Consider the following 137,104-nt stretch of genomic DNA (forward strand, 5'->3'; position numbering starts at 1 on the left):
CAAAGAGAGAATCTTAAAAGCAGCAAGAGAAAAACAGTTAGTTACCTACAAGGAAGTACCCATATGATTGTCAGCTGATTTCTCAACAGAAACTATGCAGGCCAGAAAGGAGTGGCAAGAAATATTCAAAGTGATGAATAGCAAGAACCTACAACCGAGATTACTTTACCCAGCAAACCTATCATTCAGAATTGAAGGTCAGATAAAGAGCTTCACAGATAAGAAAAAGCTAAAGGAGTTCATCAGCACCAAATCAGTATTATATGAAATGCTGAAAGGTATTCTTTAAGAAGAGGAATAATAAGGAAAAGGTAAAGATAAAAATTATGAACAACAAATACATATCTATCAACGAGTGAATCTAAAAATCAAGTGAATAAAAAATCTGATGAACAGAATAAACTGGTGAATATAATAGAATCAGGAGCATATAAAGGGAGTGGACTGACAATTCTCGGGGGGAAAGGGGTGTGGGGGTGTGGGAAGAGATTGGACAAAAATCATACACCTATGGATGAGGACAGAGAGGGGACGGGGTAAGGGCAGAGGGTGGAGTGGGAACCGGGTGGAGGGGAGATATCGGGGGAAAAAAGAGGAACAACTGTAATAATCTGAACAGTAAAGATTAAAAAAAGAAGAAGAAGAAATGCAAGATCAGTAGTTGGAGAGTATCTGATTCAGCTCAGGCCCTAAAGGTCAAGTAGACCAGGAAACTCTGGTTATGGAGTCCTTATCCAAGTAACTTAAACACTAAGATGGAGCTAATTTAATGCTTTTGGAAAGAGAAAATATTCCTGCACTTCAGAAATTGATCTCAAAAAAATGCATCAAAAATTATATAATGACAAACAACTACAGCAATAATAATAGCTAACACTTCTATAAAACCTAAAAATGTGCCAGACACTCTATTCTAAGCACTTTATAGATTTTAATTTTTGTAGTGCTTATAACAACCCTATCATGAAACTTGAGACAGAGAGAAAGTTAAATAAAATCATGTAGCTAAGGATCTGAACTGAGGCAGTCTGGCTCCTGAGTCTGTACTCTTAACCAATGTTTCAATAAACCCTAAAATGTAGAAATAATGCAAATAGACATTTCCTGATCATAAAACAATAAAATCAGAAATTAAGAACAGAACCAAATAACGCCCCCCCCCTAAAATCACATCTATATAGAAATTTGTAACCCTCTTAAATAACTCTTGCTTTAAAGAAGAAAATAAAACCAAAAATACTGAATATCTGGAATGCAATAATAATGAAAATACTACATATCAAAATTTGAGATACAGCTAAAATGGTGTACATGGGAAATTTTGAAGTCTTAAATATTAACATTAGTCAAAATATGAAGTAAAAATTTAAGAGGAGATAAAAGGTGATAAAAATAAATTTTTAAAAAGAATAACCTATGGAAAATAAAATGAAAAAATTAATCTTAAACAAACTCAAAAAATTAAAGAACAAACTAAATAGAATGAAAACAGAAAGAAAAAATTAGTAAAATCAGAACTTAATTAAATGGAAAAGAGAAAATTATAGCACCTAAACTTTAAAAAAATCTAAAAGCTGATTATTTAGGGGAAAAAAAACTAGATAAACTATTATCTGACTCTTAACAGCAACAACAGAAAAAAAGAAGAGGGGGTTGGGGATTGGGGATGAGAGAAACTAGAATAAAAATGATAATGGGAAAATAAGAAAGATAAAAAGGAAACTCAAATAATTAAAAGATTGTTCTTGCTTCAATTTGCAAATGAACTTATTAAACCTGAGTAAAATGGATTATTTTCTAGGAAAATATCCAAGGAAACTGACCCCAGAAGAGATAAACTACATAAACAGATGAATTACTAACAAAGAAACAGAAAACATCAAGAGCTGTCACACAAGAACGCACCACACCCAGAGGGCTTCACAAGTGGGTTCACTAGTCCCTTGAAGGAATTCAGTTTCATTAGGCTGTCCTAGAGCACAGAGAGAAGAGAACACCTCACACAGACAAAAACGAAGCCAGCAGAACACTGATTTAACAACCCAAAAGAGTGCCCATGGGGGGAAAAATGTTTTTAACAGACCAATCTCTCTTACTTGCAAACATCGAGGCAAAAACCTAAGTGAGATATTAGCAATAGAATCTAGCAGTAAGTGCAGGAGCAAAAGAATGGTTCCATACTAAGAAGGGTATGAATATAATCATATACACCAGTGATCAATGACGGAAAAGCATATGGTTCTATCCCCAAGATTCTGCAAAAGAATTTGGCAAGAATTCAACATTCATATTTTCTTAAAGATGACTTTATCATTTAAACAATACTGGTAATAAAAGCACACACAGAAGTTGTGCCACAAGAGCTTCCACATAGAAAACAATTATGGAAGACGTATTCAAATAGTTCTATCTAGGGAGATATGGAAAATAAAAACCATTAAACAACTGTCTGAAGGACTAAGGAAAATAAAAATAGAAAGAATATCATAGAACTGAACCTATAATACCATAGAACTAAAGTTCTAGCCAATATCAGTATGGTGGGATGTGGAGAGGAAGACCAAAGGGACACATCAGCATAAAGTACTTATTTTATTAGAAAGAATCTCATTTCTTCTCACCAACTTTTCAGCAATTTTTCCTACTCTCTTTCTCTACTGGAGTTGAAGGGAGAGGTCGGAGTTGGAGTTACATCACATTAGGCAGAGAGAGGAGATGGAGCGAGTGCTGAATTGGATATATTGAAATGTTTATGGGGGTGGGCTAAAAGAGGTCAGTGGGAGGAAAGGGAGACATATGTAATTCTTTCAACAATAAAATTTTTTAAATAAATTAAATTTAAAAATTATGACTGGACTTGACTATATATGTGCTATTCCCAAGATATTATTAAGGGACCCAAAATGGTTGCTTCACAGAGCATTTTTAAGGCAGTGAGTTTAAAAATTAAAACCATTACATATGAACCCTATCTGATTCAGACTGTTCATTGCCTGTTGTTGGTTTCCTATGCAAAACCTATAGGCCCCTTTCTCTTTGCAAACTGATTTACTCCCGTGTCTGATCCTTGTAGCCATGTGTTTCAGGAAGGAGGCTCCATCCAGGGATGAATGGTAGTTTGCAAAGCCAATCAGAGCGGTCCCATTCTCCTTGCCAAAGACTGATTCGAGCACTGGCAAGTGTTGCAATTCTGGGTAATGAAACATAAGGAAAATCTTGCCATGGAGACTTCTGAGAAAAGTTTTTCTTGCTCTTAAAAAAATTAATGCACGAAGATAAAGGTCTTTTTCTGCCTCTGGATACTGCGAGGTTGTGCTAGTGGAGAAGCGGCAGCCATACTGCTTGCCTGAAGAGAAGTAGTCAGAAGCCAGGGCTCTTGGGCAGAGAATAGCAGTGCAGAGAAATGGAAAGAATCTAAGTCCTTGAAGACTTACTTGAACTGCGAATTAACGAAGACTAGCTCCAGTGTACTGTCACAAGTGATAACACCTTTCTCTTTGTCTTCGACAACTGAATTAGACTGTCCATTACTCAAAAGTGAAAGCCTCCTACCTGAGACCAGGAAAATGGAGTGCTCTGGGTTGCATTCAAAGCCAGTATATCCCTAATCAAGGGCCTCAGTGTCTAACCCTCCACCCACCCCTAGGAGGGAATTAATGAAAACAGAAGTGACCCTCACACAGATGCGACCATGTGTCCCAACCACTACCTGGTAGGGACTTTCCTCGCTTAGAATAGGTCCACAAGTCACATCTACTGTTTTTACAACTCACTGAGTTTTCCTTCTGTCTCACATTCAAAATTCACTGAGAGGGCTGTTGTTGATTGGTAAGGAACCATTCAGTATGTAGCATCAATAATGGACAGATCTCTCACCCAGACTTCCTCAGAAGCCACTGGTCCTCTGATGCTTAGCCTGTTGATGGATGCCTCTGGATAAGACCCAGACTTCCTCCCCAAATAGGAATGGCCAGAATAATAAGGTCATCTGATCCAAAGTCTGAAATTTGTGTGCAAAAACCACTGTGATCTCTCTTCTCAGAAGAGAACTACAGGTGTGGCCCTTGGACACCTCTTTGGTACATCTTTCTTCTACACAGGTGGGGAGTGAGCACACAGGTGGAGGCTAAGCTCTTGGAGGAACAGATGGCAGAGGGCGGAGGCTGATCTGGAGCTGGGGGTAGGATTACCTTATTTAGCAAACAACACACAGACCACCCCGTTAAATGTGAAATTCAGATAAACAATAAACAACCTTTTAATATAAGTATGTTACAGAAAAAACGGAGAAGAACCAAGCAATGCTTATAGAGATGGAGTTACATTTATTATTACGCTCGAGTCCAGAGGAAAACGTTTCTCAAATTCTGGGCGAAATCTCACAGGAAGTTTTCTGTATTTATACCATTTTACCTTCTTTGTCTCCCAAACATGGGGTTCTGTTCCGGTCCCCTTTGCAAGCTCTTAAAGAGCCCCTATGTGCTGGCGCTTTGAGACCTCGACCAAAGGCTTGGCCTGACGCCAGCACTGATAACTTCATTTAGAAGGTTTAATGGCCTCTCTGAAATGGGAGTAGTCTTATTTTCTTTATAATTTAAGCCAGCAAGCATTTACAGAAGCCAGAAACAGTAGGGTTAAAATTTCAAACAGCAGTTTTTATATAAGATGGATGCTTCAAGTATGTCCCCTGTTTGAGGCATACTGTACTTAAACAAAAAGCAATTATTTGCTGCTTCTCAGAAATTCACATTTAACTGGGAGACTTTATCTGACAACCCTGCCTGGAAGAGCAGGTACCAGGTCTGTCTTGCTCAGTGTTGAAGTTCCAGTCCCCATCTCCTGCCTCCCTCCCCACTGAGGGTAAACAAAGCTCCCAGGGGCCAGCTTTGAAAAGGCAAATTGAGTCATTCAACTTCCCAAACTGGAGCACTTAGCAAGTGTTAAGATCTGTGCTAAATAAGTTGGGATACAGAGATAAATAAATGTTGACTCTTGCTCCCAAAATGGTAATTGACCAGTAGGAGCAATAGATCTAAACAGAAAATTATAACAGAGTGTGACAAACACTAGACCATAAAGGTCACGAGGCCAGGGTCAGGCAATTTTGCTTACCACTATCTCCCCAAAACTTGCAAAATGGCAGACACTCAATAAGTAGCAGTGGGTGCTCGCTTTGGCAGCACATATACTAAAATTGGAACGATACAGAGAAGATTAGCATGGCCCCTGCACAAGGATGACACGAAAATTCGTGAAGCGTTCCATATTTTTTTAAAAAACTGTAGCACATCTACACAATGGAATACTATGCCGCTATAAAAAAAGAAGAAGGAACTTTTACCATTTGCAACAGCATGGATGGAACTGGAGAGCATATGCTAAGCGAAATAAGCTAGTCAGAGAAAGATAAATATCCTATGATCTCACTCATATGTGGGATATAATGATCAACATAATTTGATGAACAAGAATAGATACAGAGACAAATGGCAGGGGCGGGGGCGGTTAGAGAGCAACCAAAGTACTTGTTTGCATCCATATTAGCATAACTAATGGACACAGACACTGGGGTGGTGGGAGCTTGCCTGGGGTGGGAATGGCTTGGAGGACCGGGGGGGGGGGGGGGGGGGGGGGGGCGGGGTCAGTTGGGGAAAAAGGAGACATATGAAAAACTTCAGACAATAAATTAATTAATTTTTAAAAGTATCAGTGGAATGTAATAATGAAAAGATGAAGATGTAAACAATGTATTGCGGAACCACAAAGGTGAGGTGACTAACCAAGGGAGGAGTGATAGTGAGAACGTTGGATTCACTCCAGGGAGGAGGTAACACCTGATGTGGAATACGGTGGAGAGGGAAGCTCACCCCTGGCAGAGAAATAGCATGAATACAGATATAACCCCACAGCAAGCAGGGAATACTTCACAGAGGCCAGAGATGAGGTCTGAAAGATGAAGGGCCTTGAACACATGGCCAAGGAGTTTGCACTTTATCCGATGGATAATGGGTGGTCATTAAAGACCTTTGAGTAGAGACGTGGCATGGACTTCAGGGATTCCTTGGGCATTAGCCCAGAACATGGGCTGTAGTGGAGACAGACTGGAGGCCAGAGAGCCATGAGAAACTCCAAGGTAGCCTGGTCTGGAAATAATGGAGGCCTAAACTTGGGGTCTATTATGGGTCTTAGGAAATAAGCTTGGAGGCCTGAGGACTCACTGTGGGTGCCGTCCTCTGTCCCTGTCCTGTTCCTACATATCCCTCCCCTCCTACATGCCCTGACCTGTGGGAGGGGAGGGTGCTGCAGAGAGGGGAAATCAGGGAGGAAGGGGAGGTGGGAGGCAGCCCAATCTTCACTTCATGGCTGGCCTACAGAGGAAGAAGCACTGGAGCAATTGGAGGGTGACTGCCAGCCCCCCCACCTGCCCTCCCTCTTGCCCGTGGGTGGAGAGGGCCTCCCCTGTGCAGTGACCCAGAGCTCTCTGTGGATTACTAAATTATACAAGATTTTGCTAAATGGAAATCACATAACAATGCTGGTTCGTGGAGCAGAAGGACCTGAAGTATGAGTGATTTCCTTTGACTTATGCTAGATTCTGTTTTATCTTATAATGACAACAAAATATAATGCTTTTCAGTGTCTGGATTCCATGAGGCTAAGTTTCTGGTTGAATGGAAATGCTTTGAAGAGGCACTGTAAATGCCATTTTTAAGTTAATCGTGTTTATCTTGGGGGGGGGGGGGGGGCATGGAAGACTAAAATAAAGGTGATTTGGGTTAATTGTCATTTTATTTATTATACTGCAATAGCCAGTTCATAGTTATTTTGTCAATTGCTCTCTTGTCGTTTTATACCTGTTTGCTTCCTTATTTACATGACCACTTGATTCTCAAAAATTGTTCCAAACAAAATGACAAACTTGGATTTTGAACAGGTGCATTTAACCTGAAATGATTCAATTCAGTTCAAACTGTGATGCTTTGAAATTAGAGTTTTTCTACTGAACTCAAGTTCCATTAACTTCTATTAAAAAAAAAAAAAAAAAAAAAAAAAAAAAAAAACAAGCAAAAATGCACAGGGAATCTGAGAACATTGTAGAAAGGCAGATAAATACAAAGTAAAACATTCATTGTGTTTTGCTGTCTATCCTCTTAGACTTTCTCACTTTATGTTTGCGAAAACTTGCTCACCCTGATTACGCTCTTTATACATTTTTATTTTTCTTAGACGAAATTCAGAAATATGTAAAGTCAAATGATACATATTCATATCTTGCCAACAATACGATTGTCAGCAGTTTTTCATATTTTACATACTTACCACCACTGGCTATGTTCACTCTTCTCCTCTCTTTGTCATTGTGACAGGCAAAACCTGGTATATTTAAATGTTATTAACAGCACTGTGCAGTTTTATTAACCATTCAAGAACATTAGCATCTGGTAATATCAGGACAGAATTGGGATTTAAAAATGAACAGAACCTGGCCAGTGTTGTTCAGTGGTTGAGTGTTGACCTATGAACCAGGAGGTCACAGTTTGATTCCCAGTCAGGACACATGCCTGGGTTTCAGGCTCGATCCCCAGTAGGAGGCGTGCAGGAGGCATCAATGATTCTCTCTCATCGCTGATGTTTCTCTCTCTCTCTCCCTTCCTCTCTGAAATCTATGAAAACATATATTTTTAAGTGAACTGATATTCAACATCTTAACAATTTAAAAGAAGCCACGACATACTCTTTTCACAAACGTGTTCACAGAGCCAATACAGTACTAGCCATTGACCCAGCACACCAAGTGTACTGAAGTAGAAAAGATCAAGAAAAATAGCTACATTAGAAAGACCTCAACACTTTAGAAAACGAATGAAATGCTTTCTCCCCTTAATCCCCTAAAACAACATCATCTGGATCCACCTGTGGTCCCACATCAACTTCTAGATCAGTGGTTCTCAACCTTCCGAATGCCGCGACCCTTTAATACAGTTCCTCATGTTGTGGTGACCCCCAATTTCATTGTTACAAATTGTACATAATTAAAGCATAGTAATTAATCACAAACAATATGTAATTATATATGTGTTTTCCGATGGTCTTAGGCGACCCCTGTGAAAGGGTCGTTCGACCCCCAAAGGAATCGCGACCCACAGGCTGAGAACCGCTCTTCTAGACTATTTGTCAGGATGGCAAAAGTACAATGACACTGGCCAGTGCAGTCCTTGGATCTTTAGGAAGGGGAGGGGGAGAGGGTCAGTTTTCAGAACAAATGAGTGAGCTTCAGGCTCATCAGCAGGATCTTTGGATTCTTTCTTCTTCCGAACTTCTTCAATGTGCTTGCCCTTCTCTCACCAGCGCTCCGTTTCGGCAGCGTTGGTGCCTCTTTGTTGGCTTCCATTTTGTGGGTCAGTTTCCCTTCTGCCATTTTAGTCAAGTTCGTTCTCTTCTTTGCTTTCTGAAGCATTTCTTTCTCCCGTTCTCATTGCTCAGCAAGCTGCTTCAAGGCCTCCGCTTCATGGGACTTGCGTCTTTCTTCTGCAGCTTCTAATTTCTTCTGAATTTCCTCCCGGGAGAGCCTCCTTCCTTGGCAGGGAAGGGGGAGTTCTGGGGTGGATTCTTCCGAAGCCTGGCCTGCAGCACGCTTCCCCCGGTCCTCTAACCTGGTATCAGAGGAAGCCAGGTGACTAGAAGACAAGAGCCTGGCAATATATTCTACACAATCCACTGTCCGGCTCGAGCTGCCTGGCCACACTCTCACATTTTCTTTATTAATTTTGTGTTTTGTGACTTGAGATGCTTGTCTTGTTTCTTACCGATTTGTAAGAATTCTTAATAGGTTACTCTTAGTCGTGTATTTTACAGGTAAATTCCCCAGTTTGTAGTTTGCCTGTTAGAGGTACATTTTTTTACATAAATTTAAAAATATTTTTATGTGAGAAAAAAAAGAAAGAAAGAAAGACTCACAGGTGGAAAGCTGAGTTTTTCCAACCCAAGAGCTACCTCTGATCTACATTGTCCTACTCCCAGGACATATGAAATTATGTGTGCAGCCTGGCCGGAGTGCTCAGTTGGTTGAGCATCAGTCTGTGTGCAGAAGTGTTGCCGGTTTGATTCCCAGTCAGGACACATATCTGGGTTTCAGGTTCAATCCCCGGTTGAAGGCAACCAATCAATGTTTCTCTCTGATACCTCTCTCTCTCTCTCTCTCTCCTCCCCCCACCCCCCACTCAGGTGAGGATTAAAAAAATAAAAAATGTGTGCCCAGAAGATCAACAGAGTGATTGTCCTACTGGCAATGAAATCTGCAAATGTGTTCAGAGCTGGAAACGGGCGGGGGGGGGGGGGGGGGGGGGCACAGGGCTTGGAAGTTAATGTCATTCAGGAAGAAATTGGAGGGGGAGTTTCTGAGATTAGATTAGGGAAATTTCAATTTTCATCCTTTTGACCCTCCAGTTCAGATCAATATAAGAAATGACATGATACTCATTACCTAACGGAGATCAAAGCAAAATATCTGCCTTACTAATGGCTAGACAGATGTGCTATAAGCCCAAAGGCAGGGCTCCCTGTTAAAGCTGGATGGGAGACCTCGGGACAGAGGCGCCTTCTACTCTTGCCCTGTGCCCACCCCCACCTGCCTGAGCCAGGGACTGAACAAGGACAGGGCTGGGAAGCCACAGTCAGGCTGTCCAAGGTAAGATCATCTACTCTTCCCCCAGAGGAGAGTAAGCACAGAATGAAAAAGTAAGCTGAAAATATTCCCTCCAACCCCTGTGGGGAGGGGACATCTAAGAGGAAGAGCCCCCAAACAGAGAAGCTTTCTCTTTGCTCAGCGCTTTGGATTTCGAGGGTTGGCTTCTGATCTGTGATCAACCACAGGTGCAGCTGGAGGGATGGCTGAGAAGAGACCGTGCATCAGAGATGTCTCCCACTTTGCAGATATTCAGCCATTTGTGACCTACAAAAGTGGCCATGTCATATGGCCCATTGGTTTTTATTGCTCCTACTACGTGGCAGGAGCAAACAAGAAGTATATTTCCAAATAGCAAATGTGCAAATAGGTTTCCAAATGCTTTACACATATTTACTCATTCAATCCTTACAAAAGACCCCCCAAAAATTCAATTCTTATTTTCAGATAAAGAAAATGAAGTAGCAAGTCCTCACCACTAATCTTTTTACATTCTCCTGGAATCAGCGGGGTTATCAGTTTACTGTTGCCCCCCAAGTGCTCTGAATTAGATATAAATAGGATGAAAACTAGCTCCAACACTGAAACTCCTAAACACTATTTCTCCTCTCCAATCAGCTCAGTTCAGCTCACCTGCAAGTTACAAAATAAGTACAACCTGGCAGCATAAACTATCAAATCATTCAACACTAGCTGACCAAAAATGCCCTAAATTTAAACATAAACCCCCTCTTAATGACAAAAGTAATAAAGATTCCTACCCAGTTTGGCTCAATGGATAGAGCGTCAACTTTCCGAACAAAGGATCTCAGGTTTAATTCTGTTGCAGGCTCCTCACCAGGCTCAGCCCTGGTCAGGGCGCGTGCAGGAGGCAATTAATCAATATGTTTCTCTCACATTGATATTTCTCTCTGTCTTTTCATCTCTCTTTCACTCCCAAAAACCCTAGTTATGTCCATTTGCCTGGGAAACACTCTTCCTGAAGAATATCCATTCCCACAAGGTCAGTTCCCCACTTCCCCCAACTGGCTGCCAGGGCCCTGCTGGCCTTCCCACCTGAAAAAACACTGGCCTCTCAGGAGGGGCTCACAGAGTGTTCCTTCTGTTGATCCAGCTGGTTGGTAGAACAAGGTCTGGATGGGAAGGGGAAGGGAAGGTACTCACTCTCTCCCTATAACTTCAGCTTCCCAAGTGTGGCTAGGGGTTAGGACCCTGGGTCCCCATCCTCTCTCTGGCCTGGGGGAGCCTCATCTCCAGATCTCTGAGGTGGGACAGTAGAGGGAGGGACTGTGGGGAGACCTTCAAGCTCCTGAGGATGAGGAGGGTGGAGAGCCAGGAGCATGGGGAGTGTTCGCTGGGGTCACGAGAAAGGCTATTGTGCATGCAGGCAGGGGACTAGCAGAGATAACCTCAGAGCCAGGAAGAAAGGGCCCATGAGTGTGGAACGTGGGGGTTAGGAGTGAGGTTTCCAGCAGATATGCCTTCCATTGGCACAAACAGGTATCACTACGTGACACCTGCCTCAGTGTGGTGTCAGAGGAGGCAGGTGCAGTGTGTGTTGGGCGTTGAGGGGAAGGCCAACTGGTTAGGGGGTGTAGGGGCAGAGGAGAAGGATAAGGCCGTGCTAAGGAGCCAGAGGGAAAACGAGAGCTGGGCCTTGAGCCTGCTTTTCTCTAATCTTCAGAAATCTGTCTGCCAAGCCTGAAATTTTACCTGCAGTCTAACCCCAACCCCTCCTGCTGTGTTAGCCACGTGTGCAGGCAAAAAGCTCCAGGTTTGGCAGGAGCTCCTATCCCAGACTGACAAGGGAAGGCAAAAAACGCTCCGAAGATCTGCATTAGGGAGCACAAGATGGAGGTGGGGGGCTGCCCACAGCTACCAGGTCGTTGGCGTGACAGGTTTGAAGATAAATCAGAGGCAAAGGCACCAAGTGTCCTTGAGAGTTAAGATTGGGATGTGTGGAAGAAAGAAAAGAGCATAGTTCGGGTGTCTGGGAGGTGCTTCGGGAAGTCTGACTTTGTTCCCTCACCATTCTCAAGGACACTAAGTGCTTAGAAATCTTGTCCAAGGCAAGGAAATTGGCTAAGGAAGGGATCACAGAACCCTGCTGCCCTTTCAAAGTCTCCCTCTCAGGTTCCCAACTCCCATTAATCCGCACCCTGCCTCTCCCTGTCTCTTTCACAGCCAGCCCACTCTCGCAGAGCAAGAGAGAACTGGAGAGGAGTCCCCTTCTAGGAGGAGGATGGCCCCCACCCACATACAGGAAGCACACATGCCTGCCTGCTGGCACCCTGCACATTTGCACCAGGAATAGCTAGAGATGGACTCAGCTAATGTTTGTGCGGTGCACGCATATATGCGGTGTGCACACATATGGGACTGGTAGCGCCCTCAGGGGATGTCCGACTGACAGCTTAGGACCATTCTGCATGGAGAACGAGACTAAGCCATCAGTTGGACATCCTTAGTGCTGCCACAGAGGCGGAACAGGCTCCCACCACCACCACCCCTGCGCTTGCCAGCTGTGAGCCCAGCTTCTGGCTGAGCAGCACTCCCTCTATGGGAGTGCACTGACCACCAGGGGCAGCTCCTGCATCTGCACCATGGTGGTCAGTGTGTGTCATAGCGACCGGTTATTCCACTGTTCAGTCATTTTGCATATTAGCCTTTTATTATATAGAATATATATACACTAGTGGCCCAGTGCATGAAATTTGTGCACGAAGGCAGTGGGGGGGGGGGGGGCGGGGGGCGGGTGGTGCTTCCTCAGCCCAGCCTTCACCCTCTCCAATCGGGGACCTCTTGGGGGATGTCCTAAACCAGCAGTCGGACATCCCTTTCGCAATCTGAGACCACTGGCTCCTAACCGCTCACCTGCCTGCCTGGTCGACCCTAACTGCCTCTGCCTGCCTGCCTGATTTCCCCTAACCCCTCTGTCTGCTTTCCTGATCTCCTCTAACCTCTCTGCCTGCCTGCCTGATCGCCCCTAACTGCCTCTGCTTGCCTGCCTGATCGCCCCTAACTGCCCTCCCCTGCCAGCCTGATCTTGCCCCCAATATCCTCTGCCAGCCTGATCACCCCTAACTTCCTGCCCCTGCCGGCCTGATCTCACCCCCAATTGCCCTTCTCTGCAAGCCTGATTGCCCCTAACTGCCTCTACCTGCCTGATCACCCCTAACTGCCCTCCCCTGCTGGCCTTATCTGCCCCCAACTGCCTTCCCCTGCAAGCCTGACCTTGCCACAACTTCCCTCCTCTGCTGGCCAATTTGGTTCTTATTGGTTGGTTTCTATGCCAGTCAGCATCAAAAGCTCCGCCTCTGAGGCAGCCATTGGCTCCTCACAGTTCACCCAGATTTGGTGCTGATTGGTCAGTTTCTATGCCAGTCAGTGTCTCTGGGCCTATCAACAGAGCTTGATCAGAAAGGTAGGGCTGATCAGCAGACCTAGTGGAGTCCTGGAGAGAATAAGAGAGGCAAGTGCTAATCAACACTGCCACATAGGCTATGGATCAGACCCTGCTTCTCTTCAGGCCTCTCTCCAGGCCTGATTCGCAGCCCCCTCAGCAGTCAGTGTTGGTCACCACTCCTGCAGCCATAGCAGTCAGTGCTGGGTCACTGCTCCTGTAGCCATATCAGTCAGTGCTGGGTCACCACAGCAACCCAGTGCTGACTGCAGGACTGACTTCCAGTTGGTCGAGCCTCTGGTCATGACAGACCCAGGGTTTTTATGTATTAGAACTGGAGGTCGGTGCACAAAATTCATGCACTGGGGGGTGTCCCTCAGCCCAGTTTGCACCTTCTCCAATCTGGGACCTCTCAGGGGATGTCTGACTGCAGGTAGTTGGACATCCCTCTCACAATCTGGGACTGCTGGTTCCTAACTGCTCGCCTGCCTGCCTGCCATATTGCCCCTAAATGCTTCTGCCTGCCAACCTGATCACCCCTAACTGCTCCCCTGCTGGCCCAATCACCACCAACTGCCTTCCCCTGTAGGCCCAGTCACCCCAACTGCCCTCCCCAGCCCACCATCTTGTGGCAGCAATCTTATGACGGCATGGGGGTGGCCATATTGTGATGAGGTGGGGGTGGCCATCTTGTGACAACATGGGGCAACCATCTTTGTGGTGGCCATCTTGTGATGACATGGGGTGGCCATCTTGTAATGACATGGGGTGGCCATCTTGTGACGATGTGGGGGTGGCGATCTTATGATGTCACGAGGGTGAGAAGCCACCTAGGCTTTTACTAGTATAGATATAGACTAGAGGCCCGATGCATGAAATTCATGGAAGGGACATGGCCCTCACAGTCACAGCAGCTTGCCTCAGCCCTCACAGCTTTGGCTTCATCCAGAAGGTCATCCAGAAGGATGTCCGGTCTAATTAGCATATTATGCTTTTCTTATTATAGATGCTTTTTAAGCCCTGTTTAATCTAAAGATTTCCCTTCTATTCCTTGCTCTTCCGTTCTATATATCTATTGAAGGAGGAGATATATATTTGACCTGCAGATACACGTTTGACCTGTATAGTTTCTAGCAGTCTTGATTTTTGTTGATTCCATATTCATGATTCAGTTCAATATGTTTCTCTCCTCTATATTTTCAGCAAACTGACAGATGTATCCAGAGCATGGGTCAGACTGATATTTGACCCTTTAGTAAAACTACCTAGGTGGTGGTATGTTCTTTTAAGAAGAAGCAGATAATATCTGATTCTCTCTTTTTGGTGTGTGATGTTAGCAGTTATTGCTGTCCAGTGTCACAGACCATTAATTAATTGGGGTTTGCAAAGTGGTGACAGTCTAACATTTTTGTAAATTTATTAGTTGGAATGCTTTAAATGAGACACTTCCATCATCTACTATTTGGTTACCCAGTGGTATAGTTCATGTAGGAAAAATAAATGCTCAATTCTGTCATTTTATTTACCAGTGTTAAAGATAATAAATTAATTTCCTATCATCCTCCAAACATCCTATCTAATAATAGACAAAAAACATGGTAATTGACAGTACCTTCGCTAGGCCTCCCATTGGCTAATCAGCTAATTTGTTATATGCAAATTAACAGCCAACAAAGATGGCGGTTAATTTGCATACATAAGCTCCAAGCCATGGAGCAAAGCCTGATGGCCTGGGGCCAGCAGAGCAGTGAGGCCATATGGCCCCAGGGCCTGCAAAGCAGCAAGGCCTCACATCCCCGGGGCCAGCAGAGCAGCGAGGCCTGATGTTTCCGGGGCCTCCGGAGCAGCGAAGCTTGACATTTCCTGGGCCAGCAGAGCAGCGAGGCCTCACAGCTCTTTGGCTAGAGGAGCAGCGAAGCCAGCGTTTCCAGAGCCAGCTCTAGCCAGAACTCGGCCAGAGCGAAGGCCTGGACCCCGGGTGCTGGAGGCAAGCCGGCACCAGCAGCCAGGGAAAAGGAAGGCCTAGTGCATGAATCTCTTTGTGCAACAGGCCTCTAGTTAACAATAAGCCACACATAGAAAGATATATACTCTATGGTCTCACTTGTATATGGAATCTAAAATAATCAATCTTATAGAGGCACAGAGTAGAATGGTGGTTGCCAGGAGATTTTAGTCAAAGAGTATAGAGTATCTGTTATGCAGGATAAATAAATTACTTGAGATCTAAGGTACAGCTTAGTGACTGTACTTATCAACGCTATCCTATATACTTGAAATTTGCTAAGAGAGTAAATTTTCAGTGTTCTCACCACACAAAAAATTGTAACTATGTGAGGAGGTGGATATGTTAACTAGCTTGATTATGTTGATTGCTTCACAACATATACGTATATCAAAACATCACAGTATGAACCTTAAATATATTTAATTTCAGTTTGTCAATTATACCCCCAATAAAGCAGGACATTATTTAAATCAATTCATCCTATTAACAGAATAAATAGAAATTATATGATCATCTTAATAGATGCAGAAAAGCATCTGATAAAATTTCATATTCATAATAAAAGCTTTAGCAAACTAGGAATACAGAAGAGGTTTCATAATCTGGTGAGTATCTTTTTTAAAAGACCTACATCAAATATGATACTTATGATGAATTATTGAAAGTTTTCCACCTGAGAACAAGAATGAAAAAAGAAGACCTACTGTCACCAGGTCTGTTTATATTTTACTAGAGGTCCTAGCCATTGTAAAAGTATAAAAATTGGAAAACGAAAAGTAGAACTGTAATTTTCACACAACACAATTACAACATGATTGTATGTATAGAAAACGCAAAAAAAAAACTTGCAGTCAGACTTAGGTAATGTTAGCAAGGTCATTAGATATAAGATCAATTTCGAAAAATCTGTTGTATTTTTATATACAAATAGAGGCCCGGTGCACAAAAATTTGTGCACTCGGCTGGGAGGGGGGGTCCCTCAGCCCGACCTGTGCCCTCTCACAGTCTGGGACCCCTCGGGAGATAACGACCTGCTGGCTTAGGCCTGCTACCGGGTGGCAGAGGGCAGGCCCAATCCCTAGGTGCAGCCCCTCGTCGGGCTCAGAGCAGGGCCGATTGGGGAGTTGAGGTGCCACCCCCTGTCAGGCACAGAGCAGGGCGGATCGGGAGGTTGCGATGCCACCCTCATTCACACTCAGGGTAGGGCCGATTGGGGTGTTGGGGCACCGCCCCCTGTCACACTCAAGGCAGGGTCGATGGGGAGGTTGCGGCACCACCCCCTGTCATGCACAGAGCAGGGCCAATCAGGGGGTTGGGGCACTGCCCCTTGTCACTCACAGAGCAGGGCCCATCAGGGGGGTTGGGGCTCTGTACCCTGTCATGCACAGAGCAGGGCCCATCAGGGGGTTGGGGAGCTCTCCCCTGTCATGCACAGAACAGGGCAGATCAGGGGGTTGAGGAGCTCCCCCCTGTCACTCACAGAGTAGGGCCGATAGGGGAGTTGGGGCACCGCCCCCTGTCACACACAGAGCAGGGCGGATCAGGGGGTTGGGGTGCCGCATCCTGTCACACTCAGGGCAGGGCTGATGGAGAGGTTATGGCTCTACCCTGTCACACACAGAGCAGGGCCCGTGGGGGGCGGGGGTTGGAGCGCTGCACCCTGTCACACACAGAGCCACAGGGCGATGAGGGGGTTGGGGAGCTCTCCCCTATCAGGCACAGAGAAGGGCTGATCGGGGGGTTGGGGTGCCTTCCCCTGTCACAAACAGAGCAGGGCGGATAGGGAGGTTGTGGCCCCGCCCCCTGTCACAGAGCCACAGGGCGATCAGGGGGTTTGGGCGCTGCCCCCTATCACGCTGATCCTGGTGCCGGGAGGCATATTACCCTTTTACTATATAGGATAGAGGCCTGGTGCACGGGTGGGGGCTGGCTGGTTTGCCCTGAAGGGTGTCCTGGATCAGGGTGGGGGTCCCGCTTGGGTGCCTGGCCAGCCTGGGTGAGGGGCTGATGGCTGTTTGCAGCTGGTCACACCCCCTTCAGGGTGGGGGTCCCCACTGGGGTGCCTGGCCAGTCTGGGTGAGGGGCTGAGGGCTGTTTTCAGGCTGGTGGGTGACTGAAGCTCCCAACCGTTCCTTTTTTTCTTTTTTTTTTAATTCTTGGCCAGCTTTAGCTCTGAGGCTTGGCTCCAGCTCTGAGGCCTCGGCTGCTGAAAGCAGGTATCTTGTTTGTTTGGGTTCTATAATCGAAACACTGTTTCAACTCTAGCTCTGAGATCCCGGCTGGCTGAAAGCAGGTTTCTGAGGTTTTGTTTAGCTTCTATATTTGTAACAATGTTTCAAACTGCAAGCTCAGAGGCCGGCAAGGCAGGCAGGGAACATTGGCTTCCTCCGTCACTGAAGCAAGCAAGCCTCATGTTCGCTTCAAGCTGCCTGGCTGCTGGCCGCCATCTTAGCTGGCTGTTAATTTGCATATCGCCCTGATTAGCCAATGGGAAGGGTAGCGGAGGTACGGCTAATTACCATGTTTCTCTTTTATTAGATAGGATAAGTGAATAATTAGAAAATAAAATGTTTTTAATGTTTACTTTAAAAATAGCATCAAAAAGTGAAAATTGCAGGAATAAATCTAAAGAAATTTTTCTACACAGAAACCACAACATCTTTTTAAGTATTAGATTATTAGTCAATAATATTAATAAATGGGAAACCAAGATGGCGGCATAGGTAAACATCGGAGATTGCTGCCTTGCACAACCACTTCAAAAATACAACTAAAAGACGGAACAGACATCACCCAGAACCACAGGAAGGCTGGCTGAGTGGAAATTCCACAACTAGAAGGAAAGAGAAAAGCATACTGAGACTCAGAGGAGGTGCAGTGCGGAAGTGAAATACTAAGGTGCAGAGTGCACGCAGAGAGGGCTGGCAGCTGAGGGCGCGGTTGTCTGTTTCAATCGGGAGGGAGTCTCAGGCTCTGAGCTCCAGTTCCAAGCGAGTCTCTAGGGACCCAACTCGGACGGGAGAAACGGGACTGTCTGGCATCGGTCAGATCTCGAGGGCAGCTTTCTCTCTGACCTTTGCAGCGGTTGCTAGGACACTGAGAGGCAGAGCCTCTGGGGACAGGACTGAGAGCAGCCATAACTGCTCGCTCCGCCCACCCTGTTGATCCCCTGGGAGCCGCCCCGCCCAAGCCCTACACAGAGGTTCAGAAAATTCTAAATCTATGTTACAGCTGCCCCATTTTCTCAGAATCTCCTAAAAGGGGGCTAATTTTTTTACAGCTTTAATGCCATGCTAAGAGTTTAGCATTCATCCTGCAGGTAATGGGCTAACAAGGATTTTTAAAGTGAAAGCAGTCCTGACTTAATGTGTTTTTTTCAGAAGCTCATTGCGGGCAAAAAGATTGGAGGCAAGGATGCCAGCTAGAAGGCACAAATAAGAGTTATAGCAGCCTGGCCTTAGGAAGTAACAATGAGGGCATGGAATTTAGACAACCAATGTGTCAGTGTCCCTAACAACAGGACATGTATGTTTCTGAAATGCATTCGTTCTTAGAAGCCTGAGTCCTTCCCCCGAGGGACCAGACTGAAGAATTCAGGCCATTGTCCCACATTCCTCCACATCGGGCCTCACCCCAACATTGAGCCCAGAACTGCCTGGAGAGCGGGAGGACATGCTGCCCAGGACCCCACTCCTTCGAGGGCCTCAGTTTCCTGGTTACTCTCCCTTCTGAGACAGCAGGAGGGCATCCCCACCTTCTTTCCAATGCATGGTCCTGGTCGGAGGCTAATTACCCTTTGTCTATTAGTGTCCTTCTCAGGGATATTTTTGAAGTTGGATGGAGCTTCCTAAGTTTTAATGAAATAAAGAATAGAACCAGCACACAACCAGAGCAGTGAATCCAGAATGTTGGTCAAGACTCAACACCGCCTGTTCCCATGGTCTCCAACCACTTGGAAGCAACAGGCCTTAGAGTGAGACCTCAGTATGCCAATAAGGCTAGAGAGACATGTGTGACCAACTGGGGTCGGGGCATCTAGTTTTTGTCCATAGAAAGTAGGAACCGAGAAAAGATTTCTCTTTCTCCCCATTAGTCATTGTTTTGACAAACACACACCAGATATCTTCTATGTACAGTGCACTGTGGAATGACAATAATTTTTAAAAGGCAGAGGCTGCAATGGGCTGGATGCTGTAGAGCCTGGTTTGAAGGCAGGGGTGGCCTGAGATGACTTCTGAAGGAAAGGAAAAGCCTTGGGACCCATCAGGCTGCTCCCATAGCGCCCTCTGCTGTCCCAGATTGGCCAGTGGCTGTCAATATGCAGTTCCTGATCCAGCTGGCAGGTGCCTTCCCCAAAAGACTTGGATCCTCATTCACACAGAGGGCAGGTTCCACATCTTAAGAGTGGATCTTGGGACCTGGGAGAAGCGAAACACACAAAGATGGTAGAAAACTGTTCCTAATCCAGTGTTTCTCTCAGGCAAAAGTATCCTGAGGCTGGGGGCAAGGAGATGGTAGTGGGTGTCAGTCCAAAGCACGGACTTGGAATCTTCCCTGGGAAGGGAACTTTCCACCCAGGCAGGGCTCCAGGCCTGAGTCTCAGGCAGTGTTGTACCAGCCAGAGAGCCCTCGGAGACCTGGTGGGGGCCAGCCCACACACTGAGTGGTGGAACTGGCCAGGGCTTACCAGGGATCTAATGAAGCCCACTTGTTGGACAAAGGAGGGCACAGATATCAAGGGAGGGGTAGTGACTTTCCAAGGAGACCTAGTGAGCCATAGCAAAGCTATTAGAATTCCAGATTCTCCCAGCCACTTAGAGGTAATGCTCACAGGGAATGACCTTCACAGACCAAAGGTGAACCAGACACATGATAAGATGCTTCTCATGGATGTGATATAACCAGGGACCAGAAAGGCACAGCTCATACCCATTTAGCTATGGCCAAAGTGAAAAACATTCTAAGACAAAGGGAAGGGAGGGAATACCAGGTAATTCTGCTTCATGGGTATGGGAATCCAGGCTGGGGGCCGAAAGAAGCCCCCATCCAGACCCAAAATATGTCCACAAATTCTCTTCTCAAACAAAGCTAGTTTTCTTGCTCTTAGCCATACCTCTGACTTTCTTTGAAAACTGAACCTTCAAGCAAGCCGTGGATAGAGAAACTGTCTTCCTTTCTTAACTCTAAACTCAGAAACATTGTGTAAGAGACTTATGCTGGGCCCTAACTGATTTGGCTCAGTGGGTGGAGCGTCATCCTGTGGGCTAAAGGGTCCCGATTCAATTCTGGTCAAGGGCATGTACCTTGGTTGCAGGCACATCTCCAGTAGGGGTGTGCAGGAGGCGGCTGATCAATGTTTCTAACTCTCTATCCCTCTCCCTTACTCTCTGTAAAAAAGTCAATAAAATATGTATTTTTTTAAAAAGAGTTTTATGCTGGAGGAGAGAGAGCCAGGCCAGGCAGCCAGAATCTGCCCCCATAACTTGTTCTGGAGAATGTCACTGCCATTCCACCTCATTCTGGCCGGTGAAATCCTCCCTGGCTCATGCATGGAAAAATACACTTTGTTTAATTCATTTAGCACAGCACAAGTAGCCTGGAATGTTCGGCATGATTTTATGAACGGAGAATAAACAGGGAGCTTTAAAAAAAAAGCAGCATTCAAACAGTTTAACTACCAGAATCCTGACCCTACCAGGAGCACTCACTGCCAGGGCTCACAGGCTGTCCCTGCTCCCCGCTGCCTCACAAGACTGCTGCTGAAACAACTGGCAGAAGTCTGGGTTCTGACCCTCCTGGGTCCCTAGAGAACTCCAGAGAACCGTGTTTATTCCAAAGAACACTTTTCCACACCACGATCCAGAAAATTATCAATGACAGAACCAAGTGCTGCCTTCCATAAACTCATGAGAACTAGATCAGCTAGTCACTTCTAGTTTCTGTATGACAGTCAACTAGACAGCTGGGGAGGGGTGGTGGGCGACAGCGGTGGGATGGAGGAGAGGCAGAGAGTGTGCCAGACCCTGAGACTCAGTGTCAGAACCAGTAGGGTCCTGAGGATCAACCACTGCCCAGGGAATTGCCTCAGTCTTCAGGGAGACCCTGTTCCCTCTCCCAAGGCCCTCCTCATATATGCAAACCGAATTACATCATTCTTTCTTTTTTTTATTATTGTTTTATTGCTTAAAGTATTACAAAGAGTGTTACATATGTCTCCTTTTTTTCCCGCCCTTAACAATCCCCCGGCCTCCCCTACGCCCCAGTGTCTTATGTCCATTGGTTATGCTTATATGCATGCATACAAGTCCTTCAGTTGATCTCTTAACCCTCCCCTCACCCCCTCCCCCCGCCGCCCCTCAACCCTCCCCGGCCTTCCCGCTGTAGTTTGACAGTCTGTTCGAGGCAGCTCTGCCTCTGTATCTATTTTTGTTCATAAGTTTATATGGTCTTTATTATCCATGAGTGAGTGAAATCATGTGGTGTTTTTCCTTCATTGACTGGCTTATTTCACTTAGCATAATGCTCCCCAGTTCCATCCATGCCATTGCAAATGGTAAGAGTTCCTTCTTTTTTACAGCAGCATAGTATTCCATCCTGTAGATGTACCACAGTTTTCTAATCCATTCATCTACTGATGGGCACTTAGGCTGTTTCCAGATCTTAGCTATGGTGAATTGTGCTGCTATGAACGAAGGGGTGCATATATCCTTTCTGATTGGTGTTTCTGTTTTCTTGGGATATATTCCTGGAAGTGGGATCACAGGATCAAATGGAGTTCCAGTTTTAGTTTTTTGAGGAAACTCCATACTGTCTTCCATAGTGGCTGCACCAGTCTGCATTCCCACCAGCAGTGCACGAGTGTTCCTTTTTCTCCACATCCTTGCCATCACTTGTCATTTGTGGATTTGTTGATGATAGCCATTCTGACAGGTGTGAGATGGTACCTCATTGTTGTTTTGATTTGCATCTCTCAGATGATTAGTGACTTTGAGCAAGTTTCCATATGTCTGTTGGCTTTCTGAATGTCCTCTTTTGAAAGGTGTCTATTTAGGTCCTTTGCCCATTTTTTGATTGGGCTGTTTATCTTCCTTTTGTTAAGTTGTATGAGTTCCCTATAAATTTTGGAGATTAGGCCCTTATCAGATATAACATTGGCGAATATGTTTTCCCACACAGTGGGCTTTCTTGTTGTTTTGTTGATGGTTTCTTTTGCTGTGCAGAAGCTTTTTATTTTGATGTAGTCCCATTTGTTCATTTTCTCTTTAGTTTCCAATGCCCTAGAAACTGTATCAGTGAAGAAATTTCTTCGGCATATGTCTGATATTTTGTTGCCTTTGGATTCCTCTAGTACTTTTATGGTTTCCCGTCATACATTTAAGTCCTTTATCCATTTTGAGTTTATTTTTGTGTATGGTGTAAGTTGGTGGTCTAGATTCATTTTCTTGCATGTATCTGTCCAATTTTCCCAACACCATTTATTGAAGAGACTATCTTGACTCCATTGTATGTTCTTGCCTCCTTTGTCAAAAATTAGTTGAGCATATTGGTTCAGACCAATTGATCTATATGTCTGTTCTTGTGCCAATACCAGGCAGTTTGAGAACAGTGGCTTTGTAATACAGCTTGACATCTGATATTGAGATCCCACCTACTTGGTTCATTCTCAGGATCACTGCAGGTATTTGGGGTCGTTTCTTATTCCAGATGAATTTTTGGAAAGTTCGTTCTAGTCTGTGAAATATGCCATTGGTATTTTAATGGGAAGTGCATTGAATTTATAGATTGCTTTGGGTAGTATGAACATTTTAATGATGTTGATTCTACCAATCCAAGAACATGGCATGTTCTTCCATCTGTTTATGTCTTCCTCTATCTCTTTTTTCAAAGTCCTGTAGTTTCCCGTGTAGATATCTTTTACCTCCTTAGTTAAGTTTATTCCTAGGTATCTTAATTTTTTTGTGCGATGATAAATGGGATAGTTTTTTTAGTCTCTCTTTCTGTAAGTTCACTATTGGTGTATAGAAATGCCATAGATTTCTTGGCGTTAATTTTTTATCCTGATACATTGCCGAATTCATTTATTAAGTTTAATAGTTTTTTGAAGGAGTCTTTAGGGTTTTTTATGTATACTATCATGTCATCTGCAAATAAGGACAGTTTTACTTCTTCTTTTCCAATTTGGATGCCTTTTATTTCTTCTTCTTGTCTAATTGCAATGGCTAATATTTCCAGTACTATATTGAACAGGAGTGGTGAGAGTGGGCATCCCTATCTTGTTCCTGTTCTTAGGGGACATGGTGTTAGTTATTGTCCATTGAGTATGATGTTGGCTGTGGGTTTGTCATATATGGTTTTTATTATGTTGAGGTATGATCCATCTACTCCCACCTTGCTGAGAGTTTTTATCAGAAATGGGTATTGAATTTTGTCAAATGCTTTTTCTACATCAATTGATATGACTATGTGGTTTTTTCTCTTTCAATTTGTTTATGTGATTTATCACGTTTATTGATTTGCAGATATTGTACCATCCTTGCATCCCTGGGATAAATCCTACTTGGTCAGGGTGTATGATATTTCTGATGTACAGCTGGATCCAATTTGCTAAGATTTTGTTGAGGATTTTGGCATCTATGTTCATGAGGGATATTGGCCTGTAATTCTCTTTCATTGTGTTGTCTTTATCTGGTTTCAGTATTAGGGTGATGCTGGCTTCATAGAATGAGCTTGGAAGTGTTCTTTCCTCTTAGATTTTTTGTAGTAGTCTGAGGAGGATAGGTTTTAGTTCTTCCTTGAATGTTTGGTAAAACTCCCCTGTGAAGACGTCTGGTCCTGGGCTTTTGTTTCCTGGAAGCTTTTTGATGACTGCTTCAGTTTCTTCCATAGTTTCTGGCCTGTTGAGATTTTTAGATTCTTCCTGATTGAGTTTTGGAATGGTGTATTTTTCTAGGAATATGTCCATTTCCTCCAGGTTGTCTAATTTGTTGGAGTAGAGTTGTCCATAGTATTGCTTAACAATCATTTGTATTTCTGTGGGGTCTGTTGTTACTTCACCTCTTTCATTTCTGATTTTGTTTATTTGGTTCCTCTCTCTTTGCTTCTTGGTGAGCCTGGCTAGAGGTTCATCAATCTTGTTTACCTTTCAAAGAACCAGCTCTTGGTTTCATTGATTTTCTGTATTGTTTTTTTGGTCTCTATGTCATTTATTTCTGCTCTAATCTTTATTATCTCCTTCCCTCTGCTCACTCTGGGTTTTGCTTGTTGCTCTCTTTCTAATTCTTTGAGTTGTATAGTTAGATGATTTACTATCATTTTTTCTTGTTTTTTGAGATAGGCCTGTAGAGCTATAAACTTCCCTCTCAGGATTGCTTTCATTGTGTCCCATAGGTTATGGATTGTTGTGTTTTCATTGTCATTAGTTTCCAGGATGTTTTTAATTTCTTCTTTGATCTCATTGGTAACCCAATCAATATTTAATAACATGCTATTCAGCTTTCAAGTGCTTGAGTATTTGGGGTTGTTTTTATTGTAGTTTATTTCTAATATTATGCCATTGTGTTCTGAGAAGATGCTTGGTATGATTTCAATCTTCTTGAATTTGGGAAGACTTTGTTTGTGACCCAATATGTGGTCTATTTTTGAATATGTCCCATGAGCCCTTGAGAAGAATGTATATTCCATGGCCTTGGGGTGAAGTGTTCTGAAGATGACAATTAAGTCCATCTGATCTAGTGAGTCATTTCGGATTGCTGTTTCTTTGCTGATTGTTTGTCTAGAGGATTTATCCAGTGATTTCACTGGTGTATTAAAGTCCGCTACTATGATTATATTGTTGTCAATCTCTCCTTTGATATCTTCCAGGAGTTTTGTTATGTATTTGGGTGCTCCTGCTTTGGGTGCATATATGTTTATCAGGGTTATATCTTCTTGTTGTATTGATCCCTTTAGTATTATGAAGCGGACTTCCTTATCTCTTGTTATGGCCTTCACTTTGAGGTCTATTTTGTTCAATATAAGTACTGCTACCCCAGCTTTTTTTTCCTTTCCATTTGCCTGAAAGATATTTTTCCACCCCTCCACTTTCAGTCTGTGTGAGTCACTTCTTCTGAGGTGGGTCTCTTGTAGACAGCAAATGTATGAGTCATGTTTTTTTATCCATTCAGCCACTTGGTGTCTTTTGGTTGGAACATTTAGTCTGTTTATGTTTAAAGTTATTATTGTAAGGTACTTGTTTGTAGCCATTTCTTTTTTTGTGTGGCTGCTTTCTTTCTGAGATTTTTATTTCTTCTTTTTACACCAGTCCCTTTAGCATTTCTTGCATTGCTGGCTTGGTGGTGATAAACTCCCTTAGCCTTTTCTTGTCTGTGAAGCTTCTTATTTCCCCTTCGATTTTGAATGATAGCCTTGCTGGATATAATATTCTTGGATTCAGTCCTTTGATTTGCATCACTTTGTAAATTTCTGCCCATTCTTTTTTGGCCTGATGTGTTTCTGTTGAGAAATCATTTGATAATCTAATGGGAGTTCCCTTGAATATAACTTTCCGTCTCTCTCTTACAGCCTTCCAGATTCTCTGTTTGTCCTGAACATTTGCTATGGTAATTATGATGTGTCTTGGTGTGAGTCTTTTCGGGTTCACCTTGTTAGGGACTCTCTGTGCTCGTGTGATTTTTTTCGACCCACCTCTGGGAAGTTTTCTGATATTATTTCATCAAATAGGTTTTCTAAACCTTGTTCCTGTTTCTGTTGTTCTGGATCCCCTATTATTCATATGTTGTTTCATTTCATGTTGTCCCATAGCTCCCTTAGGCTCTCCTCCTGTCTTTTAATTTTTTTCTCCAACTGCAGTTCAGTTTGTGTGTGTTTTGTTTCCCTGTCTCTTAATTCGCTAATTTTGTCCTCCGCTTCTCCTAGTCTACTGTTGAAACTTTCAATGGTGTTTTTTATTGCAGCTATATCACTCTTCATTTCTTCTTGGTTCTTACATAATTTATTGATTTTTTTTCTTCTGTCTTCTTGCTTCTTGCATAAGTTGTTGATTTTTTCTTCCATCCGGCTTATGCACTCTAGGACCCTTAATCTGAATTCTTTTTCTGTCATATTGGATGCCACTGTATCACTTAGCTGCTTTTCTGGCACGTCCACCTTTTCTTTCCTTTGAAGGTTTCTTAATCTACCCATGTTTGATCATATCGCCATATCTAGATGTTGAGTCATTCATTGGCTGCTCCTTGGGTGGCAGTGCCTCCTCGGGGTGCACTTGCTCCTTGGGCAGTTGTGGTAGCAGCAGCTCCTCACTTGGAAGCAGCTCCTCTGCTGGGTGCTGTTCACAGTTGTGGTGGCTCCTCTGGCTGGTGGAGCGAGGCTTCACACACAGCTGCTGCAGAGGGTGTGGTGATCAGGTGGCTGCCGTTCCTTGGAGAGGGGCTCGCTACACAAGCAGCTGCTACTCCTTGGAATTGTTACCTTTAATCTCTTAAGCAGTGTCAGGGCAAGGTGTTTTCTAATAGGGTGTGTGAACTGTCTTTCCCCCTCCCCCCGCCCGCCCTCCCGCCCGGCAAGGCAGATGTCTATCCCCCCCAGGTAAGGCAGATGTCTATGTGGCTGTGTGAGGGAATGACTGGGCTGAGGAGACTTGGGATGTCTGCCTTCTGAGCTCTGTCCCCTGAGTCCCCAGTGCTGGCTTCTGCTCTCACAGCTCCAGTCCACTTCACCCTCCCTCTGCCAGAGTACAAGGTGGGTGGCTCCACAGGGAATGTTTGTGCATTGGCCCTTTAAGAGGGTGCCTGAACGTTCAGCTGCCACTCCCTGGCAGACAGCACCCCACTGCTTTTCACAGCTTGATGTTATGTGGATACCTTCCTCAGTTTGGTGCTCTCTGCTGGGGAGCCCAGCTCAGGGATTAGATCGCAGATTTCTCAGGGGCACCTCCCCCCACTCCACCACCGGCTGAGATATCTCACTGAGACTTCAGTTCCACTCTGTGGGACACGTCTCTGCCCCTCCTACCAGTCTCTATGCCAGCTCCACCTTCGGTTCTTGGATATCAGGGTTCTCTCCTGTGAGTTTTCCGTTGATTATTCAGGAAGCCTTCTTGTATTTCAATTGTAATTCCAGCTTGTTCCTGGGAGCATGACCATGCAGCATCCTCCTACTCTGCAACCATTTTTAATCTCCTGCATCATTCTTATGATAGAATAACTTATGACAAAAACAACGGCTCCAGACCTCCTGCCCTCCAAAGTAATGGCCTGATTTATCCAGGTATACATGGTTTTGTGCTGAAGACAATAGTTCAGTGAGTTTCAGGTAATGTCAAAGAAAGAACATTTGGGTGATATCAAAAGAAAACTCAGGGGCAAATTTGAACATTTGAAGGAAAATATTTTTATTTCCAGTGTCTGCAGGGAATGCTTTTAGAAGAATTGGGCTCTCTGAATAAGACACACAGAAGGTAAAGGGCAATAGAAAAATCACAGTTGGTCTGTTCCTTTTTTATTGGTAGAAAAAGAGCAGTTCCTCACATGACTGTCATATCAGCAAAGGTCGTTATATCATCTGTAGCCATTGGTATTGTAATGTCAATGGTGTTTCTTTTCACTGAGGAATCAGCAAATCACAGTACAAAGGGATGATGCTTGACCGAGCTGTGTTTTATCACAGGAGACAAAATTCTCTGGCTAAGGTGGTATGTGATGTGCACACTTGGTCAGAAATGGTTGTCAGGCCCTGGCAGGTGTGATCGGTTGAGCATCATCCCATGCACCAAAATGTTGCCGGTTTGATTCCCAGTAAGGGCACATGCCCAGGTTTCAGGTTCACTCCCTGGTCAAGGTTCTTGCAGGAGGCAACCATTCAATGTTTCCTTTCACCTCTCACATCGATATTTCTCTCACTCACTATCTCCCTCTCAATTCCTCTCTCTGTCTAAAACCAAAACATTTTTTAAGTAGTTGTCAGATTTTTTTCTCAGTAGAGGTAGAGAGGTTTCCCTGAGTGGTAGGAGTCAAAGAGAACTAAACTATTTAAACCAATCAGTGACCAGAGCAATGTCTGGCACATGGTATGCACTCAATAAACATTGATTGAGAACAAATGAAGAATACGGTTAGATAAATGGATAAGGGGTCCCAGGGTAAAGAGAATGGCAGAGGAGAGATAAGGCCTAAGGAGCCAGAGATGGTATGAAGGTTCCTTTGGTAGTAAGGGCCAATGATATTTGGGACATGAATGATTAGTATTCACTATTAACTTGTTTTGTTTTAGAAATTAATCCCAAATTTTCAGCAAAGACAAAAACCTTATGTCGGTGGTACTCGGAGAAATTCAGAGAAAGTGGCTGTGTCCCACATTTGAGTAGGTTCAGGGCACAGAGGAGAGCTCAAGGAATCAAAACATAAATTGATACTGACAGCTTTAGCAGGCAGAAGAAATCATAAGAAAAAAATGATCAAAAGGTAAGCACCTGGGAATCCACATACACAAAGGAGTTGGAGTTCTCCCAGAGGTAGGGGTGTCAAGTCAGTTTGGTGGGTATAAAAATAAGTATTTGAGAAAGCAGATAGAGCTAGAAACTTCTTTTCCTGTGCCCACATTGAGAAAGTTGAGCTACAAGTACATTAAACAGAGAACAGATGATACAACAAGAATTACACATTTGCAGTATATGGCAGAGTCTAAGGGAAGGAATGACTCTCACCCTCTCCTTTACACCCTCAATCTCGTTCACGTGCTTCCCTTCTCTCTGACAATCTGATAGATATACTAATACAGTGGGTCCTTGACTTACGAGTTTAATTAGTTTCGTGACGGAGCTGGTAATTCAAATTACTCGTATGTCAAATCATTAAAGTGAACGAGTGAGACACGTGATGCTGGGCTGATGTTGTAGCCTTCACTGTGACATTTGCTGCGCCAACTAGCGGTGCGGTATCTGAAGCTGGCTCGTAACCTGAATTTAAGCTCGCAACTCAAAGCCGAGAGACCGCTTGTATCTCAAAAAACTGGTTAGTCGGGACACTCCTAAGTCAAGGCCCCACTGTAGATGGAATGACTTCTCCCTAAGACCTTCCCCCTTCAGTGTCTCTAGGTCTCTAAGGAGGTTAAATGTTCCCACTTACCCAGCAGCCTCCTTCGTTGTCATTAACTCAGAACAGGAAGCAGGGAAGAGGTTGAAATTCTACCCAGGAGAGAACCAGAGGACCAGAGGGAGCCAGGACATGTGCCCAATTCGGGGTATTTTAGGACAGTGGCCTCCAAAATTTCTACGAATCTCAGCAAAGAACAGGACCAGTTGCCTCCTGAAACCCTCACTGGAAACTCCTTTCCTCAACCTCCAGATTCACATGAATTAGCAAGAACATAAAATTCTTTCTTGTCCCAGTACTCTCCATGAAGAAATTGGCTCGCCGTGCAGCCAGGCCTGGCCGCCAGCACCTCTGGAAATTAAGGGGTTGTTACAAGAGTTGGAGGTCAACTGGGATCTCTTCAGTACTTTAGAACTGGCTCTGATTATCCAGAATCAGGGACTGGCCCAGCAACCAAGAACACTAATCTTTCCTGGGGTTTAAAATGCCATTGTAACTTATCTTAGCTTTCTACCTATTGCCCCACTCACCTCTTTTATTCCCTTATTTTAAGGGTCCCCAAAGTCAATTCCACTCAATTCATATGCCCCAATTCTGCATTCAAACTTACACTAACAAGTCCCCAACACTGAAAGCCGCCACTTCCATCTCCTTACCACAGGCCTCTCGGTCTAAGAAGTCTCCCCAGACTAATTCCCTCCCCTGCAACTTCCTGGGGTCTGAAATTCCTCAACTCCCCAGCCCATCAGGATAAAGGGATTCAGAACGTACAGTACTGAGTGTTCCAAAGACCTGGCTAACACCCAGCTTGATGGTAATAAAGAGAGAACACATTTATCTCGAATAAACTAGAACTTCTCCATCAGAACAAGCACCACATTCTTCAAACTAGTCACCCTGTGAAGCCATAAATCATCCCAAATGGATGTACAATGCTCCATATTGTCTCCCCTTTCAAATTGATTTTTAGAACCAGTTCAGGAGCTGGATAAGAAAGTGAGCCTGTGAAGAAGTAACAAAGTGAGCTTTTCAGCCCTCGTCTCTCTCCACCTTATTCCTCACCTTTGGTTCTTAATGATAATTGACCACTTTCACCTTTCAGAGGTACATGGTGTTGCTTTGACATTATTTCAAGCCTGGGGCATTGACTCTGAGGACATCTTCCTGGCAAGAACAAATAAACTTCAGCTGCTTTACCTTCTGCCCATACCTAGTGCACTTGACCAAACTTCTACCAGCTCAGGGAAACAATTCACTACGACTGTGCCCATGGGTGCTTGCAGAAGACCAGTGAAGTCATACAGCACATACACCCCATACACACACATACCACACACCACTACATCACACACTTCTACACCACACACCACATACATGCACACAGAGACACACACACATACCATGCACCACAACGCCACACACCACATACACCCCCATGTACACACACACCACATAGCACATGCATCACACACAGAGAAACACTAGACACCACTACATCACACAGTACATAACTAGTACATCCACATACACACATCATACACACACAGAGAGACACACAGCACACAACAATTACAACCCCCACATGCACACACACAGACACAAACCATATACCACTACAACATATACCACATATACCTCCCATGCACACAACACACATACCACACAGCACACATATTATACACAGAGAGACACACACTACATATCACTCACCACATACTACTATACCAGATACCACACACACACACACACACACACACACCATACCATATACACACACACACACACATATACCCACACACACCACACACCAAACACCACACAAAAACATCATACACACACACACACACACACACACACACATACACACACACACCCCCTGTCATCCAGAGAAAGCCTTTGCCCAGTTCAAGCCCTCCCCATGTCAGACTCTCTCACTTCCTTGGTTTCACATCTTCAGGAACATAGGTAACACTTCCTCTCTCTACTATTCTGATCATAATACCTGAGTATTTCATCTAACATTTCCCCTCTTCTGCCCTCCCAATATCCCGGTACTACTTCAAACCTTCATTTTCTTCTTTTGTAGGTACTCCCCACTACAGGCCATATTTATAACAAATTCTTCAATTTAACTTGATTACCGAGCCTCAACTGTGAGCTCCATGAGGGCAGACACCCCATTACACTTCCCTCTGATGCCAGTGCCCAATATCTGCAGGACGGGTGCCCCAGCCTACCTTCCCCTGAATCCTCCATGCTTGTCCTACCAAAGGCCTCTACACCCACTTTTGATATGCAATTAATCCCCCACCCCGCCGCCACCCTCAACTCTTAGCCACTTTATTCCCACCCTGGACACTGGGAACTTCCTTACCTTCCTTCTGAAGACCCTCCGGGAAGCCACCAGTTAAACAGAGCAGCACCAAAATCTCACAAGCCAAACATTCCCCAAATCTTAACCTGTCCTCAAGGCCCTTCCTGCCATGGACTACTTAGGAATTTAAGGCCCAGTGCCAGCTGCCAGCCCTCTTCACCTTGGAACCCCAACAAGATTCTCTATGCCTTTAGGAACATGCAAGCTCTTTCCTGACTCAAGGAATCGCCAGGAAGGCATGTGTGCATGTGGAGGAACATATGTGATGAGACAAAGGCAAGAAAAAAACAAAATCTATGCAAGAAATGTGATGTGACCAAGGCAGAGTCCAGACGAGGGAATAAGGAGGGGTGGAAATGAAAGGGACACATAGGAGCCTGCTCCTGAGAAAACATGTCAGCTCTGGCTCAGAGTTTGTGCATTAGAAATCACTTGGACAGGGGCTAGATGAAAGCTGAGGCAGTCAGGGGGAAAGGCAGTGATGAGGCTGTTCTTTTCTATGGTTGATAGTATTACTGATGTTCCCAATTTTCTCTTTTGCCCCGCTCCACCCAGTCCCCACCCAACCCCAGCCCTCCCCCACACTACTGAGGCTGTTTCTTTAGTGGAGATAAGAAATGGCCAGGCCTCGAGCTGAGGCAGACGCCCTGGAAATGATAAAGGGGCAGGTCAAAGGGAGGATTGACAGACCCCATGTCCTTGTAACATAGGTGGTCAGGGAGGAGAAATATAAAATTACTTTCCCATCTCTTTGTAGATTACTGGGTGAATGCTGGTGTTTTTAGAACAGAAAACAGTGGAGGAGGATAAGCAGGTGATGAGAGAGGTGGGAAGCTGGATGAGACCGGTTTTCCACCTGTAGGGTTTGATACACTCAGTACATCCTATGATTGCCCAGCAGCTGGTGGATATTAATGTTCAGGGGAGGGGCTGGAATGAAGATGTGGGAGCCATAAGCATAACTCCAAGAATGAGTTACACAGTAGAGTAGGTAAGTGGAGGGGAGGAAAGGGCTAAGAATAGAACACTGGAGAATGTTTAAGGAGCAGGGAAATAGAGATAAAGAGAATAAGGGAAGGGAATGGGAAGGAGAGAGAGAAAGAATGCACCCAAACTTTCAAACGATGAGTGGTTAGCAGTGTCACACACCTACAGGCTGGAAAGTAGAGATTGCATTTGGGTGCCTTGGCAAGGATTATTTCTGTCCCAGAGATAGTGGTGGAAAATTATAGGATGGTAAGAACATAAAGTGGATTCATAGCTATCCCTTCACCCATGTCAACAGGGCTAATACCATTTTCTGTGCATCACTGTTGACTTTTTCCATGGCCCTGGCACTAGCACTGGAGTGCAAGGCCAGATACCACAGGCCGTGCACAAGTACCCCACATTCCACGGAGAACTTTGATACCTGGAACCTTATACCATCCTGACTTCCACCCTGAAACTGACAGAGTTTAAAAAGCCAGCCCTACCCCAATCACTCTCAGGACTACCATTCCCTGCCCTGTGGAGAAGGAGACTGGCTATGTGGGAATCCAAAGAGGATTCTCTTGATCGCCCCCATGGAGGAAGGGAAGGAGATGCTTCTCCCACCCTCCAAGTTGAGTGAGGGTTATCAGAATCCCTCATAGATTGGAGGTTCCAGTCCAAGAAGAGACTGGAGTCACCCACCCCAGAGGGATGTTTGCTCTCCAGCGGTTCTCAACCTGTGCGTCGTGACCCCTGAAAATGCATCCTGCATATCAGATATTTACATTACGATTCATAACAGTTGCAAAATTACAGTTATGAAGTAGCAACGAAAATAATTTTATGATTGGAGGTCACCACAACATGAGGAACTGTATTAAATGGTTACGGCATTAGGAAGGTTGAGAACCACTGCTAGACTGACCAAGACCTGCCCAGACTAAAGCCGATCTATGTCCACAGGCATCAGGAATATGTTAACTGGGAAAGACTAAACTACTATAAACAATAACCTGGAGTATAGTGGCTCTAAGACAGTAAAAGTTTCTATCTTTCTGATGTACCAGATTTGGAATAAGGGAAGAGTAGTCATCTTCTCCATGTAGTTGTTTAGGGATTCAGGCTGGAAATTGTTCTACATCTTCAATACATGGCATCAAAGTCATTGTATCACCTTCACCACCATTCCAACCACAAATGTGGGGAAGAAGCATGCAACAGATTGGAGGTGTGTCTGGACTACACTAGCAGGTGATGCATGCTGTTGGCAAGAACGCAGTCTCATGACCACACTTAACTCCGAGGGTTGTTTAAATGTCTCTCAGACAGATGATCAGAATGACTGTTGGTGTCCCTGTAGCAACTTCTGCCACAGGGCAGAAAGAATAAAGAAACTAGTGTGTGTTTGTCATCTGAAACTTCTGGAGGCAGGATGTTTTCCATGATAGTCCATGGAAGAGATACAAGAAGACCCACCTCAATCGCCTGAGGCCTTTGGAGGGAAAGGAAGAGAACTCTGAATTTCCCATTGCTTCCATGAATGCATGTGGAAGAGGGGTCAGAGGCCCAGAGGCTGCATGGGGTCTCCAGGCCAGATGAGGGGAGGGGGCACCTGGTGAGAAAGTTGAAGTGTGGATCCTTGACAGGGCTTAAGGGAACTACCACCTTTGAGGGGTTCCACAGCAATGGCTGGAGCTCAGGTAAAACTGAACACCAGCCACCTGAAGGTCAGCATACCATGCAGCAGTGGAGGCCTTCAGAGGAGCAGATGAATGGAAAACCGGACAGAAAGAGATCAGGACTTCTCCCCACATCGCAGTAACCAGTATCTCAGAATCTCTGCCAGCCATGTCTCACCTCCCCTTAAAGGTTTTAAACTAGATGGATTCTTTATAACCAAAAGAACTGTAAAAGTGTGGAATCTTCCCTAACTGGTTTGGCTCAATGGATAGAGTGCCGCCCTGCGGACTGAAGGGTCCCAGGTTCGATTCCAGTCAAGGGTATGTACCTTGGTTGCGGGCACATCCCCAGTAGGGGTGAGCAGGAGGGAGCTGATTGATGTTTCTCTCTCGTCAATGTTTCTAACTCTCTATCCCTCTCTCTTCCTCTCTGTAAAAAATCAATAAATTGTAATTTTTTTATAAAGTGTGGAATCTGCTTCATGTGTCATCAAAAATAGGAAAAGGAGATTAGACAGTGCATATTTGGAAGCACTATCTGAAAAAAAAAGTCCAGCACGTCTTGACTGGTCAAAAAACCATTGTTTCCAAAGATAATGTTAGCACACAAGGGCCAGGATTTGCCCTCATGGAGACAGTCAAGAGCGGCACACCCATTTCCAAAGGGGTTGTCTGTCATGTCTAGTAAAAATTCAGCTTCTATTCTCAAAAAAGTTTAGGAAAAAACAGAGAAAGAAACAAGGACAAAGATAGAAAATGATAACACAAGCATGAGTAAATGTTAGCATATGGGACTCCAGTTCCCAGTGGATCTAGAAAGATGGGGGGAGGGGGGAGATTGCAAATTCTCTGTAAGTATGAAGATATTTAAAAATAAAAAGTAAAAATATTACATAAAATGTATAAAAAGGATAAGAAAGAAAATCGGGAGATTTCACCTGGAAATCCAGATACCTAATTGTCCTTGAAGAACTGGAATGTCTGGCAGTAGGGAGGGACATTTATCATGTATCATTGCACCTGCACTGTTGTCAGCCTTACACCTGGCCTGCCTGGCTCACTGTTGTTACTTGCCTGACTCCTATAGGCATTGAAATCTGCATCCCCAAACTCTGGCCTCTGACTCCAAGTCCTTATCTAGACATTGCCAAGTGAAGTGGCAGAACCACATGGGGACCATGAGAATTGCTAAGACCACAGGCAGGAGGAGGGCTGGCTCTTGGTTCTTTGAGGACTTATTCTGTGGTTCCCTGGAGCTTACCACTTCACCTGTGAACCAGGAAGAGAAAATACGAGTTCTTCATGTTATGGTCTGGAAAAGCCTTTCTGAAGTTGCACATAATGTTTCTTTTTCTCTCTGGGCCCTACCTGATGCTCACTAGCCCTCCCAAATTAAATTATTAAAGGGTACTGTGATGGTTTTGGCGGAGGGGGTCTTGTTTTCTTTTGTTTTGTTAATCCTGAACCAAGGATATTTTTCCATTGATTTTTAGAGAGAGTGGAAGGGAGGGAGGAAAGGGAGAGAGGAAAAAAGAGATAAACATCCATATGGGAGAGTTGCATCAATTGGTTGCCTCTGACACGTGGCCCAATAAGGCCAGGGATCAAACCTGCAACACAGGTGCATGCCCTTGACTGGGAATTGAACTCAAAACCCTTTGGTGTGGGGCAAACAGTCTAACCATTGAATAACACTGGCCAGGGCTGTGATGGTTTATCTTATGTCTCAACTTGGCTGGGCCACAGTGCCCAGATATGTGGTCAAACATTATTTTGGATATTTCTTTAAGGGTGTTTTTGGGTGAGATTAATATTTAAATCACTGGGCTTTGAGTAAAGCTAATTGCCCTCCATAACATGAGTGGGTCTCATCCAATCAGTTGAAGGACTGAATAGAACAAAGGACTGACCTGATGATACTAACCTTGATGATAACTTCAAGAAGGGGGAATTCTGCCAGCAGGTGGCCTTTCAACTTGAACCACAACATCATCTCTTTCCTGGGTCTTCAACCTGACAGCCTTCAAACTGGAACTACAGGTTTTGGACTAGCCAGGCTCCATAAGCACATAAACCAATTCCTTCAACAAATAAATACAACAGGGGAGCATGGTAGAGCTTGGGCAAGCCCAACACAGATCAGCAGAGATCAGCCATGTGAACCATAGCAGTCAGGATAAGATGATCCTGTAGATACACTTATGACTGTGTCTTGGATATGTGAACTATCTACCCCAAGAACTCTGGGTCATTCTTCCATTTTTAATCCCTGCTATCCCTCTTACACCAGGATAGGGTTTCACAGGAGGGGAACAGGGAAGAGACATTCAGCACAGGTCAGATGAGGTGGGGTATATCAGTAAGAGTCCTAGAAGAAAGAGAATGGCACATTCGGAAGAGCTTATTAAAGATGTTCTTTAATGAAATATATATACATATATATATATATATATATATTCAAGTAAGGACTAACAACAGCAGGAAGCCATTACCATCTCTAAAACTGAAGTGGCACAGGGAGGAAATGGTTTTCCCTGAGACCAGTTAGGAGAAGGAGCTGTGGAACCAGGGCCACTAGATAGAAGCTGGAGTCATAAAGGAACACCGCCATTGCCAAACCATGTAGTATTAAATGTTTGTGGCTAAATAACCAATTATTCCAAAGCCTAGTGCTACTCCAACAGCGTCATTTCTTATCTCTCCATTGCTGTGGGCCAAGAGTCCAGGTGCAGCTTAGCTGGGTCCACTACCCAGAATCTCTGACAAGCCTGCAAGAAGTTATCATCAAGGTTAGTATTAAAGGATCCACTTCCAAGTTCACTCACACTTGTTGGCAGAATTCACTTCCTCAAAGATTGCTGGAATGGGGAGCCTCTATCCTTCCCTGGCTTCAGGGTAAGGCTGCCATCAGTTCCTTACTACATGGCCCTCTCCCTAGGGCAGCTCACACCACAGCATCTCACTTCACTGGGGAAAGAAAGCTGAGAAGAGAGGGAGGGAAAAAGAGAGGAGAGAGAGAGAGAGAGAATAAGCAAGATATGAGTCATAGTTCCTTTGAAATTTTTTTTAATTGAATTTGTTAGGGTTATAATAGTTAATGAAGTTATATAGGTTTCAAGTGTACAATTCGTTAATACATCATCTATATCTTGTATTGTACTTCACCACCCAAACTAAAGTGTCCTTCCGTCATCATTTATTCCCCCTCTTACCCTCTTCTACCTGCCTTACCCCCCTTTCCCTCTGGTAACTATCATACTATTGTTGCTTAATCTCTTCTCCTTTTTCACTCCACCTCCCAAAACCCCTCCCTTCTGACAGCTGTCAGTCTGTTCTCTCTATCTGAGAATCTGTTTCTAGGTTATTTGTTTTGTCCATTAGATTCAACATATAAGAGAAATCATATGGTGGTTGTCTTTCTCTGACTGGACTATTTCACTTAGCATAATACTCTCCAGGTCCATCCAACAGTCAGTGTTTTATAACCTAATCTCAAAAGTGACAGACATCCCATCACTTTTGCCATTTTATTTTTGTTAGAAGCAAATCACTAGATCCAGCCCAAGTTTAGACAATAGGGATTACTCAGGGTATGTTAGAAGTCTACCTACCACACATAACAAAGCAGGGAGGTAGCAGGAGGAACAAATGCCTTGATCAATCTCTCTTCCCATCCTCTGATCGCCCACCATTGTCTGCCATTGACCAAATTCAACCAGAGGCTAGAGGGCAAGGAAGCCCAGGTGAAACAGCCCACAAAGGTCATCCTTCCAGACCAGGGCAGAGATTGTCAGAGAATAGATCTGAGACAGAAAGGAGAGGGAAGTAGGATGGACAGAGAATTACCAGCACATGATAAAAGACAGATGGGCAAACTGACAGTCATCATGGAGGTCAAACACCCTAGAAGACAAGTCCCTCACCCAGATACAAGGGATGCATCTCTTTTCTTTAATATTCGAATCAATTCTTTCCCAAGCCCTACAATTTGGGTAACATTCGACTGGTCCTGTTATAAAGCTATGAAATTTTTCTATAGAACAAGTGTCCCTGCCTCACCCCCCCCACCCCATTTATGTCAATACCTGCCTTTTTAATGCCTGGAGCAAAGAGGATTAGGAAAGGAAAGGGAATGAGCTGTGACATTTGGAAAGACCTTGCTCTGTGACAGCGCTAATGTTGATGCCAGAGTTCTAATTTCCTCTTAGAAAAAACTTGTGCAAATATCATAGTTTGCTTCTGTTGGCTTTTTTAATGTGCTCAGGTAGACTGTTTGGGCTCTTGAGTCAGAGCTTCTCCTTCTCTAGTATATACATGGACACACACACATGCACACACACCCTAGAGCACTTTCTCCTGTCCCTCAGCCCTCCCCATCAGCTTCAAGCCTCCTCAGGTAGGCAGACAATTGCCAAGTCCTGTCCCTATGTTAATTTAATGCATTCCTCTTCTTCACCTACTGACCACCATTAGATACCGATAAATTTCAAATATCAAACCACAAGGGAGTTAGCGGGGGCACAATTACTTTAACCCAGGTCCCACACCCCATGTGTGGAGCAGATCAGCTGCCTGAATGTGATGGTTATCTTACTGGAGGTTAAGGATGGGTGAAATGGCCTGAAAGAACTCACTCCTCATGCCAGTAATGTCCCACCTCTATCTCCTGAGGAGATTAATGCTCTGAGCCCGGCAACCCCAAAGCCCTCATACCCCCTTGTCCACACGGGTCTGTAGAACAGCTGTGAGGCAGGAAAGCCTGCAGGAGCACCCAGGGCCTGGTGAGAACAAGCACCCAGCTAATGGAAAATCACAAGTTGGTATCCAGCACCTTATTCTCCACCTGTCAGTTCCTCAAGTGGCTCTTGTTTCTCCTCAGCCCTGTTCGATTTAGCACTTAGCACCAGCCTGAATCAAACCCACCCAGAGAGATGAACCCTCTCAAAGTTCAAGAATCCCACACATCTGCATAGAAATGTATTGTCTATAAAATGCTTTGCCATATGTTATCTCACCATTCTCCTGTACAGGAGCCATAACTCCTCGGTGACAAATGAAAATCCTAAAGTTTTTCAGCATATGACAGTTCACTGTCTCATGTATATGACAAAGCCAGAACTCAAAATCCAGGCTTCTTGGTTACCAACTCAGGGCAAGAAGAATTCCCAAGTCAAAGAGAATTATCTGCTTTTCTGACTGTGAGTCAGCTCCCTACTGGAAGGGAGAGCCAAAGTCCAACTTCAGTGAACGACCAGCTTCTTTAACCAGGAGATCTTCTCAGAAATGTGGGATCCCATTGCTTGGACCAGAGCACAGAGACTGACAGGGGCCCATGTGGGGCTGGGGGAGTTCTTCCTATGGGATTAAGGGCAAGAACAGAGGACAACTCCAGAGAAGGCACCAGTGCTTTCAAAGCCATGTTCTCAAGAGGATAAAGGAGCCATGAACTCAGTCCCCAAGTGAGTTCTGAGTGTGGCCTCCCCAGGGAACAGGGCTCACTTAGCCTGGAGAAACCTTCAAGCCCCTGCACTGAGTCCAGTGGAGATCTAGGCAAGAGGTGGGCAATGTGGTCTCCCAAGCCCCCAGCCTCCTCCAGGAGAGATGCCAGGACTAAGAGTCCTACCAGTACCCTCAACAGACACATTTTAAAATCTCCGCAAACCAAACCTGCTACTTCCAGTCCCTGAGATCCCAGAGATGTGAACCCAGAGGGCGGGTCGGGTGGAGAAGGAAAGAGAAGGTTGGTGCCAGGGATCTGCCAGCCCAAGGTCATCCTTGTTGATTTAGCAGGTAACAATCTGGGGAAGAAGGGGAGGAGGAGGAGGAAGTCACACCCCTCCCAGTTTGTTTCCCATTGGCTCTTGGTGTCCTTAAAAGGGCCCAGCAGTCCCAGCACTGTATTTGGGACCCTCTGAGGATTCTGTGGTGGTACTCATTCCTGAGCGTCAACCATGAGATTCACAGCTCTTCTCTTTCTGGCAGCTCTGGCTGGGGCCCTGGTCGTTGCCCGTGAGTATGGCCCTCCCCCTGCACCCACCAAAGCCCTCACAATCCAGGGAAGCCTTCGATCCTGCCTTTATTCCTCCCTTTCTCTCCCAGTGCTGTGCTGGCTTCTCTTCCCTCTGCAAGTGACTCCTGCCCGTCCCCCACCCCCAATTCTCCACATGTGGCCTATTTACCTCACTACTGGGGCTAGAGGGAGGGCAGGAAACCTCTGGCCATCTCCTCACACATCCTCCTTCACCCCCTATAATGGTCACACTGGCCTTATTGCAAGGCCTCTGGACCACTGAATATAGCTGAGCAGGTTGTCCCATGCACAAGGGTACCAGGCAGAGAAGGTGATGGAGCCAATGTTACACTTGCCGAGCAGCGTAACCTGCCCATGGCTATCTCTCAGGATGCCTTTTCCAATTGCACAAAAGCACTGTTTGGACCAGGACAACCCTGCCACCCCTCAAAATTTGGGAACTTCCTTTTTGCTCTTCCTTCTGCCTGTCCCCTTCCCCAGCCAACTCTGGATATCATCCAACCAGGTGTTTCCTCATCTGTGAAATCTCACTTTAGGTATGAATTCTTCAAGAAAGTCTTCCTCAAAAAAAAATGTTTGAAGGATCAATTAGACCTCTTTTGCCCATGTTGCACCATCTCACCTAGAACTAAATAATTACATTAGAATGTTAGCTCTGTCAGGGCAGAGTCTTATCCAACTTCTTCATCATAGAACCCCCTTCACTTAGCAGAGAGCTTTGCATAAACGTTGTGTTGAAAGAATACGTGGAATTAGAGCTGGAGTCCTATCCCATAAACCACCTGAGCATGACCCAGTGGCCTCTGCACCAACCTCCACCACCACAGGCCATGGCTGGCTCCCTGACACTAGCTTAGGGCACCTCACAAGCTAGAGGCACAGGATGAGGGCAGTTTTCAGAGGAATATCCACTTTTCTGAGGAGAACCTGCTTCAAAAAACTGCAGAAGGAGTTAAGCATCAGAAAGAATGCTCTGATAGACCCACTGGTGTGGCAGAAGGACCTGTTCAGCCAACAGTGAAATCTGCCCCCCTGTGTCCACAATCGTTCCTGAGAGCTCAGGATTGGGGATGCGAGGGAGGATGGCTCTGGTGTGGATCAGGTTCAGTCCTCATAGCTGTCTCTCTTCTCGGTTACAGAAGATGCCGACACTGGTCCTGCACAACCTACTGAGGACCCTGCGAGCTGTGAGTTCTCTCCCTCTGGTCCCTGCCCTGGGGAGGGTCGAACAGCTGGGATGTCAGTGGAGGCTGGGGGAGGAATTCAGGGAGAGGGGACTGGGTCCTGATCTTGGTGGTAATAGAAGAGCATGGATTGGGGTGGGACAGGTGCAGGGAAGAAGCAGGAGAACTCATACAGGCAAGGTTAATGGGAAAAGGCTTTTGTGAATAAAAGGGAGAAAACAATAAGGTAAAATAACAAGGACAATGTCCCAGGCAGTACGCAGACCTTTACCTGTAAACAGCATTCGTGACTCCCAGCTCCTTTGCAAGGTGCCCACTGTCTGGCCTCAGACCCCATTTCCAACCCTCTTTCCCATGCCTCTCCCTCATGTACCACCCATATCTGCTATATTTCACTTCTTTGCATTCCGCCCACCTGTCCCACACATGCCTTCCCCAGAGCTCTTGCTGACTCACTTCCTGCCCCCAAGGAAGCCCCTTTAGAACAACCTCCCTGCCAAAATCCTGCATTCAACACCCAGCTTCTCTCTCCCATGCTCCCTGATTGCCCCCACACTCCTCTCCCAATTCCTCCCCAACCTTGCCCAGAACAAGTGCCCAGCCTGCCCATCTCCCGAGAGGCTCTGTCTTAGTCCATTCGGGTGGGCTGCTACAAGTAACCATAGACTGGCTTACACAGCAGAAAGGTATTTCCCATGGTCCTGGAGGCTACACATCTGAGACCAGGGTGTCTGCATGGTCAGGTTCTGGTGAGGACCCTCTTCCAGGTTGAAGGCTGCCAACTTTTCATCATATACTAACATGGTGGAAAGAAGGGGAGAGAGCGCTCTGTGGTCCCTTCCACAAGGGCACTAACGTCATTCATGAGGGCTTCACCTCATGACCTAATTACCTCCCCAAGGCCCCACCTCCTGATACCATTCTGTTGGAAGTTAAGATTTCACCAGATGCATTGGGGCAGGGTCGGGGGTGGTGTAAGAGACAAACACACTCGTCTATAATGAGCACATAATGTGTAGAAATCCCATTTCTCTTAAAAGGGAGAGTTTATGCCATATCATTTCTGAATCCTGACACCCAGCACATATTAGGTATCTGAGGCCCTGCCACCCATTCCTAAGGAAAAAAAACACACTTGACTTTGCTAAAATCAACAAATCTGTGTGTTTGTAACTCCAGTGCAATCTGATGCACCCCAAGAGACAACCATAGCAGCCCAGACTTCCGGGGCAGCCCAGGAGACTTCTCCAGCAGCCCAGGAGACTTCTCCAGCAGCCCAGGAGACTTCAGCGGCAGCCAAGGAGACAACCACCAAGCAAAGAAAAAATCTCCTGGGTAAGTCTCTGTCTCTGTAACAGATACAACCCAAAGAAATCTCTGGCAGCAAGTCTACATGATGCCTCTGTGCACAAAGACAAGCCCAGAAGAAGCAGACATTCATTCATTCACCTGAACACAACGCACAAATGAGGTGAACACTGCACCCAAACACAGAGTCTCTGCAATAGTAGATTTTGCTGCCTGCACTATACATGGTTTCTCTCCTGGCCCACTCACTTCCTATGAGAGAGAAGCTGGGCCCCTCAGCAAAACTTCTGCACTTTAGGAATTTATACAAGGATACTGGGGGAAGAGAGGAAGAGGTGGGAACTCTCTTTAAATGACATGGCTTTTCTGCTGATGTGATTCTTCTGTTCCAAAATTAGAATCCGTGATAAAGAAAGGTATCTCGGACCTAAACAATGTCATTGAAGAAGTAAAAAAAAGGGTGGAGAAAAGAATTGAAAAGGGAAAAGAAGGACTTAAAGGTAAGTGCATCTTAAGGCAAACCTTGTGGGAACAGTAGTGCTCACCAGCCACCAGCAACCAGCCAAGTGGGAGGTGGGAAAGACCATGCCCTCACCCCGACCCTACACAGGAGATCTGGGACTACCTCAGCGTCTCTCCATTGAAATTTCCTTCATTTGTGCCTTCAAATGGCTCAAATTTCTCATCCACATTCAAAATGCATGGTTGTCTGATACCAGATGCCCTGGGGTCCTACCCCCAACCTTCCCACTGCAGAGCCTGCTTGCTCATTTCTCTTCCTCTCACTCATGCCCAGGTTGGGGGATAGGGCTCATCATTTGGCCTCCTGTGAATCTAACCTCCCTCCCTCTGACTTCTGGGTCAGGCCCTCAGGGGTGCAGTGAGGTTGGAAAGAAGATTGAGTTGAGGATGGAATGTGTGGGTGGTGCTTTCGGCCCTTCAAGCCTCATTCTCATCTCTGCTTTCTTCCAGACCTACTGGGAAGGAAATGAATCTAAGATTTCCCTTGAGAAGCTGTAAAGAATGGGATCTGGGAACTTAACGCCTTAATCATGTGTACGGCTCAGAGCAATTAAATTGAAAGCATTCAACTTGTTGTGTGGCTGTGTTCTGTAGGGTGGGCCTGAGCGGGAGGGAGGAAAGCCCTGCCTGGAGCCCATACCCTGAGCCGGGCACAGCCCACTTTCAGGACACTGCCTCTAACAAGCCCTTTTAGTCACACTGAGCCACAGCCACATGTGCTGGGCCTCCTGCTCCAAATGCCACTCGCTTCGGTCTGCCTCCTTCTTCTTCACACAGGGCTCCTAGTGACATTTGAGCAGTTCCAAAATTAAATCAACTTCCAAAGAGCCAGGATTTGTCATCCTGAAAATAGTCAAATCATGAGTTATTGCTACAAAAGCCACATCCTTGTGGCATTAGTAAAAAATGCATCCCTCCTGCCTTCCACTCACAATTTCCACACGGGGCCAATTAATTTACTGAGCCTGGCTGGTGTGGCTCAGTGTGTTGGGCATTGTCCTGTGCACTGATGCGGGTGTGCAGGAAGCAGCCAATTGATTGTTATGCCCAGATTTCAGGATCCCCAAGAGACCACACCAGGGAGCCAGCCGAGTCCGATGAAAAAGCAGAGAGTCTTTTATTCAAACCTGGGCTTGACTACCTTACCCTCCTTACTGGCACACCAGCAAGTGGCAGAAAGAGGGCCAGGCCTGTGGGGAGAGAGGTTTTATAGTAAGGGGAGGAGAGAGGACTGTGGGCCCTGCCAATTGGCCAGGCCCAAGTCAGTATCTCTTTACACAGGATGTGGTCATATCTATGGTGCGCACTTCCCTTGTTTGTCATTGGTTAGTTTAAAGAAATCCTGGGTGTGGCTAGCAGAAGCCTTGCTGAGCACATGTCTGCCCAAATATGGAGGACCCAGGGTAAGATGGAGAGGGTAGCCCTTGCCCTTTCATTCCCCCCTTTGTCTTGGAACTTCCAGCTCAATCATGAGACGGACTGCATTCCTATTTCACCGTTACTAGAGGCCCGTACTGGGCACATAGAACTATCAACTGAACTATCCCTATATGCTTAACAAATGGTCTGGTGGAAGGGAAAGAAACCATTTTAGCTTTAACAACTTCTATTGAAATAGGATTTTTCTTCTTAAAATTCCTCCATGGCTATCGAAAAGCCAAATCAAGATTAATTTATCTACTGTATTCAATTTGGCCTGATGTTTGCATAAACACAACAAGAATGGTAACCGACCACCTTTGCTGGAATCTCATGGTTGAATCTTAATGTGCCCCGTAGGGCTAGGAAGCCAAGCCATCCAGCTGCCATCAGACCTGCCTGCAGTATCTGCTGAGTTAGGTGAATCCTTCACCTGTAGCAACTCCACCTGAGCCCACGCTCCAGGCTTTAAGACCCATCTCAGTAGCCCTCCTACTCGTTGAGGCCCAGAGTGTGTGGGGGCTCCGCAGGGACGCAGAGGCATCTTTACTGCTCCCCTTCTACTCTTACCAACCGCCAGTGTTGGTAGGGCATGGGCCTGACGCTCCAGCGCCAGCCATCTTCAGGGTTCCCAAGAAGGATACCAGGCTTTCTTTGTGGCATTCTTACTAGCTTTAAGTCTTTAGAGCTCAGACAGGGCTCTTTAAAACATGATACTCCAGTCAAAGTTTTCCATTAATAAAACCACTATTAGGAACCAGTCTTATTGAATCTATGCAAAGAAATGTATTGCCATGACTTACTTAGCATTGCCAAATTTCAGAGGAAATACATAAGGAGAAAAACATACTGATCTGCTCTAAGATTTTCTTTCTTTCCTTGCCAATTCCTTTTCATGGATTTATAACAAAACAGTAACCATTGGCATAAAACCTTCTTTTTATGCATAATCATGCCTCAGACCTTTTATTCTACTACCCCTGACATGGGCATGGTTACGCAGGCCTGCAAGACAGTATACAGGCTGCCAACCGTTAACTGTCTCTCAACAGAGACCAAAACCTGATGGGCACCCTTCCCTGCCTAGTTGGGCACCTGCCCTCTTGGCAGCTAGACACCCTTTACTTTGGGGTTCACCCCACACAGTCCCCTTCCAGGACAGCCAACATACATTCAAACCTGCAAGATAATTAAAGGTCAATATAACATATCAATACAATGAAACATAATATTGGCATCATGGCCGCTTCAGGCAGCCAAATCTTATACTAAAGTCTATTCTTGACCTTCCTATGAATTGTCCTTGTCTTTTTGGAGCCATGTCTGTGAAGGTGCAGGCATCATCTAAGTCTATTACACAGTATTGTGGGGGCTCCCGGTGGCAGGAGTGATCGCAAGCAATGTTACCAGCATCAGGCGGTCGAGCACGCCGTAGCTTGAGCTTGAGTGGGTTAGGTTGATCTCGACTGATGCTCCATCTGGTGATGAAGTCTTTCCGGATCACGGATGGGTCTGCTGACCGGACGTGAGTGTGATGGACCCAGGTCGAGACGCCGTCTACCTTGAGAGTGGTGGGGGTTGTCAGCACCACAGTGTAGGGACCCTTCCAACGTGGCTCGAGGGTCTCCCAGCGATACCTTCTGACGTAGACCCAATCTCCTGGTCTGTGCTGATGAGGAGTTGGGGTTGGGCCAGTCTCATAGATGGCACGGAGGCATGGCCAAATGTTCTCCTGCGCCCTATGGAGCCCTCTCAAGGAAAGAGATAGTTCTTGCAGCAAGAAAGTCGGCTTTAAGGTTAGGAATGATAGGGGGTGGCCTGCCAAACATGATAGGAGAGCCACCCAGTCCCCACCAGTTTCCATGATTCCTTTCGACCTGCCCTGAACTCTGGGGCCTATAAGCACAATGTCCCCAATAGCCCTGGTTACTACCTGCATTACTTGTGAAATAAAGGCTGGTCCATTGTCGGACCCTATCATAGCCTCCAGTTCTCCCAACCCAATGAGGTTTTGGCCAGTTTCTGAGTCAGATTCCTCCTCTCTTGGAGAACTTCAAAGTAACCCTGTTTATTAGTTACAGCACTCTGCTTTCTTGCCTTTCTACCAGTTTCCTTTGTGGCAGAGCAGCAACCAGGCCTCTTTCAAGGGAGTGTGCTAGAAAGGGATATCAGCCCCTCCTTTGCTAGCAGCAACAGGTACCAAACCCTTTCAGTACATTTGACCAGCTTCATTCCCGCCAACCTTTACAGATTCCAAGGCCCATTGTCTTCCTTTAACCAGCAAGCCAAATGACACTGGCCTGTATTATTTAATTCAGCACAGGCAGGGGGGGCCCATAAAATCTCTCCCCTGAGGAACTGTGAGCCCCACCCTTAAATGTCCCAATAAGACTAGAAAAGCCACAAATACCTTTTAAATCTACCCCAGAATTCCAAAATCCCAACCCAGCACAAAATATCACATAGCAAATCAAAGTTCCCAGCAAACAAACAGACAGAGATGTTTACTAGTTAGGCAGGCTGATTCCACCTCTGACAGAGAGCAAGTGCCCTTGGGGAAAGATCCCAGCGGCCGCTCAGGGCACTTTGCTATCGGTCAGAGCACTCAGCCTCAAAGAAGTCAAGCGTGTTTTTTTTTCCGCAGACTTCCACACTTACATGAACAAATAATTATACCCAAGTAGACATATAAACTTCAAATAAACATTTACACTTACACCCTTTCAGTGAACAAGTACTTTTACAGTCTTGGGATCTTGAGCAAATAACAGGAATACCGCCCAAGTCCCCTGATGGGGGCCCGACAGGAACAGATGTGGGGGCCTCCCTTTCCCACATCCCCGGACAGGATTCTTGACCTATGTCTCATCCAGATAGAAACGGTACTCATCACAAACAAACAAACAAATCCAAAACCAAAAATAATTAACATTAAACAACAAAGATACATATTTAAGCAATCTAGAGTCCTTGGGTAACATAGGTTATACTTAGGCATGTCCTGGGTCTCCAGAACACTGAACTGGAGCCGCCCAACCCTGGGACAGCTGCGCTGTCCCTCCCAGGCAAAGGAAAAATGTGCCCTCTAAGATCAGTATGAAACCAGTTTCTACCTGAAATAATCGTACTGTACTTTAGAAATTGGATTACTGCTATCAGTCCCTTTTAATGACTTTGACATAACCTATAATTGTAAGGAAAGCAGGGTTTTCTAGATTTAAGAGATTAGCTTCAAAATAAATTCAAGAGGCAAGCACACTTCCTGCCCCATAAAACTCCACCTTAAAGCTCCACCCCTGAAATTCCATCCTGCCTCAGTGAGACATTGCTAAATCAGAGGGAGGGGCCTTTGCTGTTTCAAGATGGCGGCCCCCAGGGGAGCAGCAAGTCATGTAGCTGTATTGTAGACAAACAGAAATCTTAATAGCTGTTTATACCTTTTATAATCATTTTAAAGAATATCAATTAAATTTAAACTGGTCCTTGCATCAAAAATCTTCAGTTGAGGTCACAAAATGAATCCTCCCTTCTCAATCAGACCAATAAGCAAAGGCATTTAGTTACTACAATTACATAATTTTTCCCAATTCAATCCGAACCTTAAACTTTTAGCTGGCAAGTTAAATATTCAGCATTTCTCAATATTCAACCAATAGATTTAATTCTGTTCTTTAGATTTTTCATGAGGCAAATTAGAGTAAACTTTACTTTTTACTTTCAAGCAGCTCTGGAAAACCACATTTGAGCCTTGCAAAACAGGTTCTGGACTACCTGGTCTTTTAAGATGTAAATTGATGACATTCTTTAAGATTTTGCTACAGGTAGGAGGTGACTATCCCCTTCCTCCATTAAGAAAAGCTTTCTTAATTAACAAAGGACCAGTTTTTTTCCCTTGGAAAACCTGTTCTTTATTATGGAAATGCCAATCCTGCTGCTGGAATCTAGGTAGCATCTCTTTTTTTTTTTTCCTTTGGGTCAGAGTTTAAACAATCCATCCAATTCCTAACAATTTCCCAATTCCTGAGGGAGCTCTATAGCCTCCCAAATTTCTTTGAAATGATCAATCATAATACTTAGTTTGAGTCTGTCCCATAACATCCGTCCAGTATGTCCACAAAATAAAACCAAAAAAAAAAAAAAAACAAAAAAAAAAACACTACAGGGCCCGAAAATACAGTCTTCCAACTCCATGGAAACAAAACCAAAATGGTCTTCCAACTCCATGGAAGCCAAACCCTAAAGCTAGATGATGGCCTTATGCCAAACCGTCGGGAGCGTCCTGCCTCGTCTCAAATCTGTGAGGGGAAACCACATCCCTCGTGAGGTGAATGCACATCCCTCCTGGGGGATAGAACGTCTTCCAACTCTCCCCCGCGGTCAGTCAGACTCTCCAGATCAGGGGTCCCTCGATGGTCTTGGGAAAGCCGGACAAGCCCCGAAATGTTATGTCCAGATTTCAGGATCCCCAAGAGAACACACCAGAGAGCCAGCTGAGTCCGATACAAAAGCAGAGAGTCTTTTATTCAAACCCGGGCTTGGCTCCCCTACTCCCCTTACTGGTACAGCAGTAAGTGGCAGGGAGAGGGCCAGCCCTGTGGGGAGAGAGGTTTTATAGTAAGGGGAGGAGAGAGGACTGTGGGCCCTGCCAATTGGCCAGGCGCAAGTCGGTATCTCGTTACACAGGATGTGGTCGTATCTTTGGCACATACTTCCCTTGATTGTCATTGGTTAGTTTAAAGAAATCCTGGGTGTGGTAGCAGAGGCTTGGGCTTCCGGGAAAAAGCCTTGCTGAGCACATGGCTGCTCAAAAATGGAGGACCCAGGGTAAGATGGAGGGCGTAGTCCTCACACTTTCACTGATGTGTCACTTTCACATTAATGTTTCTCCCTCCCCCTTCCTCTCTCTTTATAAATCAATAAAAAAGTTGAGAGAGAGAGAGAAATTGGGACACAGACACACACAGAGGGAAGATTATGTAAAGACACACAAGGATAGATGGCCATGTGACCAAGGAGGCAGGGACTGGTGTGATGCCAACACCAGGAACAAGAAGAGGTAGAGAAGAGTTCTTCTCTGCAGGTTTCAGAGAGATCACGGCCCTTTTGACACCTTGATTTTGAACTTTTAGACTTCAAAGCTAAGCGACAATAAATTTATGTTGTTTTGAATCATCCAGTTTATGGTAGGAAACTAACACACACCCCTATGCCCATATTCAACATCTCAGCAGGCTACTGGTTCTTCTTATAACTGGAAGGTCACAGCCTTTGACAACCATCACCCATTTCCCCCACCTCCTAAGCCCTGGCAACCGCCAATCTACTATGTTTCCATGAGTTTGGGGGTTTTTTAGATTCACTCTCTCTCTCAACATATAAATGAGATCATAAAGTATTTGTCTTACTCTGGCGTATTTCTCTTAGCACAATATCCTCTAGCTCTACCCATGTTATTGCAAATAGCAGGATTTCCCTTTTTCTCATGGCTGAATAATAGTCCATTATATTGATATATACGTCTTTTAGTTTTTACTGCACAGATCTCTTTGGTTAAATTTATTTCTCAGTGTTTAATTCTTTTATTTCAGTATGTTTTTTAATTTATCTTTATTATTGAAAGTATTACACCACTTCCACCCACCTCTCCATTCTCAACCTGTGAAATTAATGTCTCCACTTGTGCTACCTCTTTACCAGATATATAACTCTTCAGAACCAAGTCTATGTGTGATCCATCTCAATATCCTGATACTCAATGGATAATAGATGCTTACTTCACAAATGGCTTGTGTATTTAAAGATGGAGATTCATGTAGGCACCGTCCACTCAGGCCCATACCTGTTCACAACACTTCTCCCATCCTCCCCACTGACAGTACCCACCCAGGCTCTGGTGATATCTGCCTTCCAGCACTTCAACACACCCCAAGTCCTCCCTCTTCAAAGGAGAAAAAACTTTAACCATCTCACACCCAAATCTCTGTACTTTGGAAGGTACATTGGCCATGAAAAAGCCTGATAAAAGGGAAGCAGTTTCCCAGATACTGTTTCAGAGAAGACCACAGGCCCAGTGAAATCTTTCATCCCCACAGACAACGGCAGCAGTCCAAAGGCCCTAGCAGACCAACAAGGAAACAAGGCATAGGCAGCTTCCCCTTGTGGATGTTACTTTAACACGTTACCTTTGTTGGGGTGTGGGGAGCAGAAGGTGGTCTCTCTGACACAAACCACTCAGGACACATACAAACGCATCTGTGTCCAGCTAAAAGGCCAAGCACAGCTTACCACACCCCTTCCCACCTGCAATTTCATGAAATGACAAGAAATAATAAACAATTTTAAAAGGATTATTTCTGGGTTTGCAATTGTTTTCCTAAGTTCTAAGTTTATGGAGGTTTGATGTTCAGCTATGAGTGATATTCTAAATCATTGATTTTCAACTGGCATGCCACAAGAATTTTTAAAACATGCGATACCTATTTAGTGAGGAGCAATGACCTCTTTTCCCTTAAATTGTCAAATAAAAAAAAATAACAATGGCCAACACAACAACAGCCATCCAGTGTGAATGAATCAAAATATATCTCTTTTTTTTGTCAGATTGACAAAAAATACATTTTTTGGTATGCTGCAGAATTTGAGTAATTAGTTTACATGTTCCATGAGCTGAAAAGCACTCTTCTAAATAAATTATATACAAGTTAATAAGAGAAACACTCAAGAACACAATTCCAAATATAATGAGAAGGAATAAAGATACATCCACCAACATCTTATCTCTGAAACCAATTGAATTGATTTACCACAAGAAAAATAAATATAGATTTATAAATTCCATTTTGAATGAAAATGGAGAGAACTTACAACCCCAAATAATACTTCCTTTTTTAAAAAATATTTTTTTATTGATTTCATAGGGGAAGGGAGAGGAAGGGAGAAATAGAAACATCAATGATGAGAGAGAATCATTGATTGGCCACCTCCTGCACACCCCAGACTGGGGATGAAGCCTGCAACCCTGGCATGTGCCCTGACTGGGAATCAGACCATGACCTCCTGGTTCATAGGTCAATGCTCAACCACTGAGCCACACCAGCTGGGCCCAAATAACACTTTCTATGAAGAACTTCTGCCAAGTCCAGTGAAACTGGAACCAAATTGAGGGAAGATGCTGACAGTGTCCCATGATGACAGCTCATGAGCAGAGCAGACAAATACAACTTTTCTAAAGTGCATGATATACTCAGAGGAACAAAATCAAAGATACCTTGTTTGTAACTAGATCCACCATATGTATGAGACTGCTCCTGAGAAAGAGAACTGCGCACCTAGAAAAGAAAAGCAGAATTAAGACATAGTTAAAGTGTTCCTGAAAAATAAAAGAAAATTTGAATCTGGCTGGGGCCAGGGGATAATTTCAGTTTTGCAAGTTGAAAAAAGTTCTGGAGATTGGTTGTGCAACAACATAAATGTACTTAACACTATTGAACTGTACCCTTAAAAATGGTTTAGATGGTAAATTCTATGATATATGTATTTTACCACAAAAATAACTAAAATTAATAATAAAAATGTGAGCCCTAGCCGGTTTGACTCAGTGGATAGAGCCTTGGCCTGGGAACTGAAGGGTCCCAGGTTTGATTCTGGTCAAGGGTACATGGCCAGTTGCAGCCTCAATCCCCAGTAGGGGGCATGCAGGAGGTAGCCAATCAATGATTCTCATCAATGATGTTTCTATCTCTCTCTCCCTCTCCCTTACTCTCTGAAATCAATAAAAATATTTTTAAATAAATAAATAAATATAAAATAAAATAAAAAATGGGAATCTACAGATTGAAAGGAAAAACAGATTCAAAAAGACAAATGCTGAGAACTGGCTTAATAAAATTTCTTATATTCAAATTAAAAAAAGAATCATTAGAAAGAGAGAAGGAGATTAAGTACAAAGTTGCAGATGTAAAATAGGTCACAGGATGTAAAGTACAGCCTAGGGAATACAGGGAATATAACTACGTAGGGTGACAGGTGGATATTAGACTTATTGTGGTGATCGTATTGTAAGGTATAAAAATGTTTAATCACTCTGTTGTACACCTGAAAGTATTATCATATTGCATTTCAACTATAATAAAAAATTAAAATTTATAAAAGAGAATCATTTTGCATTCAGGCCAAACTATCAGCCTACCTACTGAGGAACTGAGGGGGAAGAATCTACACTAGTAAAAGAGAAACATGGTAATTAGTGTACGACCGCTACCCTTCCCATTGGCTAATCAGCATATCCTTATGCAAATTAACTGTAAGCCAAGATGGTGGCCGGCAGCCATGCATTGAAGCGAACAGGGAGGCTTGTTTGCTCCAGTGATGGCAGACTCCAACGTTCCCCGCCTAACTTGCCGGCCTCTCAACTGCAACTCTCAGCAACTATGTTGCAAATATAGAAGCTAAACCAAACCCCAGAAACCGGCTTTCAGTCAGCCAGGCTTCAGCCAGCCAGACCGCAACATCGTATCAATGTTTTCAGCAGCGAGGCCTCAGAGCTAAAGCTGGCCCAGAATTTAAGAAAAAAAGGAGCAGTTGGGAGCTTTAGTCACCCGCCAGCAGGAAAATGGCCCTCAGTCCCTCAGCCAGCCTGGCCAGGCACCCCAGTGGGGACCCCCACCCTGATCAAGGACACCCTTCAGGGCAAACCAGCCAGCCCCCACCCATGCACCAGGCCTCTATTCTATATAGTAAAAGGGTAATATGCCTCCCAGCACCGGGATCAGCGGAGCAGCGAGGCTCCTGGCACCTGGATCAGCGTGACAGGGGGCAGCGCCCAAACCCCTGATCGCCCTGCGGCTCTGTGTGTGTGACTGGGGGCAGGGCCACAACCTCCCTATCCGCCCTGCTCTGTTTGTGACAGGGGAAGGCGCCCCAATCCCCATATCAGCCCTGCTCTGTGCCTGATAGAGGGGAGCTCCCCGATCCCCTGATCGCCCTGCGGCTCTGTGTGTGACAGGGTGCGGTGCTGCAAGCCCCCTGCCCCCACGGGCCCTGCTCTGTGTGTGACAGGGTAGAGCCATAACCTTTCCATTGGCCCTGCCCTGAGTGTGACAGTGGCGGTGCCCCAACCCCCTGATTGGCCCTGCTCTGTGGGTGATAGAGGGTGGCGCCCCAACCCCCTTCCACGGGCCTTGCTCTGTGTGTGACAGGGTAGAGCCATAACCTCTCCATCGGCCCTGCCCTGAGTGTGACAGGGTGCAACGCCCGAACCTCCTGATCCCCCCTGCTCTGTGTGTGACAGGGGCCGGTGCCCCAACTCCCCTATCGGCCCTACTCTGTGAGTGACAGGGGGGAGCTCCTCAACCCCCTGATTGGCCCTGCTCTGTGCATGACAGGGGGGAGCTCCTCAACCCCCCAGATGGGCCCTGCTCTGTGAGTGACAGGGGGGAGCTCCCCAACCCCCTGATCGACCCTGCTCTGTGAGTGACAGGGGGGAGCTCCTCAACCCCCCAGATGGGCCCTGCTCTGTGAGTGACAGGGGGCAGTGCCCCAACCCCCTGATCGGCCCTACCCTGAGCATGACTGAGGGTGGCATCGAAACCTCCCAATCCGCCCTGCTCTGTTCATGACAGGGGGCGGCGCCCCAACTCCCCAATCGGCCCTGCTCTGAGCCTGACCAGGGGCTGCACCTAGGGATTGGGTGTGCCCTCTGCCACCCGGGAGCAGGCCTAAGCCAGCACGTCGTTATCTCCTGAGGGGTCCCAGACTGTGAGAGGGCAAAGGCCAGGTTGGGAAACCCCCCTCCCACCCCCCCCAAGGCAAAAATTATTGTGCACCGGGCCTCTAGTCTTATATAATAAAAGCCTAATATGCTAAGTGTCTGGTCGACCAGTAGGCCATTCAACCAATCAAAGCGTAATATGCTAATTATATGCTAAGGCTGCTCAACCACTGGCTATGACATGCACTGACCACCAGGGGGCAGACACTCAGACCTGTAGGTTAGTTTGCTGCTGGGGTCCAGCCAATCCGAACTGTGAGAGATGGGCCAGACACACCCTGGAGCCCTCTCACAGTCTCTCCCCAGCTGGCCAACCTCCTGGGTCCCTCCCCAGCCCCGATCGTGCACAAGTGGGGTCCCTCTGCCTGGTCTGCACCCTCTCACAATCCAGGACCCCTTGGAGGATGTTGGAGAGCTGATTTCGGCCCAATCCCACAGGCCCACACAAATTTGTGCACCGGGCCTCTAGTATATATATATTCAGGCTGGCTTCAAACTAACACTAAAAGGGTAGAGAAATCCTTACAAAGTCCTCTAGAAGAAGGAAAATGAGACCCAAGCATTTTGTACTTCCTCAAATTATTTTACCAGTCTAAAGGTGACAAATATTTTCAGCATGCAAAAATTCAAGACATTCCATTCCTATGACCCTTAAAAAAAAACCTATTACATTATAAACTCTAGCTAGTCAAGAGATAAATGGATAAAATGAGATAAAAGGATTAGCTGAAAGTGCCATCCCCTCCCTCTGCCTGCTGGAACCGCCTGCTCATCGGCCCTGCCCCCTCACCACCCACAGACAGGATGTTCCACTGTTTGGTTGATTTGCATATTACACTTTTATTATATAGGACTAGAGGCCCGGTGCACAAAAATTTGTGCACTCGGGGGGAGGGGGGTCCCCCAGCCCAGCCTGTGCCCTCTCACAGTCTGGGACCCCTCCTGAGATAACGACCTGCTGGCTTAGGCCTGCTCCCGGGTGGCAGAGGGCAGGCCCAATCCCTAGGTGCAGCCCCTGGTCAGGCTCAGAGCAGGGCCGATTGGGGAGTTGGGGCGCCGCCCCGTCATGCACAGAGCAGGGCGGATCAGGAGGTTGCGATGCCACCCTCAGTCACGCTCAGGGTAGGGCTGATTGGGGGGTTGGGGCACTGCCCCCTGTTACACTCAAAGCAGGGTCAATGGGGAGGTTGCGGCGCCACCCCGTCACACACAGAGCAGGGCCAATCAGGGGGTTGGGGCGCTGCCCCCTGTCACTAACAGAGCAGGGTGCATCAGGGGGTTGAGGAGCTCCCCGCTGTCACTCACAGAGTAGGGCCGATAGGGGAGTTGGGGCACCGCCCCGTTACACTCAAGGCAGGGTCAATGGGGAGGTTGCGGCGCCACCCCCTGTCATGCACAGAGCAGGGCCAATCAGGGGGTTGGGGCGCTGCCCCCTGTCACTCACAGAGGAGGGCCCATCAGGGGGTTGAGGAGCTCCCCGCTGTCACTCACAGAGTAGGGCCGATAGGGGAGTTGGGGCACCGCCCCCTATCACACACAGAGCAGGGCGGATCAGGGGGTTGGGGCGCTGCACCCTGTCACACTCAGGGCAGGGCCAATGGGGAGGTTATGGCTCTACCCTGTCACACACAGAGCAAGGCCCGTGGAGGGGGGTTGGGGCGCCACCCTCTATTACCCACAGAACAGGGCCGATCAGGGGGTTGGGGCGCCACCACTGTCACACTCAGGGCAGGGCCGATGGAGTGGTTATGGCTCTACCCTGTCACACACAGAGCAGGGCCCGTGGGGGCAGGGGGGTTGGGGCACCTCACCCTGTCACACACAGAGCCACAGGGCGATCGGGGGATTGGGGAGCTCCCCCCTATCAGGCACAGAGCAGGGCTGATCAGGAGGTTTGGGCGCTGCCCCCTGTCACGCTGATCCCAGTGCCGGGAGCCTCGCTGCTCCGCTGATCCCGGTGCCGGGAGGCATATTACCCTTTTACTATATAGGATAGAGGCCTGGTGCATGGGTGGGGGCAGGCTGGTTTGCCCTGAAGGGTGTCCTGGATCAGGGTGGGGGTCCCCACTGGGGTGCCTGGCCAGTCTGGGTGAGGGGCTGAGGGCTGTTTTCCTGCTGGCAGTTGACTAAAAGCTCCCAACTGCTCCTTGTTTTCTTTTTTTTTTTTTATTCTGGTCCAGCTTTAGCTCTGAGGCCTCGCTGCTGAAAACATGGATACAATGTTGCGGTCCGGGGCTGACTGAAAGCCAGTTTTGTTTAGCTTCTTATTTGCAACATAGTAATAGTTGCTTAGAGTTGCAGTTGAGAGGCCGGAAAGTGAGGTGGGGAACGTTGGAGTCTGCAGTTCCTGGAGGAAGCAAACCTCTCTGCTCGCTTCAGTGCACAGCTGCAAGCCGCCATCTTGGCTGACAGTTAATTTGCATAAGGATACGCTGATTAGCCAATGGGAAGGGTAGCGGTCGTACGCCAATTACCATGTTTCTCTTTTATTAGTGTAGACTAGAGGCCCGGTGCACAAAAATTTGTGCACTCGGGGGGGGGGGGGGTCCCCCAGCCCGGCCTGTGCCCTCTCACAGTCTGGGACCCCTCGGGAGATAACGACCTGCTGGCTTAGGCCTGCTCCAGGGTGGCAGAGGGCAGGCCCAATCCCTGGGTGCAGCCCCTGGTCAGGATCAGAGCAGGGCCAATTGGGGAGTTGGGGCGCCGCCCCGTCATGCACAGAGCAGGGCGGATCGAGAGGTTGCAATGCCACCCTCAGTCACGCTCAGGATAGACTGATTGGGGGGTTGGGGCACCGCCCCCTGTTACACTCAAGGCAGGGTCAATGGGGAGGTTGCGGCGCCACCCCCTGTCACACACAGAGCAGGGCCGATCAGGGGGTTGGGGCACTGCCCCCTGTCACTCACAGAGCAGGGCCAATCAGGGGGTTGGGGCACTGATCCTGTCACTCACAGAGCAGGGCCCATCAGGGGTTTGAGGAGCTCCCCGCTGTCACTCACAGAGTAGGGCCGATAGGGGAGCTGGGACACCACCCGCTGTCACACACAGAGCAGGGCGGATCAAGGGGTTGGGATGCTGCACCCTGTCACACTCAGGGCAGGGCCAATGGGGAGGTTATGGCTCTACCCTGTCACACACAGAGCAAGGCCCGTGGAGGGGGATTGGGGTGCCACCCTCTATTACCCACAGAACAGGGCCTATCAGGGGGTTGGGGCGCCACCAGTGTCACACTCAGGGCAGGGCCAATGGGGAGGTTATGGCTCTACCCTGTCACACACTGAGCAGGACCCGTGGGGGCGGGGTGTTGGGGCTCCTCACCCTGTCACACACAGAGCAGGGCCGATCAGGGGGTTGGTGCGCTGCACCCTGTCACACACAGAGCTGCAGGGCAATCGGGGGATTGGGGAGCTCCCCCGCTATCAGGCACAGAGCAGGGCTGATCAGGAGGTTTGGGCGCTGCCCCCTGTCACGCTGATCCCAGTGCCGGGAGCCTCGCTGCTCCGCTGATCCCGGTGCCGGGAGGCATATTACCCTTTTACTATATAGAATAGAGGCCTGGTGCACGGGTGGGGGCCGGCTGGTTTGCCCTGAAGGGTGTTCTTGATCAGGGTGGGGGTCCCCACTGGGGTGCCTGGCCAGGCTGGCTGAGGGACTGAGGGCTGTTTTCCCACTGGCAGTTGACTAAAAGCTCCCAACCGCTCCTTGTTGTTTTTTGTTTTTGTTTTTGTTTTTTTATTCTGGGCCAGCTTTAGCTCTGAGGCCTCGCTGCTGAAAACATCGATACAATGTTGTGGTCCGGGGCTGGCTGAAAGCCAGTTTTGTTTAGCTTCTTATTTGCAACATAGTAATAGTTGCTTAGAGTTGCAGTTGAGAGGCGGGGAACGTTGGAGTCTGCAGTTCCTGGAGGAAGCAAGCCTCCCTGCTAACTTCAGTGCATGGCTGCCGGCCGCCATCTTGGCTGACAGTTAATTTGCATAAGGATACGCTGATTAGCCAATGGGAAGGGTAGCGGTCGTACGCCAATTACCATGTTTCTCTTTTATTAGTGTAGATACTTTGGACCCTGCTCTGTGCATGTGTGCTTAGGAGGTGCGTCAGTGCAAAGGAAGTCAGAGCGAGCACCTGTATCTCCCATTCCATCTTTCTCTTGGCTTCTTGCCTCACACACCCTCCCTCTGCTGTCACTTCTAGGGAGTGGGTAGCAATTGACCAGAAGAGGGGCTAAAGACTCCAATCAGCAGTTTCCCAGGCCAGTCCTACTACATCAAAGAGAGAGCAAGGGAACCCTGCAAATGCAGGCTGGGTGTAGGGGGTCCTGGAGTCCAAATGACTGCAAAACAGAGCTAGTTACGGCAAATGGAGGTCTGGCTGGCCCACTGGGCCCCTATAACCCCAGCACTGCCCTGAGAAAACCGAGCTGGGCCTGGCATGTGTGAAGTGATATGGCTGGGGGTGTGGGGGTGCAGAGGAGGTTATTTTGGGAGGTAACACGGGAAGGGACCATGTGAAATCCAGGCCAAAGAAGGGCTGCCTGGGAGAAGAGGCAACTGAGGGTTACGGCTGACCCTTTACAGGAGAGGCTGACCATGGGGTCCCCAGAGAAGCAGGCATGGATTGCATGGGACTTTCCAGTTGTTCATTTTAAAGCGAAAGGAACACATCTCTAGCCCTGGTCCCTGCTGAGACCTTCCCTTAGAATTTCCTGTCCTTTGTCTTCCCCACCCCAGTTCTTCTCCTCCCCACTCCCCTCCCCCCCCCCCTCAGAATGTCCAGCCCTCCCCTCCCCAGTGCCCTGGCACCTCTCCTCTAACTATCCAGTGGCCCCCAGATCTGGCATAGCGCCCACAGCTCCTATGAATATTCTGTCTCCTTTACTCTCTAGTATTGATTGACATCCTGGTCCTACATCAAACTAGTAAGTTCTTCACATAGTCTAACCCCCATCCCTTCAGTTACAGCAGATTATTTCATATTCTGCCAAGAGTGAAAGTGGAAACCCACGCCATCTGTAAGCAAGCCACCCCACCAAGGAGTTTCCCTCTCCATTCCCCAGCATCCTCTTCTTGCAGGCCTTTCACCTGCTTCTCCATCCCCATAATTTAGCAAGCAGAACCAGAAATCTGTTTCACAAGCACTCTTGGCTCACCACCCCCGTTACTCCTCCTGCTGAGTCCCAGATGGTCTTCTCTCCCTGGGCCCTGCACCCACTGCCATCAGCACTTGGAGAAGAGGCCCTGGTCTCTGGAGACCCTCTAAGGTGTTCAGTCCCCTTCCCTGCCACCCAGGGAGCACAGGACCTGTGCCCACACCCACACCTGGGCTCCAAGTTTCCACCTCCGCCCTAATGTCTTCTCTCAGGGGAAAGTCCCTCTCCACGTCTGGCCTTAATCCTTCCTGCTGCATACCCAAACCCCCTGTCCTGCTTTTCTTTAGGAGACAACCCCCTTTCTCATGAAAGGAAATGAAATCTTTCCCGTTTGCTGCCTCCTCTCATGGGCAGGGCCCCTCCACCTTCCCAGCCCTAAACCCTGCCAGACTTGGAGAAGTTCTTGGTAGCTGCTCGCCACATTCCCCCCTGCCCAGAACTCCAGGGACACCAGCACAGGCGCCTGGGCTGTCCACCAGGACTGGCGCCGGCCACACACCCCCCCCTAGGGGTGGGGACCCCCGCCGCCAGCGGTGCAGCCACGAGGGGGTAAAGGCTAGGGGCCAGGGGGAGGGAGGGGGCTGTGAGGGGCGGTGCGGAGCCAATAGGCGGCTGCAGAGTCCTGGAGGCCCCGAGCTGGGAGCGCGGAGCCAGGAGCTGGGAGCTGAGCGCGCCGGGCTGGGGCCTGGCAGGAGCTGAGCGGAGCAGAGAGGGAGCGCGCCCGCCCCAGCCCCGAGTCCCGCCGCCTTCCCCGCCACAGCGTGGGCCAGCGGCCACCGCCCAACCATGGAACCGGACAACAGCCCTCGGAAGATCCAGTTCACGGTCCCGCTGCTGGAGCCGCACCTTGACCCCGAGGCTGTGGAGCAGGTGCGGAGCAGGGCGGGACGGCAGGGGACTCGCCCAGCCAAGGACAAGGGACCCCAGGACTGTGTGATCCGAGATCCCTGCCTGGTCCTCCCGGAGCAGTGCGCCTCTAAGGCCGGATGCGCTCAGTTTGGGCGTCTTCCACCCCCTCCCCCACGTGGGAGCCACACATCCCTACCCTTGCTTCTTCTACAGGGACTGAAGGACCAGAGCCTCTCCTGGAAGCTCATCCCCACCAGAGTTGCTCTCTGCCTCCCCAGCCCCGGGGGAGGGGGCTGCCTGAGGACAGGACCTCTCTGGCCTTCGCCAGTCTGGGGTCCTCCACCCAGCCAACCCCGCGGGTTTCTGAGCTCTGCGGGGGCGCCTTGCTGAAGGGTCCCTGCTGCCTCTGGGGAGAGGTCCAGGGAGAGGGGAGGTAATGGAGGGAGCCTGGTGCTGTAGGTGTTGGAGTGGAAAGAGCAATAGCCTGCCCAGTGCTCTCCTAACTAGGAGCTAGACTACTGGATCCCAGAGAGTGAAAACCCGAAGGGCTGGGGAACACTGAGAGGGCTGGGGCTTTGGGGAGAATGAAGTATAGTAGCAATCATCTCAGGTGGAAACTGTAGTTTCCCTTTAACCATGCTGTTTGGTTTAACAATAGAAAAGTTATTTTGATCTTATAAATCATCCCATTGGACATGGTCCAGTAGGGAATGTGCTAGGGGCAGGGACCGTGGCATAGAAAAATTACTGACTGTCTTAGAAAAACAATGTATTATGATTAAACCCAGCCAGGTGTAACCCCGTTTTTCTCCCATTTGTACTTGTGAAATTTTTGTGCACTTTTTATCCTGCCAGTACTAGGAACAGCTAACGAAACGCTTTATAGTTGCTGTAAATAAAAGCTTTGCTGTACCCTTGGTCACTACTGCAGCTGCGAGGCTCTCTGCGAAGAGGTATGCGCTGTAGTCAGCTGGCCAGCTTAAGAAAGGCTCTTAAATTTAAATTCTGAGTTGGTGGTCTGTCTCACTGATTGAACCCATAACATTTGGAAGCTCCAGCGAGATTTGAACTCGCAAGAAATCTGGTATACAGTGGGCGGTGGTAGTCGCCCTAGACCGCCCAAAGGAACCAAGCTGAAGACCAAGCTGCCAAGGAAGCCACCCAAAAACCAGTGGGGCCTTTACAAGACGAGGAAATGGCAGAACAGAAGCAAGCTACCAGAGGACCAAATGGTTGGTAGACTCTACCAGATGGCACAATGTTCGTCCCAGGGGCTCTAGGTCGGACTTTGGTTGCCCAGTTGCACCAGGCTTCCCATATATGTGTCATCAAGACTTCTGAACTTTTGTGAGGCAGGTCACAGGTAAAATGCAAGGTAAGGGGGTCCCCCTAGGAATTTAGGCCCAGGGAAACTCCCCAGGAGAACATTGGGAGGTAGATTTCGCCAGAAACCAGTGAAAACTGGACCTACCTCCTGCCCTTTGCCTACTTATGGGCCAGGTGTACCACCAACCGGGAGGGGTTCTCTCTTTGAAATCATGTTTGGTAAACCTCCCCCTATCCTACCCAAAGTTAGGGGAGGAATTAAAAGCTCAAAGTCATAACCATTCCTTGCTCAAGTCCTTGCAGGCTCTGCAGTATAGCCAGAGAGCCACCCATAAGCTTGTTCGAGACGCCATGCCGGTGCCCACCTTGGACCCTGTACATCCTTTCCAGCCTGGGGACTCGGTATTGGCAAAGAAGTTCATTACCCAAGGACTCACCCCAAATTGGAAAGGATGATACACTGTCGTCCTGCTGACGGCATCCAGACCTGGCTATACCACTCCCAGCTCCTGCACCAGGAAGCGGCCTGGATCGTAGCAGCCAGCGGCCTCACCCATGAGATCCCTAGCCTGAGCTCCACTCAGGCCAGGAGGAGGCTCAACGCCAGCAAGAGTGGAACTGGGCTTCAGTGAGGACAAGTACTGACGGGGACCATGGCACTAGGGGACTTGGTAACTGTAAGAACATTTTTGGTAGCCAGTGAGAAAGTCCAGGGCCAAGTGGGGCTACATGTGCTAGGGGATAGGAGAGCAAGAACAAAATAGAGAATCCCCATAAAAGAAGTGGGGGGCAGTACAATTCCCTAACTAATAAGGATGAGTCCATGATTTCACTCATGTACATAAAACTAGTGGGGAATGAAGTATAGTAGCAGTCATCTCAGGTGGAAACTGTAGTTTCCCTTTAACCCTGCTGTTTGGCTTAACAAGAGAAAAGTTATTTTGATCTTATAAATCATCCCATTGTACATGGTCCAGTAGGGAATGTGCTAGGGGCAGGGACCATGGCATAGAAAAATTACTGACTGTCTTAGAAAAACAATGTATTATGATTAAACCCAGCCAGGTGTAACCCCGTTTTCCTTCCATTTGAACTTGAGAACTTTTTGTGCACTTTTTACCCTTCCAGTACTAGGAACAGCTATCGAAACACTTTGTAGTTGCTGCAAACAAAAGCTTTGCTGTACCCTTGGTCACTACTGCAGCTCCAAGGCTCTCTGCGAAGAGGTACGCGCTGTAGTCAGCTGGCCAGCTTAAGAAAGGCTCTTAAATTTAAATTCTGAGTTGGTGGTCTATCTTGCTGATTGAACCCATAACATTAGGGGTGGTCCCGTCTGCAGACTGAGGCTCCCTTGGCTGCAAGTCTGGACACGTGGGTCCTTTTTTTCCCAACTACTGCCCTTTGGAGCAAGAAGTGGGGGGTGGCATGGAGAGAACAGCACTGGGAAGCCACAGACAGGGGCTTCAGAGGGACTGGGGTTCAAGTTGAGAGACAGGAAGGGGAGAAGAACTGTGCTGGCCTTTGCTAGAGGGGTGGGAGTCCAGAGCCTGGCCCAGCCTCCTGGCCTGGCCTATTTTTAGCTCTGAGCAGCCTGGCAGAGGCAGCAGCAGCCTGTGAGAGTGTGTGAGCAAGTGTGTGTCTCAGAGACAGTGAGTGTGAGTGGAGAGGGTGACCACCCGTGGTCACTACTACAGCCTGTTTGCCAGATAATTGTTCATTTCTCCATCTCCTTTGTGTCCTCTGTCCATTTGCCTGGGCATCGCTCTTCCTAAAGAATATCCATTCCCACAAGGTCAGTTCCCTACTTCCCCCAACTGGCTGCCAGGGCCCTGCTGGCCTCCCCACCTGAAAAAACACTGGCCTTTCAGGAGGGGCTGACAGAGTGTTCCTTCTGTTGATCCAGCTGGTTGGTAGAACAACGTCTGGATGGGAAGGGGAAGGGAAGGTACTCACTCTCTCCCTATAACTTCAGCTTCCCAAGTGTGGGTAGCGGTTAGGTCCCTGGGTCCTCTTCCTCTCTCTGGCCTGGGGGAGCCGCATCTCCAGATCTCTGAGGTGGGACAGTAGAGGGAGGGACTGTGGGGAGAACTCCAAGCTCCTGAGGATGAGGAGGGTGGAGAGCCAGGAGCATGGGGAGTGTTTGCTGGGGTCACGAGAAAGGCTATTGTGCCTACAGGCAGGGAACTAGCAGAGATAACCTCGGAGCCAGGAAGAAAGGGCCCATGAGTGTGGTATGTGGGGGTTAGGAGTGGTTTCCAGCAGATATGACTTCCATTGGCACAAACAGGTATCACTACGTGAGACCTGCCTCAGTGTGGTGTCAGAGGAGGCAGGTGCAGCGTGTGTTGGGAGTTGAGAGGGGAGGCCAGCTGGTTCAGGGGCATAGGGGCAGAGGAGAAGGGTAAGGCCATGCTAAGGACCCAGAGGAAAAATGAGAGCAGGGCCTTGAGCCTGCTTTTCTCTAATCTTCAGAAATCTGTCTGCCAAGCCTGAAATTTTACCTGCAGTCTAACCCCAACCCCTCCTGCTGTGTTAGCCACGTGTGCAGGCAAAAAGCTGCAGGTTTGGCAGGAGCTCCTATCCCAGACTGACAAGGGAAGGCAAAAAACGCTCCGAAGGTCTGCATTAGGGAGCACAGGGTGGCAGGGGGTATAGGGTGCCCACAACTACCAGGTCGTTGGCGTGACAGGTTTGAAGATAAATCAGAGGCAAAGGCACCAAGTGTCCTTGAGAGCTAAGATTTGGGATGTGTGGAAGAAAGAAAAGAGCATAGTTCGGGTGTCTGGGAGGTGCTTTGGGAAGTCTGACTTTGTTCCCTCACCATTCTCAAGGACACTGAGTGCTTAGAAATCTTGTCCAAGACAAGGAAATTGGCTAAGGAAGGGATCACAGAACCCTGCTGCCCATTCAAAGTCTCCCTCTAACGTTACCACCTCCCACTAATCCGCATGCTCCCTCTCTCCCTGTCTCTTTCACAGCCAGCCCCCTCCCGCAGAGCAAGAGAGAACTGGAGAGGAGTCCCCTCCTAGGAGGAGGATGGCCCCCACCCACATACAGAAGCACACATGCCTGCCTGCTGGCACCCTGCACATTTGCACCAGGAATGGCTAGAGATGGACTCAGCTAATGTTTTTGCGGTGCACGCATATATGCGGCGTGCACACACATGGGACTGGTAATGCCAGGGAGCTTGAAATGTCACCAGAACAGAGGCCAATGGATTATCTTGAGAAAAACTGCCCTACCTCAACACACCCCCATTCTGTGCATCCCATTTCTTCTTTGGGGAGAGTCTGCCTCTCAGATTGACACTGCCCCTCTTCCTGTGGCTGATACCCATTTGGGGGCCATAGAGATGGGCAGCCATCTTACCACCTTCACCCCAAATGGGAATAATACTAAATGGGCACACAAAGATGGGGATTTGATCATTCAGCGTCAAAGAGCACCGTCTTTTCAGAGTCAGGAGATATCAGAATGGAGAAAAGAAATGGTGCAAGGAGATTGGATATGGAAAGAAGGACTTCCTAGAAAAGGACTAAACTTATTTGAAACTTTTTATTGTAAATAAAATACAGATGCAGAAAACCACTTCAAACAAATGCATAGTTTACTGAGTTATTTTTAAAACACCACTTACCCCACCACACACATCACAGAACTTTGCTGGCCACAATAACAGCCTTTCCAGGTCTCTCATACTAATCAGAGCTGCCTTCTTCCAAACAAAAGTGGCCACTTTCTTGATGTTGATGATATTTTCCTTATGTTTATTTATGAATATATCATCCATATGTGCATCCCTGCCTGCCATAGTTTAAAAATTTTTTTTTATTTTATAACTAGAGGCCCGGTGCACAGATTCATGCACATTGAAAGTAAATTAGTCAGAAGGTGGCCGTCAGGACAGGGCTGGGCAAGATGGGCTGGATACTCCCAGGAGCCAACCTCCAGCGGTCCCTCCCTGGATGGCCGCACCTGGAGCAGCACCTGGGCTCAAAGGGAGTCTGTGAAGTGAGTGGGGTCCCTCCAGCAAGTGGGGTCCCTCAGCCTGGCCTGCGAGGATCAGTCCAAAACCAGCAGTCCGACATCCTCTGAGGGGTCCTGGAGTGCAAGAGGGCACTCTGCAAAATTGCTGTCACTCAGAAGCTCCTGCATTGAGCGTCTTCCCCCTGGTGGTCAGTGCAAGTCATAGCTACCAGCCGGCTGCTTAGGCTTATATATATACTAGAAGCCTGGTGCACAAAATTCGTGCACTCAGGGGGTTCCTCAGCCCAGCCTGCACCCTCTCACAGTCCAGGAGACCTCGGGGGATGTCTGACTGACAGCTTAGGACCATTCTGCTTGGAGAAAGGGCCTAAGCCATCAGTTGAACATCCTTAGTGCTGCCACAGAAGCAGAAGAGGCTCCCACACCACCGCCACTGGGCTTGCCAGCTGTGAGCCCAGCTTCTGGCTGAGCAGTACTCCCTCTATGGGAGTGCACTGACCACCAGGGGGCAGCTCCTGCATCTGCACCCTGGTGGTCTGTGGGTGTCATAGCGAACGGTTATTCCACCATTCAGTCAATTTGCATATTAACCTTTTATTATATAGGACATATATACACTAGTGGCCCAGTGCGTGAAATTTGTGCACGAAGGGGCGCGGGTTCCCTCAGCCAAGCCTGCACCCTCTTCAATCGGGGACCTCTTGGGGGATGTCCTAAATCAGCAGTCAGACATCCCTTTTGCAATCTGAGACCACTGGCTCCTAACCGCTCACCTGCCTGCCTGGTCAACCCTAACTGCCTCTGCCTGCCTGTCTGATTGCCCCTAACCCCTCTTTCTGCCTGCCTGATCGCCTCTAACCTCTCTGCCTGCCTGCATGTTTGCCCCTAACTGCCTCGGCTTGCCTCCATGATCGCCCCTAACTGCCCTCCCCTGAAGGCCTGATCTCGCCCCCAACTGCCTCTGCCAGACAGATCACCCCTAACTGCCATCCCCTGCTGGCCTGATCTGCCCCCAACTGCCCTCCACTGCAAGCCTGATCTTGCCCCCAACTTCCCTCCTCTGCTGGCCAATTTGGTTCTGATTGGTTGGTTTCTATGCCAGTCAGCGTCAAAAGCTCCACCTCCTAGGCAGCCATTGGCTTCTCACACTTCACCCAGATTTGGTTCTGATTGGTCGGTTTCTATGCCAGCCAGTGTCTCTGGGCCTATCAACAGAGCCTAATCAGAAAGGTAGGGCTGATCAGCAGTCCTAGTGGAGGCCTGGAGAGAATGAGAGAGGCAAGTGCTGATAAACACTGCCACATAGTCTATGGATCAGACCCTGCTTCTCTCTTCAGACCTCTTTCCAGGCCTGATTCACAGTCTCCTCAGCAGTCAGTGCTGGGAAACCGCTCCTGCAGCCATAGCAGTCAGTGCTGGGTCACTGGTCCTGCTGCCATCTCAGTCAGTGCTGGGTCACCACAGCAACCCAGTTGTGACTGCAGGACTGACTTCCGGTTGGTCTAGCCTCTGGTCATCACAGACCCAGGGTTTTTATGTATTAGAACTAGTGGTCGGTGCATGAAATTTGTGCACTGGGGGTGTCCCTCAGCCCAGTTTGCACCCTCTCCAATCTGGGACCTCTCAGGGGATGTCTGACTGCAGGTAGTTGGACAGCCCTCTCACAATCTGGGACTGCTGGTTCCTAACTGCTCGCCTGCCTGCCTGCCTGATTGCCCCTAAATGCTTCTGCCTGCCAACCTGATCACCCCTAACTGCTCCCCTGCCGGCCCGATCACCCCCAACTGCCCTCCCCTACAGGCCCGATCCTCCAACTGCCCTTGCCTGCTGGCCTGATCATCCCAACTGCCCTCGCTTGACAACCTGATTGCCCCTAACTGCCCTCCACTGCAGACCTGGTCACCCCCAACTGCCCTCCCCAGCCCTCCATCTTGTGGCGGCCATCTTATGACCACATGTGGGTGGCCATATTGTGATGAGATTGGGGTGGCCATCTTGTGACAACATGAGGCAACCATCTTTGTGGTAGCCATCTTGTGATGACATGGGGCAGCCATCTTGTAATGACATGGGGTGGCCATCTTGTGATGATGTGAGGGTGGCGATCTTATGATGTCACAAGGGTGAGACGCCACCTAGGCTTTTACTAGTATAGATATAGACTAGAGGCCCGATGCATGAAATTCATGCAAGGGACATGGCCCTCACAGTCACGGCAGCTTGCCTCAGCCCTCGCAGCCTCGGCTTCTTCCAGAAGGTCATCCAGAAGGATATCCAGAAGGACGTCCAGTCTAATTAGCATATTATGCTTTCATTATTATAGACTAGAGGCCCGGTGCACAAAAATTTGTGCACTCGGGGGGGGGGGGGGGGGAGGGGGTCCCTCAGCCCGGCCTGTGCCCTCTTGCAGCCTGGGACCCCTCAGGAGATAACGACATGCTGGCTTAGGCCTGCTCCCGGGTGGCAGAGGGCAGGCCCAATCCCTAGGTGCAGCCCCTGGTCGGGCTCAGAGCGGGGCCGATTGGGGAGTTGGGGCGCTGCCCCCTGTCATGCACAGAGCAGGGCGGACGGGGAGGTTGCGATGCCACCCCTAGTCACGCTCAGGGTAGGGCCGATTGGGGGGTTGGGGCACCGCCCCGTCACACTCAAGGCAGGGTCGATGGGGAGGTTGCGGCGCCATCCCCTGTCACGCACAGAGCAGGGCCGATCAGGGGGGTTGGGGAGCTCCCCCCTGTCACTCACAGAGCAGGGCCCATCAGGGGTTTGGGGAGCTCCCCCCTATCACGCAGAGCAGGGCCCATCAGGGGGTTGAGGAGCTCCCCCCTGTCATGCACAGAGTAGGGCCAATAGGGGAGTTGGGGCACCGCCCCCTGTCACACACAGAGCAGGGTCTGTGGGGGGGGGGGGGAGTTGGGGCGCCACACCCTGTCACACTCAGGGCAGGGCCGATGGGGAGGTATGGCTCTACCCCGTCTCACATAGAGCAGGGCCCGTGAGGGGGGGTTGGGGCGCCGCCACTGTCACACACAGAGCCGCAGGGCAATCAGGGGGTTTGGGCGCTGCCCCCTGTCACGCTGATCCCGGTGCCAGGAGGCCTCACGGCTCCACTGATCCCGCCCGGCCGGGTCACAGATCCGGGTCCCAGACCGCAGACAGCCTTGCCTGCTGCCGCCTGCCTTCAGTATGCAAATTAGCCGCCATCTTGTTGCTTCAGGGTGGGGGTCCCCACTGGGGTGCCTGGCCAGTCTGGGTGAGGGGCTGAGGGCTGTTTTCAGGCTGGCGGGCGACTGGAGCTCCAAACCTCTCCTTTTTTTCTTTTTTTTTTATTCTGGCATTTATTTACCTTCTATGCCTGTCAGTGGAGCTGAGAGCCGGCTTTCTCTCTGAGGCTCGGCTGAAAGCAGGTTTCTGGCCTTTGTTTTCTGTATTCGAAACAATGTTGCGACTCCAGCTCTGAGATCCCGGCTGACTGACAGGAGGTTTCTGGGCTTTTGTTTATCTTCTATAAATGTTACTATGTTTCCAACTGAAGCTCAGAGGCCGGCTGGGAACGTTGGAGTTCTCTGTCACTGAAGGAAGCAAGCCTCCCTGTTCGCATCAGCTGCCTGGCTGCCGGCCGCCATCTTGGCTGACAGTTACTTTGTATATCTCCCTGATTAGCCAATGGGAAGGGTAGCGGTCGTACGCCAATTACCATGTTTCTCTTTTATTAGTGTAGATGCTTTTAAGCCCTGTTTAATCTAAAGATTCCCCCTCTATTCCTTGCTTTCCTTTCAATATATCTATTGAAGGAGGAGATATACATTTGACCTGCAGATACACATTTGACCTGTATAGTTTCTAGCAGTCTTGATTTTTGTTGATTCCATATTCATGATTCAGTTCAATATGTTTCTCTCCTCTATATTTTCAGCAAACTGACAGATGTATCCAGAGCCTGGGTCAGACTGATATTTGACCCTTTAGTAAAACTACCTAGGTGGTGGTGTGTTCTTTTAACAAGAAGCAGATAATATCTGATTTTCTTTTTTTGGTGTGTGATGTTAGCAGTTATTGCTGTCCAGTGTCACAGACCATTAATTAATTGGGGTTTGCAAAGTGGTGACAGTCTAACATTTTTGTAAATTTATTAGTTTGAATGCTTTAATTGAGACACTTCCCTCATCTACTATTTGGTTACCCTGTGGTATAGTTCATGTAGGAAAAATACATGCTCAATTCTTTCATTTTATTTACCAGTGTTAAAGATAATAAATTAATTTCCTATCATCCTTCAAACATCCTATCTAATCATAGACAAGCATGGTAATTGACAGTACCTTCTCTACGCCTCCCATTGGCTAATCAGCGCGATATGCAAGTTAACCACCAACAAAGATGGCGGTTAATTTGCATATGTAGGCTCCAAGCTGTGGAGCGAAGCCTGATGGCCTGGGGCTGGAGGAGCTGCAAGGCCTGACCTTTCTGGGGCAAGTGGAGCAGCGAGGCCTCACATCCAAGGGGAGGGCGAAGCAGCAAGGCTGATGTCCCCGTGGCCAGCAGAGCAGCGAGGCCTTATGGCCCTGGGGCCTGCGGAGCAGTGAGGCCTGATATTTCCTGGGCCTGGTCCGGCCAGAACTTGGCCAGAGCGAAGAGCTGGGCCCCTGGTGCTGGAGGAAAACCGTTGCCAGCAGCCAGAGGAAAGGAAGGCCTATTGCACATATCTCTTCGTGCAACAGGCCTCTAGTTATCAATAAGCCAGACATAGAAAGATATATACTCTATGGTCTCACTTGTATATGGAATCTAAAATAATCAATCTTATAGAGGCACAGAGTAGAATGGCGGTTGCCAGGAGATTTTAGTCAAAGAGTATAAAGTATCTGTTATGCAGGATAAATAAATTACTTGAGATCTAATGTGCAGCTTAGTGACTGTAGTTATCAACGCTATTCTATGTACTTGAAATTTGCTAAGAGAGTAAATTTTGTGTGTGTTCTCACCACACAAAAAATTGTAACTGTGTGAGGAGGTGGATATGTTAACTAGCTTGATTATGTTGATTGCTTCACAACATATACGTATATCAAAACATCACATTGTGAACCTTAATTTCAATTTGTCAATTATACCCCCAATAAAGCAGGACATTATTTAAATCAAATCATCCTATTAACACAATAAATAGAAATTATATGATCATCTTAATAGATGCAGAAAAGCATCTGATAAAATTTCATATTCATAATAAGAGCTTTAGCATACTAGGAATAGAGAAGAGCTTTCTAATCTGATGAGTATCTTTTTTAAAAGACCTACATCAAATACGATATTTATGATGAATTACTGAAAGTTATCCACCTGAGATCAAGAATACAAAAAGAAGACCTACTTTCACCGGGTCTGTTTATATTTTACTAGAGGTCCTAGCCATTGTAAAAGTATAAAAATTGGAAAAGGAAAAGTAGAACTGTAATTCTCACACAGCACAATTACAACATGATTGTATGTATAGAAAACTCAAAAAAAACTTGCAGTCAGACTTAAGTAATGTTAGCAAGGTCATTGGATATAAGATCAATTTGAAAAAATCTGTTGTATTTTTATATACAAAAGTGAATAATTATAAAATAAAATGTTTTCAATGTTTACTTTAAGAATAGCATCAGAAAGTGAAAATTGCCGGAATAAATCTAAAGAAATTTTTCTACACAGAAACCACAACATCTTTTTAAGCATTATATTATTAATAAATGAAGGAAAAGATCATATTTATGGATGAAAAGATTCAATATTGTAAAGGTGTCTATTATCTCCAAATTAATCTATAGATTCAATCTTATCCCAATAAAAGTCCCAGCCAATTTTTCTCTTGGAAAAAAAAGAATCTTAGTTCTTGAAAACATAGGATGATGGAATGGCCCCATAATTAATCATTTACATTATCCTGCATTATACAATAGTCTAAAAATAACAATATTATTACTACCACCAAAGAAGGTAAAAAATTGCGGAAGTTTAGATTGATGTGTCGGTGCTTTGTCCCGGAGCAGATAAGGGCGAGTAGCTGAAACGGGTAACATACAGCCTGAATAAGCAGAGGAGATTCAGCTGAGAGACAGACTGCAGCCAGGAAAGACAGAGAACTCCTAGAAAATGGGGACGGTTAGAGATTGAGGCTGAAACCTCCCCCGGGGTGCCAGCTCAGCCGCGAGACCACAGCATCTTGAGTGGCTGTTACCGGCATCCAGAGATAGGCTACTAACCTAGAGGCAACGGCTCTCAAGCAGCGTGACTACATGAACTCAGACGAGCCCTGCTTCTCCCCACGGAAAGGTTAGACTGTCCCCAAAGCAGATCCAAGCAACAGCAGCCTCCTCATCACCACACGCTCTGTCTGGGGAACAGTTACTGTGTGTGAAGCCTCCCTCCACCAGCCAGAGGAGCCACCACAGCTGTGAACAGCACCCAACAGAAGACCTGCTACCAACGGAGGAACAGCTGCTACCAAAACCGCCCAAGGAGCAACCACAGCCAGAGGAGCCACTGCCACCCAGGGAGCAGCCCCTGCCACCCGGGGAGCAGCCACTGAATGACTCAACATCTAGATATGTCAGTGAGATCAAACATGGGTAGACAAAGAAACCCCCAAAGGAAAGAAAAATAGGACTCATCAGAAAAGCAGCTAACTGATACAGAGGCATGCAACCTGACAGAAAAACACTTCAGAATAAGGGTCCTAGAGTGCATAAACCGGATGGAGGAAAAAATCAATAACATATGCAAGAAGCTAGAAGAAACAGATGAAAAAATCAACAACTTAAGTAAGACCCAAGAAGAAATGAAGAGCGATATAGCTGCAATAAAAAACACCATTGAAAGTATCAACAGTAGACTAGGAGAAGCGGAGGACCAAATTAGTGAATTAGAAGACAAGGAAGCAAAACACACCCAAACTGTACTGCAATTGGAGAAAAAAATGAAAAGACAAAAGGAGAGCCTAAGGGAGCTCTGGGACAACATGAAACGAAACAACATACGAATAATAGGGGTGCCAGAACAACAGAAAGATGAACAAGGGTTAGAAAACCTATTCAAAGAAATAATATCAGAAAACTTCCCAGAGGTGGGGAAGAAAAAAGTCACACAAGCCCAGAGAGTCCCAAACAAGGTAAACCCAAAAAGACCCACACCAAGTCGCATCATAATTACCATGGTAAATGTTCAGGACAAAAAGAGAATCTTAGAGGCTGCAAGAGAGAGACGGAAAGTTAAATACAAGGGATCTCCCATTAGATTATCAAATGATTTCTCAACAGAAACACATTAGGCCAGAAAAGAATGGACGGAAATTTACAAAGTGATGCAAAGCAAAGGACTGAATCCAAGAATACTCTATCCAGCAAGGCTATCATTCAAAATTGAAGGGGAAATAAGAAGCTTCACAGACAAAAAAAAGGCTAAGGGAGTTTATCACCACCAAGCCAGCCATGCAAGAAATGCTAAATGGACCGGTGTAAAAAGAAGAAATAAGAAGCTTAGAAAGAAAACAGCCACACACAAAAAAAGAAATGCCTACAAACAAGTACCTTTCAATAATAACTTTAAAGGTAAACGGACTAAATGCTCCAACCAAAAGACACCAAGTGGCTGAATGGATAAAAAAACATGACCCATACATCTGCTGTCTACAAGAAACCCATCTCAGAAGAAGGGACTCACACAGACTGAAATTGAAGGGATGGAAAAATGTCTTTCAGGCAAATGGAACGGAAAAGAAAGCTGGGGTAGCAATACTTATATAGGACAAAATAGACCTCAAAGTGAAGGCCATAACAAGAGATAAGGAAGGCCACTTCATAATACTAAAGGGATCAATACAGCAAGAAGATAACCCTGGTAAACAAATATGCACCCAATGCAGGAGCACCCAAATTCATAAAAAAAACTCCTGGAAGATATCAAAGGAGAGATCAACAACAATACAATCATAGTAGGGGACTTTAATACACCACTGACATCACTGGATACATCCTCTAGACAAACAATCAGCAAAGAAACGGCAATCCTAAATGACTCACTAACTAGATCAGATGGACTTAATTGACATCTTCAGAACACTTCACCCCAAAGCCATGGAATATACATTCCACTCAGGTGCTCATGGGACATATTCAAAAATAGACCACATATTGGGTCAAAGAAAAGTCTCCACAAATTCAAGAAGATTGAAATCATAAAAAGCATCTTCTCAGAACACAATGGCATAATGTTAGAAATAAACTACAATAAAAACAACCCAAAATACTCAAACACTTGGAAGCTGAATAGCATGTTATTAAATATTGATTGGGTTACCAATGAGATCAAAGAAGAAATTAAAAACATCCTGGACACTAATGACAATGAAAACACAACAATCCAAAACCTATGGGACACAATGAAAGCAGTCCTGAGAGGGAAGTTTATAGCTCTAAAGGCCTGTCTCAAAAAACAAGAAAAAATGGTAGTAAATCATCTAACTCCACAACAGAATTAGAAAGAGAGCAACAAAAAAACCACAGAGTGAGCAAAAAGAAGGAGATAATAAAGATTAGAACCGAAATAAATGACATAGAGACCAAAAAAACAATACAGAAAATCAATGAAACCAAGAGCTGGTTCTTTGAAAGGATAAAAAGATTGACAAACCTCTAACCAGGCTCACAAAGAAGCAAAGAGAGAGGACCCAAATAAATCAAATTAGAAACGATAGAGGCAAAATAACAACAGACCCCACAGAAATACAAATGATTGTTAAACAATACTGTGGACAACTCTACTCCAACAAACTAGACAACCTGGAGGAAATGGACAAATTCCTAGAAAAATACAACATTCCAAAACTCAATCAGGAAGAATCTAAAAATCTCAATAGGCCAAAAACTATGGAAGAAATTGAAGCAGTCATCAAAAAGCTCCCAGCAAACAAAAGCCCAGGACCAGATGTCTTCTCAGGGGAGTTTTAGCAAACATTCAAGGAAGAACTAAAACCTATCCTCCTCAGACTACTACAAAAAATCCAAGAGGAGGGAACACTTCCGAGATCATTCTATGAAGCCAGCGTCACCCTAATACCAAAACCAGGGAAAGACAACACAATGAAAGAGAATTACAGGCCAATATCCCTCATGAACATAGCTGCCAAAATCCTCAACAAAATTTTAGCAAATCGGATCCAGCAGGACATCAGAAAGATCATACACCATGACCAAGTAGGATTTATTCCAGGGATGCAAGGATGGTACAATATTCGCAAATCAATAAACGTGATACATCACAAAAAAAAATTGAAAGAAAAAAACCACAAGGTCATATCAATTGATGCAGAAAAAGCATTTGACAAAATCCAACACCCATTTTTGATAAAAACTCTCAACAAGTTGGGAGTAGAAGAATCATACCTCAACATAATAAAAGCCATATATGACAGGCCCACAGCCAACATCATGCTCAATGGACAAAAACTAATACCATTTCCCCTAAGAACAGGAACAAGACAGGGATGCCCACTCTCACCACTCCTGTTCAACATAGTCCTGGAAGTATTAGCCATTGCAATTAGACAAGAAGAAGAAATAAAAGGCATCCAAATAGGAAAAGAGGAAGTAAAACTGTCCTTATTTGCAAAGGACATGATATTATACATACAATACCCTAGAAATTACATCAAAAAACTACTAGACTTAATACATGAATTTGGCAAAGTAGCAGGATACAAAATTAATGCCAAGAAATCTGAGGCATTTCTATACACCAATAGTGAACTTTCAGAAAGAGAGATTATAAAAACAATCTCATTTACCATCGCACAAAATAATTAAGCTACCTAGGAATAAACTTAACTAAGGAGGTAAAAGACGTCTACTCAGAAAACTACAGGACATTGAAAAAAGAGATAGAGGAAGACATAGAGATGGAAGAACATACCATGTTCTTGGATTGGTAGAATCAACATCATTAAAATGTCCATACTACCCAAAGCAATCTATAAATTCAACGCACTTCCCATTAAAATACCAACGGCCTACTTCACAGATCTAGAACGAACTCTCCAAAAATTCATCTGGAATAAAAAAAGACCCCAAATAACTGCAGCGATCCTGAGAAAGAACAAAGTAGGTGGGATCTCAATACCAGATATCAAGCTGTATTACAAAGCCACTGTTCTCAAAACTGCCTGGTACTGGCACAAGAACAGACATATAGATCAATGGAATAGAATAGAGAGTCCAGAAATTAGCCCGAACCAATAAACTCAATTAATATTTGACAAAGGAGGCAAGAACATACCATGGAGCCAAGAGAGTCTCTTCAATAAATGATGTTGGGAAAATTGGACAGATATACGCAAGAAAATGAAACTAGACCACCAACTTACACCATACACAAGAATAAACTCAAAATGGATAAAGGACTTAACAGTACGACAGGAAACCATAAAAATTCTAGAAGAATCCAAAGGCAAAAAAATCTCAGACATATGCCGAAGCAATTTCTTCACTGATATAGCTCCAGGGCTGTTGAAACTAAAGAGAAAATGAACAAATGAGACTACATCAAAATAAAAAGCTTCTGCACAGCAAAAGAAACCATCAACAAAACAAAAAGAAAACCCACTGCGTGGGAAAACATATTTGCCAATGTCATATCTGATAATGGTTTAATCTCCAAAATCTATAGAGAACTCATACAACTTAACAAAAGGAAGATAAACTATCCAGTCAAAAAATGGGCAAAGGACCTAAATAGACACCTTTCAAAAGAGGACATTCAGAAAGCCAAGAGATATATGAAAACATGTTCTAAATCACTAATCATCCAAGAGATGCAAATCAAAACAATAATGAGGTACCATCTCACACCTGTCAGAATGGCTATCGTCAACAAATCCACAAACGACAAGTGCTGAAGAGGATGTGGAGAAAAAGGAACACTCTTGTGCACTGCTGGTGGGAATGCAGACTGGTGCAGCCACAATGGAAGACAATATGAAGTTTCCTCAAAAAACTAATAATGGAACTCCCATTTGTCCCTGTGATCCCACTTCTAGGAATATATCCCAAGAAACCAGAAACACCAATAAGAAAGGATATGTGCACCCATATGTTCATAGCAGCACAATTCACCATAGCTAAAATCTGGAATCAGCCTAGGTACTCATCAGTAGATGAATGGATTAGAAAACTGTGGTACATCTACACGATGGAATACTATGCTGCTGTAAAAAAGAAGGAACTCTTACCATTTGCAACGGCATGAATGGAACTGGAGAGCATTATGCTAAGTGAAATAAGCCAGTCAATGAAGGAAAAATACCACATGATCTCACTCATTCATGCATAATAAAGACCATTACAAACTTTTGATCAATAATAGATGCAGAGGCAGAACTGCCTCAAACTGATTGTCAAACTGCAGTGGGAAGGCCAGGGAGGGTTGGGGGGCAGCAGGGAGGGGGGTAAGAGATCAACCAAAGGACTTGTATGCATGCATATAAGCATAACCAATGGACATAAGGCACTGGGGGGTAAGGGAGGCCAGGGGATTGTCAAAGGGGTGGAGGGGAAGGACACATATGTAATACCCTTTGTAATACTTTTAGCAATAAAAAAAATACTACCACCTCTGAATCTCAGAGATTTTTCTTAATTGCCTGTACATTTTCCTCATTCTTGCAACCCCATATCTCAATTGACTGAACCTATAATCATTTCATGCTACCTCCTCCTTTTTAACTCTCATTAATTAGTTCTACATGTAACTATATTTTTCATGCTTGCCACTATTCCTTATGGTAATATCCCTCTTGTCATTTTCATTGTCTGAAGTTCATCCTCTGGTAGATTCCTCAGGAAGGGCACATTGATAACATTGTGTGCCTTTATATTTTTAAAATCAGTTTTGCTCTATATAAAATCCTTGGATCACATTTTTTTCCTTGTAGTCTTAAATATATTACTTCATTTTCTTCTTGCACTTCTGTCAGAGAAGCCTGATGATAATCTAATTTTCATTTCCTTTTAAGTCACTTACTGTTTTTACCTACAGCTCAAAGGTTTCATCTTACTTTGAAGTCCAACAACTTTATCACATTTTGTCTTGATGTTGGTCACTCTGGACTGATAGTCTCAAGTACAGGGTCCCTCTTTCCATTTGTAACTTCAAATCTTTCCAATTTCAGGGAAGTTTTCTTTTTTAAAAAATCTCAATAATGTCCTTTATTTTGAGGAAAGTTTTCTTGAAGTATAGTTTTTAGTTTGTTCTCTCTTTTTGGCTTTCTGCTTTAGGGACTTCTATTATGAGTGTGGCTTTCCTTTCTCTCTTTAATATTTGTCACTCCCTCTTCAATCTTATCTCTTTCTTAATTTCTTTTTATTTTTAGTTTTTTCCTACTTTCCTGAGACATTATCTGCTCTGTTAGTTCACTCTTATATCGCTCCTCACTGTGCTCATTCTGAAGTGATATTTTTCCTTTTTACTTCTCAGTCTTTCCTAAGCTGGTCACCTCTTTTCAGAGTTCATAATTCTGATTTTTATTGCTCTTCTATGTCTTGCATCATTTTCTCAATGCCTCTTAGGTCATTTTGAAATAAAAGATTATAAAACATTTGATATTCTCTTGACATGCTTTCTTTGTCTGTAAGAATGCTATTTAATTTCTTTTACTTTTTTTATTCAAAATAAAAAATTATATTTGACCTTAATACTTTTCTGTTTCTCATTTTTACACAAAATTAGTATTACTGAACTTGTTCCAGGGTGGCTGTTGTAACCTCATGGAGATCCCCTTTCTGTTATTTTCACAGTATATATATCAGTTGATACATAGATAGAAGAATAGGTTGAGATAGAGATAGAGATAGAGATAGAGATAGAGATAGAGATAGAGATAGAGATAGAGATAGAGATAGAGGTAGAGATAGAGGTAGAGGTAGATGATATAGATGATTATAGATAGATATGTAGATAGATATAGAGATGGAGATGGAGATGGAGATGGAGATGGAGATGGAGATGGAGATGGAAATAGATGCTTACTTAGGTTTCCCAGCTCTGTTCCCCGACCCCACTATTACCGTTTCTTCACTATCTTTTGCCTCCCTTGTCCCTATCCTGCCCAATTTTTATTCCACTCCTAGAGGTTTCTCCTGGAAAGGAGCTCTGATACTTTCATGTCAGCAGTTTTGAGTGCTCAACTGCTCCAGCCACTCCCCTCAGATTTACCACAGGCCCCAACCACTAATGGAGTGAGAAAAATCCTTCCCATTTCCAGCTGCTGTTCTCAAGTTGGTCTGCAATGCCTCCAGGGAATTACTGTGGGTATCTAGGGGTGTTCCTGCTCTTGAGTTTACAAGATTTCCCACCACTTGTCCTGCTCTCTCCCTTCTAGACATCAATCACACCCAGTGTCAGAAGTGACCTGCCCTCACCCTCTTGTGTTTTCGGGTTTGTAAGGATACTTATCACTAGTTTTGTTGTAAATGTTGTTCATGACTTTGGGGTTTTGCTATCCAGCTACTCTGTCTTTAAGTGAAGGTTCAGAAAAATTCTAAATCTATGTAACAGCTGCCCCATTTTCTCAGAATCCCCTAAAGGGGGCTAATTTTTTAACAGCTTTAATGCCATGCTAATAGTTTAGCATTCATCCTACAGAAAATGGGCTAACAAGGATTTTTAAAGTAAAAGCAGTCCTGACTTACTGCGTTTTTTTCAGAAGCTCTTTGTGGGCAAAAAGATTAGAGGCAATGATGACAGCTAGAAGGCACAAATAAGAGTTATAGCAGCCTGGCCTTAGGAAGTAACAATGAGGGCATGGAATTTAGACAACCAATGTGTCAGTGCCCCTAACAAAATGACATGTATGTTTCTGAAATGCATTCTTCCATAGCCTGAGTCCTTCCCCCGAGGGACCAGACTGAAGAATTCAGGCCATTGTCCCACATTCCTCCACATCGGGCCTCACCCCAACATTGACCCCAGAACTTCCTGGAGAGCAGGAGAACATGCTGCCCAGGACCCCACTCCTTCAAGGGACTCAGTTTCCTGGTTACTCTCCCTTCGGAGACAGCAGGAGGGCATCCCCACCTTCTTTCCAATGCATGGTCCTGGTCAGAGGCTAATTACCCTTTGTCTATTAGTGTCCTTCTCAGGGATATTCTTGAAGTTGGATGGAGCTCCCGAAGGTTAAATGAAATAAAGAATAGAACCAGCACACAACCAGAGCAGTGATTCCAGAATGCTGGTCAAGAATCAACACTGCTGGTTTCCATGGTCTCCAACCATTGGAAGCAACAGGCCTTAGAGTGAGACCTTAGTATGCCAATAAGGCTAGAGAGACACATGTGGCAACTGGGGTCAGGGCATCCAGCCTTTGTCCATAGAAAGTAGGAACCAAGAAAAGATTTTCCTTTCTCCCCATTATTCATTCTTTTGACAAACACACACCAAATATCTTCTATGTACAGTGCACTGTGGAACGACAATAATTTTTAAAAGGCAGAGGCTGGAATGGGCTGGATGCTGTAGAGTCTGGTTTGAAGGCAGGGGTGGCCTGAGATGACTTCTGAAGGAAAGGAAAAGCCTTGGGACCCATCAGGCTGCTCCCATAGCGCCCTCTGCTGTCCCAGATTGGCCAGTGGCTGTCAATATGCAGTTCCTGATCCAGCTGGCAGGTGCCTTCCCCAAAAGTCTTGGATCCTCATTCACACAGAGGGCAGGTTCCACATCTTGAGAGTGGATCTTGGGACCTGGGAGAAGCAAAACACACACAAAGATGGTAGAAAACTGTTCCTAATCCAGTGTTTCTCTCAGGCAAAAGTATCCTGAGGCTGGGGGCAAGGGGATGGTAGTGGGTGTCAGTCCAAAGCACGGACTTGGAATCTTCCCTGGGAAGGGAACTTTCCACCCAGGCAGGGCTCCAGGCCTGAGTCTCAGGCAGTGTTGTATCAGCCAGAGAGCCCTGGGAGACCTGGTGGGGGCCAGCCCACACACTGAGTGGTGGAACTGGCCAGGGCTTACCAGGGATCTAATGAAGCGCACTTGTTGGACAAAGGAGGGCACAGATATCAAGGGAGGGGTAGTGACCCTCCAAGGAGACCTAGTGAGCCATAGCAAAGCTATGAGAATTCCAGATTCTCCCAGCCACTTAGAGGTAATGTTCCCACGGAATGACCTTCACAGACCAAAGGTGAACCAGACACATGGTAAGATGCTTCTCATGGATGTGATATAACCAGGGACCAGAAAGGCACAGCTCATACCCATTTAGCTATGGCCAAAGTGAAAAACATTCTAAGACAAAGGGAAGGGAGGGAGTACCAGGTAATTCTGCTTCACGGGTATGGGAATCCAGGCTGGGGGCCTAGAGAAGCCCCCATCCAGACCCAAAATATGTCCACAAATTCTCTAAACAAAAACAAAGCCAGTGTTCTTGCTCTTCGCCACAACTCTGACTTTTTTTGAAAACTCAACCTTCAAGCAAGCCGTGGAAAGAGAAACTGTCTTCCTTTCTTAACTCTAAACTCAGAAACACTGTGTAAGAGATTTATGCTGGGCCCTAACTGATTTGGCTCAGTGGATGGAGCGTCAACCTGTGGGCTAAAGGGTCCCGATTCAATTCTGGTCAAGGGCATGTACCTTGGTTGCAGGCACATCCCCAGTAGGGGTGTGCAGGAGGGGGCTGATCAATGTTTCTAACTCTCTATCCCTCTCACTTCCTCTCTGTAAAAAAATCAATAAAATATATATTTTTTTAAAAGAGTTTTATGCTGGAGGAGAGAGAGCCAGGCCAGGCAACCAGAATCAGCACCAATAACTTGTTCTGGAGAATGTCACTGTCATTCCACCTCATTCTGGCCGGTGAAATCCTCCCTGGCTCATGCATGGAAAAATACACTTTGTTTAATTCATTTAGCACAGCACAAGTAGCCTGGAATGTTAAGCGTGATTTTATGAAAGGAGAATAAACAGGGAGCTTTAAAAAAAAAGCAGCATTCAAACAGTTTAACTACCAAAATCCTGACCCTACCAGGAGCACTCACTGCCAGGGCTCACAGGCTGTCCCTGCTCCCCGCTGCCTCACAAGACTGCTGCTGAAACAACTGGCAGAAGTCTGGGTTCTGACCCTCCCGGGTCCCTAGAGAACTCCAGAGAACCGTGTTCATTCCAAAGAACACTTTTCCACACCACGATCCAAAAAATTATCAATGACAGAACCAAGTGCTGCCTTCCATAAACTCATGAGATCTAGATCAGCTAGTCACTTCTAGTTTCTGTATGACAGTCAACTAGACAGCTGGGGAGGGGTGGTGGGCGACAGCGGTGGGATGGAGGAGAGGAAGAGAATGTGCCAAACCCTGAGACTCAGTGTCAGAACCAGTAGGGCCCTGAGGATCAACCACTGCCCAGGGAATTGCCTCAGTCTTCAGGGAGACCCTGTTCCCTCTCCCAAGGCCCTCCTCATATATGCAAACCAAATTACATCATTCTTTCTTTTTTTTAATTATTGTTTTATTACTTAAAGTATTACAAAGAGTATTACATATGTCTCCTTTTTTCCCCACCCTTAACAATCCCCCGGCATCCCCTACCCCCCAGTGTCTTATGTCCATTGGTTATGCTTATATGCATGCATACAAGGCCTTCAGATTATCTCTTACCCCTCCGCCCCCCCCCCCCCCCCCGCCGCCCATCAACCCTCCCCGGCTTTCCTGCTGTAGTTTGACAGTCTGTTCAAGGCAGCTCTGCCTCTGTATCTATTTTTCTTCATAAGGTTATAATGGTTTTTATTATCCATGAGTGAGTGAAATCATGTGGTGTTTTTCCTTCATTGACTGGCTTATTTCACTTAGCATAATGCTCTCCAGTTTCATCCATACCATTGCAAATGGTAAGAGTTCCTTCTTTTTTACAGCAGCATAGTATTCCATCATGTATATGTACACAGTTTTCTAATCCATTCATCTACTGATGGGCACTTAGGCTGTTTCCAGATCTTAGCTATGGTGAATTGTGCTGCTATGAACATATGGGTGCATATATCCTTTCTGATTGATGTTTCTGGTTTCTTGGGATATATTCCTGGAAGTGAGATCACGGGGTCAAATGGGAATTCCATTATTAGTTTTTTGAGGAAACTCCATACTGTCTTCCATAGTGGCTGCACCAGTCGGCATTCCCACCAGCAGTGCACAAGTGTTCCTTTTTCTCCACATCCTTGCCATCACTTGTCGTTTGTTGATTTGTTGATGATAGCCATTCTGACAGGTGTGAGATGGTACCTCATTGTTGTTTTGATTTGCATCTCTCAGATGATTAGTGACTTTGAGCAAGTTTTCATATGTCTCTTGGCTTTCTGAATGTCCTCTTTTGAAAGGTGTCTATTTAGGTCCTTTGCCCATTTTTTGATTGGATTGTTTATCTTCCTTTTGTTAAGTTGTATTAGTTCCCTATAATTTTGGAGATTAGGCCCTTATCAGATATAACATTGGCGAATATATTTTCCCAAGCAGTAGGCTTTCTTGTTGTTTTGTTGATGGTTTCTTTTGCTTTGCAGAAGCTTTTTATTTTGATGTAGTCCCATTTGTTCATTTTTTCTTTAGTTTCCAATGCCCTAGGAACTGTATCAGTGAAGAAATTTCTTTGACATATGTTTGAGATTTTTTTGCCTTTGGATTCTTCTAGTATTTTTATGGTTTCCCATCGTACAGTTAAGTCCTTTATTCATTTTGAGTTTATTTTTGTGTATGGTGCAAGCTGGTGGTCTAGTTTCATTTTCTTGCATGTATCAGTCCAATTTTACCAACACCATTTATTGAAGAGACTATCTTGACTCCATTATATGTTCTTGCCTCCTTTGTCAAAAATTAATTGAGCATATTGGTTTGGGCTGATTTCTGGGCTCTCTATTCTATTCCATTGATCTATATGTCAGTTCTTGTGCCAGTACCAGGCAGTTTTGAGAACAGTGGCTTTGTAATACAGCTTGATATCTGGTATTGAGATCCCACCTACTTTGTTCTTTCTCAGGATCGCTGCAGTTATTTGGGCTCTTTTTTTATTCCAAATGGATTTTTGGAGAGTTCGTTCTAGGTCTGTGAAATATGCCGTTGGTATTTTAATGGGAAGTGCGTTGAATACGATTTGCTAAGATTTTGTTGAGGATTTTGGCATCTATGTCCCTGAGGGATATTGGCCTGTAATTCTCTTTCATTGTGTTGTCTTTACCTGGTTTTGGTATTAGGGTGATGCTGGCTTCATAGAATGAGCTTGGAAGTGTTCTTTCCTCTTGAATTTTTTTGTAGTAGTCTGAGGAGGATAGGTTTTAGTTCTTCCTTGAATGTTTGGTAAAACTCCCCTGTGAAGACATCTGGTCCTGGGCTTTTGTTTCCTGGAAGCTTTTTGATGACTGCTTCAGTTTCTTCCATAGTTATTGGCCTGTTGAGATTTTCAGATTCTTCCTGATTGAGTTTTGGAATGTTGTATTTTTCTAGGAATATGTCCATTTCCTCCAGGTTGTCTAATTTGTTGGAGTAGAGTTGTCCATAGTATTGCTTAACAATCATTTGTATTTCTGTGGGGTCTGTTGTTATTTCACCTCTATCATTCTGATTTTGTTTATTTGGTTCCTCTCTCTTTGCTTCTTGGTGAGCCTGGCTAGAGGTTCATCAATCTTGTTTATCCTTTCAAAGAACCAGCTCTTGGTTTCATTGATTTTATGTATTGTTTTTTTGGTCTCTATGTCATTTATTTCTGCTCTAATCTTTATTATCTCCTTCGCTCTGCTCACTCTGGGCTTTGCTTGTTGCTCTCTTTCTAATTCTTTTAGTTGTAGAGTTAGATGATTTACTATCATTTTTTCTTCTTTTTTGAGATAGGCCTGTAGAGCTATAAACTTCCCTCTCAGGACTGCTTTCATTGTGTCCCATAGGTTTTGGATTGTTGTGTTTTCATTGTCATTAGTTTCCAGGATGTTTTTAATTTCTTCTTTGATCTCATTGGTAACCCAATCAATATTTAATAACATGCTATTCAGCTTCCAAGTGCTTGAGTATTGGGGGTTGTTTTTATTGTAGTTTATTTCTAATATTATGCCATTGTGGTCTGAGAAGATGCTTGGTATGATTTCAATCTTCTTGAATTTGGGAAGACTTTGTTTGTGACCCAATATGTGATCTATTTTTGAATATGTCCCATGAGCCCTTGGGAAGAATGTATATTCCGTGGCCTTGGGGTGAAGTGTTCTGAAGATGACAATTAAGTCCATCTGATCTAGTTAGTGAGTCATTTCGGATTGCTGTTTCTTTGCTGATTGTTTGTCTAGAGGATTTATCCAGTGATGTCAGTGGTGTATTAAAGTCCCCTACTATGATTATATTGTTGTCAATCTCTCCTTTGATATCTTCCAGGAGATTTTTTTATGTATTTGGGTGCTCCTGCTTTGGTGCATATATGTTTATCAGGGTTATATCTTCTTGTTGTATTGTTCCCTTTAGTATTATGAAGTGGCCTTCCTTATCTCTTGTTATGGCCTTCACTTTGAGTTCTATTTTGTCCAATATAAGTATTGCTACCCAGGATTTTTTTCATTTCCATTTGCCTGAAAGATATTTTTCCATCCCTCCAATTTCATTCTGTGTGAGTCCCTTCTTCTGAGGTGGGTCTCTTGTAGACAGCAAATGTATGAGTCATGTTTTTTTTATCCATTCAGCCACTCGGTGTCTTTTGGTTGGAGCATTTAGTCTGTTTACGTTTAAAGTTATTATTGAAAGGTACTTGTTTGTAGCCATTTCATTTTTGTGTGGCTGCTTTCTTTCTGAGCTTTTTATTTCTTCTTTTTACACCAGTCCCTTTAGCATTTCTTGCATTGCTGGCTTGGTGGTGATAAACTCCCTTAGCCTTTTCTTGTCTGTGAAGCTTCTTATTTCCCTTTCAATTTTGAATGATAGCCTTGCTGGATAGAGTATTCTTGGATTCGGTCCTTTGCTTTGCATCACTTTGTAAATTTCTGCCCATTCTTTTCTAGCCTGATGTGTTTCTGTTGAGAAATCATTTGATAATCTAATGGGAGTTCCCTTAAATGTAACTTTCCATCTCTCTCTTACAGCCTTAAGATTCTCTCTTTGGCCAAAACCAGTTTGGCTCAGTGGATAGAGCGTCGGCCTGCGGACTCAAGGGTCCCAGGTTCGATTCCGGTCAAGGGCATGTACCGGGGTTGCAGGCACATCCCAAGTGGGAGATGTGCAGGAGGCAGCTGATCGATGTTTCTCTCTCATCGATGTTTCTAACTCTCTATCTCTCTCCCTTCCTCTCTGTAAAAAATCAATAAAATATATTTAAAAAAAAAAAAAAAGATTCTCTCTTTGTCCTGAACATTTGCCATGGTAATTATGATGTGTCTTGGTGTGGGTCTTTTCGGGTTCACCTTGTTAGGGATTCTCTGTGCTTTTGTGATTTTTTCGACCCACCTCTGGGAAGTTTTCTCATATTATTTCATCAAATAGGTTTTCTAACCCTTGTTCCTGTTTCTGTTGTCCTGGATCCCCTATTATTCATATGTTGTTTCATTTCATGTTGTCCCATAGCTCCCTTAGGCTCTCCTCCTGTCTTTTAATTTTTTTCTCCAACTGCAGTTCAGTTTTTGTGTGTTTTGTTTCCCTGTCTTCTAATTCGCTAATTTTGTCCTCCACTTCTCCTAGTCTGCTGTTGAAACTTTCAATGGTATTTTTTATTGCAGCTATATCACTCTTTATTTCTTCTTGGTTCTTACATAATTTATTGATTTTTTTCTTCTGTTTCTCCTTGCTTCTTGCATAAGTTGTTGATTTTTTCCTCCATCCGGTTTATGCACTCTAGGACCCTTAATCTGAATTCTTTTTCTGTCATGTTGCATGCCTCTGTATCACTTAGCTGCTTTTCTGGCACGTCCACCTTTTCTTTCCTTTGGGGGTTTCTTTGTCTACCCATGTTTGATCATACCGCCATATCTAGATGTTGAGTCATTCAGTGGCTGGTCCTTGGGTGGCAGTGGCTCCTCGGGGTGCGGTTGCTCCTTGGGCAGTTGTGGTAGCAGCAGCTCCTCAGTTGGTAGCAGCTCCTCTGCTGGGTGCTGTTCACAGTTGTGGTGGCTCCTCTGGCTGGTGTTGGGAGGCTTCACACACAGCTGCTGCAGAGGGTGTGGTGATCAGGTGGCTGCCGTTCCTTGGAGAGGGGCCCGCTACACAAGCAGCTGCTACTCCTTCGAATTGTTACATTTAATCTCTTAAGCAGCCTCAGGGCAAGGTGTTTTCTAATAGGGTGTGTCAACTGTCTTCCCCCCTCCCCACCCCCCCGCAAGGCAGATGTCTATCCCCCCCAGGTAAGGCAGATGTCTATCCCCCCAGGTAAAGCAGATGTCTATGTGGCTGTGTGAGGGAATTACTGGGCCGAGGAGACTTGGGATGTCTGCCTTCTGAGCTCTGTCCCCTGAGTCCCCAGTGCTGGTTTCTGCTCTCACAGCTCCAGTCCACTTCACCCTCCCTCTGCTAGAGCACAAGGTGGGTGGCTCCACAGGGAATGTTTGTGCCTTGGCCCTTTAAGAGGGTGCCTGAACTTTCAGCTGCCACTCTCTGGCAGACAGCACCCCACTGCTTTTCACAGCTTGATGTTATGTGGATACCTTCCTCAGTTTGGTGCTCTCTGCTGGGGAGCCCAGCTCAGGGATTAGATCACAGAATTCTCAGGGGCACCTCCCTCCTCTCCACCACCGGCTGAGGTATCTCTCTGGGACTTCAGTTCCACTCTGTGGGACACGTCTCTACCCCTCCTACCAGTCTCTATGCCAGCTCCACCTTCGGTTCTTGGATATCAGGGTTCTCTCCTGTGAGTTTTCCGTTGATTATTCAGGAAGCCTTCTCGTATTTCAATTGTAATTCCAGCTTGTTCCTGGGAGCATGACCATGCAGCATCCTCCTACTCTGCAACCATTTTTAATCTCCTGCATCATTCTTATGATAGAATAACTTATGACAAAAACAACGGCTCCAGACCTCCTGCCCTCCAAAGTAATGGCCTGATTTATCCAGGTATACATGGTTTTGTGCTGAAGACAATAGTTCAGTGAGTTTCAGGTAATGTCAAAGAAAGAACATTTGGGTGATATCAAAAGAAAACTCAGGGGCAAATTTGAACATTTGAAGGAAAATATTTTTATTTCCAGTGTCTGCAGGGAATGCTTTTAGAAGAATTGGGCTCTCTGAATAAGACACACAGAAGGTAAAGGACAATAGAAAAATCACAGTTGGTCTGTTCCTTTTTTGTTGGTAGAAAAAGCGCAGTTCCTCACATGACTGTCATATCAGCAAAGGTCGTTATATCATCTGCAGCCATTGGTATTGTAATGTCAAAGGTGTTTCTTTTCACTGAGGAATCAGCAAATCACAATACAAAGGGATGATGCTTGACCAAGCTGTGGTTTATCACAGGAGACAAAATTCTCTGGCTAAGGTGGTATGTGATGTGCACACTTGGTCAGAAATGGTTGTCAGGCCCTGGCAGGTGTGATCGGTTGAGCACCATCCCATGCACCAAAATGTTGCCGGTTTGATTCCCAGTAAGGGCACATGCCCAGGTTTCAGGTTCACTCCCTGGTCAAGATTCTTGCAGGAGGCAACCATTCAATGTTTCCTTTTCACCTCTCACATCAATATTTCTCTCACTCACTATCTCCCTCTCAATTCCTCTCTCTGTCTAAAACCAAAACATTTTTTAAGTAGTTGTCAGATTTTTTTCTCAGTAGAGGTAGAGAGGTTTCCCTGAGTGGTAGGAGTCAAAGAGAACTAAACTATTTAAACCAATCAGTGACCAGAGCAATGCTTGGCACATGGTATGCACTCAATAAACATTGATTGAGAACAAATGAAGAATACGGTTAGATAAATGGATAAGGGGTACCAGGGTATAGAGAATGGCACAGGAGAGATAAGGCCTAAGGAGCCAGAGATGGTATGAAGGTTCCTTTGGTAGTGAGGGCCAATGATATTTGGGACATGAATGATTAGTATTCACTATTAACTTGTTTTGTTTTAGAAATTAATCCCAAATTTTCAGCAAAGACAAAAACCTTATGTTGGTGGTACTCAGAGAAATTCAGAAAAAGGGGCTGTGTCCCGCATTTGGGTAGGTTCAGGGCACAGAGGAGAGCTCAAGGAATCAAAACATAAATTGATACTGACAGCTTTAGCAGGCAGAAGAAATCACAAGGAAAAAATGATCAAAAGGTAAGCACCTGGGAATCCACATACACAAAGGAGTTGGAGTTCTCCCAGAGGTAGGGGTGTCAAGTCAGTTTGTTGGGTATAAAAATAAGTATTTGAGAAAGCAGGTAGAGCTAGAAACTTCTTTTCCTGTGCCCACATTGAGAAAGTTGAGCTACAAGTGCATGAAACAGAGAACAGATGATATAACAAGAATTACACATTTGCAGTATATGGCAGAGTCTAAGGGAAGGAATGACCCTCACCCTCTCCTTTACACCCTCAACCTGGTTCACGTGCTTCCCTTCTCTCTGCCAATCTGATAGATATACTAATACAGTGGGGCCTTGACTTACGAGTTTAATTAGTTTTGTGATGGAGCTCATAATTCAAATTACCCGTATGTCAAATCATTAAAGTGAACGAGTGAGACACGTGATGCTGGGCTGATGTTGTGGCATTCACTGTGATGTTCCCTGCGCCAGCTAGAGGTGGGGTATCTGAAGCTGGATCGTAACCTGAATTTTAGCTCGCAACTCAAAGCAAAAAATCGGTGGAGAGAGGGCTTGTATCTCAAAAAACTCGTTAGTCGGAACACTCCTAAGTCAAGGCCCCTCTGTAGATGGAATGACTTCTCACTAAGACCCTCCCCCTTCAGTGTCTCTAGTTCTCTAAGGAGGTTAAATGTTCCCACTTACCCAGCAGCCTCCTTCCTTGTCATTAACTCAGAACAGGAAGCAGGGAAGAGGTTGAAATTCTACCCAGGAGAGAACCAGAGGACCAGAGGGAGCCAGGACATGTGCCCAATTCGGAGTATTTTAGGACAGTGGCCTCCAAGATTTCTACGAATCTCAGCAAAGAACAGGACCAGTTGCCTCCTGCAACCCTCACTGGAAACTCCTTTCCTCAACATCCAGATTCACATGAAGTAGCAAGAACATAAAATTCTTTCTTGTCCTAGTACTCTCCATGAAGAAATTGGCTCTCCGTGCAGCCAGGCATGGCTGCCAGCACCTCTGGAAATTAAGGGGTTGTTACAAGAGTTGGAGGTCAACTGGGACCCCTTCAGTACTCTAGAACTGGCTCTGATTATCCAGAATCAGGGACTGGCCCGGCAACCAAGTACAATTCTCTCTCTGGGGTTTAAAATGCCATTTTGACTTATCTTAGCTTTCTACCAATTGCCCCACTCATCTCTTTTATTCCCTTATTTTAAGGGTCCCCAAAGTCAATTCCACTCAATTCATTTGGCCCAATTCTGCATTCAAACTTACACTAACAAGTCCCCAACACTGAAAGCCCTCACTTCCATCTCCTTACCACAGACCTCTTGGTCTAAGAAGTCTCCCCGGATTAATTCCCTCCCCTGCAACTTCCTGAGGTCTGAAACTCCTCAACTCCCCAGTCCATCAGGATAAAGGAATTTAGAACGTACAGTACTGAGTGTTCCAAAGACCTGGCTAACACCCAGCTTGATGGTAATAAAGAGAGAACACATTTACCTCAAATAAACTAGAACTTCTCCATCAGAACAAGCACCACATTCTTCAAACTAGTCACCCTGTGAAGCCATAAATCATCCCAAATGGATGTCCACTGCTCCATATTGTCTCCCCTTTCAAATTGATTTTTAGAACCAGTTCAGGAGCTGGATAAGAAAGGGAGCCTTGTGAAGAAGTAACAAAGTGAGCTTTTCAGCCCACACCTCTCTCCACTTTATTCCTCACCCTTGGTTCTTGATGATAGTGGACCACTTTCACCTTTCAGAGGTACATGGTGTTGCTTTGACATTATTTCAAGGCTGGGGCATTGACTCTGAGGACATCTTCCTGGCAGGAACATATAAACTTCTGCTGCTTTACCTTCTGGCCATACCTAAGGCACTTGACCAAACTTCTACCAGCTCAGGGAAACAATTCATTACTACTGTGCCCATGGGTGCTTGCAGAAGACCAGTGAAGTCATACAGCACATACACGCCATACACACACATGCCATGCACCACTACATCACACACTTCTACACCACACACCACATACATGCACACAGAGACACACACACATACCATGTACCACAACACCACACACCACATACACCCCCATGTACACACACACCACATAGCACATGCATCACACACAGAGAAACACTAGACACCACTACATCACTCAGTACATAACTAGTACATCACATACACACATCATTCCCACACACAGAGAGATACACAACACACACCAATTACAACCCCCATGTGCACACACACAGACACAAAGCATATACCACTACAACATATACCACATACACCTCCCATGCACACAGCACACGTACCACACAGCACACGTATTATACACAGAGAGACACACACTACATATCACTCACCACATACCACTGTATCACATACACACATACACACACACACACACACACACACACACACACATATACCCTGTGGTCCAGAGAAAGCCTTTGCCCAGTTCAAGCTCTCCCCATATCAGACCTTCTCACTTCCTTGGTTTCACATCTTCAGGAACATAGGTAACACTTCCTCTCTCTACTCTGCTGATCATAACACCTGAGTATTTCATCTAACATTTCCCCTCTTCTCCCCTCCCAATATCCCGGTACTACTTCAAACCTTCATTTTCTCTTTTGTAGGTACTCCCCACCACAGGCCATTTTTATATCAAATTCTTCAATTTAACTTGATTACCGAGCCTCAACTGTGAGCTCCATGAGGGCAGACACCCCATTACACTTCCCTCTGATGCCAGTGCCCAATATCTGCAGGACGGGTGCCCCAGCCTACCTTCCTCTGAATCCCCCATGCTTGTCCTACCAAAGGCCTCTACACCCACTTTTGATATGCAATTAATTCTCCCCCTGACTCTCAAATCATAGCCCCTTTATTCCCACCCTGGACACTGGGAACTTCCTGACCTTCCTTCTGAAGACCCTCCGGGAAGCCACCAGTTAAACAGAGCAGCACCAAAATCTCACAAGCCAAACATTCCCCAAGTCTTAACCTGTCCTCAAGGCCCTTCCTGCCATGGACTACTTAGGAATTTAAGGCCCAGTGCCAGCTGCCAGCCCTCTTCACCTTGGAACCCCAACGAGATTCTCCATGCCTTTAGGAACATGCACGCTCTTTCCTGACTCAAGGAATCGCCAGGAAGGCATGTGTGCATGTGGAGGAAAATATGTAATGAGCCAAAGGCAAGAAAAAAACAAAATCTATGCAAGAAATGTGATGTGACCAAGTCAGAGTCCAGACGAGGGAGTGAGGTGGGGTGGAACACATAGTGAAAGGGACACATAGGAGCCTGCTCCAGAGAAAACATGTCAGCTCTGGCTCAGAGTTTGTGTATTAGAAATCACTTGGACAGGGGCTAGATCAGCCATGGGCAAACTAAGGCCCACAGGCTGGATCCGGCCCCTTTGAAATGAATAAAACTATTGAAATAAAAAGACCGTACCCTTTTATGTAATGATGTTTACTTTGAATTTATATTAGTTCACACAAACACTCCATCCATGCTTTTGTTCCGGCCCTCCAGTCCAGTAAAGTTTCCCACCCCTGGGCTAGATGAAAGCTGAGGCAGTCAGGGGGAAAGTCAGTGATGAGGCTGTTCTTTTCTATGGTTGATAGTACTGCCGATGTTCCCAATTTTCTCTTTTACCCAGCTCCACCCAGTCTCCACCCAACCCCAGCCCTCCCCCACACTACTGAGGCTGTTTCTTTAGTAGAGATAAGAAATGGCCAGGCCCTGAGCTGAGGCAGAAGCCCTGGAAATGATAAAGGGGCAGGTCAAAGGGAGGATTGACAGACCCCATGTTCTTGTAACATAGGTGGTCAGGGAGGAGAAATATAAAATTACTTTCCCATCTCTTTGTAGATTACTGGGTGAATGCTGGTGTTGTTAGAACAGAAAACAGTGGAGGAGGATAAGCAGGTGATGAGAGAGGTGGGAAGCTGGATGAGACCGGTTTTCCACCTGTAGGGTTTGATACACTCAGTACATCCTATGATTGTTCAGCAGCTGGTGGATATTAATGTTCAGGGAAGGGGCTGGAATGAAGATGTGGGAGCCATAAGCATATCTCCAAGAATGAGTCACACTGTATAATAGGTAAGTGGAGGTGAGGAAAGAGCTAAGAATAGAACACTGGGGAATGTTTAAGGAGCAGGGAAAGGTAAGTCAAAGGGGGAGGGAAATAGAGATAAAGAGAATAAGGGAAGGGAATGGGAAGGAGAGAGAGAGAATGCACCCAACTTTTTAAAAGATGAGTGGTTAGCAGTGTCACACACCTCCAGGCTGGAAAGGAGAGATTGCATTTGGGTGCCTTGGCAAGGATTGTTTCTGTCCCCGAGAGAGTGGCAGAAAATCATAGGATGGTAAGAACATAAAGTTGATTCACAGCTATCCCTTCACCCATGTCAACAGGGCTAATACTATTTTACTGTGCATCACTGTTTGTTGAATTTTTCCATGGCCCTGGCACTAACACTAGAGTGCACAGCCAGATACCACAGGCCGTGCAAAAGTACCCCACATTCCACAGAGAACTTTGATACCTGGAACCTTATACCACCCTGACTTCCACCCTGAAACTGACAGAGTTTAAAAAGCCAGCCCTACCCCAATCAGTCTCAGGACTACCATTCCCTGCCCTGTGGAGAAGGGGACTGGCTACGTGGGAATCCAAAGAGGATTTTCTTGATCGCCCCCATGGAGGAAGAGAGATGCTTCTCCCACCCTCCAAGTTGAGTGAGGGTTATCAGAATCACTCATAGATTGGAGGTTCCAGTCCAAGAAGAGACTGGAGTCACCCACCCCAGAGGGATGTTTGCTCTCCAGCGGTTCTCAACCTGTGGGTCCTGACCCCTGAAAATACATTCTGCATATCTGATATTTACATTACGATTCATAACAGTTGCAAAATTACAGTTATGAAGTAGCAACGAAAATAATTTTATGATTGGGGGTCACCACAACATGAGGAACTGTATTAAATGGTTACGGCATTAAGAAGGTTGAGGACCACTCCTAGACTGACCAGGAGCTGCCCAGACTAAAGCCGACCTATGTCCACAGGCATCAGAAATATGTTAACTCGGAAAGACTAAACTACTATAAACAATAACCTGGAGTATAGTGGCTCTAAGACAGTAAAAGTTTCTATCTTTCTGATGTACCAGATTTGGGATAAGGGAACAGTAGTCATCTTCTCATTGTAGTTGTTTAGGGATTCAGGCTGGAAATTGTTCTACATCTTCAATACATGGCATCAAAGTCATTGTATCACCTTCACCACCATTCCAACCACAAATGTGGGGAAGAAGCATGCAACAGATTGGAGGTGTGTCTGGACTACACTAGCAGGTGATGCATGCTGTTGGCAAGAACGCAGTCTCATGACCACACTTAACTCCGAGGGTTGTTTAAATGTCTCTCAGACAGATGATCAGAATGACTGTTGGTGTCCCTGTAGCAACTTCTGCCACAGGGCAGAAAGAATAAAGAAACTAGTGTGTGTTTGTCATCTGAAACTTCTGGAGGCAGGATGTTTTCCATGATAGTCCATGGAAGAGATACAAGAAGACCCACCTCAATCGCCTGAGGCCTTTGGAGGGAAAGGAAGAGAATTCTGAATTTCCCATTGCTTCCATGAATGCATGTGGAAGAGGGGTCAGGGGCCCAGAGGCTGCATGGGGTCTCCAGGCCAGATGAGGGGAGGGGGCACCTGGTGAGAAAGTTGAAGTGTGGGTCCTTGACAGGGCTTAAGGGAACGGCCACCTTTGAGGGGTTCCACAGCAATGGCTGGAGCTCAGGTAAAACTGAACACCAGCCACCTGAATGTCAGCATACCATGCATCAGTGGAGGCCTTCAGGGGAGCAGATGAATGGAGACAAGGACAGAAAGAGATCAGGACTTCTCCCCACATCGCAGTAACCAGTATCTCAGAATCTCTGCCTGCCGTGTCTCACCTCCCCTTAAAGGTTTTAAACTAGATGGATTCTTTATAACCAAAAGAACTGTAAAAGTGTGGAATCTGCCCTAACTGGTTTGGCTCAATGGATAGAGCGCTGGACTGCGGACTGAAGGGTCCCAGGTTCGATTCCAGTCAAGGGCATGTACCTTGGTTGCGGGCACATCCCCAGTAGGGGTGTGCAGGAGGGAGCTGATTGATGTTTCTCTCTCATCAATGTTTCTAACTCTCTATCCCTCTCTCTTCCTCTCTGTAAAAAATCAATAAATTGTATTTTTTTATAAAGTGTGGAATCTGCTTTATGTGTCATCAAAAATAGGAAAGGGAAATTAGACAGTGCATATTTGGAAGCACTATCTGAAAAAAAGTCCAGCAAGTCTTGACTAGTCAATAAACCATTGTTTCCAAAGATAATGTTAACACACAAGGGCCAGGATTTGCCCTCATGGAGACAGTCAAGAGCAGCACACCCATTTCCAAAGGGGTCGTCTGTCATGTCTACTAAAAATTCAGCTTCTATTCTCAAAAAAAGTTTAGGGAAAAAACAGAGAAAGAGACAAGGACAAAGATAGAAAATGATAACACAAGCATGAGTAAATGTTAGCATATGGGACTCCAGTTCCCAGTGGATCTAGAAAGATGGGGGGAGGGGGGAGGTTGCAAATTCTCTGTAAGTCTGAAGATATTTAAAAATAAAAAGTAAAAATATTACATAAAATGTATAAAAAGAATGAGAAAGAAAATCGGGAGATTTCACCTGGAAATCCAGATACCTAATTGTCCTTGAAGAACTGGAATGTCTGGCAGTAGGGAGGGACATTGATCATGTATCATTGCACCTGCACTGTTGTCAGCCTTACACCTGGCCTGCCTGGCTCACTGCTGTTACTTGCCTGACTCCTATAGGCATTGAAATTTGCATCTCCAAACTCTGGCCTCTGACTCCAAGTCCCTATCTAGACATTGCCAAGTGAAGTGGCAGAACCACATGGGTCCATGAGAATTGCTAAGACCACAGGCAGGAGGAGGGCGGCTCTTGGTTCTTTGAGGACTTATTCTGTGGTTCCCTGGAGTTTACCACTTCACCTGTGAACCAGGAAGAGAAAATAGGAGTTCTTCATGTTATGGTCTGGAAAAGCCTTTCTGAAGTTGCACATAATGTTTCTTTTTCTCTCTGGGCCCTCCCTGATGCTCACTAGCCTTCCAAAATTAAAATATTAAAGGGTACTGTGATGGTTTTGGTGGAGGGGGTGTTGTTTTCTTTTTTTAGTTAATCCTGAACCAAGGATATTTTTCCATTGATTTTTAGAGAGAGTGGAAGGGAGGGAGGAAAAGGGAGAGAGGAAAAAAGAGAGAAACATGGATGTGAGAGAGATGCATCAATTGGTTGCCTTTGACACGTGCCCCATCAGGCCAGGGATCAAACCTGCAACCCAGGTGCATGCCCTTGACTGGGAATTGAACTCAAAACCCTTTGGTGTGGGGCAAACAGTCTAACCATTGAGTAACACTGGCCAGGGCTCTGATGGTTTATCTTATGTCTCAACTTGGCTGGGCCACAGTGCCCAGATATGTGGTCAAACATTATTTTGGATATTTCTTTAATGGTGTTTTGGGGTGAGATTAATATTTAAATCACTGGGCTTTGAGTAAAGCAGATTGCCCTCCATAACATGAGTGGGTCTCATCCAATCAGTTGAAGGACTGAATAGGACAAAGGACTGACCTCCCTGGAAGAAGGGGGAATTCTGCCAGCAGGTGGCCTTTCAACTTGAACCACAACATCATCTCTTTCCTGGGTCTTCAGCCTGACAGCCTTCAAACTGGAACTGCAGGTTTTGGACTAGCCAGGCTCCATAAGCACGTAAACCAATTCCTTCAACAAATAAATACAACAGGGGAGCATGGTAGAGCTTGGGCAAGCCCACAGAGCTCAGCAGAGACCAGCCATGTGAGCCATAGCAGTCAGGATAAGATGGTCCTGTAAACACAGCTTATGACTGTGTCTTGGATGTGTGAACTATCTACCTCAAGAACTCTGGGTCACTTCTTCCATTTTAATCCCTGCTATCCCTCCTACCACAGGACAGGGTTTCACAGAAGGGGAACAGGGAAAAGACATTCAGCACAGGTCAGATGAGGTGGGGTATATCAGTAAGAGTCCTAGAAGAAAAGGAATGGCACATTCGGAAGAGCTTATTAAAGAAGTTCTTTAATGAAATATATATATTCAAGTAAGGACTAACAACAGCAGGAGGCCATTACCATCTCTAAAACTGAAGTGGCACAGGGAGGAAATGGTTTTCCCTGAGACCAGTTAGGAGAAGGTGCTGTGGAACCAGCGCCACTAGATAGAAGCTGGAGTCATAAAGGAACACCGCCATTGCCAAACCATGTAGTGTTAAATGTTTGTGGCTAAATAACCAATTATTCCAAAGCCAAGTGCTATTCCAACAGCGTCATTTCTTATCTCTCGGTTGCTGTGGGCCAAGAGTCCAGGTGCAGCTTAGCTGGGTCCTCTACTCAGAATCTCTGACAAGCCTGCAAGAAGTTATCATCAAGGTTAGTTACTAAAGGATCCACTTCCAAGCTCACTCACACTTGTAGGCAGAATACACTTCCTCAAAGATTGCTGGACTGGGGAGCCTCTGTCCTTCCCTGGTTTCAGGCTAAGGCTGCCATCAGTTCCTTACTACATGGCCCTCTCCATAGGGCAGCTCACACCACAGCATCTCACTTCACTGGGGAAAGCAAGCTGACAAGAGAGGGAGGGAGGGAGAGAGAGAGAGAGAGAGAGAGAGAGAGAGAGAATAAGCAAGATAACAGTCATAGTTCTTTTGAAATTTTTTTTAATTGAATTTGTTAGGGTTATAATAGTTAATGAAATTATATAGGTTTCAAGTGTACAATTCTTTAATACATCATCTATATCTTGTATTGTAGTTCACCACCCAAAATCAAGTGTCCTTCCGTCATCATTTATTCCCCCTTTTACCCTCTTCTACCTGCCTTACCCCCCTTTCCCTCTGGTAACTATCATACTATTATTGCTTAATCTCTTCTCCTTTTTCACTCCACCTCCCAAAACCCTTCCCCTCTGACAGCTGTCAGTCTGCTCTCTCTATCTGTGAGACTGTTTCTAGGTTATTTGTTTTGTCCATTAGATTCAACATATAAGAGAAATCATATGGTAGTTGTCTTTCTCTGACTGGATTATTTCACTTAGCATAATACTCTCCAGGTCCATCCAACAGTAGGTGTTTTATAACCTAATCTCAAAAGTGACAGACATCCCATCACTTTTGCCATTTTATTTTTGTTAGAAGCAAATCACTAGATCCAGCCCAAGTTTAGACAATAGGGATTACTCAGGGTATGTTAGAAGTCTACCTACCACACATAACAAAGCAGGGAGGTAGCAGGAGGAACAAATGCCTTGACCAATCTCTCTTCCCATCCTCTGATCACCCACCATTGTCTGCCATTGACCAAATTCAACCAGAGGCTAGAGGGCAAGGAAGCCCAGGTGACACAACCTACAAAGGTCATCCTTCCAGACCAGGGCAGAGATCGTCAGAGAATGGATCTGAGACAGAAATGGGAGGGAAGTAGATGGACAGAGAATTACCAGCACATGAGAAAAGACAGATGGGCAAACTGACAGTCATCATGGAGGTCAAACACCCTAGAAGAGAAGTCCCTCACCCAGATACATGGGATGCATCTCTTTTCTTTAATATTCGAATCCAATTCTTTCCCAGGCCCGACAACTTGGGGTAACATTGGACTGGCCCTCTTATAAAGTTATGAAATTTTTCTATAGAACAAGTGTCCCTGCCTCACACCCACCCCCCCATTTATGTCAATATCTGCCTTTTTAATGCCTGTAGCAAAGAGGATTAGGAAAGGAACGGGAATGAGCAGTGACATTTGGAAAGACCTTGCTCTGTGACAGCTCTAATGTTGATGCCAGAGTTCTAATTTCCTCTTAGAAAAAACTTGTGCAAATATCATAGGTTGCTTCTGTTAGCTTTTTTAATGTGCTCAGGTAGACGGTTTGGGCTCTTGAGTCAGAGCTTCTCCTTCTCTAGTATATACATGGACACACACACATGCACACACACCCTAGAGCACTTTCTCCTGTCTCTCAGTCCTCCCCATCACCTTCAAGCCTCCTCAGGTAGGCAATCAATTGCCAAGTCCTGTCCCTATGTTAATTTAATGCATTCCTCTTCTTCACCTACTGACCACCATTAGATACCGATAAATTTCAAATATCAAACCACACAGGGAGTTAGTGGGGGCACAATTACTTTAACCCAGGTCCCACACCCCATGTGTGGAGCAGATCACCTGCCTGAATGTGATGGTTATCTTACTAGATGTTAAGGATGGGTGAAATGGCCTGAAAGAACTCACTCCTCATGCCAGTAATGTCCCACCTCTATCTCCTGAGGAGATTAATGCTCTGAACCCGGCCACCGCAAACACCCTCATACCCCCTTGTCCACACGGGTCTGTAGAACAGCTGTGAGGCAGGGAAGCCTGCAGGAGCACCCAGGGCCTGGTGAGAACTAGCACCAGGTGAATGGAAAATCACAAATTGATATCCAGCACCCTATTCTCCACCTGTCAGTTCCTCCAGTGGCTCTTGTTTCTCCTCAGCCCCGTTCGATTTAGCACTTAGCACCAGCCTGAATCAAACCCACCCAGAAAGATGAACCCTCTCAAAGTTCAAGAATCCCACGCATCTCCATAGAAATGTATTGTCTATAAAATGCTTTGCCATATGTTATCTCACCATTCTCCTGTACACGAGCCATAACTCCTCGGTGACAAATGAAAATCCTAAAGTTTTTCAGCATATGACAGTTCACTGTCTCATGTATATGACAAAGCCAGAACTCAAAATCCAGGCTTCTTGGTTACCAACTCAGGGCAAGAAGAATTCCCAAGTCAAAGAGAATTACCTACTTTTCTGACTGTGAGTCAGCTCCCTACTGGAGGGAGAGCCAAAGTCCAACTTCAGTGAACGACCAGCTTCTTTAACCAGGAGATCCTCTCAGAAATGTGGGATCCCATTGCTTGGACCTGAGCATAGAGACTGACAGGGGCCCATGTGGGGCTGGGGGAATTCTTCCTATGGGATTAAGGGCAAAAACAGAGGACAACTCCAGAGAAGGCACCAGTGCTTTCAAAGCCATGTTCTCAAGAGGATAAGGGAGCCATGAACTCAGTCCCCACGTGTGTTTTGAGTGTGGCCTCCCCAGGGAACAGGGCTCACTTAGCCTGGAGAAACCTTCAAGCCCCTGCACTGAGTCCAGTGGAGATCTAGGCAAGAGGTGGGCAATGTGATCTCCCAAACCCCCAGCCTCCTCCAGGAGAGATGCCAGGACTAAGAGTCCCACCAGTACCCTCAACAGACACATTTTAAACTCTCCCCAAACCAAACCTGCTGCTTCCAGTCCCTGAAATCCCAGAGATGTGAACCCAGAGGGCGGGTGGGGTGGAGAAGGAAAGAGAAGGTTGGTGCCGGGTATCTGCCAGCCCCAGCTCATCCTTGTTGATTTAGCAGGTGACAATCTCGGGAAGAAGGGGAGGAGGAGGAGGAAGTCACACCCCTCCTAGTTTGTTTCCCATTGGCTCTTGGTGTCCTTAAAAGGGCCCAGCAGTCCCAGCACTGTATTTGGAACCCTCTGAGGATTCTGTGGTGATACTCACTCCTGAGCATCAACCATGAGATTCACAGCTCTTCTCCTTCTGGCAGCTCTGGCTGGGGCCCTGGTCGTTGCCCGTGAGTATGGCGCTCCCCCTGCACCCACCAAAGCCCTCACAATCCAGGGAAGCCTTAGCTCCTGCCTTTATTCCTTTCTTTCTCTCCCAGTGCTGTGCTGGCTTCTCTTCCCTCTGCAAGTGACTCCTGCCCGCTCCCCCCCCCCCCCCAATTCTCCACATGTGGCCTATTTACCTCACTGCTGGGGCTAGATGGAGGGCAGGAAACCTCTGGCCATCTCCTCACACATCTTCCTTCACCCCGTATAATGGTCACACTGGTCTTATTGCAGGGCCTCTGGGCCACTGAATATAGCTGAGCAGGTTGTCCCATGCACAAGGGTACCAGGCAGAGAAGGTAATGGAGCCCGTGTTCCACTTGCCGAGCAGCGTAACCTGCCCATGGCTATCTCTCAGGATGCCTTTTTCAATTGCACAAAAGAGCTATTTGGGCCAGGACAACCCTGCCACTCCTCAAAATTTTGGAACTTCCTTCTTGCTCTTCCTTCTGCCTATCCCCTTCCCCAGCCAACTCTACATATCACCCAACCAGGTGCTTTCTCATCTCTGAAATCTCACTTTAGGTATGAATTCTTCAAGAAAGTCTTCCTCAAAAAAAAATGTATGAAAGATCAATTAGACCTCTTTTGCCCATATTGCACCATCTCACCTAGAACTAAATAATTACATTAGAATGTTAGCTCTGTCAGGGCTGAGTCTTATCTACCTTCTTCATCATATAACCCCCTTCACTTAGCAGAGAGCTTTGCATAAAGGTTGTGTTGAAAGAATACGTGGAATTAGAGCTGGAGTCCTATCCCATGAACCACCTGAGCGTGACCCAGTGGCCTCTGCACCAACCTTCACCACCACAGGCCATGGCTGGCTCCCTGACACTAGCTTAGGGCACCTCACAAGCTAGAGGTACAGGAGGAGGGCAGTTTTCAGAGGAATATCCACTTTTCTTAGGAGAACCTGCTTCAAAAAACTGCAGGGGGAGTTAAACATCAGAAAGAATGCTCTGATGGACCCACTGGTGTGGCAGAAGGACCTGTTCAGCCAACAGTGAAATCTGCCCCCCTGTGTCCACAATCATTCCTGAGAGCTCAGGATTGGGGATGCGAGGGAGGATGGCTCTGGTGTGGATCAGGTTCAGTCCTCATAGCTGTCTCTCTTCTCGGTTACAGAAGATGCCACCGCTGGTCCTGCACAACCTACTGAGGACCCTGCAAGCTGTGAGTTCTCTCCCTCTGGTCCCTGCCCTGGGGAGGGTCGAACACCTGGGATGTCAGTGGAGGCTGGGGGAGGAATTCAGGGAGAGGGGACTGGGTCCTGATCTTGGTGGTAATAGAAGAGCATGGATTGGGGTGGGACAGGTGCAGGGAAGAAGCAGGAGAACTCATACAGGCAAGGTTAATGGGGAAAAGGCTTTTGTGAATAAAAGGGAGAAAACGATAAGGTAAAATAATAAGGACAATGTCCCAGGCAGTATGCAGACCTTTACCTGTAAACAGCTTTCGTGACTCCCAGCTCCTCTGCAAGGTGCCCGCTATCTGGCCTCAGACTCCATTTCCAACTCACTTTCCCATGCCTCTCCCTCATGTACCACCCATATCTGCTATATTTAACTTCTTTGCATTCCGCCCACCTGTCCCACACATGCCTTCCCCAGAGCTCTTGCTGACTCACTTCCTGCCCCCAAGGAAGCCCCTTTAGAACAACCTCCCTGCCAAAATCCTGCATTCAACACCCAGCTTCTCTCTCCCATGCTCCCTGATTGCCCCCACACTCCTCTCCCAATTCCTACCCAACCCTGCCCAGAACAAGTGCCCAGCCTGCCCATCTCCCGAGAGGCTCTGTCTTAGTCCATTCGGGCGGGCTACAACAAGCAACCATAGACTGGCTTACACAGCAGAAAGGTATTTCCCATGGTCCTGGAGGCTACACATCTGAGACCAGGGTGTCTGCATGGTCAGGTTCTGGTGAGGACCCTCTTCCAGGTTGAAGGCTGCCAACTTTTCATCATATACTAACATGGTGGAAAGAAGGGGAGAGAGCTCTCTGTGGTCCCTTCTACAAGGGCACTAATGTCATTCATGAGGGCTTCACCTCATGACTTAATTACCTCCCCAAGGCCCCACCTCCTGATACCATTCTGTTGGAAGTTAAGATTTCACCAGATGCATTGGGGCAGGGCAGGAGAGTGGGAGGGGGGAGAGACAAACACTCACCTATAATGAGCACAGTGTATAGAAATCCCATTTCTCTCTTACGAGGGAGAGTTTATGCCATATCATTTCTGAATCCTGGCACCTAGCACATATTAGGTATCTGAGGCTCTGCCACCCATTCCTAAGGAAAAAAAAAAACACACTTGACTTTGCTAAAATCAACAAATCTGTGTGTTTGTAACTCCAGTGCAATCTGATGCACCCCAAGAGACAACCATAGCAGCCCAGACTTCGGCGGCAGCCCAGGAGCCAACCACCAAGCAAAGAAAAAATCTCCTGGGTAAGTCTCTGTCTCTATAACAGATACAACCCAAAGAAATTCTGGCAGCAGGTCTACATGATGCCTCTGTGCACAAAGACAAGCCCAGAAGAAGCAGACATTCATTCATTCACCTGAACACAAAGCACAAATGAGGTGAACACTGCACCCAAACACAGAGTCTCTGCAATAGTAGATTTTGCTGCCTGCACTATACATGGTTTCTCTCCTGGCCCACTCACTCCCTATGAGAGAGAAGCTGGGCCCCTCAGCAAAACTTCTGCACTTTAGGAATTTATACAAGGATAATGGGGGAAGAGAGGAAGAGGTGGGAACTCTCTTTAAATGACATGGCTTTTCTGCTGATGTGATTCTTCTGTTCCAAAATTAGAATCCGTGATAGAGAAAGGTAGATCGGACCTAAAAGATGTCATTGCAAGAGAAAAAAAAAAGGTGGACGAAAGAATTCAAAAGGCTAAAGGTAAGTGCATCTTAAGGCAAAGCCTTGTAGGAACAGGAGTTCTCACCAGCCACCAGCCACCAGCCACCAGCCACGAGCCAACTGGGGAGGTGGGAAAGACCATGCCCTCACCACCACCCTACACAGGAGATCTGGGACTACCTGAGCCCCTCTCCATAGAAATTTCCTTCATTTGTGCCTTCAAATGGCTCAAATTTCTCATCCACTTTAAAAATGCATGGTTGTCTGATACCAGATGCCCTGGGGTCCTACCCCCAACCTTCCACTGCAGTCTGCTTGCTCATTTCTCTTCCTCTCACTCCTGCCCAGGTTGGGGGATAGGGCTCATCCTTTGGCCTCCTGTGAATCTAACCTCCCTCCCTCTGACTTCTGGGTCAGGCCCTCAGAGGTGCAGTGAGGTTGGAAAGAAGATTGAGTTGAGGATGGATTGGGTGGGTAGTGCTTTCGGCCCTTCAAGCCTCATTTGCATTCTCTGCTTTCTTCCAGACGGACTGAAGAAGATATTGGATCCAAGCAGTTTTTTCCCTTGAGAAGCTGTAAAGAATGGGATCTGGGAACTTAACGCCTTAATCATGTGTACGGCTCAGAGCAATTAAATTGAAAGCATTCAACTTGTTGTGTGCCTGTGTTCTGTAGGGTGGGCCTGAGCTGGAGGGAGGAAAGCCCTGCCTGGAGCCCATACCCTGAGCCGGGAACAGCCCCCTTTCAGGACACTGCCTCTAACAAGCCCTTTTAGTCACACTGAGCCACAGCCACATGTGCTGGGCCTCCTGCTCCAAATGCCGCTCGCTTCGGTCTGCCTCCTTCTTCTTCACACAGGGCTCCTAGTGACGTTTGAGCATTTCCAAAAATTAAATAAACTTCCAAAGAACCAGGATTTGTCATCCTGAAAATAGACAAATCCTGAGTTTTTGCTACAAAAGCCACTTCCTTGTGGCATTAGTAAAAAATGCATCCCTGCTGTCTTCCACTCACAATTTCCACACGGGGCCAATTAATTTACTAAGCCTGGCTGGTGTGCTCAGTGGGTTGGGCATCGTCCTGTGCCCTGATGCGAGTGTGCAGGAGGCAGCCAATTGATGTGTCACTTTCACATTAATGTTTCTCCATCTCCCTTCCTCTCTCTTTATAAATCAATAAAAAAAAACTTGAGAGAGAGAGAGAGAAATTGGGACACAGACATACACAGAGGGAAGATTATGTAAAGACACACAAGGATAGATGGCCATGTGACCAAGGAGGCAGGGACTGGTGTGATGCCAACACCAGGAACAAGAAGAGGTAGAGAAGGGTTCTTCCCTACAGGTTTCAGAGAGAGCACGGCCCTGTTGACACCTTGATTTTGAACTTTTAGTCTCCAAAACTAAGTGACAATAAATTTATGTTGTTTTAAGTCATCCAGTTTATGGTAGGAAACTAACACACACCCCTATGCCCATATTCAACATCTCAGCAGGCTACTGGTTCTTCTTATAACTGGAAGATCACAGCCTTTGGCCACCATCACCCATTTCCCCCACCTCCTAAGCCCTGGCAACCGCCAATCTACTTTGTTTCCATGAGTTTGGGGTTTTTTAGATTCCACATATAAATGAGATCATAAAGTATTTGTCTTACTCTGACGTATTTCTCTTAGCACAATATCCTCCAGCTCTACCCATGTTGTTGCAAATAGCAGGATTTCCCTTTTTCTCATGGCTGAATAATAGTCCATCATATTGATATGTATGTCTTTTAGTTTTTACTGCACAGATCTCTTCAGTTAAATTTATTTTTCAGTATTTAATTTTTATTTCATTAGGTTTTTTTAATTTATCTTTACTATTGAAAGTATTACACCACTTCCACCCACCTCTCCATTCTCATCCTGTGAAATCAATGTCTCCACATGTGCTACCTCTTTACCAGATATATAACTCTTCAGAACCAAGTCTATGTGTGATCCATCTCCATATCCTGATACTCAATGGATAATAAATAGATGCTTACTTCACAAATGGCTTGTGTATTTAAAGATGGAGATTCATGTAGGCACCGTCCACTCAGGCCCATACCTGTTCACAACACTTCTCCCATCCTCCCCACTGACAGTACCCACCCAGGCTCTGGTGATATCTGCCTTCCAGCACTCCAACACACCCCAGGTCCTCCTCCTTCCAAGGAGAGAAAACTTTAACCATCTCACACCCAAATCTCTGTGCTTTGGAAGGTACACTGACCATGACAAAGCCTGAAAAGGGGAAACAGTTTCCCAGATACTGTTTCAGAGAAGAACCCAGGCCCAGTGAAATCTTTCATCCCCACAGACAACGGCAGCAGTCCAAAGGCCCTAGCAGACCAACAAGGAAAAAAGGCATAGGCAGCTTCCCCTTGTGGATGTTACTTTAACACGTTACCTTTGTTGGGGTGTGGGGAGCAGAAGGTGGTCTCTCTGACACAAACCACTCAGGACACATACAAACGCATCTGTGTCCAGCTAAAAGGCCAAGCACAGCTTTCCACCCCCCTTCCCACCTCCAATTTCATGAAATGACAAGAAATAATAAACAATTTTAAAAGGATTATTTCTGGGTTTGCAATTGTTTTCCTAAGTTCTAAGTTTATAGAGGTTTGATGTTCAGCTATGAGTGATATTCTAAATCATAGATTTTCAACTGGCATGCCACAAGAATTTTTAAAACATGCGATACCTGACTATTTAGTCAGGAGCACTAACCTCTTTTCCTTTAAATTGTCAAATAAAAAAAAAAATAACAATGGCCAACACAACAACAGACATCCAGTGTGAATGAATCAAAATATATCTCTTTTTTTTTGTCAGATTGACAAAAAATACATTTTTTCGTATGCTGCAGAATTTGAGTAATTAGTTTATGTGTTCTATGAGCTGAAAATCACTGTTCTAAATAAATTATATACAAATTAATAAGAGAAATACTCAATAACACAATTCCAAATATAATGAGAAGGAATAAAGATACATCCACCAACATCTTATCTCTGAAACCAATTGAATTGATTTACCACAAGAAAAATAAATACAGATTTATAAATTCCATTTTGAATGAAAATGGAGAGTACTTACAACTCCAAATAATACTTTCCTTTTTAAAAAAATATTTTTTTATTGATTTCATAGAGGAAGGGTGAGGAAGGGAGAAATAGAAGCATCAATGATGAGAGAGAATCATTGATTGGCCACCTCCTGCACACCCCACACTGGGGATGAAGCCTGCAATCCTGGCATGTGCCCTGACTGAGAATCAAACCATGACCTCCTGGTTCATAAATCAATGCTCAACCACTGAGCCACACCAGCTGGGCCCAAATAGCACTTTCTATGAAGAACTTCTGCCAAGTCCAGTGAAACTGGAACCAAATTGAGGGAAGATGCTGACACAGTGTCCCATGATGACAGCTCATGGGCAGAGCAGACAAATACAACTTCTCTAAAGTGCATGATATACTCAGAGGAACAAAATCAAAGACACCTTGTTTGTAACTAGATCCACCATATGTATGAGACTGCTCCTGAGAAGGAGAACTGAGCACCTAGAAAAGAAAAGCAGAATTAAAGACATAATTAAAGTGTTCCTTAAAAATAAAAGAAAATTTGAATCTGGCTGGGGGAAGGGGATAATGGGGAGTTGTTTGATGGATGAAGAGTTTCAGTTTTGCAAGTTGAAAAAAGTTCTGGAGATTGGTTGTGCAACAACATAAATGTACTTGACACTATTAAACTGTACACTTAGAAATGATTTAGATGGTAAATTCTATGTTATATGTATTTTACCACAAAAAACTCAACTAAAATTAATAATAAAAATGTGAGCCCTAGCCCGTTTGACTCAGTGGATAGAGCCTTGGCCTGGGGACTGAAGGGTCCCAGGTTTGGTTCTGGTCAAGGGTACATGGCCATTGCAGGCTCAATCCCCAGTAGGGGGCATGCAGGAGGCAGCCCATCAATGATTCTCATCAATGATGTCTCTATCTCTCCCTCCCTCTCCCTTCCTCTCTGAAATCAATAAAAATATTTTTTAAATAAATAAAAAATAAAATAAAAACGGGAATCTACAGATTGAAAAGAAAAACAGATTCAAAAAGACAAATGCTGAGAACTGGCTTAATAAAATTTCTTATATTCAAAATTAAAAAAAAGAATCATTAGAAAGAGGGAAGGAGATTAAGTACAAACTTCCAGTTGTAAAATAGGTCACAGGATGTAAACTACAGCCTAGGGAATACAGGGAATATAACTATGTACGGTGATAGGTGGATACTAGACTTATTGTGGTGATCGCTTTGTAAGGTATAAAAATGTTTAATCACTGAGACACTCCTGGGCGCCAGCAAAGGCACAGCGACCACGCCATCTTGGGAAACAGAGCTGCTTGAGACTAGGATCCTGGCCTCAGCACCACCCAGTCTGATCTCAGACGCATACCAGGACCCTGCAGCCACTGGGGACAGAGACCTGTGACCACAGCTACAGACCTGCAGACACGGAAAGCTCAGAAATCCCTGCTGCAGATCCGTGAGTAACAGAGCCCATCCCCCCTTCCCCCAGGATCGCGGGCAGTGCCAGAGTAACTAACTGATAGACCTACCCCTTGCCCTTGCCGGGGCCTCAGCGCTGCAGAAACTTTGGCCTGAAAGTGCGCGAGCACCTTGGAACTGATTCTACGCGCACTGCGGGCTTCGGAGCCCTGGGCTGGGAACATAAGCGCGCGCACCACCAGGAACTGATCCTAAGCGCACTGCAGGCTTCAGAGCCCTGGGCTGGGAGCAAAAACGCGCACAGCACCAGGAACTAATCCTGTGCGCACTGCTGGCATCAGAGCCCTGGGCTGGGAGCATAAGCGCGCACACCACCAGGAACTAATCCTGCGCGCACTGCTGGCATTGGAGCCCTGGGCTGGGAGCAATCGCGCGAACGAGAGTTTGTCCGCCTAGCACAGGCCCAGGGACCCGGTTTCTCAGGGCAGGAGGCAGCACCAAGCACCAGTGACTTGACTGTGTTTCTTATCACCTGCGCCTGAGATCCTGATTTCCTGTGCATTCATACTAAGAGCCAGTGAATCCAATTCCTGGTGTAAGGGCACACAGGGACCCTGATTCTCAAGGTGAGGTTGCGCGAAGCAACAGAGACTCTGATGCTGAACTCTTGGGGAACTCTGACTCCTGGCGCAAGCTAGGGGGCTCTGCTCTGGTTTTAAACACGCTCCAGGGGGGCCTCTATTTCAGCACAGTGCAGGCAGGGTCCCTAATTCTAAGGGCACGTGCGAGGCCACATTGAGTGTTGGCAACACTGACACAGAGCGAGCCTGGTTCCCATCAACCAACAACAACCACACATCTTAGTGTCAGAGCTCTTCAGTGACACTAGGGTGGTGGGAGCCTCCCACTGCACACGGCCCAGGCCCACGCAACTCGACCTTTGAACCATCAGGAGATAATCAGAATGAAGAGACGACACAACACCCAGAGGAAAGACAATGAAGAATCACCAAGAAAGGAAATTAATGAAGCTGAAGCGTGCAACATGACAGAAAAAGAATTCAGAATAATGGTTGTACAATTCATTCACCGGATGGATGAGAAAATCAACAACCTATGCAAGAATCAGGAAGAAATGAAAAGTGATATAGCTACAATCAAAAACACCATGGAAAGTTTCAACAGCAGACTAGAAGAAGCAGAAGACCGAATTAGTGAGTTAGAAGATAAGGCAGAGAAACAAGCTCAATCTGAACAGCAACTGGAGAAAAAAATTAAAAAACAGGAGGAGAGCCTAAGGGAGCTTCAGGACAACATGAAACGAAATAACATACGCATAATAGGGCTGCAAGAAGGACAAGAAGAGCAGCAAGGATTAGAAAATCTATTTGAAGAAATTATGACAGAAAACTTCCCAGATATGGGGAAGAAAAAAGTTACACAAATACAGAGAGTCCCAGGCAAGATGAACCCCAAAAGTCCGACACCAAGACACGTCATAATAACGATGGCAAATGTACAAGACAAAGAGAGAATCTTAAAGGCTGCAAGAGAGAAACAGAGAGTTACCTACAAAGGGTCCCCCATCAGATTATCAAACGATTTCTCAACAGAAACACATCAGGCCAGAAAAGAATGGACGGAAATTTACAAAGTGATGCAAAGCAAAGGACTGAATCCAAGAATACTCTATCCAGCAAGGCTATCATTCAAAATTGAAGGGGAAATAAGAAGCTTCACAGACAAAAAAAGGCTAAGGGAGTTCATCACCACCAAGCCAGCAATGCAAGAAATGCTAAAGGGACTGGTGTAAAAAGAAGAAATAAAAAGCCCAGAAAGAAAGCAGCCACAAAAAAATAGAAATGGCTACAAACAAGTACCTTTCAATAATAACTTTAAATGTAAATGGACTAAATGGTCCAATCAAAAGATATCGAGTGGCTGAATGGATAAAAAAACATGACCCATACATTTGCTGTCTACAAGAGACCCACCTCATTAGAAGGGACTCACACAGACTGAAAGTGAAGGGATGGAAAAATATCTTTCAGGCAAATGGAAATGAAAAAAAAGCTGGGGTAGCAATACTTATATCCGACAAAATAGACCTCAAAGTGAAGGCCATAACAAGAGATAAGGAAGGCCACTTCATAATACTAAAGGGATCAATACAACAAGAGGATATAACCCTGATAAACATATATGCACCCAATGCAGGAGCACCCACATACATAAGAAAACTCCTGGAAGGTATCAGGGGAGAGATCGACAACAATACAATCATAGTAGGGGACTTTAATACACCACTAACATCACTGGATAAATCCGCTAGACAAAAACTCAGCAAAGAAACAGCAATCCTAAATGACTCACTAGATCAGATGGACTTAATTGACATCTTCAGAACACTTCACCCCACAGCTGCGGAATATACATTCCTCTCAGGTGCTCATGGGACATATTCAAAAATAGACCACATATTGGGTCACAAGCAAAGTCTCCACAAATTCAAGAAGATTGAAATCATAAAAAGCATCTTCTCAGACCACGATGGCATAATGTTAGAAATAAACTACAATAAAAACAACCCAAAATACTCAAACACTTGGAAGCTGAATAGCATGTTATTAAATATTGATTGGGTTACCGATGAGATCAAAGAAGAAATTAAAAACATCCTGGACACTAATGACAATGAAAACACAACAATCCAAAACCTATGGGACACAATGAAAGCAGTCCTGAGAGGGAAGTTTATAGCTCTACAGGCCTATCTCAAAAAACAAGAAAAAATGGTAGTTAATCATCTAACTCTACAACTCAAAGAATTAGAAAGAGAGCAACAAGAAAACCCCAGAGTGAGCAGAAGGAAGGAGATAATAAAGATTAGAGCAGAAATAAATGAAATAGAGACCAAAAAAACAATACAGAAAATCAATGAAACCAAGAGCTGGTTCTTTGAAAGGATAAACAAGATTGACAAACCTCTAGCCAGGCTCACCAAGAAGCAAAGAGAGAGGTCCCAAATAAACCAAATCAGAAATGATAGAGGCGAAATAACAACAGACCCCAAAGAAATACAAATGATTGTTAAACAATACTACGGGCAACTCTACTCCAACAAACTAGACAACCTGGAGGAAATGGACAAATTCCTAGAAAAATACAACATTCCAAAACTCAATCAGGAAGAATCTAAAAATCTCAATAGGCCAAAAACTATGGAAGAAATTGAAGCAGTCATCAAAAAGCTTCCAGCAAACAAAAGCCCAGGACCAGACGGCTTCTCAGGGGAGTTTTACCAAACTTTCAAGGAAGAACTGAAACCTATCCTCCTCAGATTACTACAAAAAGTTCAAGAGGATGGAACACTTCCAAACACATTTTATGAAGCTAGCATCACCCTAATACCAAAACCAGGTAAAGACAACACAATGAAAGAGAATTACAGGCCAATATCCCTCATGAACATAGATGCCAAAATCCTCAACAAAATCTTAGCAAATCGGATCCAGCAGTACATCAGAAGGATCATACACCATGACCAAGTAGGATTTATCCCAGGGATGCAAGGATGGTACAACATCCGTAAATCAATAAACGTGATACATCACATAAACAAATTGAAAGAAAAAAACCACATGGTCATATCAATTGATGCAGAAAAAGCATTTGACAAAATCCAACACCCATTTTTGATAAAAACTCTCAGCAAGGTGGGAATAGAAGGATCATACCTCAACATAATAAAAGCCATATATGACAGGCCCACAGCCAACATTATACTCAATGGACAAAAACTAACACCATTTCCCCTAAGAACAGGAACAAGACAGGGATGCCCACTCTCTCCACTCCTGTTCAACATAGTCCTGGAAGTATTAGCCATTGCAATTAGACAAGAAGAAGAAATAAAAGGCATCCAAATAGGAAAAGAGGAAGTAAAACTGTCCTTATTTGCAGATGACATGATATTATACATACAAAACCCTAGAGACTCCATCAAAAAACTACTAGACTTAATACATGAATTTGGCAATGTAGCAGGATACAAAATTAACCCCAAGAAATCCGAGGCATTTCTATATACCAATAGTGAACTTTCAGAAAGAGAGATTATAAAAACAATCCCATTTACCATCGCACCAAAAAAATTAAGATACCTAGGAATAAACTTAACTAAAGAGGTAAAAGACCTCTACTCAGAAAACTACAGAACGTTGAAAAAAGAGATAGAGGAAGACATAAACAGATGGAAGAACATACCATGTTCTTGGATTGGTAGAATCAACATCATTAAAATGTCCATACTACCCAAAGCAATCTATAAACTCAACACACTTCCCATTAAAATACCAATGGCCTTCTTCAAGGATCTAGAACGAACTCTCCAAAAATTCATCTGGAATAAAAAAAGACCCCGAATAGCTGCAGCGATCCTGAGAAAAAACAAAGTAGGTGGGATCTCAATGCCAGATATCAAGCTGTATTACAAAGCCACTGTTCTCAAAACTGCCTGGTACTGGCACAAGAACAGACATATAGATCAGTGGAATAGAATAGAGAGTCCAGAAATTAGCCCGAACCAATATGCTCAATTAATTTTTGACAAAGGAGGCATGAACATACAATGGAGCCAAGATAGTCTCTTCAATAAATGGTGTTGGGAAAATTGGACAGATATATGCAAGAAAATGAAACTAGACCACCAACTTACACCATACACAAGAATAAACTCAAAATGGATAAAGGACTTAAATGTACGACAGGAAACCATAAAAATTCTAGAAGAATACAAAGGCAACAAAATCTCAGACATATGCCAAAGCAATTTCTTCACTGATACAGCTCCTAGGGCAGTTGAAACTAAAGAGAAAATGAACAAATGGGACTACATCAAAATAAAAAGCTTCTGCACAGCAAAAGAAACCATCAACAAAACAACAAGAAAACCCACCTCGTGGGAAAACATATTTGCCAACGTCATATCTGATAAGGGCTTAATCTCCAAAATTTATAGGGAACTCATACAACTTAACAAAAAGAAGATAAACAATCCAATCAAAAAATGGGCAAAGGATCTAAATAGACACTTTTCAAAAGAGGACATTCAGAAAGCCAAGAGACATATGAAAACATGCTCAAAGTCACTAATCATCCGAGAGATGCAAATCAAAACAACAATGAGGTACCATCTCACACCTGTCAGAATGGCCATCATCAACAAATCAACAAACGACAAGTGCTGGAGAGGATGTGGAGAAAAGGGAACCCTCCTGCACTGCTGGTGGGAATGCAGACTGGTGCAGCCACTATGGAAGGCAGTATGGAGGTTCCTCAAAAAATTGGAAATGGAACTCCCATTTGACCCTGTGATCCCACTTCTAGGAATATATCCCAAGAAACCAGAAACACCAATCAGAAAGGATATATGCACCCCGATGTTCATAGCAGCACAATTCACCATAGCTAAGATCTGGAAACAGCCTAAGTGCCCATCAGTAGATGAATGGATTAGAAAACAGTGGTACATCTACACGATGGAATACTATGCTGCTGTAAAAAAAAAAAAAAAAAAAAAGAAGGAACTCCTACCATTTGCAATGGCATGGATGGAACTGGAGAGCATTATGCTAAGTGAAACAAGCCAGTCAATGAAGGAAAAATACCACATGATCTCACTCATTCATGGATAATAAAGACCATTACAAACTTTTGAACAATAATAGATACAGAGGCAGAGCTGCCTCAAACTGATTGTCAAACTGCAGTGGGAAGGCCAGGGAGGGTTGAGGGGGAGGAGGGAGGGGATTAAGAGATCAACCGAAGGACTTGTATGCATCCATATAACCATAACTAATGGACATAAGACACTGGGGGGTAAGGGAGGGCAGGGGTTTGTCAAGGGCGGGGGGGGGAAAAAAGGACACTTATGTAATACCCTTTGTAATACTTTTAGCGAAAAAAAAAAAAAAAGATTTTTCTGAAATATCCTTAGGTGCTTAAAATTAAAAAAAAAAAAAATGTTTAATCACTATGTTGTACACCTGAAAGTAATATCATATTGCATTTCAACTATAATAAAAAAAATTAAAATTTTAAAAAAGAGAATCATTGTGCATTCAGGTAAAACTATCAGCATAGCTACTGAGGAACTGAGGAGGAAGAATCTTATATAACAAAAGCCTAATATACTAAGTGTCTGGTCAACCAGTAGGCCGTTCGACCAATCAAAGTGTAATATGATAATGATATGCTAAGGCAGCTCAACCACTCGCTATGACATGCACTGACCACCAGGGGGCAGACACTCAGACCCGTAGGTTAGTTTGCTGCTGGGGTCCAGCCAATCAGGACTGTGAGAGATGGGCCAGACACACCCTGGAGCCCTCTCACAGTCTCTCCCCAGCTGGCCAACCTCTGGATTCCCTCCCCAGTCCCGACCGTGCACACTTGGGGTCCCTCTGCCTGGTCTGCACCCTCTCACAATCCAGGACCCCTTGGAGGATGTTGGAGAGCTGGTTTCGGCCCAATCCCACAGGCCCACACAAATTTGTGCAGCAGGCCTCTAATATATATTTAGGCTGGCTTCAATCTAACACCAAAAGGGTAGAGAAATCCTTTCAAAGTCCTCTAGAAGAAGAAAAATGAGACCCAAGCATTTTGTACTTCCTCAAATTATTTTACCAGTCTAAAGGTGACAAATATTTTCAGCATGCAAGAATTCAAGACATTCCATTCCTATGACCCTTAAAAAAAAAACCTATTAGATTATAAACTCTAGCTAGCCAAGAGATAAATGGATAAAAAGAGATAAAAGGATTAGCTGAAAGTGCCAACACCTCCCTCTGCCCGCTGGAACCACCTGCTCACCGGCCCGGCCCCCCCACGCCCCACAGACAGGACATTCCACCATTTGGTTGATTTGCATATTACACTTTTATTATATAGGATACTTTGGACCCTGCTCTGTGCATGTGTGCTTAGGAGGTGCGTGAGTGCAAAGGAAGTCAGAGCGAGCACCTGTATCTCCCATTCCATCTTTCTCTTGGCTTCTTGCCTCACACCCCCTCCCTCTGCTGTACCTTCTAGGGAGTGGGTAGCAATTGACCACAAGAGGAGCTAAGGACTCCAATCAGCAGTTTCCTAGGCCAGTCCTGCTACATCAAAGAGAGAGCAAAGGAACCCTGCAAATGCAGGCTGGGTGTAGGGGGTCCTGGAGTCCAAATGACTGCAAAACAGAGCTAGTTACGGCAAATGGAGGTCTGGCTGGCCCACTGGGCCCCTATAACCCCAGCACTGCCCTGAGAAAACTGAGCTGGGCCTGGCATGTGTGAAGTGATATGGCCGGTTGGGGGGGTGTGGGGGTGCAGAGGAGGTTATTTTGGGAGGTAACACGGGAAGGGACCATGTGAAATCCAGGCCACACAAGGGCTGTCTGGGAGAAGAGGCAACTGAGTGTTACGGCTGACCCTTTACAGGAGAGGCTGACCATGGGTTCCCCAGAGAAGCAGGCATGGATTGCATGGGACTTTCCAGTTGTTCAGTTTAAAGCAAAAGGAACACATCTCTAGCCCTGGTCCCTGCTGGGACCTTCCCTCAGAATTCCCTGTCCCTTGTCCTCCCCACCCCAGTCCTTCTCTTCCCCCCTCCCCTTCCCCCCCACCCCACTCAGAATGTCCAGCCCTCCTGTCCCCAGTGCCCTGACAGCTCTCCTCTATCTATCCAGTGGCCTCCAGACCTGGCATAGCGCCCACAGCTCCTATGAATATTCTGTCTCCTTTACTCTCTAGTATTGATTGCCATCCTGGTCCTACATCAAACTAGTAAGTTCTTCACATAGTCTAACCCCCATCCCTTCAGTTACAGCAGATTATTTCATATTCTGCCAATAGTGAAAGTGGAAACCTACGCCACCTGTTAGCAAGCCACCCCACCAAGGAGTTTCCCTCTCCATTCTCCGGCATCCTCTTCTTGCAGGCCTTTCACCTGCTTTTCCATCCCCATAATTTAGCAAGCAGAAACAGAAATCTGTTTCACAAGCACTCTTGGCTCACCACCCCCGTTACTCCTCCTGCTGAGTCCCAGATGGTCCTCTCTCCCTGGGCCCTGCACCCACTGCCATCAGCACTTGGAGAAGAGGCCCTGGTCTCTGGAGACCCTCTAAGGTGTTCAGTCCCCCTCCCTGCCACCCAGGGAGCACAGGACCTGTGCCCACACCCACACCTCGGCTCCAAGTTTCCACCTCCGCCCTAATGTCTTCTCTCAGGGGGAAGTCCCTCTCCACGTCTAGCCTTAATCCTTCCTGCTGCATACCCAAATCCCCTTTCCCGCTTTTCTTTAGGAGACAACCCTCTTCCTCATGAAAGGAAATGAAATCTTTCGCGTTTGCTGCCTCCTCTCTTGAGCAGGGCCCCTCCACCTTCCCAGCCCTAAACCCTGCCAGGCTTGGAGAAGTTCTTGGTAGCTGCTCGCCACAACCCTCCCTGCCCAGAACTCCGGGGACGCCTGCACAGGCGCCTGAGCTGTCCACCAGGACTGGAGCTGGCCACACCCCACTCACCCGCCCTCGGGGTGGGGACCCCCGCAGCCAGCGGCACAGCCACGACGGGGTTAAGGCTAGGGGCCAGGGGGGGAGGGAGGGGGCTGTGAGGGGCGGTGCGGAGCCAATAGGTGGCTGCAGAGTCCCCGAGAACGCGAGCTGGGAGCACGGAGCCAGGAGCCTGAAGCTGAGCGCTCTGGGCTGGGGCCAGGCCGGAGTAGAGCAGAGTAGAGAGGGAGCGCGCCCGCCCCAGCCCCGAGTCCCGCTGCTTTCCCAGCCGCAGCGCGTGCCAGTGGCCACCGCCCAACCATGGAACCTGACAACAGCCCTTGGAAGATCCAGTTCAGGGTCCTGCTGCTGGAGCTGCACCTTGACCCCGAGGCCACTGAGCAGGTGCGGAGCACGGCAGAGGCAGGGGACTTGCCCAGCCAAGGACTAGGGACCCCAGGACTGTCTGATCCGAGATCCCTGCCTGATCCTCCCCGAGCAGTGCGCCTCTAAGGGCGGATGCGCTCAGTTTGGGGGTCTTCCACCCCCTCCCCCACTGTGGGAGCCACACGTCCCTATCCTTGCTTCTTGGAGACGGACAGAAGGACCAGCGCCTCTCCTGGAAGCTCGTCCCCACCAGAGTCGCTCTCTGCCTCCCCAGCCCCGGAGGAGGGGGCTGCCTGAGCACAGGACCCCTCCGGCCTTTGCCAGTCTGAGGTCCTCCACCCAGCCAACCCCTCGGGGTTTCAAAGCTCTGTGGTGGCGCCGCGCTGAAGGGTCCCCGCCACCACTGGGTAGGGGTCCGGATAGAGGGGGGTAATGGAGGGAGCCTGGTGCTGTAGGTGTAGGAGTGGAAAGAAGAGCAATAGCCCGCCCAGTGCTCTCCTAACTAGGAGCTAGCCTACAGGATCCCAGAGAGTGAGAAGGCTGAGGGCTGGGGAACACTGAGAGGGCTGGGGCTTTGGGGAGAATGAAGTATAGTAGCAATCATCTCAGGTGGAAACTGTAGTTTCACTTTAACACTGCTGTTTGGCTTAACAATAGAAAAGTTATTTTGATCTTATAAATCATCCCATTGGACATGGTCCAGTAGGGAATGTGCTAGGGGCAGGGACCGTGGCATAGAAAAATTACTGACTGTCTTAGAAAAACAATGTATTATGATTAAACCCAGCCAGGTGTAACCCCATTTTCCTCCCATTTGTACTTGTGAACTTTTTGTGAATTTTTACCCTGCCAATACTAGGAACAGCTAACGAAATGCCTTGTAGTTGCTGCAAATAAAAGCTTTGCTGTCCCTTGGTCACTACTGCAGCTGCCAGGCTCTCTGTGAAGAGGTATGCGCTGTAGTCAGCTGGCCAGCTTAAGAAAGGCTCTTAAATTTAAATTCTGAGTTGGTGGTCTGTCTCACTGATTGAACCCTAACATTTGGAGGCCCCAGTGAGATTTGAACTCGCACGAAATCTGGTATACAGTGGGTGGTGGTAGTCGCCCTAGACCACCCAAGGGAACCAAGCTGAAGATCAAACTGCCAAGGAAGGCACCCAAAAACCAGTGGTACCTTTACCAGAGGAGGAATTGGCAGAACAGAAGCAAGCTACCAGAGGACCAAATGGTTGGTAGACTCTACCATATGGCAGACTGTTGGTCCCAGGGGCTCGAGGTCAGACTTTGGTTGCTCAGTTGCACCAGGCTACCCATATACGTGTCATCAAGACTTCTGAACTTTTGTGAGGCAGGTCACAGGTAAAATGCAAGGTAAGGGGGTTCCCCTAGGAATTTAGGCCCAGGGAAACTCCCCAGGAGAGCATTGGGAGGTAGATTTTGCCAGAAACCGGTGAAAACTGGACCAACCTCCTGCCCTTTGCCTACTTACAGGCCAGGTGTACCCCCAACCGGGAGGGGTTCTCTTTGAAATCATGTTTGGTAAACCTCCCCCTATCCTACCCAAAGTTAGGGGAGGAATTAAAAGCTAAAAGTCATAACCATTCCTTGCTCAAGTCCATGCAGGCTCTGAAGTATACCCAGAGAGCCACCCACAAGCTTGTTTGAGATGCCCTGCCGGTGCCCACATTGGACCCTGTACATCCTTTCCAGCCTGGGGACTCGGTATGGGCAAAGAAGTTCACTACCCAAGGACTCACCCCAAATTGGAAAGGACTATATACTGTCACCCTGCTGACGGCATCCAGACCTGGCTATACCACTCCAAGCTCCTGCACCAGGAAGCAGCCTGGATCCTAGCAGCCAGCGGCCTCACCCATGAGATCCCTAGCCTGAGCTCCACTCAGGCCAGGAGGAAGCTCGACGCCTGCAAGAGTGGAACTGGGCTTCAGTGAGGACAAGTACTGATGGGGACCGTGGCACTAGGGGACTTGGTAACTGTAAGAACATTTTTGGTAGCCAGTGAGAAAGTCCAGGGCCAAGTGGGGCTACATGTGCTAGGGGATAGGAGAGCAAGAACAAAATAGAGAATACCCCTAAAAGAAGTGGGGGGCAGTACAATTCCCTAACTAATCAGGATGAGTCCATGATTTGACTCATGTACATAAAACTAGTGGGGAATGAAGTATAGTAACAATCATCTCAGATGGAAACTGTAGTTTCACTTTAACACTGCTGTTTGGCTTAACAATAGAAAAGTTATTTTGATCTTATAAATCACCCCATTGGACATGGTCTAGTAGGGAATGTGCTAGGGGCAGGGACCATGGCATAGAAAAATTACTGACTGTCTTAGAAAAACAATGTATTATGATTAAACCCAGCCAGGTGTAACCCCGTTTTCCTCCCATTTGTACTTGTGTGTACGTAGAGCTCGGGAAGTATGTCTCAGTGCTGCGGCTGATGCAATGGTGTGAGCACACTCCACCATGACATGCTTCCTCGGCACACCAGGAAGTAGCAACGCCCGCCTGAACGAACTCCTAGAGCCATGTGCACAGTACCCCAGCCTTTCAGCCATGGGTCGCCTGTAGCAACTTGGTCCCCTCATGCTATATATAACCGTGTAGTTCCACAATAAAACGGATCTGTGTCACTGAACCTGGTCTCCGGAGTCATGCATGCAGACACCCTAGCGCGTTGGGGCTCCGTCTTCCTTACCCCCGAGGAACCCCCTGCTTCACTTGTGAACTTTTTGTGAACTTTTTACCCTGCCAGTATTAGGAACAGCTAACAAAATGCTTTGTAGTTGCTGCAAATAAAAGCTTTGCTGTACCCTTGGTCACTACTGCAGCTGCAAGGCTCTCTGCGAAGAGGTACGTGCTGTAGTCAGCTGGCCAGCTTAAGAAAGGCTCTTAAATTTAAATTGTGAGTTGGTGGTCTATCTCGCTGATTGAACCCATAACAGTAGGGGTGGTCCCATCTGCAGGCTGAGGCTCCCCTGGCTGCAAGTCTGAACACATGGATCCTTTTTTCCCAACTACTGCCTTTGTAGCGGGGAGCGGGGAGTGGCGTGGAGAGAATGGCACTGGGAAGACACAGGCAGGGGCTTTCGAGGGACTGGGGTTCAAGTTGTGCGACAGGCAGGGGAGAAGCACTGTGCTGGCCTTTGCTCGAGGGGTGGGAGTCCAGAGCCCGGCCCAGCCTCCTGCCCTGGCCTATTTTTAGCTCTGAGCAGCCTGACAGAGGCAGCAGCAGCCTATGAGAGTGAGTGAGCAAGTGTGTGTCTCAGGGACAGTGAGGATGAGTGGAGAGGGTGACCACCCGTGGTCACTACTACAGCCTGTTTGCCAGATAATTGTTCATTTCTCCATCTCCTTTGTGTCCTCTGTCCATTTGCCTGGGCATCGCTCTTCCTAAAGAATATCCATTCCCACAAGGTCAGTTCCCTACTTCCCCCAACTGGCTGCCAGGGCCCTGCTGACCTCCCCACCTGAAAAAACACTGGCCTCTCAGGAGGGGCTGACAGAGTGTTCCTTCTGTTGATCCAGCTGGTTGGTAGAACAAGGTCTGGATGGGAAGGGGAAGGGAAGGTACTCACTCTCTCCCTATAACTTCAGCTTCCCAAGTGTGGGTAGGGGTTAGGTCCCTGGGTCCCCATCCTCTCTCTGTCCTGGGGGAGCCGCATCTCCAGATCTCTGAGGTGGGACAGTAGAGGGAGGGACTTTGGGGAGACCTCCAAGCTCCTGAGGATGAGGAGGGTGGAGAGCCAGGAGCATGGGGAGTGGTCGCTGGGGTCAGGAGAAAGGCTATTGTGCATGCAGGCAGGGGACTAGCAGAGATAACCTCAGAGCCAGGAAGAAAGGGCCCACGAGTGTGGTATGTGGGGGTTAGGAGTGGTTTCCAGCAGATATGACTTCCATTGGCACAAACAGGTATCACTATGTGAAAACCTGCCTCAGTGTGGTGTCAGAGGAGGCAGGTGCAGCGTGTGTTGGGAGTTGAGGGGGAGGTCAGCTGGTTCGGGGATTTAGGGGCAGAGGAGAAGGGTAAGGCCGTGCAAAGGAGCCAGAGGGAAAATGAGAGCTGGGCCTTGAGCCTGCTTTTCTCTAATCTTCAGAAATCTGTCTGCCAAGCCTGAAATTTTACCTGCAGTCTAACCCCAACCCCTCCTGCTGTGTTAGCCACGTGTGCAGGCAAAAAGCTGCAGGTTTGGCAGGAGCTCCTATCCCAGACTGACAAGGGAAGGCAAAAAACGCTCCGAAGGTCTGCATTAGGGAGCACAGGGTGGCAGGGGGTATGGGGTGCCCACAGCTACCAGGTCGTTGGCGTGACAAGTTTGAAGATAAATCAGAGGCAAAGGCACCAAGTGTCCTGGAGATCTGAGATTTGGGATGCGTGGAAGAAAGAAAAGAGCATAGTTCGGGTGTCTGGGAGGTGCTTTGGGAAGTCTGACTTTGTTCCCTCACCATTCTCAAGGACACTGAGTGCTTAGAAATCTTGTCCAAGGCAAGGAAATTGGCTAAGGAAGGGATCACAGAACCTGCTGCCCTTTCAAAGTCTCCCTCTCAGGTTCCCACCTCCCACTAATCCGCACCCTCCCTCTCCCTGTCTCTTTCACAGCCAGCCCCCTCCCGCAGAGCAAGAGAGAACTGGAGAGGAGTCCCCTCCTAGGAGGATGGCCCCCACCCACATACAGAAGCACACATGCCTCCCTGCTGGCACACTGCACATTTGCACCAGGGATAGCTAGAGATGGACTCAGCTAATGTTTGTGCACGCATATATGCGGCGTGCACACACATGGGACTGGTAATGCCAGGGAGCTTGAAATGTCACCAGAACAGAGGCCACTGGATTATCCTGAGAAACACTGCCCTACCTCAACACACCCCCATTCTGTGCATCCCATTTCTTCTTTGGGGAGAGTCTGCCTCTCAGACCGACACTGCCCCTCTTGCTGTGGCTGATACCCATTTTGGGGGCATAGAGATGGGCAGGCATCTTACCACCTTCACCCCAAATGAGAATCATACTAAATGGACACACAAAGATGGGGATTTGATCATTCAGTGTCAAAGAGCACCGACTTTTCAGAGGCAGGAGTTCTCAGAATGGAGAAATGAAATGGTGCAAGGAGATTGGATATGGAAAGAAGGACTTCCTAGAAAAGGACTAAACTTATTTGAAACTTTTTATTGTAAAATAAAATACAGAGGCAGAAAACCACTTAAAATAAATGCATAGCTTATTGAGTTATTTTTAAAACACCATTTACCCCACCACACACAACATAGAAGTTTGCTGGCCACAGTAGCAGCCTTTCCAGGTCTCTCATCCCAATCACAGCTGCCTTCTTCCAAACAAAAGTGGCCACTTTCTTGATGTTGATGATATTTTCCTTATTTTGTTTATGATTTTATCATCCATATGTGCATCCCTGCCTGTCATAGTTTAAAATTTCTTTTTTTATTTTATAACTACAGGCCCGGTGCACAGATTCATGCACATTGAAAGTAAATTAGTCAGAAGGTGGCCGTCAGGACAGGGCTGGGCAAGATGGGCTGAATATGCCCAGGAGCCAACCTCCAGCGGTCCCTCCCTGGATGGCCGCACCTGGAGCAGCACCTGGGCTCAAAGGGCATCTCTGAAGTGAGTGGGGTCCCTCCAGCAGGTGGGGTACCTCGGCCTGGCCTGGGAGGATCAGGCCAAAACCAGCAGTCCGACATCCCCCGAGGGGCCCTGGAGTGCGAGAGGGCACTCTGCAAAATTGCTGTCACTCAGAAGCTCCTGCATTGAACGTCTTCCCCCTGGTGGTCAGTGCAAGTCATAGCTACCAGCCGGCTGCTTAGGCTTATATATATACTAGAAGCCTGGTGCACAAAATTCGTGCACTCAGGGGGTCCATCAGCCCAGCCTGTACCCTCTCACAGTCCAGGAGACCTCGGGGGATGTCTGACTGACAGCTTAGGACCATTCTGCGTGGGGAATGGGCCTAAGCCATCAGTTGGACATCCTTAGTGCTGCCACAGAAGCAGAAGAGGCTCCCACCACCACTTCCGCTGCACTTGCCAGCTGTGAGCCCAGCTTCTGGCTGAGCAGTACTCCCTCTATGGGAGTGCACTGACCACCAGGGGGCAGCTCCTGCATCTGCACCCTGGTAGTGAGTCTGTGTCATAGCGACCGGTTATTCCACCGTTCAGTCAATTTGCATATTAGCCTTTTATTATATAGGACATATATACACTAGTGGCCCAGTGCATGAAATTTGTGCATGAAAGGGAGGGGGGGTCCCTAAGCCCAGCCTGCACCCTCTCCAATCAGGGACCGCTTGGGAGATGTCCTAAACCGGCAGTCGGACATCTCTTTTGCAATCTGAGTCCACTGGCTCCTAACCACTCACCTGCCTGCCTGGTTGACCCTAACTGCCTCTGTCTGCCTGCCTGATTGCCCTTAACCCCTCTGTCTGCCTGCGTGATCGCCTCTAACCTCTCTGCTTGCCTGCCTGATCACCCCTAACTGCCCTCCCCTGCTGGCCTGATCTTGCCCCCAATGTTCTCCCCTGCCGGCCTGATCTCGCCCCCAACTGCCTCTGCCAGCCTGATCACCCCTAACTGCTCGCTCCTGCTGGCCTGATCTGCCCCCAACTGCCCTCCCCTGCAAGCCTGATCTTGCCCACAACTTCCCTCCTCTGCTGGCCAATTTGGTTCTGATTGGTTGGTTTCTATGCCAGCCAGCATCAAAAACTCCGCCTCCTAAGCAGTCATTGGCTCCTCACATTTCACCCAGATTTGGTTCTGATTGGTCGATTTCTATGCCAGTCAGTGTCTCTGGGCCTATCAACAGAGCCTGATCAGAAAGGTAGGGCTGATCAGCAGCCCTAGTGGAGGCCTGGAGAGAATGAGAGAGGCAAGTGCTGATCAACACTGCCATATAGGCTATGGATCAGACCCTGCTTTGCTCTTCAGGTCTCTCTCCAGGCCTGATTCACAGCCCCCTCAGCAGTCAGTGCTGGGTCACTGCTCCTGCAGCCATATCAGTCAGTGCTGGGTCACCACAGCAACCCAGTGCTGACTGCAGGACTGACTTCCAGTTGGTCGAGCCTCTGGTCATGACAGACCCAGGGTTTTTATATATTAGAACTAGAGGTCGGTGCACAAAATTTGTGCACTGGGGGGTGTCCCTCAGCCCAGTTTGCACCCTCTCCAATCTGGGACCTCTCAGGGGATGTCTGACTGCAGGTAGTTGGACAGCCCTCTCACAATCTGGGACTGCTGGTTCCTAACTGCTCGCCTGCCTGCCTGCCTGATTGCCCCTAAATGCTTCTGCCTGCCAACCTGATCACCCCTAACTGCTCCCCTGCCGGCCCAATCATCCCCAACTGCCCTCCCCTGCAGGCCCGATCCTCCAACTGCCTTTGCCTACTGGCCTGATCATCCCAACTGCCCTCGCCTGACAGCCTGATTGCCCCTAACTGCCCTCCACTGCAGACCTGGTCACCCCCAACTGCCCTCCCCAGCCCTCCATCTTGTGGCGGCCATCTTATGACCACATGTGGGTGGCCATATTGTGATGAGGTTGGGGTGGCCATCTTGTGACAACATGGGGGAACCATCTTTGTGGTAGCCATCTTGTGATGACATGGGGCGGCCATCTTGTAATGACATGGGGTGGCCATCTTGTGATGATGTGAGGGTGGCGATCTTATGATGTCACAAGGGTGAGACGCCACCTAGGCTTTTACTAGTATAGATGTAGACTAGAGGCCCGAGGCATAAAATTCATGCAAGGGGCTTGGCCCTCACAGTCACGGCAGCTTGCCTCAGCCCTCGCAGCCTCGGCTTCTTCCAGAAGGTCATCCAGAAGGATATCCAGAAGGACGTCCGATCTAATTAGCCTATTATGCTTTCATTATTATAGATGCTTTTAAGCCCTGTTTAATCTAAAGATTCCCCCTCTATTCCTTGCTCTTCCGTTCAATATATCTATTGAAGGAGGAGATATACATTTGACCTGCAGATACACATTTGACCTGTATAGTTTCTAGCAGTCTTGATTTTTGTTGATTCCATATTCATGATTCAGTTCAATATGTTTCTCTCCTCTATATTTTCAGCAAACTGACAGATGTATCCAGAGCCTGGGTCAGACTGATATTTGACCCGTTAGTAAAACTACCTAGGTGGTGGTGTGTTCTTTTAACAAGAAGCAGATAATATCTGATTCTCTCTTTTTGGTGTGTGATGTTAGCAGTTATTGCTGTCCAGTGTCACAGACCATTAATTAATTGGGGTTTGCAAAGTGGTGACAGTCTAACATTTTTGTAAATTTATTAGTTGGAATGCTTTAATTGAGACACTTCCCTCATCTACTATTTGGTTACCCTGTGGTATAGTTCATGTAGGAAAAATAAATGCTCAATTCTTTCATTTTATTTACCAGTGTTAAAGATAATAAATTAATTTCCTATCATCCTCCAAACATCCTATCTAATAATAGACAAACATGGTAATTGACAGTACCTTTGCTACGCCTCCCATTAGCTAATCAGCGTGATATGCAAATTAACCACAAACAAAGATGGCGGTTAATTTGCATCCATAGGCTCCGAGCTGTGGAGCGAAGCCTGATGGCCTGTGGCCAGTGGAGCAGCGAGGTCTGACGTCCCCGGGGCCAGCGGAGCAGCAAGGCCTCATGGCCCCGGGACCAGCAGAGCAGCGAGGCCTGATGTTTCCGGGGCCGGCTCTGGCCAGAACTTGGCCAGAGCAAAGGCCTGGGCCCCGGGTGCCAGAGGAAAACCGGTGCCAGCAGCCAGGGAAAAGGAAGGCCTATTGCATGAATCTCTTCATGCAACAGGCCTCTAGTTATCAATAAGCCAGACATAGAAAGATATATACTCTATGGTCTCACTTGCATATGGAATCTAAAATAATCAATCCTATAGAGGCACAGAGTAGAATGGTGGTTGCCAGGAGATTTTAGTCAAAGAGTATAGAGTATCTGTTATGCAGGATAAATAAATTACTTGAGATCTAAGGTACAGCTTAGTGACTGTAGTTATCAATGCTATTCTATGTACTTGAAATTTGCTAAGAGAGTAAATTTTCAGTGTTCTCACCACACAAAAAATTGTAACTGTGTGAAGAGGTGGATATGTTAACTAGCTTGATTATGTTGATTACTTCACAACATATACATATATCAAAACATCACATTGTGAACCTTAAATATATTTAATTTCAGTTTGTCAATTATACCCCCAATAAAGCTGGACATTATTTAAATCAATTCATCCTATTAACAGAATAAATAGAAATTATATGATCATCTTAATAGATGCAGAAAAGCATCTGATAAAATTTCATATTCATAATAAAAGCTTTAGCAAACTAGGAATAGAGAAGAGGTTTCTTAATCTGATGAGTATCTTTTTTAAAAGACCTACATCAAATATGATATTTATGATGAATTATTAAAAGTTTTTCACCTGAGATCAAGAATAAAAAAAGAAGACCTACTTTCACCAGGTCTGTTTATATTTTACTAGAGGTCCTAGCCATTGTAAAAGTATAAAAATTGGAAAAGGAAAAGTAGAACTGTAATTCTCACACAACACAATTACAACGTGATTGTATGTATAGAAAACTAAAAAAAAACAAACTTAAAGTCAGACTTAGGTAATGCTTGCAAGGTCATTGGATATAAGGTCAATTTAGAAAAATCTGTTGTATTTTTATATACAATAAGTGAATAATTAGAAAATAAAATGTTTTCAATGTTTACTTTAAAATAGCATCAAAAAGTCAAAATTGCAGGAATAAATCTAAAGAAATTTTTCTACACAGAAACCACATCTTAATTAATTAATAATATCAATTAATAATATTAATAAATGAAGGGAAAGATCATATTTATGGATGAAAATATTCAAAATTGTAAAAGTGTCTATTATCTCCAAATTGATCTATAGATTCAATCTTATCCCAATAAAAGTCCCAGCCAATTTTTCTCCTGGAAAAAAAAAGAATCTTAGTTCTTGAAAACATAGGATGATGGAGTGGCCCCATAATTAATCATTTACATTATCCTGCATTATACAATAGTTTAAAAATAACAATATTAGTACTACCACCTCTGAACTTTAGAGATTTTTCTTAATTGCCTATACACTTTCCTCATTCTTGCAACCCCATATCTCAATTGACTGAACCTATAATCATTTCATGCTACCTCCTCCTTTTTAACTCTCATTAATTAGTTCTACATGTGACTATATTTTTAATGCTTGCCACTATTCCTTATGGTAATATCCCTCTTGTCATTTTGATTGTCTGAAGCTCATCCTCTGGTAGATTCCTCAGGAAGGGCACATTGATAACAATGTGTGCCTTTATATTTTAGAATCAGTTTTGCTAGATATAAAATCCTTGGATCACATTTTTCCCCTTGTAGTCTTAAATCTATTACTTCATTTTCTTCTTGCACTTCTGTCAGAGAAGCCTGATGATAATCTAATTTTCGTTTCCTTTTAAGTCACTTACTGTTTTTACCTACAGCTCAAAGGTTTCATCTTACTTTCCAACAGCTTTATTACATTTTGTCTTGATGTTGGTCACTCTGGACTGATAGTCTCAAGTACAGGGTCCCTCTTTCCATTTGTAAATTCAAATCTTTCCAATTTCAGGAAAGTCTTCTTTTTGAAAAAATCTCAATAATGCCCTTTATTTTGAGGAAACTTTTCTTGAAGTATAGTTTTTAGTTTGTTCTCTCTTTTTGGCTTTCTGCTTTAGGGACTTCTATTATGAGTGTGGCTCTCCTTTGTCTCTTTAATATCTGTCACTCCCTCTTGAATCTTATCTTTCTTAGTTTCTTTTTATTTGTAGTTTTTTTCCTACTTTCCTGAGGCATTATCTGCTCTATTAGTTCACTCTTATATTGCTCCTCACTGTGCTCATTCTGAAGTGATATTTTTCCTTTTACTTCTCAGTCTTTCCTGAGTTGGTCACCTCTTTTCAGAGTTCATAATTCTGATTTACATTGGTCTTCTATGTCTTGCATCATTTTCTCAATGCCTTTTAGCTTGAAATAAAATATTATAAGATTTGATATGCTCTTGACATGCTTTCTTTGTCTGTAGGAATGCTATTCAATTTCTTTTACTTTTTTTACTAAAAATAAAAAATTAGATTTGACCTTAATACTTTTCTGTTGCTCATTTTTACACAAAATTAGTATTACTGAACTTGTTTCAGGGTGGCTTTTCTAACTTCATGGAGATCCCTCTTCTGTTATTTTCACAGTATATATATCAGTAGATATATAGATATAAGTATAGGTATAGGTATAGGTATAGGTATAGGTATAGGTATAGGTCGAGATAGAGACAGAGACAGAGACAGAGACAGAGATAGAGATAGAGATAGAGAAAGAGATAGAGATAGAGGTAGAAATAGTGATAGATGATGTAGATGATTATAGATAGATATGTAGATAGATATAGAGATAGATATGGAGATGGAGATGGAGATGGAGATGGAGATGGAGATGGAGATGGAGATGGAAATAGATGCTTACTTAGGTTTCCCAGCTCTGTTCCTCGACCCCACTATTACCTTTTCTTCACTATCTTTTGCCTCTCTTGTCCCTATCCTGCTCAATTTTTATTCCACTCCCAGAGGTTTCTCCTGGAAAGGAGCTCTGATGCTTTGGTGTCAGCAGTTTTGAGTGCTCAACTGCTCCAGCCACTCCCCTCAGATTTACCACAGGCCCCAACCACTAATGGAGTGAGAAAAATCCTTCCGGTTTCCAGCTAGTGTTCTCAAGTTGGTCTGCAATGCCTTCCAGGGAATTACTGTGGGTATCTAGGGTTGTTCCTGCTCTTGAGTTTACAAGATTTCCCACCACTTGTCCTGCTCTCTCCCTCCTAGAAATCAATCGATCTCAGTGTCAGAGGTGACCTACCCTCACCTTATCACTAGTTTTTGTTGTAAATGTTGTTCATGACTTTGGGGTTTTGCTATCCAGCTACTCTGTCTTTAAGTGAAGGTTCAGAAAAATTCTAAATCTATGTCACAGCTGCCCCATTTTCTCAGAATCCTCTAAAAGGGGGATAATTTTTTACAGCTTTAATGCCATGCTAAGAGTTTAGGATTCACCCTGCAGGTAATGGGCTAACAAGGATTTTTAAAGGGAAAGCAGTTGTGACTTAATTTGTTTTTTTCAGAAGCTCATTGTGGGCATAGAGATTGGAGGCAAGGAGCTTGAAGGCACAAATAAGAGTTATAGCAGCCTGGCCTTAGGAAGTAACAATGAGGGCATGGAATTTAGACAACCAATGTGTCAGCGCCCCTAACAATATGACATGTATGTGTCTGAAATGCATTCGTTCTTAGCAGCCTGAGTCCTTCCCCCGAGGGACCAGACTGAAGAATTCAGGCCATTGTCCCACATTCCTCCACATCGGGCCTCACCCCAACATTGACCCCAGAACTTCCTGGAGAGCAGGAGGACGTGCTGCCCAGGACCCCACTCCTTCGAGGGCCTCAGTTTCCTGGTTACTCTCCCTTCCGAGACAGCAGGAGGGCATCCCCACCTTCATTCCAATGCATGGTCCTGGTCGGAGGCTAATTACCCTTTGTCTATTAGTGTCCTTCTCAGGGATATTCTTGAAATTGGATGGAGCTTCCTAAAATTAAATGAAATACAGAATAGAACCAATGCACAACCAGAGCAGTGATTCCAGAATGCTGGTCAAGACTCAACACCGCCTGTTCCCATAGTCTCCAACCACTTGGAAGCAACAGGCCTTAGAGTGAGACCTCAGTATGCCAATAAGGCTAGAGAGACATATGTGACCAACTGGGGTCAGGGCATCCAGCCTTTGTCCATAGAAAGTAGGAACCAAGAAAAGATTTCCTTTCTCCCTATTATTCATTCTTTTGACAAACACACACCAAATATCTTCTATGTACAGTGCACTGTGGAACGACAATAATTTTTAAAAGGCAGAGGCTGGAATGGGCTGGATGCTGTAGAGTCTGGATTGAAGGCAGGGGTGGCCTGAGATGACTTCTGAAGGAAAGGAAAAGCCTTAGGACCCATCAGGCTGCTCCCACAGCGCCCTCTGCTGTCCCAGATTGGCCAGTGGCTGTCAATATGCAGTTCCTGATCCAGCTGGGAGGTGCCTTCCCCAAAAGACTTGGATCCTCGTTCACACAGAGGGCAGGTTCCACATCTTGAGAGTGGATCTTGGGACCTGGAGAAGCAAAACACACACAAAGATGGTAGAAAACTGTTCCTAATCCAGTGTTTCTCTCAGGCAAAAGTATCCTGAGGCTGGGGGCAAGGGGATGGTAGTGGGTGTCAGTCCAAAGCACGGACTTGGAATCTTCCCTGGGAAGGGAACTTTCCACCCAGGCAGGGCTCCAGGCCTGAGTCTCAGGCAGTGTTGTACCAGCCAGAGAGCCCTGGGAGACCTGGTGGGGGCCAGCCCACACACTGAGTGGTGGAACTGGCCAGGGCTTACCAGGGATCTAATGAAGCCCACTTGTTGCACAAAGATCAAGGGTGGGGTAGTGACTTTCCAAGGAGACCTAGTGAGCCATAGCAAAGCTATGAGAATTCCAGATTCTCCCAGCCACTTAGAGGTAATGTTCCCACGGAATGACCTTCACAGACCAAAGGTGAACCAGACACATGATAAGATGCTTCTCATGGATGTGATATAACCAGGGACCAGAAAGGCACAGCTCATACCCATTTAGCTATGGCCAAAGTGAAAAACATTCTAAGACAAAGGGAAGGGAGGGAGTACCAGGTAATTCTGCTTCACGGGTATGGGAATCCAGGCTGGGGGCCTAGAGAAGCCCCCATCCAGACCCAAAATATGTCCACAAATTCTCTAAACAAAAACAAAGCCAGTGTTCTTGCTCTTCGCCACAACTCTGACTTTCTTTGAAAACTCAACCTTCAAGCAAGCCGTGGAAAGAGAAACTGTCTTCCTTTCTTAACTCTAAACTCAGAAACACTGTGTAAGAGATTCATGCTGGGCCCTAACTGATTTGGCTCAGTGGATGGAGCGTCAACCTGTGGGCTGAAGGGTCCCAGGTTTGATTCTGGTCAAGGGCATGTACCTTGGTTGGGGGCACATCCCCAGTAGGGGTGTGCAGGAGGTGGCTGATCAATGTTTCTAACTCTCTATCCCTCTCGCTTCCTCTCTGTAAAAAATCAATAAATTTTTTTTTTTTAAAGAGTTTTATGCTGGAGGAGAGAGAGCCAGGCCAGGCAGCCAGAATCTGCCCCTATAACTTGTTCTGGAGAATGTCACTGCCATCACACCTCATTCTGGCCAGTGAAATCCTCCCTGGCTCATGCATGGAAAAATACACTTTGTTTAATTTTTTTATCACAGCACAAGTAGCCTGGAATGTTAAGCATGATTTTATGAAAGGAGAATAAACAGGGAGCTTTAAAAAAAAAAAAAAAGCAGTATTCAAACAGTTTAACTAGCAGAATCCTGACCCTACCAGGAGCACTCACTGCCAGGGCTCACAGGCTGTCCCTGCTCCCCGCTGCCTCACAAGACTGCTGCTGAAACAACTGGCAGAAGTCTGTGTTCTGACCCTCCCGGGTCCCTAGAGAACTCCAGAGAACCGTGTTCATTCCAAAGAACACTTTTCCACACCACGATCCAGAAAATTATCAATGACAGAACCAAGTGCTGCCTTCCATAAACTCATGATAACTAGATCAGCTAGTCACTTCTAGTTTCTGTATGACAGTCAACTAGACAGCTGGGGAGGGGTGGTGGGCCACAGGGGGTGGGATGGAGGAGAGGCAGAGAGTGTACCAGACCCTGAGACTCAGTGTCAGAACCAGTAGGGCCCTGAGGATCAACCACTGCCCAGGGAATTGCCTCAGTCTTCAGGGAGACCCTGTTCCCTCTCCCAAGGCCCTCCTCATATATGCAAACCAAATTACATCATTCTTTCTTTTTTTATTATTGTTTTATTGCTTAAAGTATTACAAAGAATATTACATATGTCTCCTTTTTGTCCCGCCCTTAACAATCCCCCGGCATCCCCTAACCCCCAGTGTCTTATGTCCATTGGTTATGCTTATATGCATGCATACAAGTCCTTCGGTTTATCTCTTACCCCCCCTCCCCGCCGCCCCTCCACCCTCCCCGGCTTTCCTGCTGTAGTTTGACAATCTGTTCGAGGCAGCTCTGCCTCTGTATCTATTTTTGTTCATAAGTTTATAATGGTCTTTATTATCCATGAGTGAGTGAGATCATGTGGTGTTTTTCCTTCATTGACTGGCTTATTTCACTTAGCATAATGCTCTCCAGTTCCATCCATGCCATTGCAAATGGTAAGAGTTCCTTCTTTTTTACAGCAGCATAGTAGTATTCCATCGTGGAGATGTACCACAGTTTTCTAATCCATTCATCTACTGATGGGCACTTAGGCTGTTTCCAGATCTTAGCTATGGTGAATTGTGCTGCCATAAACATATGGGTGCACATATCCTTTCTAATTGGTGTTTCTGGTTTCTTGGGATATATTCCTGGAAGTGAGATCACAGGGTCAAATGGGAGTTCCATTTTCAGTTTTTTGAGGAAACTCCATACTGTCTTCCAGAGTGGCTGCACCAGTCTGCATTCCCACCAGCAGTGCACAAGTGTTCCTTTTTCTCCACATCCTCTCCAGCACTTGTCGTTTGTGGATTTGTTGATGATAGCCATTCTGACAGGTGTGAGATGGTACCTCATTGTTGTTTTGATTTGCATCTCTTGGTTGATTAGTGACTTTGAGCAAGTTTTCATATGTCTCTTGGCTTTCTGAATGTCCTCTTTAGAAGGGTGTTTATTTAGGTCCTTTGCCCATTTTTTGATTGGGCTGTTTATCTTCCTTTTGTTAAGTTGTATGAGTTCCCTATAAATTTTGGAGATTAGGCCCTTATCAGATACAACATTGGTGAATATGCTTTCCCACGCAGTGGGCTTTCTTGTTGTTTTGTTTATGGTTTCTTTTGCTGTGCAGAAGCTTTTTATTTTGATGTAATCCCATTTGTTCATTTTTTCTTTAGTTTCCAATGCCCTAGGAACTGTATCGGTGAAGAAATTGCTTCGGCATATGTCTGAGATTTTGTTGCCTTTGGATTCTTCTAGTATTTTTATGGTTTCCCGTCATACATTTAAGTCCTTTATCCATTTTGAGTTTATTTTTGTGTATGGTGTAAGTTGGTGGTCTAGTTTCATTTTCTTGCATGTATCCATCCAATTTTCCCAACACCATTTATTGAAGAGACTATCTTGACTCCATTGTATGTTCTTGCCTCCTCTGTCAAAAATTAATTGAGCATATTGGTGCGGGCCGATTTCTCGGCTCTCTATTCTATTCCATTGATCTATATGTCTGTTCTTGTGCCAATACCAGGCAGTTTTGAGAACAGTGGCTTTGTAATACAGCTTGATATCTGGTATTGAGATCCCACCTACTTTGTTCTTTCTCGGGATCGCTGCAGCTATTCTGGGTCTTTTTTTATTCCAGATGAATTTTTAGAGAGTTCGTTCTAGGTCTGTGAAATATGCAGTTGGTATTTTAATGGGAAGTGCGTTGAATTTATAGATTGCTTTGGGTAGTATGGACATTTTAATGATGTTGACTCTACCAATCCATGAACACGGTATGTTCTTCCATCTCTTTATGTCTTCCTCTATCTCTTTTTTCAAAGTCCTGTAGTTTTCTGAGTAGAGGTCTTTTACCTCCTTAGTTAAGTTTATTCCTAGGTATCTTGATTTTTTGGTGCGATGGTAAATGGGATTGTTTTTTGTCTCTCTTTCTGTAAGTTCACTATTGGTGTATAGAAATGCCATAGATTTCTTGGCATTAATTTTGTATCCTGCTACATTGCCGAATTCATTTATTAAGTCTAATAGTTTTTTGATGGAGTCTTTAGGGATTTTTATGTATAATATCATGTCATCTGCAAATAAGGACAGTTCTACTCTTTCTTTTCCAGTTTGGATGCCTTTTATTTCTTCTTCTTGTCTAATTGCAATAGCTAATACTTCCAGTACTATATCGAACAGGAGTGGTGAGAGTGGGCATCCCTATCTTGTTCCTGTTCTTAGGGGAAATGAGGTTAGTTTCTGTCCATTGAGTATGATGTTGGCTGTGGGCCTGTCATATATGGCTTTTATAATGTTGAGGTATGATCCTTCTATTCCCACCTTGTTGAGAGTTTTTATCAGAAATGGGTGTTGGATTTTGTCAAATGCTTTTTCTGCATCAATTGATATGACCATGTGGTTTTTTTCTTTCAATTTGTTTATGTGATGTATCACGTTTATTGATTTGCGAATATTGTACCATCCTTGCATCCCTGGGATAAATCCTACTTGGTCATGGTGTATGATCTTTCTAATGTACTGCTGGATCCAATTTGCTAAGATTTTGTTGAGGATTTTGGCATCTATGTTCCTGAGGGATATTGACCTGTAATTCTCTTTCATTTTGTTGTCTTTACCTGGTTTTGGTATTAGGGTGATGCTGGCTTCATAGAATGAGCTTGGAAGTGTTCCTTCCTCTTGAATTTTTTGTAGTAGTCTGAGGAGGATAGGTTTTAGTTCTTCCTTGAATGTTTGGTAAAACTCCCCTGTGAAGCCGTCTGGTCCTGGGCTTTTGTTTGCTGGAAGCTTTTTGATGACTGCTTCAGTTTCTTCCATAGTTATTGGCCTGTTGAGATTTTCAGATTCTTCCTGATTGAGTTTTGGAACGTTGTATTTTTCTAGGAATATGTCCATTTCCTCCAGGTTGTCTAATTTGTTGGAGTAGAGTTGTCCATAGTATTGTTTAACAATCATTTGTATTTCTGTGGGGTCTGTTGTTATTTCACCTCTATCATTCTGATTTGGTTTATTTGGGACCTCTCTCTTTGCTTCTTGGTGAGCCTGGCTAGAGGTTCATCAATTTGTTTATCCTTTCAAAAAACCAGCTCTTGGTTTCATTGATTTTATGTATTCTTTTTGTCTCTATGTCATTTATATCTGCTCTAATCTTTATTATCTCCTTCCCTCTGTCACTCTGGGCTTTGCTTATTGCTCTCTTTCTAATTCTTTGAGTTGAAGAGTTAGATGATTTACTATCATTTTTTCTTGTTTTTTGAGATAGGCCTGCAGAGCTATAAACTTCCCTCTCAGGACTGCTTTCATTGTGTCCCATAGGTTTTGGATTGTTGTGTTTTCATTGTCATTAGATTCCAGGATGTTTTTAATTTCTTCTTTGATCTCATTGGTAACCCAATCAATATTTAATAACATGCTATTCAGCTTCTAAGTGTTTGAGTGTTTTGGGTTGTTTTTATTGTAGTTTATTTCTAATATTATGCCATCATGGTCTGAGAAGATGCTTCGTATGATTTCAATCTTCTTGAATTTGGGGAGACTTTGTTTGTGACCCAATATGTGGTCTATTTTTGAATATGTCCCATGAGCACCTGAGAAGAATGTATATTCCATGGCCTTTGGGTGAAGTGTTCTGAAGATGTCAATTAAGTTCACCTGATCTAGTGAGTCATTTCGGATTGCTGTTTCTTTGCTGATTGTTTGTCTAGAGGATTTATCCAGTGATGTCAGTGGTGTATTTAAGTCCCCTGCTATGATTTATTGTTGTTGATCTCTCCTTTGATATCTTCCAGGAGTTTTGTTATGTATTTGGGTGCCCTGTATTGGGTGCATATATGTTTATCAGGGTTGTATCTTCTTGTTGTATTGATCCCTTTAGTATTATGAACTGGCCTTCCTTATCTCTTGTTATGGCCTTCACTGTGAGGTCTATTTTGTCTGATATAAGTATTGCTACCCCAGCCTTTTTTTCATTTCCATTTGCCTGAAAGATATTTTTCCATCCCTCCAATTTCATTCAGTGTGTGTCCCTTCTTCTGAGGTGGGTCTCTTGTAGACAGCAAATGTATGAGTCATGTTTTTTTATCCATTCAGCCACTCAGTGTCTTTTGGTTGGAGCATTTAGTCCGTTTACTTTTAAAGTTATTATTGAAAGGTACTTGTTTGTAGCCATTTCTATTTTTGTGTGGCTGCTTTCTTTCTGAGATTTTTATTTCTTCTTTTTACACCAGTCCCTTTAGCATTTCTTGCATTGCTGGCTTGGTGGTGATAAACTCCCTTAACCTTTTCTTGTCTGTGAAGCTTCTTATTTCCCCTTCAATTTTGAATGATAGCCTTGCTGGATAGAGTATTCTTGGATTCAGTCCTTTGCTTTGCATCACTTTGTAAATTTCTGCCCATTCTTTTCTGGCCTGATGTGTTTCTGTTGAGAAATCATTTGATAATCTAATGGGAGATCCCTTGAATGTAACTTTCCGTCTCTCTCTTACAGCCTTTAAGATTCTCTCTTTGTCCTGAATATTTGCCATGGTAATTATGATGTGTCTTGGTGTGGGTCTTTCCGGGTTCACCATGTTTGGTTCTCTCTGTGCTTGTGTGATTTTTTTCTTCCCCACCTCTGGGAAGTTTTCTGATATTATTTCTTCAAATAGTTTTTCTAACCCTTGTTCCTCTTTCTGTTGTTTTGGCACCCCTATTATTCAGATGTTGTTTCATTTCATGTTGTCCCATAGCTCCCTTAGGCTCTCCTCCTGTCTTTTAATTTTTTTCTCCAACTGCAGTTCAGTTTGTGTGTGTTTTGTTTCCCTGTCTTCTAATTTGCTAATTCGGTCCTCCGCTTCTCCTAGTCTACTGTTGAAACTTTCAATGGTGTTTTTTATTGCAGCTATATCACTCTTCATTTCTTCTTGGTTCTTACATAATTTATTGATTTTTTCATCTGTTACTTCTTGCTTCTTGCATAAGTTGTTGATTTTTTCCTCCATCCAGTTTATGCACTCTAGGACCCTTAATCTGAATTCTTTTTCTGTCATGTTGCATGCCTCTGTATCA

General features: G+C 45.6%; 2 protein-coding genes, 1 non-coding gene and 1 pseudogene across 4 annotated transcripts; 3 read left to right on the plus strand and 1 right to left on the minus strand.

Annotated features, from left to right (window-relative positions):
- Positions 1-5,164: 5,164 nt before the first annotated feature.
- On the plus strand, positions 5,165-5,271 carry LOC139007722 (U6 spliceosomal RNA). Its single transcript, XR_011470888.1, has one exon. It is a non-coding gene; the product is annotated as a U6 spliceosomal RNA (small nuclear RNA).
- A 2,897-nt stretch (positions 5,272-8,168) lies between these two features.
- Positions 8,169-36,198, minus strand: LOC139006414 (stathmin-like; annotated as a pseudogene).
- A 3,929-nt stretch (positions 36,199-40,127) lies between these two features.
- LOC139005480 (extracellular glycoprotein lacritin-like) lies at positions 40,128-43,808 on the plus strand. Its single transcript, XM_070407713.1, has 5 exons — positions 40,128-40,217; positions 41,379-41,426; positions 42,603-42,758; positions 43,130-43,231; positions 43,704-43,808. Exons 1-5 carry the CDS (start codon positions 40,160-40,162, stop codon positions 43,721-43,723), a joined length of 384 nt encoding a protein of 127 aa, XP_070263814.1. The 5' UTR covers positions 40,128-40,159; the 3' UTR covers positions 43,724-43,808.
- A 16,480-nt stretch (positions 43,809-60,288) lies between these two features.
- On the plus strand, positions 60,289-104,330 carry LOC139005481 (extracellular glycoprotein lacritin-like). 2 transcript variants are annotated; one of them, XR_011470677.1, is made up of 5 exons: positions 60,289-60,457; positions 101,950-101,997; positions 103,181-103,273; positions 103,644-103,733; positions 104,220-104,330. XR_011470677.1 is itself a non-coding variant. In XM_070407714.1 (5 exons), exons 1-5 carry the CDS (start codon positions 100,727-100,729, stop codon positions 104,261-104,263), a joined length of 333 nt encoding a protein of 110 aa, XP_070263815.1. In that variant the 5' UTR covers positions 100,696-100,726; the 3' UTR covers positions 104,264-104,330. The 2 variants fall into 2 exon arrangements, 1 of the variants encoding a protein (XP_070263815.1); XM_070407714.1 differs by lacking the exon at positions 60,289-60,457 and adding an exon at positions 100,696-100,784.
- The last annotated feature ends 32,774 nt before the right edge of the window (positions 104,331-137,104 follow it).

The sequence above is a fragment of the Myotis yumanensis genome, unplaced genomic scaffold, assembly GCF_028538775.1.
Source record: "Myotis yumanensis isolate MYYU_CA2020_CCGP unplaced genomic scaffold, mMyoYum1.0.hap1 SCAF_3, whole genome shotgun sequence".
NCBI lineage: Eukaryota > Metazoa > Chordata > Mammalia > Chiroptera > Vespertilionidae > Myotis > Myotis yumanensis.

Coding starts and splice junctions, on each gene's coding strand:
- LOC139005481 (XM_070407714.1), top strand. CDS start 100,727: ATGAGATTCACAGCTCTTCTCCTTCTGGCAGCTCTGGCTGGGGCCCTG. Junction 100,785..101,949: donor TGGGGCCCTGGTCGTTGCCC/GTGAGTATGGCG, acceptor TCTCGGTTACAG/AAGATGCCACCGCTGGTCCT. Junction 101,998..103,180: donor TACTGAGGACCCTGCAAGCT/GTGAGTTCTCTC, acceptor TTGTAACTCCAG/TGCAATCTGATGCACCCCAA.
- LOC139005480 (XM_070407713.1), top strand. CDS start 40,160: ATGAGATTCACAGCTCTTCTCTTTCTGGCAGCTCTGGCTGGGGCCCTG. Junction 42,759..43,129: donor GCAAAGAAAAAATCTCCTGG/GTAAGTCTCTGT, acceptor TTCCAAAATTAG/AATCCGTGATAAAGAAAGGT. Junction 43,232..43,703: donor GGGAAAAGAAGGACTTAAAG/GTAAGTGCATCT, acceptor GCTTTCTTCCAG/ACCTACTGGGAAGGAAATGA.